Source organism: Glandiceps talaboti, chromosome 10, assembly GCF_964340395.1.
Source record: "Glandiceps talaboti chromosome 10, keGlaTala1.1, whole genome shotgun sequence".
In the NCBI taxonomy this organism is placed as follows: Eukaryota; Metazoa; Hemichordata; class Enteropneusta; family Spengelidae; genus Glandiceps; species Glandiceps talaboti.
In genome coordinates, this window is record NC_135558.1 from 20,570,965 (window position 1) to 20,715,143 (window position 144,179).

Below are 144,179 nucleotides of genomic sequence, written 5' to 3' on the forward strand. Positions count from 1 at the left end.
TCAAGAGACAAGACAAGACAAGACCTAAAGAGTACATATAGCCACAGGGGTGTGTAATATTTCTTAGATTGTTGTTTTCCTGGTCTACAGGCTGAATATAACAACCCTTTGACTATATATTCCTACATGTAAGGAAAATTTTCTACTAGTATAGAGATTGATACATTTGTAGCAGCAGGATTCGTGCGATATTTTCTTAAGAAAACGGCAATCTAAGCAATAATACGTGCCCCGTGAACGTAGCTAGGTCGTGGAACGGAGGGTTGCGGTAGACTTACCCCAATAAATCATAAATTGTTTGGAGTGAAGGGACATTCAGGTGCTGCTTACGAAGCTGCTCTTGCAGAAATTGTTCTGTTTATAGGCGATATGTATGACAAATGGGGTATTCATTTTATTTATCCAACATGTATTGTCCAATAACAGGAGAAAGAGGCAGTGTTAATGCTGGAGGAAACCAGAGTACCCGGGGAAAAATCTGCATTGTTCGGTAGAGTAAAGCTGAACGATATTCTTCTTAATTCTTACTTACAGCACGTGGTAAATTTAATTAACCCTTGAATGGGTTCGAACCCCGATACGACGGTAGTGGCACGGTAAGAAGCAAGTGGTTTAAAAATTCGGCCACCGACAACCCAGATTTAGATTATTAATATATAAAACTATTAGACTACTGTCACTGTGTTTTTATACTTGAAAACCGGTGTGAAGCAGCATATGCTAAAACCTTGTTTGTAGCTCAAAAAATTGTAAAACATTAAAACAATATTTACAATATTTGTTTAATTGTACATACAATAATAAACTGTTTACACACTTTTTAGGTTTTTGTTATTTATTTATTGAGAGTTAGAAACAAGGAGTTGGTCGATGCTCATATTTTGTTTTCAAGCAGGAAAAATTCCAAAAATACTTGAAATACTTATTTTCCATGCATATGGCCCCTTCAACGAGTGGGCTATGTTTTAGATTGCTACAATTGGAGGGTGAACACGAGGTTGGCAAATTAAATTGTATTTCATCTCAGTGGAGAAGTCGAGGGAAGTACATTGGATACAGGTCAGCTGGGGGGGGGGGGGTATGGGGTGCGGGTAGTCTTACATGTAAAGTTTAATTTGGACATGCCAAATGTTTGCGGGATCGTTTTGTTTGAAAAAATATTATCAATATTGAAACCCTATAGAGATATTTATAGTGGGGAACGGACGAATGTGATTTGGTGTCCGCTGGATGGCAATGGGTTGGTTTCCCGTATCACTGGTAGGAAAGCATAATATGGACATCTCATACCACCTCCTTCCCGAATTAATTCACGCCCTTGATCCTCCTCAAAATTAGACGGGAGTGATTTTCTGCAAAATAGGTTTTATGTATTCTTTAAACTGACATTGGTGCACCAAAAACAAAAACAAAATCTGACCATCGCGCTCTGCTCCTGAACGTACAGAGAGACAGTGAAGGTAAAAATGTGACACATAATTTCTCTGAGAGAGTAGTTCAGATGAGAAGGAATTCGAGCATACAGGTGGTTGGAAAGTAGTAACGTACAAACAATGATAGTTGGTTGTTGGAAGATACAAACTCTCATAATTTAGGGCTATTGATGGTGCAACCTGACCCCGTTAAAAACAATTCGTTACTTTTATTAGTACGATGCCGGTATACATGTAGTCATTCATTCATTCAAGTGATCACGCCATAACGTTTTTAGATGAGATGCACTGAAGGATAAAAATAGGTTACAACATGTCTGGGAGTGGGAGTCTACGGTACACCAATGATTGATGCGTACTAAAACTTTACCGTCCGATATTCCTGAAATTTGAATACAATGAATGATTTGTAAAATTTCCGATGACAGTATTGAAAGTACCGGTATTTAGGCGCCAGGCTATTTTAGGATGGGGGTTGGTCTGTCCTGGAAACCATGGTGACGTATTTATCACCGATACTCACAGCATCCATTCAATTTCAGAGCATATAAGTTAGGGGTTGTATACTTGAGTCACTTTTCATTGACATTTTATTGGAGTTTAATAAGTTAAAGGAGAAGTTATATAAATGTTTACATTTTAACAGTTTCTGTTAATTTTAACAAAGCTGAAATGACCCGTAATGCTCTCTCCTGTACATAGACCTATTTGTGTGACCGTGAACGCCAAGTCTCTATCTGTGCCTTGTTATATAGTTCGTTTTTAGCGGATTTATAACATATTTCTACAATCCAACACTGCAATTCCAATTACCTAAAGACAATATTACTAAAGATCTCATTCATTTATCTTAAGTCTATTTGGCTCATGTCGGTAAATCGCATCCTGAGTAATCAACGGAGTAGGTACACCGAAGTCTGGATCGTTTGTATTCAAAATGATGGTACATCCCAGAAAAATATAATTATGCTGAACGTCAATTTTACACCCATGTCGAAGAGAAAGTGTTGTATTATCATGTTATTGCTGAAAATACTGAGCTTTCCATCTTTCCTGTTTATTCTTAAATTTAGATGAACAACGTTCGCGTTCTTAATAGACGATATAAAAAGTTACTTAAATTTGTAATAGATGTGAATGTGTTCGCTCTCTCTATGGTGTGTCAAATACTGTACATGTGTTTAGCGTATCCCCTAGCTTCGCTTGGTTGATTTCGGATAAAAAAAACCCACACACTTAGTATTGGGAGTAACCATTGAGTCAGTCCTGAGTGGCCAAGACAGAAAAAAAGTGTCAATCATTTAATGTTACTAGGAAAATATTTTCTTTACTGTGCCAGATTCAACAATAATTATAGTTTTTTATGTTTACAGTTCTTCAAAGAAAAGGTCAAAGATATCCGCTCAGTAAAACTTATTATTGCAAAGAGGAAAAACAATGTTAGGGAGCCTTCAATATTTACAAGGGGGGGGGCAGAGGAAATCACACATGGTCTATTAAGAAAAACATGACCCTACCCCCATTAATACTGAACATTAATCAATATTCCTATTATATTTATACATACAAATTAAATGATTTTGACTCTTGTATTAGAAAGCAATATTTGTACATATACTACCATTGCAGGGGTTATATAGAAACGCCTGTGATCAGAACGAAAAAAAGTCTACTTCTTATCACTATCAAACTGACAAACATTGATACAAAAACAACACCGGGCCCCTCTGATGTAAGTTCATATGAACGCACATATATGTACTTGTCTGTGGTTCACACGACTCTTTTGTCAGTTTGTTTGTGTCTGTGAAAGTTTGTCATGTTTTAACATAACATTCGAGTGTAAGCTTATATAATGCAACGTAATAGTCTGTCTGGTCCTAAAATAAACTTTCAGTGTATAGTCTATAGATAATTATATCTTGAGTTTTGGACGAAAAATCGCCAACACACATAACAATACAACAAAACATATACACGACATTCAAGTCTGCAATGAATACTTACAACAAATGTGATCGTGGAGTTTGTATTTTAGCAACCCGCTTGTGTACGGTCCTTTTCGAAATCTCTTGAACCGATTTTGAAATCTAAACGACAGAAGTCATCTGAGTATTTCAGAAGAACCGGATCAATGCCACTCTAATAGAAAGGCAACCGTACGCGTCGTCTGTCGACTGTTGGTTCTGAACTCAACACCTTGACGGAGAAGGAAGGGCCGACTTACTCCGTATGCAAGCAGGACTAACAGCCTAAACAGGATAATTGTTCATCACCGAAATTGGTGCTAAAACTTTTCGTTTGACCATATCATTTATGTAAGGAGGTCTATCCACAGGGAACCCAGGAACCGTGTGACAAACAAAACAAAACAAACCAAATAAAGAAATAGACTATCAAATAAATGACAAATGAACAAGCAAACGAATGATAAGTATAGGGACAAATAAAATAATTAAATAAACCAGCAAATAAACATACTCATGGGGGTATACTAGATATGGTTTTTTTTTCTATACCCATCACTATCAAAACATAGTGATGGGTATGGAAAAAACAACCCCTAAGAACCGGTTTGTAAAATGTAATACATGTATACACAAACGTGTTCAGTACTATACACAAGCAGTTGGACTTGCTCAAGTGCCCAGGCTTTATTGGAATTAAATAATTTTTCAAAAACACAACAGAGTTAATATTTTGTGTGAAATGACGAAATTGTAGGATGAACGACTGTAGCCCTGATTGTGACTAGGGGGAAATATCAAGGACATTTTCCTTTACAAAAGTAAAATGAATAACAAACTCAGAAATTTGAAGATTATAATGACACTAAAAATATCTTCCACGGGACTGTTTAACAAGTAGAATAGAATACCTTTGTACCACAACTATTCAAAGTCTTTATATTAACGTTTTATCAGGAGTCATTTGTGGTCTGTAAAAGCTACATCAGAATGTACAGAGTCAGAGATGTACAGCTAGGTCATCAGTATATAATATGTGGTAAACTAGGGGTGAGATCAGAGTCAGAGATGTACAGCTAGGTCAGTATAAGTGGTAAATTAATTAGTGGATGAAATCAGTGGTATGATGGAAACTCAAGTTCTTTATTTTTTTGGTCCTTCTTTTCTATATCAAAGAATATTACAGAATCTATCTTTACTTAGTACTGCTGGGGTTGGGGGGGGGGGGTACATGGGGTTGTCTGGGAGGAGGGTGTGTGTGACTTGTAGAAAATTATACAACATCGTCATGATACTGTGTCACCATTCAGAAAAGTGATGGAATAGAAAAGAATACATAACAAAGAGGTACCTCGCATTATCTGTTTGTGAGGAGATGGGGGCATGAAGAGTTCGAGGTGCCGAGGGCATGAAAAGGGACTTATTACATACAATGAACTCTCTTGGGAGTACAATGTTAATAGTTTGTGGTAATGTAAAATTGGAGCCTGAGAATGCCCAATGAGGCCTTCTTGTAATATAATGTTTAACAATTTCATTTTTCACTCCCTCCACCCCATCAATATCATGTATTTTTGTGCATCAATTTTTCAAATAATTTGTATTGTAATTTTTCCAGGACTAAAGCCCTAAGGTCACATTCTCCCCATCACAATGTCAACAGCTATCTTATTTTGAAAGTGAGGTCCTTGACACAAAGTCAACATTTTGAGGGTCACAAAGTCAACCAGACATTTTGTGGGCAACACTGACAAAAAATTCATTGTGATTATTACAAAAGAAACTTTTCTTCCACAATGTCCGATTTTGAGACCCAATGAACAGAATAGGATCACTGACATACCCTCACTAAATTGGCATTTCCTGTCTCTGCAGGTTGTACAATTATTTGAAAATGATACAAACAGGATTAACAATTTCATTATAGGCTGTAAATTACTGTTTGACTGTAAATTACTGACTAAATTACTGTTTGAAGTGGATATTAAGTAAATAGTTGAGAAACCAGATGTTTAGTAATGCATAGGATTAATAGCATCATTTTCATCTAAAATTGCAACTTCCTGTTAGACTATGGGAATGGGTTATTGAGTAATGGTTTGAGAAACCAGTAATGCATAGGGTTAATAGCCTCACTTTCATCACAAAATGACATTTCATTTGTGCAAATGGGGTATTATTGGGTAATGCTTTAAAAATGAGCCAAACACTTTGTAATGCATAGATTTAACAGCCTCACTTTCATTACCAGATGTAAATTTCTGTAATAGACTGTAAGTGGGTAATGACTTGGAAATAAACCACACAAAAATGCATTGTGTTAACTTTCATCACGCCATGTAACTACCTATTAGACTGTAAAATTTAAAGTGGAGTTTGAGTAATACATATAGTCTTGGTTACCCAGACTCTCACTGTTGGGGCTCTGCTTGAAGACCATCCAGATGAGAGTCTTGCAACATGTAATTCAAAGTTGTCTGCACCAGATCTCTTTCCCAGAGCAGTGCATGCTGGGAATACTTCATGTCCAACATTGCATGATCCAGGTACCTAATACATCTCAATTACAATGAAGAGGCTTTGTAAGCCCAGCTTCCACAACTAGGAATAAAATGACTTCCAGTGCAGGTGACTTTGCTCTCATATATCTGGGTGGTCTTGTAGTAGAGCCCCAAAATGGTGAGAGTCTGGGTAACAGAGACTATAATACACAGGGTGGACTCACTTTCATCACAAAATGTTATTTCCTGTTTGCCTGTGCAAGAGGTATATTGGGTGACAAAGTACAAATGTGGCAGACATTTAGTAATACTGTATCACGCTTTCTCAACGCAACTTTATTATTCCAATGGTCTGTAAACAAAAGTATGGATATCTTGAAACGAACTCATGGCTAGAATGGGGGGAAAAAATTATGACAATTCACACGGTATCTGTGAGACCAACTCAACAGAAAATGTGATAGCCAATGTACACAATATTGCCAGCAACACTTTAGGAAAATAAACCAATGTACAATCATTTGAATTTTATGTGTATGTGTGTATGTATGTATGTATGTATGTATGTATGTATGTATGTATGTATGTATGTATGTATTTGTGTGTGTGTGTGTGTGTGTGTGTGTGTGTGTGTGTGTGTGTGTGTGTGTGTGTGTATCTATGTATGGCCCCAACTAACCATGTCTTTATCAAAAATACTTAAACAAAAAGAGTACATACTTTCTTATCGGCAGTAAAGCTTTTTACGTTTAAATGATATCATTTATAAAATGCTGCAGTAGATTTCAACTGATTACCCACTCTGGTTCTTCAAAATACCTGATAAGCCTTCGACTAAAGAAACAAAATTACAACATTTTTTGACCCCAAAAACCAGCACCTAGTTGAGAGGTACTTGCTATGCTAAAGTTTGCATGTATACATTTGTGACAAGTACAAGGGTGTTCAATACTTTACAAGTTAATCACTGAATGTGTTGTTTAACTAGCACAGGGTTGTTATTTTTTATTTGTGGGGGGGGGGGGGGTCAAAATGATCCAAAAACCTCTTCAGCTATAATTTGCCAAGATTTAATTTTCACCCCTCCCCTTTTCTTGCCACTCCTTGAAACAGCACTTGAAATACAATGTTTGCCACACTACAATGACCTCAAGGACCAGCTTATGTCACAGTAGGGGTGTGCAGCTTATGTCATCGTAGGGGCGTGCTGCTAATGTCACCCACCATTTGGGTGTGTGGCCAACGCCACAGTATGGGTGCATGAAACCCTTTTTTAAGAACTACAGAAACTCGACAAATTAACTTTTTCTTACAAATATACATTTCATAACTTCTACAATACTGAATCTCTTGAGAGAGAGATGAAAAGAATAACAATTATGCTATAGGCAAGAAGATAATACAAGATAATGACTAGATACTAGATGAAAATGAAAGAACTTGTACACAAAATGTCTTTAAAACTATACATATCAAAAAAGGTCTACTCTATTTTACCATATATGTCACTTGACAAAAAGGGCCAATTTCTGTAAATGTATTTTTAGATTGGCAGTTCCTACATCTTCACTTGAACTTGAACTCATTCAGGTAGTGGAGATTCAATTGTACCACTTTTCTACTGAACTTGACTAGATTATTGCTATTACATATTTTCTGTTCACTTAGTCCTGCTTGCATGGCTTGGTGGGTCGCTCACTAAATTCAGGCTGTTGTCACTCGACCCCCCCCCCCCCCCCATGTGGGCGTGACAATCATCAAGATAGAGTCACATACACAACAGCCATACATGTAGGGCTACTGTTCACCTTGCCCTATTGGCAGTAACAAATACACCTCACTCTTCCAACCCTAATGATGGCCTAATGGACTGACCCAACCCACTCTTTATGAACGGATCATACCATCTGATTTGAAATTACAGGGTTAGAGTTAATGAAAACCATAAATAAATAAGTCAACAATCATAAATGAAACACAATGCAATTAATGTCAAGTAACTCAACTAAAATATTTTTTTTTTTGTTCTTGTCTTTCCTTGTGTCACTGGACATAAACCTCCCGACAAACTTTTTTAAGAAAACTAGAAAAGTAAAAATCCATGTACTTGAAAAATTGATCACAAAAAAAATCAAGTGAAAGTAAATCAGTTGACTTTATATGAGTTGTATGTAGTCCATTTGCTACTGTTAGGAAGTGACATGAGAAGAAAATGATTATAATTTCACCTGCACACCTATGGGAACTTGCAAAATGTTATGGTGTATGGTAGTACTGGTTCATTTCTCATTTGTATCTTGTGAAGTGCTTTTATTATTTTTTAATTCTAATTACCAAAGATTTCCAACTGAGACTGGCACATCCAGACATCATAATTGTGGTGGTTTGCTCTCCATACTGCTACCCCCCCCCCCCCCCCCCACCAACCCCCAAAAAAGAAGAAAAGAAATACCTTCCCACTGAAGTACACAAGACTCTAGTACAGAAAATGCTTTTAATTTTAAAGGAATCACCCACTTTCTGTGACTGGGGTTTTAAAACAACATCAGTCATTCATATGTTATTGTCTACTTTTTTTATGTTAGCTCTTGTGACCCTTTCATCCCTATTTTCTACACAACTTGGTATAACCCTATTACTTTATTTGATGGATTAATCTATTTTGTAAAGAACAGGGGTGGACAACTATAGAATGTATATTGTGTAGAGAAAAGTATTACTACTGTACAAATAAATATAGTATTGATATAATTGTAGTTGTGGTATAAAACACATTTTTTTCCTATCCTGCTCAACACTACAAACAAAGTGAGATTAAAAGTTTCATTTCAGAGTGAATGTTGTCAAATTGTGAACAATTTCATCTACATCAGAAATGCTAAACACAAAGTATCAACCTCCATACATGAGTGGGCCAATCAAAACAGCTGAGACAATTATAACAATAATTACATACAACCTGGTTTATGGTTGGTTAATTTACAGAAATTTTATGAGTTTATGAGGTGTGTGTGTGTGTGTGTGTGTGTGTGTGTGTGTGTGTGTGTGTGTGTGTGTGTGTGTGTGCTCTGATATTACTAATGTATCAACTAAATTGACTTACATCAAGGTAGGATCTAGGAACAGGACTCTCTTGAATACAACAACAATATGACAAGGAAACCCTCATATAAACACAATACAAAATCACAAAACAACAAAAAAAAGAACCCCCCCCCCCCCAAAAAAAAAAAATACAAGAAGAACTTTTCAACAACTAATTCTAAGTAGGAAGCCTTATTTCATCTTATAATTGATTTCTGGCAAAAAACAAAAATCAGTTGTTTTATCATGAAAATGTTGAATCATATTATGCATAGCAATTTTGAACCAATTTTTAAAGCATAAATGACTTCAGTAGAATCAAACTAGTTTTTATCTCTTGTCAAAAAAAAACGTGAAAAAAATTATCAAATATATGAAAGTGGCATGAAGTAAAGAGTATCCAGTAATATAACTGGACTCAGCACCGCCATTTTAGGTCATTTACACAGCTGTAAGTCAATTTCATATTTTTTCAAAGTTCAGAAAAAGTTCAGAAAATATGAACAAGCAACTAAAATTTCCCACAGCGGACTAGCTGACATTTCATTTAAGCATATCCCCCCTCAAAAATCCTTATCTTTTCTCCCATTTGACAAGAAGCTAAAATAATCTCTGATTTATATTCCTAGCATTATTCTTCGGTGAAGCAATAACAATGTGTACCATCTTCCTAAATATAAACACATATTTGATACATATTTTGCCAATTAATTCTCTCTTTTTTTTTTTAAATAAATGCCAGTGACATTACTAAAACTGCCCTACAGGAACATGTTTGATAGATCTTGAGATGTGGGAATACCACTCGAAAGACATCCTTGAATTGATCAAAGTAAGTATATGGCATCATTCAACAGCCAACTTGCAAACCACACTGAGCATGCTCAGATGCAAAGGACTATGGGATTATTTGTAGCTGTGGAAATACGTAATCTTGAGTGAGCCCTGCTACCATGGTCTTGATAACCAAAATCAGATTATTGGCGACTACAAACTATTTGACTGTTTACAAACTGTACTCTGCATCAGTGGAATAATACAGTTCCCATAATGCACCATTCAAGATGGTCGGTTTGCAAGTTCCCTATTGGATGACCAAAACTGGAAATTTCTTGTAATAAATCAGTATCAGCACTGTCAAACAAATAGAACAATGTATCTACAAACTGGGGTCAAAGGTTATGGCTATCTGTTTAAAATAGTCCAGCCATGCCCAGATTATGTCAAATACTTTCATATATAATTTGGAGTCCATGACTTGGTAACAAATATTGTAATCACAGAATCTGATGTTATCTTTGAAAAGTGTGAAGCAGCCAAAACGGCAAATAACAGGACACATATGCTCCATTGGAGCAAACCATTTGTCTACAGGTAGTATGTGGAGCAATCCATTAGTCTACAGGTAGTACTTGAGAGCAATCCATTCCTCTATTACTAGTTTGTATATTGAGATACAGTGTAAAGGTCTCTATGGATTCACAAAAGTGTACGTCCCCTGCCATCAAAGCTGTTTTCATGACGTATAAACTGTGGACGACGTCACGTCATGCACGTTGACAAGATTTTCTCTTTAAAATGTCCAAATGACAACAGCATAATGCTGACACTTTCTGGTCAAGAGAACACAATCTATAAACTTCCACATTCTGGTACGAGATATTTGAAACATCAAGAATCATAAGAAAGTCATATTGAAACTTGTGCTTCACATACACAAGATCTGAAACTTCGGCTCCTCACTAAGGAATTTCAAATTCACAGGAACACAGTTTCTAATCTTGCCATTCACAGAAACACTGTTGAAACTTTTGTTTCATTGGCATTGGACTTGTGGACTGACAGCATCACATAGTCCGACTTATGTCATTATTTCTCATTGTGTTTATCTTTACATCCTGAGTTGAATTCACCTAAACAGTACAAACACCAGATGTTGTAAAAGAACATCTCTCCAACTCATCACAAGATCCAAACACAAAAATCTTCCTGCAGCACAACAATTTCTTTTTTTTTCGAAAGGCAAAATTCTTAACAACAAGTCATTCTTTCCTCTAGGAATCATTTAAATACAGAATACAAATATACAATCCACTTTTATGCAAATGGCTTTCCAGAGTAAATTCCTGAAGTTCAAACCAATCACCTCAACAAGTAAACCCATCTGCGGCAGTGGTAACAACAACATAACTATAGTAATATTAACTCCGCTCTTCTAGCTGGCAGCAGCATTAACTTATTCTCATCAATCTCTGTCTGTCTGTCAGTCAGTGACAAATCATTAGAACTGTTTTTCTTGGGTGCGTGACAATTTCCAGTCTGTATCATGTTGATGTTTTTCTTGAGTATGTGTGGTTGTCAGCGGAGTTCACCTGCAGATTACATTCTGGTTTCAAGCAGTCCATGCAAAGACATAGACGGTAATGTAATATTGCACAAAGCTTTGTAATTGTTGTATGGATAGTATATACCATCACAAGGTTTCTTCAAAAGTTGCCATTATGTCACTTTGTCTGTTCATATCAATAGCACCAGCCATCTGTAGAGATAACATGAACAGACAACATTAGGACAACAGTTGGAAACAACTACTACTAGTACTCTTACACTGTGTGTGTGTGTGTGTGTGTGTGTGTGTGTGTGTGTTTGTGTGTGCACACGCACGCATGCATGCATGTATGTACGTACGTACGTACGTACGTACGTACGTACAAACGTATGCACATATGTACATACGAGTGTGTGTGTATGTGTCTACCTGTCAATATTGTATGTATTGTTGTATATTCATGCCTATATCATATGCATGTTTAATATTTGAATATCAGAAAGGGAGCAGAGCTGACCTACAAACACTCTTTGTTCTTGGTATAAAATCCACCTCATTACCATTCATAGTTACCTGTCTTTCTCTTTGACTATATCAATATGGTTCCTGATCAGGTTGGTATATCACATAATTCTGGACTACTAGATTGTTACTTGAATTTTATATAGTGGCCAAGCTAAGTCACTGACATACTATCATCTTAACTCATCAAACTGAGACTGAAATAAACTTACAGCTCTTCGTTTACGTCGTTCCTGTTCTTTTCTCCTTTCTCTTTCAATTCTTGATTGCTGTTCTTGTTTCTGTAAAGATTCTTGCTGAGTTTGTCTGGCCTTTTCAAGTGCATCATCTTCTTCTTTTTCTCTGTGATACAAAATCAAAAAGTTACCATGAGTTAGTATTATCTTTATTTATTAAATTCTCTTCACTCAAAGTGTGTCTTTTCTGTACATAAACTCAACTGTTGTGTGTGTGTGTGTGTGTGTGTGTGTGTGTGTGTGTGTGTGTGTGTGTGTGTGTGTGTGTGTGAGTGTGTGTCTGTGTGTGTGTGTGTGTGTGTGTGTGTGTGTGTGTCTGTGTGTGTGTGTGTAAGACTGACTGGTTTTTCAATATTAGTATAAACAAGATTTGATATCATATTGTTTCAGTATACGTCTTTGACCATGACATTTCCTATCTGCACATAAAACACCTTCAAATGTTGACCTCAAGTTGAAGTCTCAGCAATTCAATGTCCATATACTAACAATTCTATGTCCATATACTAACAATTCAATGTCCATATACTATGAGAAATACTACCTCAACCTTAATTACATCATGCATGGGAGGAGTCTTAAAATCAAAATCTTCCTGAACTTCATAAAAACTAGTAAAAATATATTTTGTAAAATGTACTCAGTCCAATGAAGTTACTAGTTGACATTTTGGGAGTAACCCTCCTATGAGGTAAAGCCTAATACTACTGTACTGGGAGTAACCCTTCAATGAGGTAAAGCCCACTACTGGGAGTAACCCCCCTATGAGGTAAAGTCTAACACTACTGGGAGTAACCCTTCTATGAGGTAAAGTCTAACACTACTGGAAGTAACCCTTCTATGAGGTAAAGCCTAACACTACTGGGAGTAACCCTTCTATGAGGTAAAGTCTAACACTACTGGGAGTAACCCTTCTATGAGGTAAAGTCTAACACTACTGGGAGTAACCCTTCTATGAGGTAAAGTCTAACACTACTGGGAGTAACCCTTCTATGAGGTAAAGCCTAACACTACTGGGAGTAACCCCCCTATGAGGTAAAGTCTAACACTACTGGAAGTAACCCTTCTATGAGGTAAAGCCTAACACTACTGGAAGTAACCCTTCTATGAGGTAAAGTCTAACACTACTGGGAGTAACCATTCTATGAGGTAAAGTCTAACACTACTGGGAGTAACCCTTCTATGAGGTAAAGTCTAACACTACTGGGAGTAACCCTTCTATGAGGTAAAGCCCACTACTGGGAGTAACCCCCCTATGAGGTAAAGTCTAACACTACTGGGAGTAACCCTTCTATGAGGTAAAGCCTAACACTAGTGGAAGTAACCCTTCTATGAGGTAAAGTCTAACACTACTGGGAGTAACCCTTCTATGAGGTAAAGCCTAACACTACTGGGAGTAACCCTTCTATGAGGTAAAGTATAACACTACTGAGAGTAACCCTTCTATGGGGTAAAGTCTAACACTACTGGGAGTAACCCTTTTATGGGGTAAAGCCTAACACTACTGGAAGTAACCTTCTATGAGGTAAAGACTAACACTACTGGAAGTAACCCTTCTATGAGGTAAAGACTAACACTACTGGGAGTAACCCTTCTATGAGGTAAAGCCTAACACTACTGGAAGTAACCCTTCTATGAGGTAAAGTCTAACACTACTGGGAGTAACCCTTCTATGAGGTAAAGTCTAACACTACTGGGAGTAATCCTTCTATGAGGTAAAGCCAAACACTACTGGGGGTAACCCCCCTATGAGGTAAAGCCTAACACTACTGGGAGTAACCCTTCTATGAGGTAAACACTAACACTACTGGGAGTAACCCTTCTATGAGGTAAAGTCTAACACTACTGGGAGTAACCCTTCTATGAGGTAAAGACTAACACTACTGGGAGTAACCCTTCTATGAGGTAAAGTCTAACACTACTGGAAGTAACCCTTCTATGAGGTACAGCCTAACACTACTGGAAGTAACCCTTCTATGAGGTAAAGACTAACACTACTGGGAGTAACCCTTCTATGAGGTAAAGTCTAACACTACTGGAAGTAACCCTTCTATGAGGTAAAGCCTAACACTAGTGGAAGTAACCCTTCTATGAGGTAAAGACTAACACTACTGGGAGTAACCCTTCTATGAGGTAAAGTCTAACACTACTGGAAGTAACCCTTCTAAGAGGTAAAGCCTAACACTACTGGGAGTAACCCTTCAATGAGGTAAAGTCTAACACTACTGGGAGTAACCCTTCTATGAGGTAAAGACTAACACTACTGGGAGTAACCCTTCTATGAGGTAAAGCCTAACACTACTGGAAGTAACCCTTCTATGAGGTAAAGTCTAACACTACTGGAAGTAACCTTGGAGTAATTATACTGTCAGTATAATTATTTCAAGGAGTAACCCTTCTATATTGGGGGAAAACATCTAAATGTCCTACCCTTATGTATTTCATATAAAAGCAAACTTGATGTTAAGGGAAGGGGTCAGGGGTCAGGGGTATCTGAAGTAAGGGTGTCTACATGTCATCAGGTCTACATCCAACTGTTTTAACAACCTTTCAGATTACACTTAGTGTGTGACCTGAATACAGAAGACTTATACACAATGACACACTTCCACTGAGTGGCAGAATCTGAGCTAAGTGCATTTCAAGTACTTTGTCAACCCATAATATCCTTTCACTATTTCCAAATCTGTCAACATCAAAGTAAACATACCTCTGGTACAATGTCAACATTTTGTGATTGAAAGACACTCTACAATATACAGCACCTTGTTTGTTTGTAAAGTCTTACTAACACTGCTGAGCATAGCATGCAGCCTACACAGTTTGATTTTCTTTCAAGCTTAATACAATTAGATGGTTGCACAGTTTCTTGTTTTAATCATTTTTTGTGAAAAGAAATTATCTGATTCAAATGCCACTTTTATAGGTAATATTATGAGGTCACCTCACTAGCATTAATTTGTCAGTGGTGTTGTAGTCATCTCTGAAATGCATGTAAATAGTCCTTAGTCACCTACTGGTACACAGATTTTATGACAACACTTCACACTGAGTCTTTTGTTGTTGTATGTTGTCACCAACATTCTTCATTATATGACATGTTGTATTTCTATTTTAGGACAAGTTTTTTTTCACATCACATCACGTCACGTCACCATGTCACACCACACCACACCCCACCACATCACAGTACTTCTATTTTGGGAAACATGACTTAAAGTCAGTGAAAGTCTCCAGCCACTCCAATTTTTCATCTTCCATCTTAACTGTCTCATTAGCCCATTAGAGTAATGAGATATCATAAGAAATTAAGATAGTTGTCTTACAATTCTACTACTTCAGCATTACTTCACAATGTTCAAGTGGTAAACTAATTTCAATACTGAGTAGAGTCAGTCTACTTACTACACACAGCATATTACATATCACACTTTGTCATTTTAAGTCAAGACCTCCCTAGTAAACAAACATTAAAATCAAGGTACAAGTTCCAACTTGACCTATATTTTTTTTTGTGTGTATGGTCAATACAAGTATTCTTCTTTTTACTTTATTGTATTGTACTGATATCTGGAATTATAGATAAGGTTACAATAAAGTTTATTATTATACATGACTAATGTTTTTTCTTCTTCCTATTCTGCTCATTTAAACATGGTTTATTAACAGCACACTTACATAGTACATGTGTATTCTGTTCAAGAATTTTAACTCAGCATGTCTACCTGGTTTCCCTCATAAATTACCAGGGTTCCATACCAAAATTATGGAACAAGGTATGGGAAGCTATGTAACTTTTACCAACTTTCACCCTTCTGTTACCATGGTTTCCAAACCTTAGCCCAAAACACTGTATATGTACATAGTTTTCACCTTATGTATATATAACACACATAAGATGACACAATGGTCTACTTCATATTGTCATTGTTGGTAAATCAGGTTATCTGACAGTGAATAATATCAGAAATATGCAAATTGTAATACTGATTGTTCAGAGTGCATGACTTTCACAATTTCTGTATCTAAATTTGTTTGTTGATATGCATTGTCTGGAGTGCACCAATTGAATTGGCCGATACATGACATGATACTGAATTGAGTTGAACTGAAATAAATGGCCTTACCTTTGTCGTTCTCTCTCTTGTTTAATTCTTTCCCTCTCAGCATATTCCCTTTGTTGTCTACGGATTTCTTCCTGAGCTTGTAGGGCACGTTGCTGGAAAACAACAACATTGAGATTACATTATTTTGATGTACAATTAATACAGTAGACATTGGGAGACAATTATCTGTCATAGAGTACTTATCACAAGATTTATAAAGATGCCACCAAGCCATGGTAGCAATTTGTTCGATTTTTTCCCCCATAATTTTCATTCTAACTTTCAACTTCTGTTGGACCACTTGTTGAAGTACTAGTATGTATTATTGACCAGTGATCAAACCCTGTAAACATCTCACATACATTGTCAACATGTTGACAAACAGGTAATTGAGTTTATACCCTTGGTTTACATGTGGACATCAAGCCAGTGTACACAATGCCATTTACTACTTGTAGAGGGGTAATGCAGCTAAGTAGGAGAATTGAACTGTTTCATGTAAGGGTTTGGTGTATTTTTTTCTAATGGAAACAAGTTACATTAAATACTTCTTGACTGTTTACACATGGTCATCAAGTCAGTTTACACAGTACAAATTAGCAACTCGTAAAGAGGCTTTTCAACTATTAGAATGGATTGAACCATTTCATGTAGAGGTTTGGTGTGTTTTTCAACAAGTACCCGGGTTACAACTTCTGGGGGTTTACTAGAAAAGGTTAGTAACACGGGGTCCATATGAGATTGCCTTTATCCCTATCTACACAGTTTTGAATCAAGATCTCAGCCTTGTCTATTACAGTATAATCTTATACAGTGAATGTATATAATTTTAGAGTCTGAACAAATGCATTCCTCAGTCAGACATTATGCAATAAACACTTCTATCTATTTGTTGTATTCATTTATGTATTCATCTGAGGTCATATCTCTTTGCAAGTTGCATTTACACAGAATTCACAAAGTTTGAAAACCCCTGCTATGCAAATTTGCTCAACACACTCTGACTATTTCATTTACAGTCTCATGATATGTTATGCAAACTGAAACTTCTTATAAAAGACAACATCAGTATTATGTACACCATGACTGTCTTTTATAATACCCCTTACAAACACACAGACACACACACACACATACACATAGACACACACACAGACACACAGACACACACACACACACACACACACATATATATATATACAGACACACAGTCACAGACATAGATATACACAGACACATTCTAACATGAGCAATCTAAAAGCAATGATACAAGATCAAACACTGTCAGACTGAACAATTTTCCGTTTATCCTGGTAAAGACTGTGTACATTTATTACTATGTACATGCCAGCCTAGACTACGACTGGCCATAAAACAGCAATATATTGAGGAAGTTAATACAGGTTTAATGATAAAAATAGGTCACACTGTTTGACGCTATGCCTAGGACAGAAAATATTTAAGGGGTTGGGTGGGGGGGTAATTAAGCTGTGGGCTGACTTTACCCTATACTGGTTGCTATGCTGGTCTGACTTGTGTTGGAAAGATGGCAAACTTTCAATGAATGTTATTGTGTATGTATACTGGTACAGGTACACTGAATCATAAAATTTGTCAGAACACAATGAAATTATACCATAAAAATATACACCACGTCATCAGGTTGTGACATTTCTACTACACCATTTTTGTATACAAAGTATAGCATCATAACTGTAAACATACGCAAAACTAACACTGAAATATCTAATCACATGATCAAATGAGTGCACACAGACAAAACGGTTATCTGGGAACTCTATAAAGGGATGTTTAATACAAATACAGTACAAAGCTTGTGATTACTGACATTAATATAGATATTAAATGGTTACATTTTCAAGGAAATGTCTTTCTATTGAATGATCAACAGAGTGTATCAACACACAAGAATGATTTCTCAGTCTAGCTTTGCTTTTAAAGATAGCATATCAGTTTATATTTTCACCATTCAGTTTTCCTGTTTTGGAATTACAACAACTCACTGTCGCTGTTGTACTTCCTCTAAGTGAACAGGGAAATCGATATTAATGTCTATTCCATTAATACGCCTCATTATCCCTGACCTTGTTATTAAGTGAAATCCTTACATCCTTTAGAAGGAAATAACATTATAATGAGGAATACTAGTATTGACCCATAGTTACATCCTGTACTGTGTCTGGTTTACATCACCAGTCTAGCAACTTAACTCTTTCAGCAAGATTTTTTTAGCATCAATTTAGCATCAAGTTTTGGAAACAAAATGCTCCAAAAATTTCAAACTTAGGAGCAAAGTAAAATAATATATATCAAACTTTAATTCTTATCAACATTCATTGTGACAAATGCCATGTTTAGCTGTTAAATAAAAATAGCCATCAGTTTTGGTGAATGACAATGTTTTCATATTAATGCAAATAAAAAAAGGTTCCTTGTCATAAAAATACTCAATATGCAAGTGGGCTTCAAAATTTGTCTGTCAAATTCAGCTAAAGTTGACACTTCATCTTTCAAATGTCAGTAAATTAAAAAAGTCACATGCTGAATGCAGGTATTTACAAAGATTAGCTGCATTGGAGCATTTATCACTTGCATTGGACCACTTATCACTGTGCAAAATTTATCTTGTGTGATAAAACTTGATAAACAGTTCAAAAGTCTGACAGCGAAACAGCCCTTCCCTTCAAACCCCAACCCACTCTCAGATTGATACTTTTTGTGGTATATGATAATACAATCATTGTAGACATAGTTGAAAGGGTGACAACATTTCTATGACACTCTCCAACCTTAAAGTTAATATAAACGGCCAAGAAAAAAACAAGAATTGTTTCTGGTCAGGATAGTTTGTCTAAAATGGTGTGATGATGCATTTTTTGTTGTTGTTTTAAATTCTCAACAAACCTGTCACTCTATCTACTATTTTGTTTTATTTAGTACTTTACAACAGGTAACACTGAAGTAAAGCACTTTCTCTATGTGCTACACTCGTTTATAGCATTCATATCAAGTGTAAAAGTATACTATTTCTTTACAAGCCCAGCATGTGACCTTTCTAATGTGGTCATTTAGCAAATGAAATAGTATACAATGTACTTTTAGACTTGATATGGCTGCTACATGTATAAACAATTGTGGTACATTCAGAAAATGCTTTTCTTCGGTGTTATGGGTTGTAAAGCATGTGTGTATGTGGGGTAGATGTCATTTGCTTGAAGTAGGGAGGGTTATTTTTGTGTTTCCCTACAGATCTGCAGAGTGCATGGGCTGGATAAACATGAAAAAAAAGCAGAGGTATTTAAGTGATGTGTGTGCTGACCAGAAACAATTCTCTTTCTTTCTTTTTTTTGGCCTTACCTGAGGGAAATGTTCATAAAATTGTAAATATGTTAAAAAATCTTTTTTTTCGGTGGTATATTTGCAATATATTTTTCATATGTGAGTGTCTAGTTCAGGTAGTTATGTTTTCCATTGTTTTCCATAAATGGTCTCTGTGTTACTGGTTTCTTCCTATCAGATGTACAACCATTACAGATTGGAAGAACAATTTTATATTGTCTTTTTCAGTTGATGTCAGTTTCTGCATCCACTATTTCTTGCGAGACTTCACAATTTTCGCGATTTTCTTATTTTTTTTCTTGAATACGTACAAAAAAGTTTAGGGTCAGCGTGAAAGACTTGGTGAGGTCAGGTAACCGGAACCAAATAACTTTTTTTATTTGGCCTTACTGCATTACTACTAGTATTAATGTACAAAAATGACTTCAAAATGAAATCTTGATATAGTAAGGTTCATGACATCTTAGTACAGTTCTTATTATATCCTTGACATAATCAAACTTATGTCAAACTGTATTTCATGGTTTGATGGTAAGACTGATATAATACTGATAGCGTGTAAAGTACTCTACATGAAAATATACAATACACTGACTATCAATACAACACATTGCTTTGAGCTTGATTCTCATTTTCATTTAAAGACCCATCATTCAATCCCAGGTTAACATTGCATTTAGTGTTACTTTATTAGGGGAACCAAAAATATTACATAGGATTATTCTTTTGTTCTGGACCAAAGCTCTGCCAGACAACTTAACTGGTTTTATAGTAAACCTAACAAGGTATTTTGTTCTGGACCAACTTTTTCTATACATTTACCAGATATGTTTATTCACACCTAAATTTGACATGTAATTTCCATATCTGAACTAGGTCTCTACTTGTGCAGAATTTCAATCATTAGTTTTTTATAATGAGCTAATTGCCAAGAAGTCATCTTATGTTTGGGATCACTAAACAAAATAAAGAATAAATCAACTTCTAATGGTAAGGTAATGTTGTGCATAGTTCAAAACTAAGTCATGCGTACCTAAGACTGGACTATGCATGATTAGCTGTGAAGGATAGAAGTAAATGGAAAGGTCCTCACAGGGAGTTTAATAATGAGGACATTGATCAATTTGGGTGTTGAATAACAAATTTGAAGTATGCAAAAATATAATTGGTGTCGGTACAATTTGAAGCAATCGATGGGAACAACCCTGAAAAGTAATTTCAACCTTGAAATGAAACTTTTGAAAATAGCGACAGAAATATTTATTGGAAATAAGGTGAAGTGGATCGGGTGGGGTGATGAAGGGTAAGTTTTGAAAATCAAAGAGAACTTCTTGACTTTGGATGGTTTTTACTAGTATTCCTAGATTCAAATCATCTTCACCAACAGTTACTTTGTCATTTGATGAAGATTTATATTTTGTTTACATAGATATACCAAAGCTCATGGAGTAAGTTTGTTGATAGACACTGTCTATGTCTATGGTTTGTTGATAGACACTGTCTATGTCTGTGGTTTGTTGATAGACACTGTCTATGTCTGTGGTTTGTCCTATATGCTTGGCTGTATGAAGAGCTTCGTCTGTTGACAGGCATGGTGTGTCATGTGATCACTATGAAAAGCTTCATCTGTTGGCATGGTGTCATCATCTTGTGATCACTATGCAAGCTCTTACATCCATTCAAAGTTCCAACTTCCACAACAAATTTGGCTATGGAGTCAGAGTTCATAGCAAGAAAACGTCTTTTGTAAATCATGTAAGTTTCTGCTCAGAAACAAAGCTTAGTTTGCACATCCCTAGATACTAACCATAGTGTGGGACCTGAAGAGTGTGTGTGTAATTCACAGTACCTGCAATAGCTTTTTAACTCATGGTAAAGGTTTGAAATAGAACAAGAAGGTTGACGTATTCTCACACGTGCCTATAGTAATGCATGCGAAGAGGATGGTGTCACATCACAACACCAAGAAATCGAATGTTTCTTATTTTTATGATTTGCCTACTCATTGAAATCTATTTTAGGTACCAAAAATTTGGATTACATCTGTGAAAATTGTTAAAACACTTACCCTCTCATCCTTCTCTTTCTTCTGTCGCTTGAAAAGTTCAAATGTATTTTTTTTGGAGGAATGTAGTGTTGCTTGATTTCCCATTGATCCACCTGATGCTGTCTTTGCAATATTTGACCAGGAACCAACATTACGAATGGTAAACTCCTGCAAATAAAAATATACGTTTCTTTAGCTCACATATCAGTATATAAAATTTGCAAATTGTGATATGGTTGTTAATGTTCATGTGTTAAAGTAGGAAGACACTAGAGTACTAGAGAAATCAGCATTGTTGTTTACATCACCCTTTTTACTTATACAGATTTGGTTAATTTTCAATCAAACCCTGCCAATGCTTGTCAGGGTCTAAAACCAGACTACGGTGTGGTAAGAGGCACATGGAAGAGGTAACTAGTGATGACACTCTTATCATATCACGAATAACTGGGTTAATATACATGAGTTGGCTAAGCTTTGAGACTGTGTGTTCGCTAAGCTTTGAGAATCTGTAAAAATATCGATGTTTGCTAAGTTTTGAGACTGTGTATTTGCTAAGCTTTGAGAATCTGTGAAAATATCGATATTTGCTAAGCTTTGAGAATCTATGAAAATATCGATGTTTGCTTAAGTCTTAAGAATCTGAAAAGATCTCTGACTGTGTTTACTACACTTGGCGAATCCTGATACCTGTGACAGGAGACTTAACAGCAGAGAAAGTCGTCATTTTAGTAAAAGTGGCTTACTTTGAATACCAAGTACTCACAAGTGATGTTGTTGTTATTAAGCAAGACAAAATTGAGTATCCCAAGTGTTTTACTGAGATCCCCACCTTGTCTCTTGACAACAGGTTCACAAACTTTACAAATAACCATGGATAGCTAACTAAAACAGTCACCTTCCCTCATCCAAGGAGAATACCACATACCACTACATACCATCCCTGTTGTTAGCTTGTCTACATTTTATTTACTGTAAATGTCCTTGCAATGCTGAATTTACAGATCTCTATACACGCCTTCAAAATCATGACAACCAGGACCCCCTCCCACATACCTAGCACTTGGTAAAGATTGAATCAGTTTACAGAATAACCTTTACATGGCACTACCACAGGAATATCAACTCACAAATATATTGTAGTCTTAAAAGGTCCAGTAGTTATTTCTGCTTATGTAACCACTGGCAACCAATATATTATGTAACCACTGGCAACCCACATATTATATCAATGGAAAGAACAATAGACCTGTTACTGGTTCCAAGATGCACTATACATCTCTCCATACAATATTGTGTACGTGCTGAGGGGTTTGCATGTGCTACTCAGGGGGTGGTTGTCACCTGACCGTACCCTGTGTTCACTGGTAAAATCCCTCTCTATCATTGATGGCTTTCAGTCTCTGTTCTATAAAATCACTCATAATCAAAGAGGTCAATCTGCCTTTCCATCATTTCCTGGTGAAAATGGTATTTCAAACATTATAAAGACAAAACAAGACTAAAGATAACAACGTGCTCTCATGCAATGCATCTTGGAACCGGAAAACTGACTATAGGACCTTTTGGACAAACAATTCCATATATGACTCATGAGGGCATGTGCAGTCTAAATACAAAGTAAACAAGACGAGTACCACAGAAAAGATCAGATTAAGAAGGACACATTACTTCAAGTACTTCAGTTCTTTTGGTTTGTTTTGTTTTTGGTACCTAAGTAACTTTCACAATCATGACAAAATGACACATAATTCATCGGACAACTTATGAAATAAACATGATTAAGTTCCCCTTTCTCTTCTACAATCCCTATGATAATGACAAGAATAGTTGGACTAAATGGCTGAGATAACTATTTCTGACAGTCTGTCATACTTACACTTTCTCACCAGTCATCAGGAGTATCGCTAAAAGGGCTGTTTTGTATATACCAATATCTACCACATAACTGTATTACAATATCCTTGCACTGTGAGGTCTCCTCATCGACTACATAGGGCTAATCAATCGTTAGCATTTTACTGCTATCATGGCATCTACCTCCCCTCCCCCCTCAGAGCTTTGTGCTAACACGTCAATGAATTATTACCCCTATGTAGTTGATGATGGTGCACAGTATAAGGATATTCTAGTACAATTATGTGGTAGATATCGGTACATACATTGTACAAAACAACCCTTTTAGTGATGCTTTCGGGGACTGGTGAGAGAGTCTATGTCATACTATGCTATGAGTTACTTCTGTGAAATAGTATCATGAATTCATTGTGAAAGCAATACCATCTGTACTATATTATTTACAATTACCTATATTTCCATAATTTATTGATAATACTAAACAGTAAACTGCTTGTATCACCACAGTTCATCAGTTATCCTAGATCTTTGAACTGTGTTTTATGCTGAGTAGGATGATGAATTATGGTAACAATAAAAGTAATAAAATCTATGTATTTTTCACCACAAGTTCCTTCTATGTTGATTGTTGGCACAGGATGGATTCCAGGCTGAGGTGGTGATAGAGTTTCAATGGTACAATCATTGGTTTCAAATATTGAAGTGATAACGCTGTTGCTATGGAAACAAGGCCAACGTACTGTAAAGCAATATTTCACTGAAAACCTGTGTTGACATATGTACTTTGAAAGGAGTCAATGTACTAGTATATGCACTTACATTAAATCATCGTATTAAAAGAGAACAGAACCTTCAGATTTACAACTTTGTACTATAATTAAAATTTATTTACTTCGTTTCTACAGGTGTTTGACTTTATTGCTGGTTTTACAGGCATGTAGGGTCTCTATTTCCTGCTGCCCAGTGAGACCTGTTTGAAAGTGTGTTTACATTTGCTAAACTAATGTTAGTGTTGACATGGCGATTGATATATTTGCATCAGGTCACATGTCTAATTTGGTAGCACTCTGTACCAGGTCTGGCTGAGACTATGACAAATACCTAACATTAGCCTGGAGTTCATGTGGATGGGGGTTTGAATTTGTTATTTCCCCAACATGGGGATGGGGGTTTGAATTTGTTATTTCACCCACATTGGGATGGGGGGTTTGAATTCATTATTTCCCCAACATGGGGATGGGAAATCAAAATTCAAAAGTCCCCAATCACCAGAATTCTAGGCTAACCCCCAACATGGCCTTGTACTGGCATTATGTACTGAGTACAACTTTTACTATGTGGACTGAAATCTGGTATTTAAGCCAACATGGCCTTGTACTAGCATTATGTACTGAGTACAACTTTTACTGTGTGGACTGAAATCTGGTATTTAAATTTGTGAAACTTTATATTGATATAGTTCTCTTTGATGTACCGGTATACATATTTTGAAGACATATTTATGATGTGATAACTTAAGGCAAAAACACTTCACAAAAATTTCGTCATTGTGCAACTTCTGACAGTAACTTGACACTGACGAAGGTTTCACTTTCAAAACACACTGAAAATGTGTTTTTTTAAAAATAATGCTTGCCAAAATTGCCTTTTTTGGGATAAACTCAGTAAAAGTACTTTTTTTGACCCATCAAGAATACAGTTTTTGTAAAAGTAACCTGGATAACATCTCTCACCTTCTTTGGAGCAGGATGTTTCAGCTCTCCTAACTTCTTCAAATTCTCAGCACTTCCACCTGATGGTGTAGAACCAACTGAAAATGATACCCCTGAAAGAATTAAAGATACTGATATGTTTATTTCCATATACATCTAGATATACTTCAACTGCTCTACAAGTCAGGGCTCAAAATTGGCAGTAGTCAAGGGCATATAGACTATCAAACATTGTATCTTGACTACCAAATTGGCAGTAGTCAAGGGCATATAGACTATCAAACATTGTATCTTGACTACCAAATTGGCAGTAGTCAAGGGCATATAGACTACCAAACATTGTATCTTGACTACCAAATTGGCAGTAGTCAAGGGCATACAGACTATCAAACATTGTATCTTGACTACCAAATTGGCAGTAGTCAAGGGCATACAGACTATCAAACATTGTATCTTGACTACCAAATTGGCAGTAGTCAAGGGCATATAGACTATCAAACATTGTATCTTGACTACCAAATTGGCAGTAGTCAAGGGCATATAGACTACCAAACATTGTATCTTGACTACCAAATTGGCAGTAGTCAAGGGCATACAGACTATCAAACATTGTATCTTGACTACCAAATTGGCAGTAGTCAAGGGCATACAGACTATCAAACATTGTATCTTGACTACCAAATTGGCAGTAGTCAAGGGCATACAGACTATCAAACATTGTATCTTGACTACCAAATTGGCAGTAGTCAAGGGCATACAGACTATCAAACATTGTATCTTGACTACCAAATTGGCAGTAGTCAAGGGCATACAGACTATCAAACATTGTATCTTGACTACCAAATTGGCAGTAGTCAAGGGCATACAGACTATCAAACATTGTATCTTGACTACCAAATTGGCAGTAGTCAAGGGCATACAGACTATCAAACATTGTATCTTGACTACCAAATTGGCAGTAGTCAAGGGCATACAGACTATCAAACATTGTATCTTGACTACCAAATTGGCAGTAGTCAAGGGCATACAGACTATCAAACATTGTATCTTGACTACCAAATTGGCAGTAGTCAAGGGCATACAGACTATCAAACATTGTATCTTGACTACCAACTTTGTTATTTGGTAGTCTATTAGACCAATGGAAATCAATAGAAAATTTTAGCTAAAACAGTTCACTTGGATAAATTTGGCTACCAAGCCCAAAAGTTAAATTCAAGCCCTGAATTAAAGACTTGTCAAGTCTATATTGCAGTAATACGGCAAACATTAGGACTCCTGACTTTGTGAGTACGTGGGGTATCAGATGTAAATGAATACAAATAATGGCTTGAAATTGAATTGTTGTCTAGTTTTGTACCTCAGTGGCCTTTTTCAATGGTGATTCAAAATGCTCACTTTCACTCTTGCTATTTTGCTAGACATGTTCGTGAAACAAATTCTAGTTTTAAAATTTTGAAAAGCGTCTGCAAACATCTTAAAATGACCTTTTTTTCAGTCAGTTGCTGTCAGATTTACTTCAGAGTACTTGTGGTATTTACACTTGTGCTTGCAGTGTTTTCTGATGGACTTTCACTCACTGCTCTTGAGACATTACGGCCACAATGGACAGACAAAGCATTCATGCAAATTTATGACACCCTGATACACCTCACTTGCACTCACACATTATAATGATGATAATAATAATAATAGTAATTATGCAAATTTATAATGTGCCTTTCCTCCTGAGAGCTCAAGGTGCTCACAATTATTACCCTGATACGGATCAATGGCAGCACAATGGCCCTTTATACTTCCTGAACTCCCTGGGGAGCATACAATATGTTATGGGGGTTCTGTCACATTATCCAATACAAGAGTGAATTACATATCACATTAAACTTTTAGTCTATAACTGTATAGTGGGCTAGGTCACTACATTGCCACTTACATCATACACATCATTTTATTAGATGTTTTTAAATCAACCCTGACAAATGAAACTAGACAGACAAGCAATGTTTTAAAGTAAATGGTATGATATGTGTATAGCTAATGTAAGCAAGTTTGTCAACATGTGAAATGAAAACCCTGGTTGGTTGCTAAGTTTGATTCTTACAAATAAAACAGTTCAGAGACATATGACATTCTTATAATTAATAAATTTGAGTTTGTTTAAATATGCATTGCCGGGGCTCGGGTTGCTAAGTGAGGACCTGGCTGTATACAAACTTCTGCATACGTAATAACACTGAGCAGTGAGTCTGGTACATGGTATTCATCCAAACTTTCTGACTTCTTTGATCAACTGAAGTGTAAAGATTGAAACCATGAAAATACTGAAGTATGGTTTTGAGTATTTTAGTATACAGGTGTGGTTCACACTACTTTAAAAATGTAAAATATGTACAACATCTCCTTGACATTACCTACAAGTGTACAGGTCTTTTACCCAACCACACTAAACTCATTAATCAAACGTACTTCAAATACTTAGTTTTCTAATAAATCAATTAAAAAGAATGCCAAGTAGTGCAAGTGAAGGGGATTAAATATTCATTCTAGTCTTAATTTTCACTCTTCAAAGCATACAATATTTTTTCTAGGAGCTCTAAATGTGAAATTTACTGGTATATCATTTATGGTTTCATAAAATGGTTTACCTAGAAAATAATGTGAATGAACAAACAGTCTCTATAAACTCCTGTCATGTAAATTTATGGCACAATAACCTGTGATATTTCACCGACTGCCTCTGCACTTTGGGGTGTCTTGAAACTATGCGTACCACTACGACTCTGCACATGATGGGACGTGACAGAACACAGAAGATTTTTAGGAGTACGATACCATCATTACAAGATGATTAAGAAAGCAATCAAAATAGGATAGGCCAGCCTAACACAGAATAGGAGGCATACAATAGACATGTTACCTCCTCCACATGAAAACGACATTTTATTTAAACCTTGGTGATTTTACAACCTGTAATATTAAACCATTGTGATTTCACTGTGTGTCAATTTCAGTTCATCGTACTCACACGAAGAGTGAAATATTACGGCTTTTAATTAATCTGTTACCAGTGTAAAGTAAGTATTTTACAAGTCATAAAAGATGTATTCAGTTGTCATTTTGTCAACAAACAACACTGTTTATAGTAGGCTTAAAATTGAGGCAATTCATAGTGTTAAAAACTTTATTTATGTATGCTATAAATATAAGTGGCACACACACAGTGGCATTGCTTTATTTGACTGTATGCTACAGGTTGTCATGCTTTTTAGGGATTATTTGTATTATCTACATTTTAGGCATTTCTTGAAGGCCTACTTCAGATTAGGATTCAAAAAAATTTAGGTATAAAATTTAAAAAAACATTTGTTTGGCAGAGTTATAGAATGAGTTGGTTCAGAACAAAAGAATAATATCCTATGTAATCCTTATGGCTTCACTCATCATAAGATAATGGTAATGCAAGAACCTGGGATTGAATTATGGGCCTTTAACTACTACTCACTCTTCTCTATCAGTCTATCGGGACTGAGTTGACCTAGGAATTCAAATAGTATTAGTGACACCTTAGAATATTTGTGGTGATTTCTCACCTTGTTTTTGTTGATCTGCTTTCTGTGGTTCTGGTGTCTGTATTTCTGACTCTGCTTTCAGACTGGCAATGATATCTGGCACTAACGGTGGTGGTGTTGGTGTATTTGGCTTGCTCTGGTTACTGTCTTCATCTCCTATCAAAAACTTGACTGGCTCCAGAATATCTTGTAGTTGTGGTGGGGAAGGGATTGGAGGTGATTTGGGCTTCATCTCAACTGCCACATGTTGGGGTAGATTCTGTACAGGCTGTGGTGGTAGATTCTGTACAAGCTGTGGTGGTAGATTCTGTACAGGCTGTGGTGGTAGATTCTGTACAGGCTGTGGTGGTAGATTCTGTACAGGCTGTGGTGGTAGATTCTGTACAGGCTGTGGTGGTAGATTCTGTACAGGCTGTGGTGGTAGATTCTGTACAGGCTGTGGTGGTAGATTCTGTACAGGCTGAGGTGGCATATTCTGAACTGGTGGCGTTGTTGGTTTGGATGACTGTTTTGGTGCAGCGTGTGTTGATGCTTTTGAGGACTGTTTGGATGCTGGTGGAGTTGCTGGCTTTGATGAATGCTTTGGTACTGACGTTGATTTTTGTGTATGTCTCGCCGAGGGTGGCGTTGAAGGTTTGTTTGCTTGTTTTGCTGCAGGTGGTGTGACTGCTTTGGTTGTCTGCTTTGATTGCGATGCTGACTTGTGACTTTGTTTGGCTGCAGGTGGTGTTGAAGCTTTGGATGGTTGCTTCATTACTGGTTGTGGTTCAGGTACTGATGGTGGTGTTGTCGCTTTGGAAGCTGGTGGCGTCAATGCTTTTGCTGGGTGTTTTGATGCTGGAGGAGTTGTGGACTTTGGAGGGACTTTAGTAGCTGATGGCTCTGTTGGTTTTGGTGCTGCAGGGGGTGTCTTAATTTTGGGAGGAGGGGGAGTAGGAAGAGGAGTGGCATCTAAAAAGTCTTCTGGAAACAGATCTGAAAAAAATAAGAATAGTCACAAATAATTTCTGCAATATGAACTTGATGAAATTAATATGTCACAGATCAAGATTAAGTAAAAATTATGATTAACAAAAAATCATTACTGATCTCTCCATCCACTAGGGTGGTAGGTGTTTGCTAGTTACAACCAACCACTAGGTGGCGGTATAATCAACCACATATAGATGTTTGCTACTTACAAGTGACCAAGTGTATGATCAACAAAGTATAGCGCTTTGCTAGTTACGCCTGACCACTAGGTGGCAGTATAATCAACTAAATGCAAATGTTAACTAGTTACGCCTGACCACTAGGTGGCAGTATAATCAACTAAATGCAAATGTTAACTAGTTACGCCTGACCACTAGGTGGCAGTACATGTATAATCAACCAAGTGCAGACATTTGTTAATAATTTGACCACTAGGTGGCAGTATAATCAACCAAGTGTTGAAGTTTGCGTGATACATTTGACCACTAGGTGGCAGTATAATCAAACGACTGTTGGGTAGAGGCCAGGGCAATAGTTTTCCCTTTTGATGTTACCCCATAAAACAGCATCTAGCAGAAATGTACCATAGAATAGATACAAGCCAGTAGCCAGCAAAGATAGCCATCCAAGTTCCCCATATGCTAACATTTCACAGGGTATGTTTAGTAATTCTTTATTATAACATGGACTACATTTCCACTGACTTTTTGAGATCTTCTGTAAGCCCAAAATTTGACCTGATTTGTTCCTTGAAATAACATTTACTTGTTTTGCCAGTTATTCTAATGAATCTGTTGCCACTCCCAAGATGCACTGCATGCCTACCCATACAATGCTATGTATCCAATACATGCAGCAGGTTTGTACATGCTGTATGGGGATGGTTGTCACCTGACCATAAAAACCATTCTTCTTTGTCATCAATAACATTTGGTCTTTGTTTGTTAAAATAGCTTCCAATTAAAGAGGTCAACATGTCTTTCCATCAGTTCACGATGAAAATATTATTTCAAATGTACTAATCACAACATAAGTTTATAGTGCACATGCAAAGGGTGATACTTTTTTGTCATTATGTTTATTTTACCATAAAAATAAAGGACATTGGGTTTTGTGATAGTATAGAATAGCTTTGACATGGGAAATTGCGTGAAAAATGAGCCACTCTAGGCCTAGCCACACAGAGCACCTCAGGAAGTACTTTCATTTGCATATGGATAGGACATCGTGACGTCACTTCGGGAACACAATCGTCCTCTTCAGTTTATCTTTACATGCAAAGCCATTAGGGCCAAGCCAGGTCAACTTCACAACCGGTTTTCGCCAGAAGACGACATTGAATATTTGTCAGACGCCTCAAGCGTAGAGCAATACACTCCAGCATTAACATCTGATGGTGTGATTTAGCCAAATTCATTAGAACCGGATGCTAGTAGTAATGATAGTTTCTCTATCAGTAAATGAGTGAGGAAGATGATGGTCAACCACAAAGGCTGCTTTATAAGGTTTTTTTAATGTAAATTTCAGACAAATGTAGTCATGGCTAGTACACATTATATGTAATAGTATACCTGTGTTTAAATGTCCACCATGCAAGTTAAGTGCTTGTTTTCTGACTATGCCTTGCTGTCTTGTACCACAACATGGACCATCCAGAGTATTGTTTACGTCCTAGTGAAGCCGTATTGTTTACATAAAGTGAAGGCTGCTATCATATCAGCATCCTTTGTTGACATAACTATTTAATGGGTGGAAAACAGCTCCCACAGACAATCTCACTGTTACCTCAACATGAAAACTAAATAACAGGACTTTTTTATTTTTTTATTGCATGTGTGAGTTGTCAGTGTAAATTGTAGGGGACAATGACGTTAGATATAACAACTAACATATTACGTTTTGTTACTTTTGTCTGCGGATTTTGTGAATCCCATGTGATACACTATACTCTTCACTGAATGAAAGTGCAAAATTGCACTTTTTGGGATCTGGTATTGAACTTTAACTAGATGATCAAAGATCATTTACATGTAAACACATACCATTGCATGTTGTCAACCAACACTACTAAGGTGACACTCGATAAAATGTCACTGAAATAAGAAATTGTATATTCTAATTCCCAATTATTGAATTCTAATCGAAACGAAAATTATCTAATATTTTCATACCCATCGAACATACAGAGATCAGATGAGAATGGCTTCACAAGAAGACAACATAACGTAATGAGTTCCCAATAATATTCTCTCAAGTTGTTGTAATATGTATCGTCATAGTACATTCTATGACCATTCAAAATCTTCCCGAAAGTATAACCACAGATTAAATTCATCACAGCAGAAACTTTTGTTGGATAACTATCCCTTTTGAAAACTATGTACCCACTTTATTTCATTTTTTACTGCGTTCATTACCATCCACACAGTGACATGAAGTGGTTTCATTTTTGAAGCACGGCCCGTGCTCACTGAAGCCGGCCGTATCGTGGTGTAATTGCGTATTGTCTCTGACCATTTTTTGTTTTGTTTGAGTTTTTGGTGGATAGACATGTCTTACGTACATTGTGGATTTATTTGACCTGAGAAGATCATGAAGTGTTGACTGTGTCCATCCACTATGGATATGTGTTTGGCATGATACAGTAATTTTTCAGGTAGACAAAACAATGGAAACAAAAATAGCAACATTATAATTAGCGTTGCGTTTTTTTACTTTGATATGATTGCGACAGTATGTACATGTGATGTATCACAATGAAAACGATCGACTCTCAGCAACATGGAAATCAAAACATACAATCGGACTACGCATTGGTTTCCTAAAAATTGCTATCGTACTGAAAATATTTTATGACGCTAACTTGCTTTCTTTATCAGTGAAAACATTATTCAAATTATTTTGTTTTCCATTTTTTTGCTTTGATCATGGCTACACTCGTGGCGTGGAGAACCCCGGTAACATTTACTGGCTTTCACTGTATGGCGTCACTGTCCAGTTTTTATGTGATTTCAACTGTCTTCACCCATTACCTACACAGTTATATCTTTCGGAAATGTGTGTAGAGTGATCGTTTCACCACAGGTGCTGCTACACCCACCAACAAAACACAGAGGAACCATTGTTGCTGGAAGACTAAACTGGTACACAACAATATGTAGTTACAGATAAAACTAGTGTATGGCGACGTAATTAGTAACTCATTAGTAAACATTACATAAAGGCTTAGAAGTTGTTCGTAACATGTGGGACCTCGACACCTTTCTTGAACAGGCTGAGGTGCCGAAGTTAGTCGAAGCACAGGGGATTAAGAGGCAAGTATTTTTGCGACTTTCTTGCCAATGCATTTAACATTTAGAGGTATGAATGCAATTTCATTTATTTTCATGGCAAAATGAACACAATAATGAAGAAAAACAAGTCATTGAGAATGACATAGTCCTCGCTATGATTGGGTTTTAAGGAATTATCACTACTCTGATCACGCAACAACACTTGTGAACCTAAATCAAACAGACTTAGATATGTTGTGTCTGCTTGTTGGACATGGAACATGCCTACAACAATAAAGGATTGGTCGGGTATGGGGGATCATATCACGATGAAAATGGATATGCACATGAATGTCATAGAACACTGTCCTAATACTAACTTTGAATGTGATCTGTTCAAGCATGTCTGAGTTATGGCTTTGGACATAGAAAAATCGCAAACAAAATGGCTGCCAGGCGGCCATATTGGATCGTATTACAACAACAATGAATATGCACATGTATGTCATAGAACACTGTCCTAATACCAACTTTGGATGAGATCTGTTCAAGCATGTCTGAGTTATGGCTTTAGACATGGAAAATTCACAAACAAAATGGCTGCCAGGCAGCCATATTGGATCGTATCACGACGAAAATGGATATGCACATGTGTGTCATAGAACACTGTCCTAATACCAACTTTGAATGAGATCTGTTCAAGCATGTCTGAGTTATGGCTTTAGACATGGAAAATTCACAAACAAAACGGCTGCTAGGCGGCCATATTGGATCGTATCATGAAACAAATTGACATGCACATGTATGCCATTGTATGTTGCCCCTGTACCAAGTTTGAAAAAAATCGGTCCAGGCATCTCCAAGAAACAGCTGCGGACGCACGGACGCACGCATGGACGGACGCACGGACAGACGGAACCCAATCCATAAGTCCCCGTCCCGGACTTCGTCCGGCGGGGACTAATTATCAACCTCTCCATGTACACTTTAAACGTAATAACACAAGCGACGTCATCTCACACAAAGCATCTTGGGACCAGAAAAATGACAATGGCTGGTCCTATAATAGAGCATACTTACTTGTAGGTGGTAATTCAAATAATGGTTGTATTGGTGGTAGTCGTTGTAGTTCTACTACTGGTGTTAAAGCTGATAATGGTAGAGTTGGTGAAACTATCTGTGAGGGTGCTGTTGTTCTTTGTCTTAGTGGCATTGGTGAAGCTTTACTACTTGGTCTGCTGGGCTGTGCTGGGAGACTCAGATGACTGGCTGGTTTAGGAGCTAAAATTTATAAAACACAACACAAAGATGAAGTCAATCTACAAGTGAGTGACAACAATTCATCCATCCATCAAATCAATTTATAGAGAGCCAGTAAGAAGTATTTAAAGTTTTAGAGGAACTTACACACACTAAACATACCTAACTCTTCAACAATCTTTCAAAACTCTGATGAGTATGAAATTGATAATGGAGATCAAAATATACATCACTGCTTGAATGTCTAGTATAATTGCAAACTTTGACAGATGGATGGTGAAAATGAGGAGTTCTGCTGTGGCAGTTGGGGGGGGGGGGGTTATAGGTATGGAAAGGACATTCCACTCACCTGGTGGGGGTGTTAATGGTGTAGATTTTGCCATCATTTGATCAATAGTTCCTGTCAAATGAGCTACCAGAATTGAGGATGGTGGTGACTGCATAGCTGGCTGTGGAGTTTGCTGTCAAACAAAAAATATTCTCAACTGTTACAAGGTCATTTTATCATGTAATAACTCAGTATTACCAATGACTGTACATGTATTTTTGTATTGACTCACCTTGGATAAAAATGTCTGACATTAGTATATATTTGATAGTGGCATAAAGTCTGGAGGACATTGCCTTATAGTGTTAACAAGGATAGTGTGGAGTTTGCTCTGTACATACAGCTAGAATGTACAATGTCGCTATTGGTTATGAAGACTGCCCTCTATGGTAGCTTGCCTACACAATTATAAACACTTGATAGTAAATGATGGTTAGAGGGTCAAATCTACCATGTAGAGTCTGATCTGATTGATTAGTATTTTCCCAATCTACTCATGAACCTGTGAAATCTACAATAATTATCCAAAGTATTGGTTCCCCCAGTGATCAAATACATTTAAAGATAGGGAACAACATATCATATGTATGACTGAGCAACATCATCTCATTAGTGTTGTTTTAATAACAAGTCACATCTATCTCTAGAGGGCATACTTCCGCTTGACATCAGGCGGAGGGTATTCTCAGTGGGTATTTTGCATACACATTACAACTAATATAACATTTTCCGTTTTACCATCAGTTGCTATTCTCCACTGCTGGCTTTTACTGAGTTCTACTATACTACTCTGTAAAGTTTATTTTCTCATTTCTTCATTTTTAGCATCCAAGTTATACAAGATTTTTATCCCCACTTTCACACTTAGACTTTTACTTCTTCACCTTCTTGTCTCCCATTTTTTGCACTACTTTTTACCGCAGTTTTATCACTCTGTATTTGTATTTTTCACTTTATTTTTTATTGTAGTAGACCTCTGTTATCGAATTTTTGTTTATTTTACTCACTTTTGTTTCATTTATTATGTTACTGTTTTAAGACACTGGAAAACATTGGAAAGAAAGTTTTTATGTAGACAAAAGAGTTGTAATTTCTTCAATCATTGAAACCAAATTTACATTTTCTCAAGTCCATGTCTCAGAGTTGGCTCACTAACATTGCAGTTGGACTGAGTGTAGCTTTTGCTCAAGAAGACCTCCTGTGTGAGATCAAAACGTTGGAACTAAAAATTTATGTCTAGACAAATGGACTTGTTATTTTTTCCCTCAAACCCAATTTTACATTTTCTCAAGTCCATGTCTCCGAGTTAGCTCACCACTGCAGTTGGACTGATTGTAGCTTTAACAACAAACTCATCAATAGCACAAAGTACAGTCCATGCTACATCATTAGCATTAAACCCGTCATACAGTTAGTTCCTTTGACTATACTAATCCGATTCGTGGCATTGAAAATGTCTGTAACATGTATCAATGATAGACACATTTGGTACAGTCAGACTATTACAATGTAATGCTAACAGACATGGTTTATTTGGTGAAGACATTGTTTTTTTAATAATGCTTCCCGACACTGTGTTAGTTGTCTGAGATAAAGCCAACTGTTTCTGATATTGAGAAAGTGTTATGTCTTGATTGACTATCATTATTACATTGCAATAGTAAAGTAAATGTTGTAATTAGAGTCACACAATTAGTACAGATTCATTAATTGGCACCCAGACTCACTTCAGCCATTTAAATAATTGATGGTTGACTCCTATCATAATAATGCTGAACAGAATATACTTGCACAAAAGTGTGATCTCATTTGTAGGATGGAGAATTACAGACCAAGTACATGAGGTTCCATCTCAGATAGGCTTAAAAATCAGGGTGGGGGTTAAAATATAATTTTGTGTTTACTATATACTATATTGCCACAAGAACAAGGTTGTAAAATTAAGTCATAATGAAACAATGATAGATGTCAGCTAGCAGGGATCTAATCTGTATGGTAAGCAGTGACAGGGCGCCCTCACACATCGGTTAACCCTCTCATCACGACCTCTGCATGACCTTCTAGTCAGTAGTTCAGGATGGGGCCTAAATCTTTTTAAGTTGCTCTCATATTACTTTAGATTGATACAGTCGGGTGAGATGAGGGAGGTGAGGGCAGAGCAACACAACATATCTTACAGTTTAGCATGGATCTTGAGTTCATGTTTTCCAGATATGTACACTCCCAGTGATGTCATGTATTCAGTCTGCAATACTCTGTCCTACTATAGATGTATGTAAAACACCAAATCAAGGATCATGCATTCTGCTCCTGAACTCAACCTTGCTTGCCAGCTATAATTTATGCAAATAGAAAGCAGACTTCCTTTATTTAATACTTTTCCTTTTGTTTAAAAATCTACTTGTACCCGTTGATCTTCAGAATAACAACTAACAATTATAAAATGTTTCACAGTCTGCAAAACTTACAACCCATAACACCAGAGTAAAGTGTTTTCTGTATGTACCACAATCGTTTATTGCATCCACATCAAGTACAACCCATAACACCAAAGTGTTTTCTGTATATACCACAGTTGTTTATAACATCCATATCAATTGTAAAAGTATATTGTTTCATTTGCTAATTGACCACATCAGAAAGGCCACATGCTAGACTGGTAAATAAACCAATTGAAACAGTATACTTTTACACTTGATATGAATGCTATAAATGAGAGTAGCACATAGAGAAAATGCTTTACTTCAGTGTTACTGATTGTAACTATATGTATAATGAAATTTCAATTCAAAATAGGAAGTATCCACGATTAATTGTAGTTATAGTATTTAATATTTAGTATTTACAGTATATATAGTCTGGGGGATTTCTGGTAAATTACACCTTAATTGCCAAAAAATTGGACATTCCCTAAATCTGATATTAATTACGGAGCTTTCAAAACATAAATAAACACTCTGAGGTACCCCAATCCCGTCAAAATCGGTAAAAGTAGCAACGAATGCAGCATTTTGAAATGGGTAGTATGCTGACATCTCGCTCATGTTTTCAGCATGATCTCGTCTATTTGAGTTTGCCCGGCTGGAATTGTAGCGAACGTTTTGCATTTAAACTTCAGTGAATACTTCACTCAGAATAAACCTTCAGGAATGCTCACATCATCTATCCCAATCCTCCACAATAGGCAATGTCCTTCAGTCAAGTGTAAGTGACATGGCCTTAATTAAGTATTATACCATGTAGATTACTACTAAAATGATATCACAGTCCTCATAATGTACCAGTCAAATAAACTATTTGACACAATGATACCTGAATCAATTAGATTATATTGGATCTCCATCTAAGGAGACAGACAGTCACACTTACCTGTGGAGGTTGCTGGACAGGTTGTTGAGGAGGAGCTATTGTCATTGGTTGTTGTTTTGGAGGATCAGGTAATTTATGAGAAATCTTTGGAGGTACATGGTTATTTTTCTTCCTCTTCTTAACAGGAGAGACATCTTCTGTTGGAAGAATAGCACCAACATCACCCATGGAAGCCATCACACGATATAGTGTGAATGTGCAGTGTTTGTCTAATATTAACATCACCCATGGAAGCCATCACATGATAGTGTGAATGTGCAGTGTATGTCTAATATTAATAATATCACCAACAACACCCGTGCAAGCCATCACACGATATGGTGTGACTCTAATATTAATAACATCAAAGGTTGTGGTGAAATGGATTTCTTTTCAGTCAGTCTATTCATGTATCCAATGTTATTTTTGTGCAACATGTTTTCATTTTTATGAGCACCATATTTGAAGAACACATGGAATTTGTAAAATTTAGTGCTCAATCAATTTGAGTATCAGTTACATTTTGTCAATCTTTTATCAAATACTGGCAAGGAATCCTTGATAGTATTGTTGTGGGTTATCACTTAAAATCACATTTTGAATTCATCAAATGAGAAAGATTAACTGACCTTGAAATTTGATTTTGTAATTTGGTGCAGTGTAATAGCAATACTGGCCAGAAAACATTTTTTTTTCATCACATTTTCAACATATGTTTCAACTAAAAGTACAGCTCAGATTGCCTGTGATTACCAACTGTTATTATCCTTAGTGAATATAGAAAATTTTGCTAACAGACAAAGTTTGTTTTTATTTTTGCTTTTTTTTGTTTCTGGCAGTCAGTTATTTCAAGTTGAACATTGAACGAGATGTGCAAACTTCATTACTAAAAGTTAGAGAGAGAGAGAGACAGAAATTTAGTTCCCCTGTCACATTTACTTCTGAACACTACTACTGGCTTTATGAAGTTGTATTTTCAAATTAGTATTAGTTCATTTCAATGAATAATTTGGTCAATGAAATCAAAATACATTTCAATTAATTATTTGGTCAATGAATTCAGAAGTTTGATGTTGTATTTTGATGTAAATTCATTCAATGAATAATTTGGTTAATGATGTTAGGATAAATTCAAATGAGTTCTGAGGATTCTTGACACCTAATTAATTGGAAAGTAGATGAACTGCATACCGTTAAATCTGAAATTCTGTGTTGTGTTAATGCCTCATTACCCTACACTTGGATATGTAAATCTACTGCAGAGCACACAGAAAGATCCCATCACTTGTCAAAGGTAGTCTGTAACCAGGGTCCCACTTTCACATGAAAATTAGCGTACAAAATGCAAATATATACTAACTGATAAATTGAGAGGCAATCCAGATAACAGTGTAATAGGGATGATTAGAATTACATAGTAGATATAGACAAAGAAGCTAGGGGAAAAAATTCCAATATCTGTGGGTTTTTTTAAAATTGATTGGTTCTAAAAGTATTTATCATTTTGACATGTTCTGTATCATGTACAAATTCCTAGTGAGAGCTCTACTACATGTAAAGCATGATTCAACACGTTTTAGTAGTTGGCATAATACAAAGCGCAGTTCAATATGAAACAAAACAACCACCAAAGACTGTATACTACTGACAGTGCTCTTACAATTAAAATATAAAGACCGTAGATTACTGACAATGCTTACAACTAAATAAAGGCCCACTTAGGATTAGAATTACAATCTACGTGAAAACCAGTTGTTTTGGCAGTGCTATAGAAAAACTTGGTTCAGAACAAAATGATCCAATGCAATCCTTAAGATAACATTAATGTGATGACCACAGAATGAAACGTAGGCCTTTAAACAAGTTATCTATCAATGAAACAGTAGAGGAAAAGAATATTGGTCAGACAGAAAGTACCATATTTAAAAAACCTAACAGTGGCAGGTGTGAGCAGGGATCAGAGCAAGGGAACTGTTCATGGTTCCTTGGGTAAAGGATGTACCATTCCAACTTACAGCACGCATACATACACATATACACTAATTCTCATAACTGATAAGCTTAATATGTTGAGCACTTTAAGAACAGTGGACTCAGTAGTGCCTGCAGTAATGAGACATTAAAATAACAACGCTAACACTAATCGTTACTTTATCTTTCATTCTGCTTGATACTAGTATTTCAAGCATAAAAGGACATTCGATAGTGCTTACAATACATAGATTTAGATTCAAGATAACATACTGGGTCCTCTGTTCTTACAGGCTTGCAGACATGCAGATCTGTACCACTGTATGTTCATCACGAAAGCACCTCAATTCAGACACAAGTTCTCATCTTTCACTTTTGATTCAGAAACACGTATCAAATCTGTCAGATCCAGTTAGACAATGAAGGATAAGTGATTTGTTCAAAACATGTCGGTTTCTCAAATCAAACAGTAAAGAAGGGAACTCCTGTATAAATGCAGATCTGTTCTCTATTTTATATCCATAACTCAAATGTAGGCTTTGCCAGTTTTCAAAGCTTACACTTTCATTTGTTCACCACATTTAAAACTGTTCTATAGACGGAACACTATTCATTGCTGTAGCATATTGTTAGATCCAAACATGGTATGAAATGAAAGTAGTTGGTTGGCTCCAGTTGCATAAATTCTTGCATATGACTTCACCATTTCCATTCCACAGACTCTCTATCATCAGTGGTGAGAAGTACACACACCTTTAACTCATCAGCATGATAAATTGATTGTCCACATTCATTTTTACAATAAATCTCATTTTGATGATCTTTGAGGTGCAACTTTCAAAAGTGTGTACCTGGACATAAAGCATTTCATCTTGTACCTGAACAACACTTTCCATCTTCAGTGCTTCCATTGGATTGGAGCCTTTCAGGATTTACTATCATCTTTCTACATTAAGACTAGGGGACTAGTCTGTATTTATTTTCTTTTATATTTTTCAGAGGGAAGGAAGGGGAACTAACATGTTGCATCCTACCACAGTGTATAGCTGCAAAGTTAAGACCAATCTTGGGGTCAAGGTCAACAAACAAACACATATAAATAAACAAGACTTAGCTTTCTTGTGCATGCCAACAAGTGACAAAATTGAAAAGACACAGTAAACACTTTATTTAATGTTTTGAGCTGAAGTGTCAACTCCAGAATATATTTTATTGGAAGAAACAGGTGTTGTTCCACTAGTTTAATATGCAGATATATATTATATACATACTGGATTGCTACAATCGTCCTTTTCTCTCTAAATGAATACGGTAAAGTATCAATCCCAAACAAACTACTGACAACGTTGGTCGTAACCTGGCAAAAAAATATTGCATTGTCACTTAGACAATCTCTCTGCCCACAAGCTACAAATCATACATCACTAAAAAGAGAGAGAAATTGTCACGAAAAGCTGGACACAAAACTTCCTGAAGGAGTACAGACAAATACAGCATACATAAATTGTTACAAAAAGGTATTTTGAAATAAACGTTGACAAGTAAAAATAATTTGTCTCCAGTTGGAACAAATGTATCAAAGCTCTAAAAACCACAGTGGTGCTAGATGGGTGTTGTACTATTTACACGACTGAAAGCTATCAGTTCTTTCAGAAATCAACTCTGTAACATGAAGATTTGTCAGATCTTACAATGAACATGATTTTAGAATAAACGTTTGCCTGTCTTTCTTCTTTTTTTTGGTTCTTTTCTATTTCACTTTAAATTTGAAGAATGCTGTTTCTATTTTTTTACTTTTTAAAAAGGTTTTCTTTAGTTTGAAGTACATTGCAATACACAGTTGAAGCCATTTGAGTGCATGTGATTTAGAGAAGAGGCTAGTCAGCGTGGGAGATCCAAATACCTTTTTTTGGGAGGGCTAGAGAGCTTTTACAAAGCTGGCACTGGCAATTTTATGGAATACACTTGTTGGCACACACAAGTATACATTTGTTTTTTTTAATGTCTTAGACAATAAGTTATTTCGATTTTTCAGCAGCTATTCAAAGGGTAAGACTGCACAAGAAGCACACAACACACATCGATAGCATGTGGGGTATAACAGCGCTGTGGTTTAGAGACAAACTTGTCACATCCCCACAAGTTGCCGCCTCACATACTCAAGAGATGTCTCGCATACTGCATTGCAGAAACACATGGTATCATAAGAGAACCACCTGTCCTGACAACTTCTTGAAGATTGTGGTGGTAGACAAGCAACCATGCAAAGGGGTACCACAGCACGTTTACTCCAAGTTCCTCAATGTACAGCCCAGCTGGCCTGCCTCCCTGATCACACATGCCACTCTTATGGCTTTCAGTTCATCTGTACAGCTTTAAAAAGTTGGCTGGAATTGTGATGTCGTGAAAGCTGGAGAATGAAATGTCCACAGCAATCACAACAATAAATGTGTACACAAAGAGTTTATCTCAATTCAATGCAGATACTTCTAAACTTGAAATGTAGTTTGCTCTACAAGTTCCCTAGTCCCAAAATACACAAAAAGGTTTTTTGTAACTTTTTCGTTTTAACCATTTGCAGAATTCTACAGTGTGTAAGTGCCAAGCACCAAAACATCAAGCTAAAAGCAATGAGAGTTATGTAACCAATGTCTGATCTATGTCTTAACAAGCCAAGATACAGGTTAAACCATGATTCAAGATAAATTTTAGAGTCGGTCTCTTTCTGTGTACACATGAATATAACAGTAACTTACAGATGTGAAAAGTATCTGGTGCATATTTTTTAACTACCTGACTCTGAGTCACTACTGTCTGAAGAGCTAGATGAACCACTACTACTGCTACTACTGTCGCTGTCTGATGAGCTGCTGCTGCTGGCACTAAGTCTTGATGGCCCACCAACAACATCTATCATACTCTCTACTGCTTCTCTTTCAGCTGGAAAAAAAAAAACATAAAAAAGAAGACATTATTAAGACATTATCAAATATTTCAAATCTGTGAATCTCATCAAGAACTCTCCCCTTATGGTTTGGTACCAATTACAAACACAAATCACAACCACAACTATCTATCGGCTATATTGTTGAAGTAGATGACACACATGATCACAACCTGAAACATAACTTGTGACATTGAATGCAAGTTAATGGTCATGAATAGTAATGACCAACCAGCACACAGGTGTTGGGGAGAACCCTGGCTTCTGTAAAGTGTAATCCGTGTCTATGGACCCAAGTAAATGTAACATCAACGTATCTCAAATTCAATCTTTGCTGAACTGTAAATACATGTACAATGACAACGAACACTTCCTGGTTTTTTTTCTCTTCAAACAAACATGGGTATGACATTCAAATCTACCATAATGCATTCAATTTCAATAAGAAGTTGCACAAGAGGTTATATGTAGTTTGATACTAGCGTAGGGGTGACATCTATGTACCATGTTAGAATACATTTCCGACAAGAATCCATCAGTGGCAACAATGGCTACACAAAGCTTTCCTTCTCATATAAAGTGACATACCTTTCTTTGAAGATTTCTTTGCATAAGCACCACCTAACTGTCCACTGACATCCTGTAACCTCCTTTCCAATTCTTGTTTTTTCTCCCTTTGTTGTTCCTCTTTCGTTTTTCCTGAATTCTTTTTAGCTGTAGTGTGAAAGTTTAAATTACTTTCATTAACTGTGGAATTAAGTGGTAGAAGGTCCCCATGTCATCATAGTCAACATACAATGTCACTCATACCAAGACGATTTCATAACACAAACGTGTTCACATCTTTTGCAATGCTAAGAATTACATCTGTATATAATGTACACAAGTTTTGGTCCCTTCAGATGGACCTTTTGAGAATGCCTGTTCCAAAAGTCTGTAACTTTTAAGAAGTAAGAAGGACGTCAAGTTTTCTTAAAACCATACACAAACCAAGTTGAACCAAAAATATGGAATATATACTCTGGTCGTTCTACATCACGACAACGTGTGTCTATGTTATCACAACATGTGTCTACATCACTGGCTTTGCTGTGTTCGGAATAAGAGTAAAAATGTTCAAAATTGCCCTTACTTTCCCAGATTTTTCTTTGATATTACTGGCGGTATATTTATGTTACTCTCCAATATTTCTCTACATTCAGCCGGAAAATACTCATGACCTACGGATTGTCACTACTCGGTCTAGCGACTCCATAGTGACAAAGGCCCCTTAGGTCACTCGTATTTCCGTGGCTGAACGAAGAAAAATATTGGGGAATAATTATACCAATATTTCTTACTCAACACATTAATATGACACTAAACCTCCACAAAATGAAAATCATATTTAAAACCAAGAATTGTGTGCATGCAAAACATTATATGAGACCAGCCACAAGACTAGTTCCTCCCTTACTAATATAATTTAAATGGCAACTACAAGGGATAAACTGGTCTCTGAGAGTCCTTGTGCGAATTTAAGTGTATGATCACTTCTACTAACACTGGAATGTCAATGTCTTTCACAGCCTAAAATATGCAAAGAACCATGTAATACATATTTCTAAAGGTTGAAGGGTACATTGTGTCTGTGACTATATACACTGCTTAGTTTGGATACCTATTTTCATAAACATCAAAACATGTATGTATATGTCACTATTAATTCCAGGTCTGTAGAACACTTATCTTGATGGGATTACAAAGACCTTATCTATATGTACACTTACCGTATGGTTTCCGAGGTTTTTTCCGTAGACACTGCATAACATATCTTTCAAGCTCTCTTAATGTGGAAGGTTTAAGTGTTTCAAAGTCTATTTCAATTTCATCTGGATTTGAATCTCGAAGTGAGGGTTCTCTTGCTTGAATTATATGCACTACTCGTCCCAGTTTATCACCTGCAAAAGATACAATAATTAAGGTTGCAATCGATATAACTGTCAACGCAACGTCAATTGTTCAGTTTGTAATATAATAAAGTCCCCTCTCTACTGCATATGAATTGACACCGTGATTGTACTTTTGCTAGTATTTCATTAACTTTAAACTAGACAACCCAACTTAGTTTCAAAAAGCTAGGACTCCTGACAAAAACAAAACTATTATTATTGCATGCAGTAGGTTAAATAATGGGTAATGTGGATATATGTTCATCCTGTAATCAAGACAGTCTAAACACTGCAAGTCACTCAAAATGTAAACTGGATTTCTACACAAATACAACACGTCTTTCCATAGAGTGAACCAGTGCACTGAGGGCTGAGGTCTGGTTCTGATATTTTGACTCTTGTGAGTTGAGGACTGGTTGAGACTCTACGAAGTTGTTACTATTACACATGTAGTAGCTATATTTGTTTTCTACACCATATGAAATTATTGTACACATACCTGGTAATTTGTTAATATCTAAACTAAGTTGTCTCTTCTCATCATATGACATAGGTTTCGCCATGTCCTCATCTTCACTTTCAAATGTTTGAGGTGGTTGCTGCTTATTCTTTTTATTTTGCCTGTGTGCGTCAAGGAGAAGAGTTGATATTAGATTAGAAGGGGTAACCATTTGTTGATACATCCACCAGCCAAATATGTGACTATATAGGGATACTTGTACACCAACCATCTTGAATAGTGAGCATCATAGGAAATGTGGAGTCATTCAAGTTGATAAACACGGGGTGTTTGTAACCATAAATAATCTAGTCTTGGTTACCCAGACTGCCAACATGAAGGCTAATCAACCAACATTTGGTATTACCATAGCTAGAATTTAGAAATGATGAGCTTTGGATTGAAATTTGCCTATTGCATATTTATATTTTTTTTTATCAACCACAATATTGATATGCAGATTACATTTTTAAAATCCCAAGTCCAAAAATTTACTGTTTTCAATTCTGCAAGATTCTCAGTTTTATCTTATCTTCATACTAATCTTACATATCTAGTAAAGGTTCTTCACATTTGATGAAAAACTGTAAAAACAGCCATTCCAGTATTACTGATCATGAACACACATTACAGTCAACCTACCTACTACTATTCGACCTCTTTGGTTGCTTTTTTGTGGCGGGTGGTTTCGTTGATGTCGGCCTCTGTTTTGGTTTTGGTTTTTCTTTCTTTTCTTCTTTGACAATTTCTGGTTTCTTTTCCTCTACCTTGACTTCTTTCTCCTCTTTTTCTTTAACCTTTTCTTTTTTCTTTTTCTTCTTCTTTGTATCTTTTTCTTTCTCTTTTTCTTCCTCTTTGTCTTTTTCTTTATTTTTCTTTTTCTTTGGTTTATTGAATGTTGCTTCTGATAGAGCACTGAGTTGTTCATGTACTGCCCTTAGCTGAACAACAAGAAAGACCAGTATTTTAGGATGCTTTGCTGTCAACTATTTCTAATGATACAAAGTATAATGTGTTGTTTGTACTGCAATCAGATTAATTTTTTCGGATCTTTTGCTGCCAACAATTGTGATACCCGTCTATCAAACACCAGTAGTACACTAATGATTAACTAACAGGATCACTCTGTCAAACAGCTCAGTTGACACGCATGTTTTCATCATTTTACAGTTATAACTCTCAACAAGTCATTTGCCTAGATGGCAACTTGCAACTTTTTGGGACGCTCTTTCCAAGCTGAGTCTTGTGAACTGCTTTATAGCAATATGGGTGTAAGAACTTCGAGTTGACATGCCCCTCCATCCCTGGTTGTCTCAAGTTCAACATTCCCCAAACTCTTAACTCTTGGTAGTAAAATGTTGATAAAACTCACCTGTGCTTGAAGTTGTGATAATTTGTTTGCTCTTTCTTCTTCACTATCCGTACTATCAGACTCTGACGATGAATCACTACTACTACTACTACCTCCACTACTACTACTTCCTGCTGCTACATTTGATGTTGGTGTAGGGTCATCAGATGGTGGAGGGGTTGGTTCATCTGGCATCTTTGCAAACTTCATTTCAAACACATCCTACAACACAAGAATCAACAAATTTTCTTAGTTTCAATTAGTACAGCAATGACAAGCGAAATGTGACGTTTGCTCTGTATATGTGGGCAACCTTTATGTCTTTATAAACAAAGAAAACTGTCGAGTCAACTCAATCATCATTATTGTTGGTGGTACAAGTACCCTACTGCACTTCTACTTAGTATAACAAAACTATACTTTGTGCCACCTCAAGTCAAAAACCAATTGCAATACACACTGAGCATGCTCAGATGCAAAGAATTGTGGGTTATTTGTAGCTGTAGTAACATTGCACTCTGGGTCTACAGGATGAAAAGCCTTCCTGCAGTCTCAGTAACAAAGAATAATCTATTGATGGAAATCTAATAACTTGTAAACAACAGAATCAGTCATGTTTCTCAGTAGAATAATACATTTCCCCACAGTGTCATTGAAGATGGCTACTATAACTGTCTGCAAAAACAGTATTGTAATGGTTGACAACTACAATGAGATCAGTAATGGTTGACAACTACAATGACATGTTACCCCTCATCAATCGTTTAAAATACCATGATCACACTAAACACTAGGAGAATCTGTTGAATTCAAAAATTTGTTCCCATGGCATGAAACAACCACTCTCATATCCAATAGGCAAAGTGATTGTGATTAACATGGGATTGGATTTAGTATCACCTCAATTGATTTATAAACCACATCATTGCTATAAGCTAGGGCCTATGCCCATTGAGGTAGTAAAGGCAGACATTTCATCTCATAATGAATGCATCAATTTCAATGCAACTAGCTGCAAAACAAAGTATCCATCATCAAAATCAGAACTACTTAATAATTACATCTGATTATCTGTATCACTCAGGATCATTTATATTTATAATTTTGGGGACTAGTAAAAGGTATGACACAACAGCCAATTAGCATGCTCGGTTGCAAAGAATTATGGGTCATATCCTAATACGGGCTGATCAAGCTCTGAAAGGGTATCCCTACTCCAAGGGTCAGGGTAACCAAGACTAGATATTTTGTGGTAACAATGTGATGGATTGTCTACAATAGTGATTGACTATGGCTTATTGATGGAATGATACCGTTTTGTCCCTAGTGTGTGCTATTTGATGTCAGGTTTGCATGTTCCCTTTTCTAGCAATTCAACTTGAGACGGCACCATGTTTTTCAAACTCTACTTGGAAACTGCAATATTTCAAAAAGACGTCATTTCCACTTACTTGTAGTTTCCTTGCCATAGCAACTACATCATGGTCCGGGGGATTGTACTTATAACAATTTGTGAAAATTGTCCTAACATCGGCAGCAAATTCATTGGCATTTCTGTACTCTCTTGTGTCCATCTTCACCTGTAATCAACAACACATACAACCATGTCAAATCACATCACAAGATACAACCATGTCAAATCACATCACAAGATACAACCATGTCAAATTACATCACAAGATACAACCATGTCAAATCACATCACAAGATACAACCTCATCTAAAATACCATGATCACACTAAACACTAGGAGAATCTGTTGAATTCAAAAATTTGTTCCCATGGCATGAAACAATCACTCTCATATCCAAATGGCAAAGTGATTGTGATTAACATGGGATTGGATTTAGTATCACCTCAATTGATTTATAAACCACATCATTGCTATAAGCTAGGGCCTATGCCCATTGAGGTAGTAAAGGCAGAGATTTGATCTCACAATGACCTTGTCAAATCACATCACAAGATGCAACCTTGTCAAATCACATCATAAGATGCAACCATAAAACATACAACTTTGTCAAATCACACCACAAGCTATGCAGCACAAATATCATTTAGTTGATGTTTTATGTTTTATCATGGCCTTGAAATGGAAGATATGCTGTGTTCTTCCAGTGTTTTTGCAAGGTTTGGGAACCCCTAATGATAGGTGGGGTAGGGGAGAATCTGGTAACATAGATATAAATTTCCATATCTTGTTTCATGATTTTGGGGAGCAACCTCAGTAAAATACCTGAGGAATTCTGATAAGATTTACTACTGTACCTAAAACAGTGATCCAATGTCAATTATGTCACACTATGCAAGATAACTCCTTGAATATTCTCAATTGGCAATGAATCACCACTATTATGGTGACAGTAATTACAAAATGAATTCTCCTTGCACAAGTAAATCACAATGATATTGACCAGTTATTTGTAAGACTTAGTTTTATATTCACTGAAACACTGGCCTACCTTAACTGTTCCTAAATCCATTGGATACTTTATTATGTCATGGTAATCATGAAGTCCCAGTAACTGTGCATCCACTGGTTTGTAAAAAGGCCAGGCATAACCCTACAGAAAGAGAGAGATGGAACATAGCAGTCAGAAATATCTCTGCTAAAAAATTAATTCTGGCAACAGCCAGGCAAGGTTAAAGTGATTTTGCATCAGACCGACCTGACAGGGAATTACTTTTCACATATATATATCAAATTGTCCACGATCACATTTCACAAAGAAAACATATACAAATACAGACACTATGCACAAAATCTGCTATACAGCAAGGTCAAAGGTCACTCAACATGCCACAACTGCACCACAAAACTACTACTCACACAGAGGAAAACACAACTTGCATACACTATAACTTGAACACAAACATGTTAACTTTGGGAACAATGTGCACATGTTTTTAGAATCAAGAATTGTCTGTATCCTCCTCCAATACATTATATTGTTGAGGTTTCAAGTGATCTACTCACTCCCTAGTTTTAGCATATTGGAACACTTGCAGAGAGAAAATTTAGGTTCTATAACTCCAATATAACTCTGACAGCACTGTTCATGAATCACATGAAAAATTGTTCCCATGGCATGAAACAATCACTCTCATATCCAATAGGCAAAGTGATTGTGATTAACATGGGATTGGATTTAGTATCACCTCAATTGATTTATAAACCACATCATTGCTATAAGCTAGGGCCTATGCCCATTGAGGTAGTGGGGTCGAGTATTAAATATTACAAGATTTTATACCATCTCAACTTTATTGTATTGAGTGATGCTTGCTGACATTACATTTTTATGAGTTTTAGAAGTTTTGAGACTACAGCTGAAGTAATCTCTCTTAATTTGCTAGTAATAATATAATTGATTTTTGAAGTGTTGATGATCTACTACAAACACAATAACCCTGGTTGTACCTCACTATGCTCAATAACACAATGTACTAAATCTTGCTATCAGGATATGACAAATTTAGCACTTCTATACAACTCATTTTACAGAATTCCTGCCTAAAGGATTGACAACCTTTTCATTTCAATTTCATATCATTACCTTTTATCATATAACCAATCTTGCCTTAATCTTCACAACAGACAAAAAGAGCTTTTCCCTAGTTTTTATCATTAATAGTAGTTTGATAAATCTAACTCTGTAATTCCATGCCGACGGACGAGATAAATCAGAATATCTTTCAAACACTTTCAGTAGTGAGGATTCAACTCTTGGAAGGGTTATTAACATTATGTCAGCTATTTTTCACTTTTACGGCTGACAACATGTTTATTAATTTTTATAAGTTAACAGGGCCATATTGATGAATGCATGATACATGAACAATGTACCAGTAAACATCCATGGTTACTGTACTATGCATGTAATTTGCAACTGAGCTTGAAGTGGGGACTATAACCTCAAATTTGTCGACCATAAACTTTGCTAAACTACTCTGTAAAGTGTATAGGTTTCTTACAAGGTCTCCAAGCCTGTACTTATGAAGTATCCCAACTGAATACGTTCAAGATCCAGATTTATTTAAAAGGTACTAATTGAGTGTTTAGAGGGGGCACGATTCACATGATTCCTGGACATACATCGTTTAAACAAAGCTGATGCAGCTTCTCAAAAACATATTTACATCCCTTTCCTTTAGACTATGTATTTCTTTTGTTGCCAAATTCTTGCTACATCAAATTTCATCTGGTCAAGGTCGTATTGTTTTCACCATCACAGAGTTTCTAAGAATGAAGACAAATCCTACAACTGACACCATCATAACTTTTATTGATATTTTTTGTGGCTACTGTTCAAAGTATATGAAGAGAGCAATTTGGATGCATCATCTTGTATCATACATTACAAAGTAAAACAATTTATACGTAAATCAAACTTTTACGTATACAAGAAATACGTTATAGTTTACTAGTATATTTTGCCACACAATAATGGCAGATGTGAAGTACTGTTGCATGAGAAAATTTTTCTGTAAATTTTAATGAAATCAGTGAACCTGCATTGCTACAGGCTGTAAGATGTTTATGTGACCTCAAAATTTAACCATGAACTTCAATTTTCATAATTTAATCAATTTAACCTAAACATTCCATGGATTCTCCATGTCTTTTGTCCCCCCCCCCCCCATTCTCTACTATACATTTGATGTGAATTCTCTTCCTGCTTTCAACAAAAAGCAATGGCCTTAATTTTCAGCAATGAATGGGAGCAACCCAGTGATATCTAGCTACAAGTGTATATGATTGACTAAGAAATTTTGACTGATCTCTTCCTCAAAATTGCATCAATTCATTTATTAAAGAATCACTATTTCAATGCCGTATGTTAGAACAAAGAAATGAAATACATGTACACAAACAAACACACACACGCGCATGCATGCACACACACACATACATACATACATACATACATACACACATACATACACACATACATACATATCAAGACAAGCACATATTGCACATTGACAATGGGGCCTTTTTTGTGCCTTCAACAAGGCTTGGCTCATACAAGAGGACAGCATGCTGTAGGTTTCCAGGATATGGCAATTGCCATCATGGTTTCACACACAAAATTACCACCAAATATCTTCACAGCAAATTAGCTGCATTCTTGCAGTAACACAAAATTCCTAGCACAACACATGGAAGTTTGTCAAGTTGAAACTCACTGAATGTTTCTTTGAAAAAAGTTCCTTTAGAATTCCATTACAGTACTTGAGCTGTTCAGAAAGTTTTCCTTTTTTGCCTTTGCTATGTTGTGCCACTTCTGGCAAGTCTTTTTTGGGTGGTTTTATTTTGCGCCCACTCTCCCTCCTTGCTGGAATCTTGGCAGGTTTCCCAGTATGTTCAGGTGACATTGCAACTGGTTCTTCTTCTTCTTCTTCTTCTTCCTCCTCCTCCTCCTCTCTGACAGGTGGTGCTGGTGGTATAATCAATGCAGTTGGTGTTGTTGTGTCTGCTTTCCTCTTCACACCTTTTTTAGCCTATTAGATGTGAATACAAGACACACATGAGCACTTCCAAACAAGATCTATACAATATATCTTACAATATGCATCTACCAGCTAGATTTGAAAATTTCACGTCAATGATCATAATGTAATGTTTCTTTCATAAGTCATTTTATAATTTAAAGACTTCAAATGTATTCAAGGAATAAGCCACCAGTCACTACACACCTTGAAATTCACGTCATAAAAATTAAACATACGTGTATATCTCTTTACAATGGCTCTGAATTTTTTCATCTTTCTGTGTGTAAGCTTTCTATCATGAAAAGTTTTTAAAAACTTGCTCGATGATAAAACACCAGCAATATATCCTGCCCTTCAGTTTCAAATATTGTTTAGACAAGAGTTACAAAATTGTTCCCATGGCATGAAACAACCACTCTCATATCCAATAGGCAAAGTGATTGTGATTAACATGGGATTGGATTTAGTATCACCTCAATTGATTTATAAACCACATCATTGCTATAAGCTAGGGCCTATGCCCATTGAGGTAAGGGCTGGGTCAATGTTCAGTAAAGTTAAACCAAGTTTTTTCTTTTTTAGACAGACATGGGTCTGAAGTTTACACTCCATCTGGTCAGTCCAGCTTGAAGTACACATTATAAATTTGATTACTTGGTAAAAGCTCACCTTTGAAACTGGTTGTGGTGGAGGTTGAACAACTGAATTTGCTTGTTGTTGTTGTTGTTGTGGTGGTGGTGGTGGTGGTGGTGGTGGTGGTTGCGGAATTTGAACTTGTGGCCTATACTCTGGAATACTTAGTTGTGGTGGAATATCTGGTATCATTGTCTGTGGGGGCATTTGTACTGGTTGTGATGAAGTCGGCAATGCTGTACAAGAAACACCAATACTTATGTTATTATCATCATCATCATCTCATTATCATTATTATAAACACAGTATGGAGTAACAGATTACACCATGATAGATACTGGCACTCCTGGCTTCTACAGTACTACAGTATCAATTATACTTCCACCCACTCAGCATTCCCCCCCCCCCCCCCCCCCTAAAAAAAATTTCATATGACACGGTAGCTAACAACTGTACCTATACAAATATGCAAACACGTTTCAATTAGTATCAGAAAACTGGCAGATGTAATGCTGGAATTTCGACAAGGAAAAATCAGTTTGTTATCTATGGTGGTATGCATACATGTATATGTATCCAAAATCATTCTATGACAAGTTGTATCAAACATGTACCTGGGTTTGTTATCTATGGTGGTATGCATACATGTATATGTACCCAAAATCATTCTATGACAAGTTGTATCAAACATGTACCTGGGTTTGTTATCTATGGTGGTATGCATACATGTATATGTATCCAAAATCATTCTATGACAAGTTGTATCAAACATGTACCTGGGTATATATACTAGAGGTTACTTGTCACACATTAATAAACATTTGATTTATAGGAAAGTATGAAATATGGCAATTGGAATTTACTTATGATTGTTATTTACTTATGTTAGTGAAATTAACATGTCCTTGTTATTGACGCAAGATATCAAATATCTCTACTTGTCACAAAATGATAAAATAGTTGAATTCATACAAAGTATGAAATATGACCATTGGTGTTTATTTAGCATTGAGAAGTAAACACGTCTAACTTTGTTATTGGCAAGATAAAACTTCAATCAGACTCAGAGAGCATAAAATATGACTATTGGTGTTTACTTAAGATTGTTTATGGTAAAAAACTATCTGTAATTGCATAATGTATTTACCTGTGGTTGCTGGTGGAGGTGTCAATGGCATGGATGTCATTGTTGGAACTGTGTTTGGAGTCAGTTGAGCAACTGCTGCAGCGACTGAATTTCCACGAGTTTTTGCTTTTTTGCCCTTTCTGATTGGTGCTTCTGATTCTTTTGATGGAGGAGGTATTTCTATTTCTTCTTGTGGCATCTGTGCAACTTTTGTAAGAAACTGTTTTTCTAGTGCTTGTGCCATGAGAACAACATCCTGAGGAATAGAAGTAGGTCTTATAGTGGCTGTCTTATTTCAATATTTGATCAAATCTATGCACCAAATCTAAGTATATACATCAACGCAGAAGCATTTAATCATCAGAAATAATGTACACTTTTTAACAGTATTAATATTCATATAACCCTATATAATGCTTGTGGCATTTCTCAGCAATCAAAATGTTAGCATCACTCTGACTCAGAGTAGGTAAGGTTTGTTTCATCACAGAAAACCACATTACCAATACATGAAATGTAATATCAACTTTTAAGATCTAATTATTAACTTACCTCGCCTGGCTTGTTGTATAAATAACAATTTGTAAACATGCGGTTGAAATCTGACATACATTCTTTTGCACTGTGGTAATAATTACTCTCAAGTCTTTTCTTTATAGTACCAAGGTCCATGGGATTTTTTATAATATCAAAATAATCCTTTAGGAAAAATATACAAAATACACAATATTTCAATGAACATAATTATTCACTCCTAGGCTTTGAAAGAATACAGAAAATACTATACTTCACAGAATTGAAATTGAGGTTTTGCAAGTGGCACTAAGTAATATATCACAAGTCAAAGCTATTCATTAACTGCCACTGTGGGTCTTTTACTGGCAACATTTTAGTGTATAATAAAATCTATGCTCAAATGTAAGCACAAGACATATTTTAGAAACTGCTTTCTTCAGATTAAGACTCTAATCAGTAATCAGACTAGGTGCAGATCTTACATATCATCACAAGAAAGCATTTTAAATAATGAGAACACAAGTAACTATTTTGAATGACCATTTGAATGAAGTGTATGATTTACTGAGACAAGCACAGAAAGGGAAATATTTAGATACAATTGCAGAGAAGTGCACTTCATCATTCAATTTTCAAGACATGACAACTCTACATGTATAACACTAATGCAGTGATCTACGCACTCGTCGATACATACACAAGCCATTAACATGTTGTTCCCTAGCATCAAATATGAATGAGTGCTGGTATTTAGTACAGCGATACATCTTCATACAATAGGTAAACTTAGAACTGATTTAGAGTTGCAATTAATTTGATCACCTTGTTGTACATATGTATTTATACTGTGATAGTACTTACTGGTAAACCTAGTTTTTCGGGGTCTACTGGCGTATGAAATGGCCATGCAAACTGGTGTTTCCACACCGCTTTCATTACAACATTTTTCAAATATATCAACTGATTTGTCTGTCTTCCTGGGTGTCGTTTCTGATCCATTTTCTGTCAAAAAAGAAATAAAAAGTTTATCAACTGAAATCCAACCAACACTCATTGTAAACAAGAATTTTCATCAAAGTTCATCTCTGGAGAAAAATTAAGGATCTTATCAAAATCATGTATAGTACGATAAATTGTACTTTCCACAAATTTGTCATGAAATCAAAAGTTCTGCAAACTCAATAATTTGATGTCACACAAACAAAACATAAATTTCTGAATTCTGGGTAATTTTTCAAAATGCAAATTCCTTCAAATCTTTTATTACTATTTATGATGTTACCAAGCAGTCCCTGGGTGACAATACTGAACAGCAACTAGTAAGTATAGTATAGCACTTCGAACATACCGTGTCTAGTGATTGTGGCGACAACTCTTGATATTCTTGCTGAGGTTGTTGGTTCGGTGTGGGAGGTTGTGGTTTTGTGATTTCGTATCCCTCAAACATGAGAGATGGTCGACGTACTCTCTTTCCTAGGTTAACAGATGGATTCAACCCATTCATAGACTGACCATTAGCACCAGTGGGGTCATTTTGCATGGCATCATAAGTATTTCTGCTGAAGACACAAAATTGGAAATGGTAAATCAATTTGCCACACCACACAAACTTTCATTTCCAAGCAAATTGGACGCGTATTGTCAAGTCTGTTTTTTGGTCAGGTTCAGAAACAAGAGGAATGTGAGGTAACACAAATTCAAATCTCACCAAGGGTAGGAGTGTCACTAGTAGTAGTTCAATTGGGTGTTTCAGAAAAAATATTTACAAGGCAGTGGGATGACAAATGGCCAAGCTTGAAAATGGCGTCAAATTGATCTCACTGCTAGCAAAATACCTACGCATGAAACCAGGTTCCACAGAAACCAAAACTTGGCAAAGTTTGTGATTGGTAATGTAAAATGTCTCCTTGTCAACACAAAAATGTTGATGTCCCCTACACACTTGCTTAAGTCTTTTCTACACAGGCAGATTAGAAGGGTATAAAGCACACCACCGTTTCTTGAACAACTGCTACACTATTCCAGCACACCAATAGTCCACCATTTCAACAATTTTGGCCACATTTATGGACCTTTCTGTTTTCCATCAAAACAGAAATACAGTTGACTTACAAATTCTAAGCGAAGACCAACAACCAAAAACAGACAGCACCAAAATCACTTTATGAAACAATTGAGGAATACAGATGGATTTTAATATCAACTGAGAATTTGTTGAAGGCATCAACCCTGAAGGTACTTTAAAGAACGTGGTTATTAGCAGACATTGAGTTCTTTGACCTCGAATGTTATGCAAGACTCACTACAATCCCCTTCTGAGACAATAATCATGACCTCACTCAGTGTTTATGTTCTAAGACATCAGACTTGTTTACAAGCACATATCATTGATATAGCTATCCCTGACAATTTAGTAATTTTGATATCTAACACAGATGAATCATTTCAAAATACAATACAATATCTATAATGTTGCAAATCAGATATGACACACTTAACAGTAATTTTAAATATGGCTAACACTCAGTTAACATTTGGTTTTGTAACAAAAAACACATTAAAACTATGCAACACCAATCAGGAAAAGATCTTGACAAGGTAAGTGACATAATCTCATTTTGAAGACATGCACACACAGGAAGATGTTGCATGATTGCCAACATATTACGAAGAACAGAACACTAATGTGTAATAAGCCAGATTACAAGTATTTGGAACGTTGCCAGAAGAGCTACCAATCGAATTTAAAATCATTTCCTATCTTCAAAAATTCAATTCACTAAAGGTGTTTCCTACATTATCAAGCGAGGTAACTATATAAAAGCTAAATCCTTGTCCTCAATACCTGACACTCCCTCTAATAAATTGAAATCCTATAAGAATTGCTGTTCAATTCAAACTTAGACACCACTCAAGGAAACAGTTGCTGAAGCTTTTAGGCCCTTGAAAATCAAGTGTTACTGACTGCATAAAAAAGTCATAAGAAAATTCATGAACAGATTATGACGAGCGATGGACTAGTTAACTACACACTACTCTATTGGAAGGGTTGGCCTAGCTAAATTCTTGATTCTAAACTACAAGTAGTTGACTAGTGATTTTTTTTTCAGCCAGCAAAAGAAATACCAAGCAGCTTAGAACACAGATTTAATATTTTTAATTATTTAATAGTCTCTAGAAAGTGGTTACTTTACAAATCACTATCACCAACATAAATTGTCCTCCTAAATGCAAATATTGCAGATAAGCTAGCCAACAAAGGCGTCTCTGCATATGTACAAGTATATCTATATTCTTGCTACAGTATCTTTTTTAATTCTACGCACACAAGAGCTTTACCTGAGTGAGTGACATACTAACAGCAGCCTGCTTTCTCAACAAGCTTATTGAAAATTTACTATATGACAGACCAAGAGAAAAAGATAAATTCCACAATAATGACCAAGTCTTCCTGTCACATCTGATCAAAGATAGCATGCAACAACAAAGCAATCAGATCTCCCACTTAACAATATGAAGGTCTTTGCCCTTGAGGCACTGGAAAGAAAATTAGAATGAGTATATAGGAAAATGCCATAACAAGAATACACATCAAAACTTGTGAAGTTGTGTGCTAGGATTCTAGTAAAAATCCCTGCCAGGTAAAGTTAGCATTAAAATGAGTGAAAAAGATAAATATACAAGACGAGCAGTGTGAAGACAAGAACAGGGTATCATCTTCCCTGACCTTCATACAATGGATCATGTCCTGCACACAATGAATCAAAACATTGAAATCCAACTATACCAAGGTCATGTATGTACATCATACTTCCCATACACTTCAGAGGCGCTAACTGCAAGTCGTAGTGACAAATAATTCGAAATTTACGATAGTAGAGTATGTAGATCCGCGACAGCCACTTCTTGCCAACATCGACATGTCTTTCAGATCAACGAAAACTGCGATTTCAAACAAAGGAGACATTCCCGGGCACAAGAGGCCATTGTATTCCCAAGCTCTTGCGAGCCAACCATAGGACCGACCCACATGGGTTGGTTTAACGCCACTTCCTGAATATTCAGCACAGATTTGGTTGTTTCGATAATACTTTTAAAACCTAACGCCGCGATTGACACTAACATCACGAGAAATAAGACAAATTAATTGAGAAGCACAACCTGTTGTCAAATATGATTTCCTCCATTGACGCTTTATTCTGAATTTTCTAGATTTTTCCACATTTGCAAAATGATTTTTGGCGGTAATGTTCGAGGCAAAACCTATCAAATTTGCCACAAATTTAGTCTTGAATATTCCATTAATAAAGTCACACAGTAACTGGTATGGGTCCGTGCGAATAAAAGCATAATTTTCGTAAATATCAAAGGCACTACAAGCACGAATCTGAGCCAAACTGATACGAAATGCGACTTCAACGAAACTACAACCGTTCCGTTCCGACCCACTTTCTACTTCAAAACTAGGTCATATAGGCAAAATATTAGTATAGTACCCTTGTTGGATGTTGTGTGCTGGCTGCTGATAGCCGTGCAGTGTCGGATGGCTCTTGGTATCCATTCTGGAACCAGGATTCAGATCTATACAGTAGAGCGTCCGTACAGCAGCAATGGCGGCACAGCAGCAACAACAACTCCAATTTATACATACTGCCTAATTGTGATTGGTCAATTGCAGTCACATGGTACAAACCAGTGGAAAATTTTGCTCGTTTTCGGCAAAATTCCTTCAAAATATGCCGGTTTTTGTCCTCCCCAAACGTGGTAAATGAGTTATGGACTATCTATGGAAGATAAAACGCTAAAATATCTCAGTTTTTACGGTGAACTCACCAAGTTTCAGTACGAAATTTGTACGCGTCACGATTGCGAAAAACAAAATGACAACGTCAGCACAGACTGTCTGTGCTCTGATTGGTCAGATTTAGTCAGCTGATAAATTAGTGGCAAATTTGGCAGGATTTCTCCCTCTGTTTCACCTAATAACAAATAAAGATGGTAAAAACGTGTAAGGCACCCACTATTCTAATCCATCTGCTCAGCTAGAAGGAGATGAACGATGAAAATCTAAAGAATTTACAGGGAACAGAAGTGATCACGGGAAATTTTGACGCGCATGTCAAGTAAGACTATGACGATTGCGCATGCGTTGTTACCTGTGACCTTTGATACACGCCATTTTTCTCCCATGTTTCCCGCTGATGGCCGAATAAATATCCAATATTAGAAATTTGACTTTTTCGCACTTGCGCTATATAGAGATCGAAACTGTTCGCGTAAATCGGAGTGTCTGTAAATCCTACACCTGTCTGTACCGTAATATCGGTAAGTGGTCCTAAAATTTACTCACGTTTCATATCTTAACGGCGTGGTCTGAACTCGTGAAACCACGCTGTCGATGACACACTCACACATGAAAACAAAAGCTGATCGAAATCAGAGAGTTCACGAAGTCGCACACTTCTTCCAACTCCCAAGGCTGTCGGGTGTATTCGATAGAATATATCGGTACTTGTGGCATACAGGAAGAGATACAGGATACCGAAAATTTCGTGCTGAACGACATGGGTATAGAATATACAACCAACTTTAAACCATCGATGTATAATGTCAACATCATGTGTACATGTGGAATCTAAATCACCATGGTCTACTATTAAATGTGTGCATATCAGTCAGTTTCTCACTGAGTTAGAGTGAGATGAAAAATCAAAGTAAATATCAGTGTTGTGAAATGTCCCTTCTATCATCTCATTTTAATTTTATATTGTGAATGAAGTGTCAAATCAAAGATATTGTCCAGTTTGGTCAGTAATTACACGTATTACTAATTTAGATGGTATGAAATACAAACAATTATAAAATTATTGTCTGCAATAAATGAGTACAAAAACACTGAAAACGTCTTACCAGCTTTCACATTGTAGATCTATTATTATTTAATTTGTATAATACTAATGACAATGTATTGTGGGCTCTATACATGGGAGGTCTCATAGAGAATGTACAGTACCTGTTAAAAAATAACCAATGAAAACAGTTTGCTAAATGTATGTTTGTTATAGGTTGGATGAGAAGGATGTGTGTGTGTGTGTGTGTGTGTGTGTGTGTATGTGTGTGTGTGAGAGAGAGAGAGAGAGACAGACAGACAGACATGGGGCTCGCATATGACAGAGTTATGGATGAATGTAAATTGCATTTTATCATGTCATATAAGAGATAATGGAAAAAAAGCCTCCTGACTAATGTTATTAGTTTATTACTAACTGTATGATCATCTCAGTCAGTCATCTGCATATATTCTTGTTGTTTAACCCTAGGTTTGATATGGCAAGTACTGAAGACACGTCCAAGACCCAGGAATCTGGTAACGTCAAACCACCACCCTCATCAACACAACAAACAACAACCACAGCAGCAACTACGACTAGTAGTACAACTACAACACCATCAACAGCAAATTCCAATATTGGTGGAAAGGTGAGGTCTTTAATAATTAGAATGATTCACATTTATCACGAAATAAACAATTCTACTCACATAGTGAAAGGGTTTATAGAAATGATCACAAATTTTTGCTGATGTTTTGTCACAATCGTTGAGGGTGTCCTTCAATGGACTGTTGTCACATGTCTCGCTCAAGACATAAAACAATGTGCTGAGATACTGCTTGGATCAATATGAGAGATATTTCATGTAGCCTTTCTTAGTACATCTCCGACAATGCTGATCTCCGTGACATGAGGTTTTTCAGCATAGCTCAGCACCTTGCTATCAATAGTTTGCACCGTAGAGAATACATGTACGTTGTTCATCCTTCTAAGAATCAATAGGACAGTATAGTTACTTTGGAATGATAAATTGGAAACAAATGTGACAGTTCGATCTGTCTACTATCGACCTTGATCACTCAATGATTTAGCATTGATGTCTCTCTGGACTGGCGGAATAATATGTCCATAAATTGATAGTAGTTGTGTGATCAATGTCTGTGGTACACAGATTGAAGCAGTGCATTCATTTCCAATTTATTGTTCCAAAGTACATGTAATTATGTTGTACTGTCCCAGTTTGCACCTTGCTTTGATTTTATATTCTGCTATCATTGTCATCGTGTACAATGTTTTATTTGTCTTTGTCCTCATTGAGTTCTCTTAATTCACCTTACTATATTAAACAGCTGTATTGTAATTTACCTCAGTGGTTATTCTGTTTACCCTCACAATATATGGTGTGATGTGAAGTAGTTTGTCTGCATCTTATTTCACTGTTATTTCCCATGGCTTTGTCCAAGAAGGTTACCTGATGCACCTGCTTTGCAATCTCATTTTCATACCCTCCTGTAATTCTGATCTCTGGAGAACTCGTGGACCAAAATATGAAAATTTAAAAATGATTTGATACCGTTACCATTGCTTTTCAAAATGTTGCTCAAAATGTTGCTTAAACTGTATACTTGTCGTTATGTTTTGTTCACAGAAACCAAACTACACATTGAAATTCACACTTGCAGGACACACAAAAGCAGTGTCGGCAATAAAATTTAGTCCTAATGGAGAGTGGCTCGCAAGTTCTTGTAAGTAACATGTTAGTTTTAACTTAGAGATGTTATTCCCCCATATTTTTCTTCGTTCAATTGATGAAAATACTAGTGACATAGGGGTCCTGTCAATACAAGGTGACATAAGGGGTCCTGTCAATGCAAGGTGAAGATGAGTAGTGACATAAGGGGTCCTGTCAATACAAGGTGAAGATGAGTAGTGACATAAGGGGTCCTGTCAATACAAGGTGAAGATGAGTAGTGACAAAACTCTTGTGTCACAAGTGTTTTGCAGCTAAATGTCAAACAATATGGGAGAATAATTTTGTTACACCTGCAAAAAGCTAATTCAAGATATGTAGGGAAAATAATGGAAGATTGTGAATATCAGAACAATGATGTAAATGTATAACTTATTATGATATATAACATCTAGAGTACAACTAGTGTGCACTTAACTAATGAAAGACATCATGTGGTGTTGTGGTCAAAATGATCAAATTTTGAGTTTCTTGTGAGTCACTGCACAGTAAGCAATGGGGGTACACCAACGTTTGGTGAGTTACAAGAAATTGTTTTGTGACAGTGGTGAATCAGATTGACTTAGAGGCACATTTGGTGTAGAGCACCTTATACATGTGTAAACATATATTTTCATCTTAAAACTTTTATGGAAAATCAGGCTACGAGATTGATCAAATGAATAAATTTCTTTCACAGCTGCTGACAAGTTAATCAAAATATGGGGTGCATATGATGGAAAATTTGAAAAGACAATAACAGGGCATAAATTGGTAAGTACCTAATATTATTACATATGTACTAGAGATTACTTACACTGGTGTATGTGCATATTACAGTGGTATTTTCACTGCAGTGCAATACCGAAAACGTTCTTGTATACCTACATGCTAATGAGGATGCAATCATTCGATACACACAAAAACAAAGTGTGACTTTTATGGAAATCTGGCATTTCACATAAACATAAGTAATAATAACAGAACCCCATGCCATATGAGTTCCAGGGTATTTGCACGAGTGCTTACAGTGTTTTGTGGTTGGTGCACTTTCATTTGCTATGCTCGTGTCATGGGGGTTCTGTCATATGATCATATATTTGCTGTATAAAATATCAGCCCACAGTAATTAAAATATCAGATTTGTTTATTGGCTTGTTGAATGTGATCTCCAATAGAGCAAAAGTGATAAGCCATTAACAGGAACTAAATGTATTTCTCAATTTTATGGGGCCAGGGATTTCAAAAGAATTTAAAGTTTTATCAGAGAATCGAAAACGTTTAATGTTGATCATGTTACTGAAATCAAGAGGAGTTTACTCACTTTGTGTCACTGAATAAAGAATTGTAGAAAGTTTTGATAGAGTTCTAATTATTGGAACCAATTTGTGTTACCATGTTACGATATGATTTCCCCACTAAAGGTGTAATCAATCAAGTCTTTAGTTGAGAACTTCTCACCAAAATTGAATCCTATACAAGTGTATATGAGAGACAGACATTTACAAATGTAGTGTAAATGTCTGTTTGTCGGAATATTTTGTACACTTTGTAGTGGTAACAAAGCTCTCAGTAGAGACCTGTTGTCTGCTGTCAAGAAGCCTATATCCAACACTAATCCAGATTGTCAAGAATCCTATATCCAACACTAATCCAGATTGTCAAGAACCCTATATCCCACACTAATCAAGATTATTAAGAACTCCACCCCACACTAATCCAGATTGTCAAGAACCCTATACCCCACACTAATCCAGATTGTCAAAAACCCTATATCCCACACTAATCCAGATTATTAAGAACTCCACCCCACACTAATCCAGATTGTCAAGAATCCTATATCCAACACTAATCCAGATTGTCAAGAACCCTATATCCCACACTAATCCAGATTGTCAATAACCCTATATCCCACACTAATCCAGATTGTCAAAAACCCTATATCCAACACTAATCCAGATTGTCAAGAACCCTATATCCCACACTAATCCAGATTGTCAAGAAGCCTATATCTAACACTAATCCAGATTGTCAAGAACCCTATATCCCACACTAATCCAGATTGTCAAGAACCTTATATCCCACACTAATCCCGATTGTCAAGAACCCTTTACCCCACACTAATAAAGATTGTCAAGAACCTTACAATGTATATCCAACACTAATCCAGATTTTCAAGAACGCTATACCCCACACTAATCCAGATTGTCAAGAATCCTATACCCCACACTAATCCAGATTGTCAATAACCCTATATCCAACACTAATCCAGATTGTCAAGAACCCTATACCCCACACTAATCCAGATTGTCAAGAATCCTATATCCAACACTAATCCAGATTGTCAAGAACCCTATATCCCACACTAATCCAGATTATTAAGAACTGCACCCCACACTAATCCAGATTGTCAAGAATCCTATATCCAACACTAATCCAGATTGTCAAGAACCCTATATCCCACACTAATCCAGATTGTCAAAAACCCTATATCCCACACTTGTCAAGAACTCCACCCCACACTAATCTAGATTGTCAAGAACCCTATATCCTACACTAATCCAGATTGTCAAGAACCCTTATATCACACACTAATCCAGATTGTCAAGAACCCTATACCCCACACTAATCCAGATTGTCAAGAAACCCATACCCCACACTAATCCAGATTGTCAAAAACCCTATATCCCACACTAATCCAGATTGTCAAAAACCCTATACCCCACACTAATCCAGATTCACAATACTGGATATGAATAGCTGGATACAATACATGAATATACTACTACTCCAATATGAGTGTTTGTGTCTTAGGTTTGGAGGGTACATGTTTAGGTTTGGAGGGTACATGTTTAGGTTTGGAGGGTACATGTTTAGGTTTGGAGGGTACATGTTTAGGTTTGGAGGGTAGATGTTTAGGTTTGGAGGGTACATGTTTCTGACATGAGGAGAGAGGATACTGCCATGATTCAATTTACAAACATATTTGGGCTGTAATATATTTATTAAATGCCAAGTGAAGGTCTAAAGAATGTGGAATGAATATCAATTTGTTCATAATTTTGGTTTTCACCTGGTTAGATTCTGATTGATAATAGTATCTTGAATATAACAATTTTAATGTGGAACCACTCTTTCTAGTATATGCTTCACTTGTCCTGAAACTATCTGAGATGTTCGTAACTTGTCCTGTAACTACACCATGTTGCTAACCTATCCTGTAACTATCCCAAACATTCCTAATTGAAACCATGACAATATGTGTATTGAGACATGTAATAAATAGTTGATGTTAACCCTCCTTGCACTAATTCTTTTTATTTTCTTTAACCAGGGTATTTCAGATGTGGCATGGTCCAGTGATTCCAAGTTACTTGTATCAGCCTCAGATGACAAGACACTCAAAATATGGGAATTAAATTCTGTAAGTTTAGGCACAAGATGCAGTCTATAAACTTTGCTTTCCCATCAAAAAAATGATATACTCTGTATGTGTGTTGTACTCATGTTTGGAGATTTTTAGTCCCCGCCGGACGAAGTCCGGATGGGGACTTATGGATTGGGTTCCGTGCGTCCATGTGTCCGTCCGTCCGTCCGTCTGCAGCAGTTTCTTGGAGATGCCTGGACCAATTTCTTTCAAACTTGGTACAGGGGCAACATACTATGGCATACATATGCACGTCAATTTGTTTTATGATACGATCCAATATGGCCACCAAGCAGCCATTTTGTTTGCGAATTTTCCCTGTCCAAAGCCATAACTCAGACATGCTTGAACAGATCTCATTCAAAGTTGGTATTGGACAGTGTTCTATGACATACATGTGCATATCCATTGTTGTCGTGATATGATCCAATATGGCTGCCTGGCAGCCATTTTGTTGGCGAATTTTCCATGTCCAAAGCCATAACTCAGACATGCTTGAACAGATCACATTCAAAGTTGGTATCAGCACAGTGTTCTATGACATACACGTGCATATCCATTTTTGTCATGATACAATCCGATATGGCTGCCTGGCAGCCATTTTGTTAGCACAGTTTTCATGTCCAAATCCATAACTCAGACATGCTTGAACAGAGTAGTGATATCAAAAACAACCATATGAAGCCAAACAACATTAACCAGATTTGAAAATGACAACATAAACTGCCAGTTCCTTAAAACGCAATCATAGCGGGGACTATGTCATTTTCAACGACTTGTTTTAAATCGAAATGTTTCATATTTGCATGCAGTGGTTTGCTCTTCCCTCAGTTTATGAATAAACAGTGTTCTCCACAGCACCTTTTAAAGGGGGTGATCAGCCCCATTAAATTTTGCCCTCGCCCTATTAAAACTGTTGCAGCCCCTTTAAATTTACATACCAGCCACTCAGAACTTTGATTTGTTCAGCCAGCGTTTATTCAGAGACAGGTGACTACCCATTGTTTACATAGGTGGTGTCATTTGTACTGATAGCCTGTGTCGTCATTGCAAAATACTGTACTGAAACACTAATTGTTGTACCCTAGAAAAACTTCACCTGTCCAAATTTGTAGGGATCTGTTTATATGATAATATAGTGAACATTATGTTATCAATCTACATTTCTAAACATCAAGTGAAAACTTGGTAATACATCTCAGTTGACTTGCAGCTAAAATGATGTTGGCTTGATGTGTTTCACTCATTTATTATGACATTTATTACACACCTTCAGACAACTTACAGCTAAAATGATGTTGGCTTGATGTGTTTCACTCATTTAACATGACATTTATTACACACCTTCAGACAACTTCTGAAAGAAACAATTACAAAGGTGCTGCATACAGTGTGGATGTAGAAGTAGTCAAGTTTAAATGTTTATGATCAGTTTAAAATTAAACAATTGCAGCCATTAAAATCATCAAGTCCATGTGTAATGTTTTCATTAGAAGCCTGTTTTTACTGCACTGTGAAAGAATAGTAATGCTTATCAGTGTTCAATGTGATTGGGCAATGGATCCTGCTGTGTTTATTGCGTCTCTGTTATTGTTAGTCTAGAGTTGAAATATGTCTATCTCTGTGTCAAAAATGTAATGTCCCATGAGTGAAACACCAAGCGCGCCTACATCATTTTAGCTGTATTTTGTGAGATGTACAAAAAAAATAAATGTATTAATTTTCATTGTTTGATAAGAACTGATTAATGACCTCTTTGAGTTTACAAAGTGCCAAGGGAACTTGAAATTGTTTATGCATGGGAGCTGTTGTGTAAAGAGGCCATGATAAAATTACTTCTATCAAATGATTGAAATGTAATAGATGTGTCTGTATGTGTCTGTAAATCCAACATGTGACATGCCAAGTCATTGAAGTGTTATTGATCCAATTCATTTCTTTACTTTCCCAGTCAGCAGTGAGCCCTCTAAGCCAAATTTGACACACCACTGATGCACACAATTTCTAGTCACACACCAAAATTTGATGTTCCCCTGTCTCTTACTATGAGGTGACTCACAAGAAATGTCAGTTTTTCTCTTTTTAACTCACAACAACCAAATTTGGCTATCATTAGAAGGTATACTGCCTGTCAGTAACAAGTTCTGAAGGTTACTGCAAGCATGGCAGTTGTTGTATTAATCCTAGCATAAATGTATAACAATATAATGGTTGGCCATCACTTCTTCAGCTCCCCATGGAAAAATACAATATTATCCATAGACTTAATCATTCACATTTTATACAGCTTTGTAGATGTGTTTCACAAAGATTCTCAACTAAGATAAAACTTATGCCTATCAAATTATTACTATGTTAATCAAGGTAAAGCCAAATAAAAAAGTTGTTTGTTCCGGTTACCCGACCCCACCTAGTTTTTCCTGCCGACCCTAAACTTCTTTTTACATATTCAAGAAAAATAATAATAAAATCGCAAATATCGTGAAGTCTCGCAAGAAATAGTGGGTGGGGAAACTAACATCAACTTAAAAAGACAATATAAAACTATTCTTCCAATCTGTAATGTCTGTACATCTGATATATAATAGGAAGAAATAAACAACACAGAGACCATTTGGAAAACAATGGAAAACATGAACTAGACACTCAACATCAAAAAAAAATAATAATAAAATAAAATAAAAAATCTACCTACCCCACCTGTTCTAAAATTGAATGTAATCGGAACCACACAATTTTTGTACGTCTAAAGACTTTGTGCAGTGAACTGTGCCTGACACAATTTTTTCTACTAAAATATTGTAAATGCTGTTTTCACACATCTTGTGTCCAATAATATATGAGTCTGTTAATAATATATGATTATGAGTCAGTTACTCTTATTTGCAGTTTTCTTGTATATTGAAAAGAGAGATGACAATGTGACTTTGTTTATTTTTCAGGGTAAATGTCTAAAGACACTGAAAGGCCACAGTAATTATGTCTTTTGTTGTAATTTTAATCCACAGTCAAATCTCATAGTATCAGGATCAGTAAGTATATTATGTTTATTTCTAAATTCTACTCCAAGGAAATATCGTTATTCCAAGAATTACTACATTTGTAGACAAATTAATTATATCATGTACTCATATAATCTGTTGGAATGATTTATTCATTTGCATAATGTAAACCATTTTACAACGCCCTGAAGTAAACAACAACTAAAGTTATTTACATTTCCATATATTTTATTTATTTATCACTGCCCAACAAAACCTGATAACAGTGATATATCAAATTGGTTGAGAGTACACACTCCACCTGTGTGGTGAGGATGGCATTATTCAGTTGATGCAAGTTCTTACTGAGTGAACTATCACTTTTGTTTTCAGTTTGATGAGAGTGTAAGGATATGGGACGTGAAAACAGGGAAATGTTTGAAGACACTCCCTGCACATTCCGATCCTGTGTCTGCGGTATGTAATTCTAATTTGTCAAAGTATAAAGTACCAAGTCTCATGTTGTTTGAACTGCTCTGCATATACATAGGAACAGGTTACACATGTGTTATATTATTCATGTCACCAACTAATATGCCCTCAGCAATTTTTTTAGCAAGATTTTCAGACAACAAAACAATGATTGAGTTCTTTCAAATCTTGATGCATCGCATATATTCATTTGTGAGTACTTGTATTCACAGTTCTCCATGTATTCCATCCTGTGTATTCACAGTTCTCCATGTATGCCATCCTGTGTATTCACAGTTCTCCATGTATGCCATCCTGTGTATTCACAGTTCTCCATGTATGCCATCCTGTGTATTCACAGTTCTCCATGTATGCCATCCTGTGTATTCACAGTTCTCCATGTACATGTATGCCATCCTGTATTTTCACAGTTCTCCATGTATGCCATACTGTGTATTCACAGTTCTCCATGTATGCCATCTTGTGTATTCACAGTTCTCCATGTATGCCATCCTGTGTATTCACAGTTCTCCATGTATGCCATCCTGTGTATTCACAGTTCTCCATGTATGCCATCCTCTGTTTTTAGCCCCCGTCGGACGAAGTCCGAGGCGGGGGCTTTATAAATTGGGTTCTGTCCGTGCGTGTGTGCATCCGTGCGTGCGTCCGTCCGTGCATGCATGCATGCGTGTGTCCGTCCTCAGCCATATCTCGGACAATCATGGACCGATTCCTTCCAAAATTGGTACATTCATAATTAGATATGAGTTACATATGCACGCTGATTTTCTTTTGGATGCGATGTGGTTTAGCTGATTTACAAACATTTAAAATATTTCACATGTCTGTAACAATAATTTGTAGAGTAAATTGTACATGTGTATGAACATGGGTTCAGAATTGCAATCATCGAATTCAAATTTAGATTATCGAATTCAAATTCAGATTAGATTCGGATGTTTGTAAGAGTGACTTTTGTTTTTTATATCTGCATCGATAAAAGGTAAGGAGAATTATTATTCTTTATTGTCAATGTGCTTTGGATAATTATTAATCTTTATTGTCAATGCGCTTTGTACCTGTATGAAAACTAGTGCACACTTCATTACATACAATGCATTTCATGCTGTGCCAATCATAATTGTACATTTGTGGTAAATGGTATGTGTGTAAATAAAGCTTTTGAATGAAAGTTGTAAGCGCAAGTATGCATATTTGTTTATCAAAATAATCAAATATGGCCGGAAAACGGTTTATTGTACTTTTTGAGAATTATTTGGTCCCTATCCAATTCGTCTAATATATGAATATGTCTAATAGTGTGAATCCAAATCTGAGAATATTGTGCAAGATCGCCAACGTTATCATCCAAAAAGAGGCTGATGACGTATGTGCTTTAGATTTCATTCATGAATTGTAGTGCTCGCACAAAATTTCTTCCATTCTCCACGATACAGTAGATTCCGTTGTAAGTTTAACCCTACATTATCAGTGTTCTCCACGAGGGGTTTTTGAGGGGCGCACCGCCCCTCTGTTTTCATGGACCGCCCCTCTGTTTGCGTTCAGCGCCCCTTTGTTTTGATGTGAACGTCTTCAAGAGATTCTATTCAATGCCGTTAATGAAGGAAGTGAACAGCGACACTGCGTCTATCATCATTTATGAACTTATTTATCGCCTTGATTATAACAATGGTAGCCGAAACAAAAACAGTAAATGTAGTACCGTCGTAAAGTAGAAGACGGTATGTTGGTAGTTTCTATGGCCGGGTATATCAAGCCGGTAATTTCCAAGCCTTCCCGTATACGTAATACAGTACGCATACGATGTACGATGTCACGGCAATTTTCGCATTGTATCGATAAATACGAACAAAATCCTAAAATGTATACATGTTCTTTAGAAATAACTACTCCGGTACGGTTCCATGGTAAAATTTATGTCCTAAATGATCACGTTTGGATGTGAATCGCGATCGTAGTACCACGAGGTAGCTCCAATGTGGCAGCCATGTTTGTTACTGCACATTTGCACTGAACGTATTCGGTTATTCTCAGCCCAAATTCGTCACATTAAAAATGTACGTATTTCTGGCAAATTTGGATGAAAAATCATTTTCCATTCATGAAAATTAAAAGGATATCAAATTTTAGAGAAATAAAGGGAAATGAATTGTTTTCAATTAATTTTTATGAATGACATGCACCAGATTCAGTAATCAAAAATTGGGGTGAACCTTGATGTATACTACCAATAATTGCAAATTTACCAGGGCAAGTCTGTTTTGGTGTTGGAGGACCTGGGTTTGTTTCTATATCACCTCCAAGCAGGAGCAACATCCTGGTGTAATAATTATAATACAAGTAAAGGTGAAGAATACAAGCGCAGCAGAAGGACAATATCTTTGTTAATTTTACATTGATCATGTAGTGCACAGAATAAAAACTTCCTACAGACTGCCTGTATTGTTGGACACACATTCCCATGATTGTTTTATTGCTAATACCTAGTCAGTAATTTGAAATATAAACTAAGACAATTGAACTTTCTATTTCTAATTCTTTCAAGTGTTTGTATCCTTGGTACAACTTATATTGTAGTGAGTTCTAGGACAAGTTTCTAATAATGTATGTACTGTCCTATCACCTGTCTTTTATTTTATGTATGTACTGTCCTATCACCTGTCTTTTATTTTATGTATGTACTGTCCTATCACATGTGTTTTATTAGATTTTGGTTGTTGTCTTTGCTTTTGTTCTCTTTGTGTTCTCTAGTTCTCTAGTGGTCTATGTTCAGACCAGCAGTTAATTTGGGACGGTGCCCAAATCCTACTTTAACCTCCTCAACTGAAGAGTGTTCTCGGGTTCTGAGAACTATGTTATTGTATTTATGTCTGTTGTGCAAGGTGTGTGCCTTTGTTGTGTCTGTATGCTTGTAAACCAGTACAGGATCCAACAATTTACTCCTACCACTGATATTGAATTTCATAAAATGGAGAGTGTATTTGAGAGTGCTCTAGAAATTTCATCCCAGTGTATTCTTATAGTGAAAGACTATGGTATGGCATTATTTACTCAAGATGACCAGTTCCACTTGTTCGATCCTCATAGCAGAAATGATCAAGGTTATTCAATGCCTGATGGACATGCATTTCTTATCATTTTCAAGACAATACATGATCTCTGTACCCATTTAAGACAACTAACATCAATATTGACTGAGGATTCTCTTGCAAGTGTGGCTTTTGAAATTACTCCTACACTAGTCTATACAACAAATAGTCCAAGTGATTCCTTTAACCTTACAGCACATTATGGGATATGTTCATCTGCCATCATAACATGTACAACTGAAGAAAAGTATATACATAAGACGAAACAAACACTTAAGGTTGATAATAAAAAAAAATTCTCAAAAACAGAAAGATCATGTGCGCGTAAAATTAATGTCGCGAACCCTGATTTAAAGGAAGTACAAATGTATTCAAGAGAACAAGACACATTAACACAATATACTAGTGAAACAGCTTCATGTAGCGTCAAAAGCATGCCACAGGTGTGTAAAACAGACCAATTACAAAGAACTGTTTCACAACCTTTGTCATGTGTACTTAAAATTAATGTCACAAAACCTCATTTAAAAAAGGTACAGATATATTCAACAAAACAACAAACATTAACTCACAAAAACACTTGTGAGATAGCTACATATAGAGTCCATAGCATGACACAGGTGTGTAAATCAGACAAATTACAAAGAACTGTTTCACAAACAAGTTATCAGCACAGTGATAATGATTGTAAAATCATTAGTGATTCTGTACCAGTTACACATTATTATCATCCAATTGACAAATCATGGCAATTTGCAAAAGCAATACTGTTTTCTTTGTCCCCACCAAAACACACTTTATTTTTTTGGGGGGCTAGGACTTTAAGTCTCAAACATCCACTGCGGGGGCTGTGTCATCTTCGATGGCTTGTCATGAGAAGGTTAAGGGTAGATTGACATTACATCATATTTCTATATATGAAAATCTGATTTTGGAGAAAATCTGGCTTTTAAATGTGTGTTTTCTTTTTCATTTCAGGTTGACTTCAACAGAGATGGTTCACTCATAGTGTCAAGTAGTTACGATGGACTCTGGTAAGTCATAATATTAACATTGTGAAAATAGCCTGTTTAACTGAGCAAGCAGGTAATGAAATTGTGAGGTGAATGTGAGCCTGTAGACCCACTCATCATCTATATCACAAAATGCAACATTGTAGTTTGAAAGTTTGTCTGTTGTTATACTCTATAGTAAATCATCCATCTATGAATGAAGATAGAACATAGTCAGAAAGTGTAACAGCTGAAATAAAATTGTGACAAAGATTTGCTTACTGGTACTACACACAGTTCTAGGAGACTAGAGACCCAACCCACCACCACTTTCAACATACACATACACACACACACACACACACACACACACACACACACACACACACACACACACCTTTATATCACCCAAGTGAAGGACTGTTAATTTCTTGTCACTCTAAATACTAAAAGTTGATGGATGTTTATTTTTCAGTCGTATTTGGGATACAGCGTCAGGCCAGTGTTTAAAAACTCTCATAGGTAAGTAAACCTACTGTCAACACTGTGACAACATTACAAGATGTAAAAATGATAAAATAGATATTAAAAATAAGAAACATACATTTATAAGATCAGGGAGGCTGTCAACATCAGATGCTACAATCCCAAGATTAATGGAGTCAGGGCATCAAACTACTTAACGTCCATAATCAGTTGATCATATCGCCACCTAGTGGTCAGTTGTAACTATGGAATTGTCAGTTTGATGGGGATTGTCGACCAAGACAGATCAAAACCTCAATGCTAAAAACTTTGAACTGCTTGTGAGTTATAATCTTTGTAAATGGAGACACAAATTCACACACACACTCACGCAGAGACAGACAGACACACACACACACATACACTCAGAGACGGACAGACACACAAGGCACGCACACACACACAGTGTATTATTTCACCCAATAATAACATGATATACATGCATCCTGATACACCTTGTTTTCATTTAATTTTTCCTTCATAGATGACGATAATCCTCCAGTGTCATATGTCAAGTTTTCACCCAATGGGAAGTACATCTTAGCTGCCACATTAGACAAGTAAGTATGTTTTAGTGTAATGAAGGCCAATAAAACCTGTGTCATGTGACAAGTTTTCACCCAGTGAGAAGTACATCTTAGCTACCACATTAAACAAGTAAATGTGGATGATGCAAGACTTCCAAATATTGTATATGCTTACCATAATTCCATTACATAGAGATTTTGTAATTTGGGCCTTTAAAACCAGATCTATGGTGATGTGGAGATAGAATTTGCCATAATTACAAATCTAGAATAGTATCTAGGCAAAGTTCTTCTTGACTTTTAACAGGACTTTGATGACTGTACTGTAAATCAGAGACCTGATTTGTATTCATTTGTGTGTCCTTGTAAGGAGAAAATTACTAGGCCATAGCCATGGTATTCTGAGGGCTAATTACGTATGCTGATATGATAAATTGTTACATGAGAGGACCAGATGTCATTATTACTAATTAAGCAACTATACTGGTATACATGGTCATCTGGATATATGTTATAGCTTTTCTATGCACCCCATCATCCTGTGTCTTTGTCAGGGTTTCCTGTGCTTTGGTATACAACAAATCACATCACATACAAGTATTGTTTATCTTTCAGCACACTAAAACTATGGGACTACAGTAAAGGAAAGTGTTTAAAAACGTACACAGGGCACAAGAATGAAAAATACTGCATATTTGCAAACTTTTCAGTAACAGGAGGAAAGGTACGTAATTGTGTCAAAGTACTTTGGTAGTCCCCGCCGGACGTAGTCTTATGGATTGGGTTCCGTCTGTCTGTGCGTCCGTCCGTGCGTCCACCCAGAGCCGTTTCTTGGAGATGCCTAGACTGATTTTTTTCAAACTTGGTACAGGGGCAACATACAATGGCATACAGATGTACGTCAATTTGTTTCATGATACGATCCAATATGGCCACCTAGCAGCCATTTTGTTTGCAAATTTTCCCTGTCTGAAGCCATAACTCGGACATGTTTGAACAGATCTCATTCAAAGTTAGTATTAGGACAGTGTTCTGAGACATACATGTGCATATCGATTTTGATCTTGATACGATCCAATATGGCTGCCTGGCAGCCATTTTGTTTGCGAATTTTCCATGTCCAAAGCCATAACTCGGACATGTTTGAACAGATCTCATTCAAAGTAGGTATTAGAACAGTGTTCTATGACATACATGTGCATGTGCATATTCATTTTCATTGTGATATATACGATCCAATATGGCTGCCTGGCAGCAATTTTGTTTGCGAATTTTCCATGTCCAAAGCCATAACTCAGATATGCTTGAACAGATCTCATTCAAAGTTGGTTTTAGGACAGTGTTCTATGACATACATGTGCATATCCATTTTCATCGTGATACAATCCGATATGGCTGCCTGGCAGCGATTTTGTTGGCACAATTTTCATGTCCAAAGCCATAACTCAGACATGCTTGAACAGGTCCCCCTGTACCCAACCCATCCTTTATTGTTGAATGGTTTATTCCATCACATCATCTTGAAGAGTAGGCATGTCCCATGTCTAACGAGGAGACACAACATGAGTAGGCATGTTCCATGTCCAACGAGTAGACACAACATATCTAAGTCTGTTTGATTTAGGTTCACAATACAAGTGTTGTTGCGTGATCAGAGTAGTGATATCAAGAAAATGACAACATAAACTGCCAGTTCCTTAAAACCCAATCATAGCGGGGACTATGTCATTCTCAATGACTTGTTTTCTGTGTGACAAGCCACTTTGAGTTTAAATTTTTTGATCGTATACATCTCATTTTTGAAAATGGAAAATTTGAACTTTGTTATTTGTTTTACCGTGAGTTGTGAAAGATTGTATTGATGTAAGTGTGGGAGTATACATGTGTGCTTATTTTGTTCTATGTATGATTACAAGTATGCTCCCAAAGCCAATTTGATGTGTCACTGATACACAACAAGTTCACATGCACCAAAATTTGATGTCCCTTACTATGTGGTGACTGCAAAATAATAAGCTTTTAGTCTTTATAAAGGGGACACATTGATGTCTAGCGGTGAAAGACTTTTGTATCTCGTTTTTAGTTCCGTCAGTGGTTAGTGCCAGAGAGACTTGTGTGTGTTTGTGTAAGAGAATCTGTATGTGTATCACTGTGCCACTGTGTGTTTATATTGTTTCATGTCTACGTATGTGTAATACTGTTTTCAAATCTTATTTGATTTGATTTGCTTTGTTTCAGTGGATAGTGTCAGGGTCAGAAGATAACATGGTCTATATTTGGAACCTTCAAACCAAAGAAATTGTACAGAAGCTGCAGGGACACTCAGGTAACTAACAATTTTATATTTTCATGACATGATTATCTTGTAAATGTATCAAAAAAATAAATTTGTCAGTTTTTAATCTCAGTAGGCAATGCATTGGGGGGGGGGGGGGGGGGTGTCCATCAGTGCATATCCAGTCATCTCTGAGATACACATTCAGATTTCGATTAAACCTGGTACAAAAATGAAATGTTGATACATAAGCTTAGAGCCACAGTAGAAATAACTGAAATAATATTTTTAAGACTTTTTAGTTGTCAATGGCCATTGCCTGGAGGTGATTTATACGTTGGGTCGAATAGGCAACTTTGTGTTATCTTCATAGCTTTTTGAATAAAACATTTCAAGTGATGATATTTTAATCATGTCTTGGTTTTTACTATGTGAGGCATATGCATGTCACTTAATTTACGAGATTTTGACCTGATTAGCAAAATGGTGGCCATGTTTTGTGATAATCAAGCACATTTTGTCTGGTATCGCCAAAAATTTGATACATATGGACACCATTCAAGTGTCTACACTCAGGTGTCTAATGAGGCATTGACCTTGACAAACATTTTCAAGGGGAAATAACCAAACATTTTCTTTCTAAATTAACTCAAGAAGTTGAATAAACAAAGACTCCATTTAAATGTGTATACCCAAAAGGTCATCTTTTCTTTTTTATATCTTGACCTTTGCCTTTGACCTCCATAATCAAGGTCAAATAACAAATTGGTCAATAAATTATGAAGTTTTATATCTTGAGACACCATTCAGATTTGCACAATAACTTTGCCATAGGACACACAAGCTGGGGACAATGTGTTCCATTGGAGGCTTGTTATTCTTATTTTCAACTCCTGTATGAGAAACCCACACATTTACAATTTGTTTGCAAACAAGTAATTGCATCTGTTCCTGATTCACAGTTGTTCACATATTGACATCAAGTAAATGTTCACATTATCATAGATGACTAGTAAAACGTTAATTCAGATAATTGAAATGATTTGAACCATTTGTAATAAAGGTTCGGTATATATTTTCAATTGTCAAAAATTTGCACTTTCAATGACCAGGATTTAACTGTACATGTAAACAAAGGATTGGTGCATTTTTAATGTGCTATAAAATTTCCTCTTTCTTTACAGATGTTGTTTTATGTTGCACATGCCATCCATCAGAAAACATCATTGCGTCAGGTACACTTGAAAACGATAAAACCATCAAGATTTGGAAGTCTGATTATTGAAATACGAATTAAAAAAAAAATCATCATACATACTTTTTATGTACATAAGCATTACTTTTCATATACTGTTGGGAAAAAGAAGAACAAAATGTGCACTTCACAGGAAGATATTTATATGATTCCCATTTTTTATTGACTGTAATACTTGCCAAGCAAATGTTGTAAGCTTTATACTTTGTTGTCGTTGATCAGACACTGGCTTGTTTTCAACTTGTAAAAAAGGACAAGTCTTGCTTACTTGTACACTGCATTCCAATATAACCATGCACTGATCATGTGTTCGTCATCTCCTTATTAGGAGTAGGGCATGTGCCAATCATGTGTCTGCCACAGCCGTATCATGTACTTATTGCATGCTCTTCATAATTGTAATACTGTTGTCAATTAGTTTATATACTATTTGTGAAAAACGTTGACATTAGTGCTGAATCTTCAATGTACTATGTTTTAGAAGAGAGCTAATAATTGTCATGATTCCTTTGGTGTATTTTTTGAAGAAATAAAGAATTTGTCAGTATTTTTGGATGCGTTTTTTTTTTGTCGTGTCAGCTTTTCTACATATTACAGGTGAATTGAAAACACATTCTTTTGACAATAAAAACTGATGAACTTTTTTGAGATTGGTTGTGACTTATTTTCTGTGATTATGATAATCATAAAGTCAAAAGTGAATTTATACAATTTGTAAAATAAACATTTTCAGAAAGTGTGCGTAGATATGAACATTTCTACTCACAATCAAACATTTTTGGAAGGATATCCCAAAACTCAGTAGAAATTTTCTGTTGTAACTATGAACCCAGAGTCCATGAACATTCATACTTGTAATATGCAAATGTCAAAGGAATCACAATTGTTTACTTCTTTGACCGTCTTAAAATTAGTACTTTCAAGTGTTACAGTAATTTACTGTATGAAATTAGTATTTTAATGTGGAAATCATACATATACATTTATGGGTGAAACAGTCCCAATCCATAAATTCAATCCTGACGTTTCAAATCAATATTCCTTATCCTAGGATATTAAGGCAAGATATACAGTAGGTCATCACCTGACTGTATAAATGTTATGGAATTTAATTTCATGTTAATATACATTTATGGATGTTTGTCTGAAAATATCAATTGGCAATGAATGTGTGCAAGACACTGGTAACATATGCAAATTGCTTAATTAACATGCAAACACAGTTTTAGTTCAAATATACTGAGATTTGGTATTAAAGTGGCAGAAGCTGAGTTTATAAATCTTTTACTCAGGTGAAAATACTTAAAAAACCGCAGTTAAATTATAGATGCATGATTGTCTTCTATGACATTACAAATGCCGTCTGGTTTTGTTACAACACTTGATTACTTTTGTTTTCAACGGATTATTTATATGTTATATCTTAATACCAAGTTTTAATTTCAGTTATTTACAAGTGATAGTTATGTATGCTTCAGTAAGTAGAATATTATACTATGAGTGACTTTTAAATACTCGGCATAAATCTCTTCCCAACTCATATAAACTCAGCTTGTGCCCCTTTAATGTTTCCGAGGATTTTATTTGATTATTAAAATAAACCACATACCCTATAATTTGTGTATATGTGACAAAAAAGTGCTTTACCATCCTTAGGAGTACATGCACCCTCATGGAAAAGGACTAAAATTGGTTGTTTTCCATCCATAGTTAATTGAAATGGTTCTTGTGAAATTTCATATAAGCATCACAGAGAATAGAGGTCTGAACTGTGTAAGACTGGTGGTAGCTCTCCGTATGTGAAGCTGCTCCTTGTTGACAAACTTTGACCTTAACATGACGTCGTGTAATGGTGAATGGATGGGATGCCTTCAAGGATCTTCCAAGTTCTTGCAGTAAGCAACGTCAGAAGAGTTAAAAAACATGTAACGTGTGGTTGTCTTGTTTATCATTTCACACAGTGTAAGTGGCCTGTATTTACCACATTGTGTGTGTGTGTGTGTGTGTACTAGTAGTAGTATGTACACTAGCAAATTTAGAGGGTTTACGCTTAAATAGTATATAAACAGTTACTACATGAGGGAGTCTCAGACTCAGACTAATGAAATTACAACAAAAATACAGGAGTAATGTAAAAAAAACAATAACGCGACAAGATTAAGAGTACCATTTTAAAAAATTATACTGGGATACGAAGTGTGCTGCTGAACACTAAGTTTATGTCAACTTAAAAGATGTCAAAAGTTTAAAAATATTGAATCACCTAAGATCATGGAAGGATAATATATGAGAAGACATTGAAATACTCTTCAACATTATTACATGTACATCTAATTTAGTAGACTGGTTAAAAGATGGGTAACAATATTCTAACTCTAAACTCTAGTTTGTGCAGAAAATAATGAAAATTGGGACAGAGTGTGTATTATTTGTCCAAAGCTTTCAATCAAGGAGAGCATTTATAGAGCGCCTGTATCCAATACGAATAAAAAGTTCAGAGGCGCTGTATAGTTAGATATTGACAACTTCCACAGTGAAGCACGTGAGTAAGCGTGGCCAACAATGAAATTAAGTCTGTAATTAGGTTCAAACAGTAAATATTTGTCCGATGACCGAAATGTGTGGAGATTAGGCTTCTTATGGATAGTGTCTGATAAGTAAGGTGGTGAAAGACCATGCAATATTTTATAGGTGGTCAGGAGAACTTTGTAATCAATTCTGTATTGTACTGGCAACCAGTGCAGTCCCTTTACTATTGGTGTAATGTGTTGACATTTTGACTAGCCAGTTCTGTGGGCAGATGAGCATGTACACACAGTCTCTCACTCGCACTCACTCTCACATACTCACACACTCTCTCTCTCTCTCACACACACACACACACACACACACACTCTCTCTCTCTCTCACTCTGCTCTCTCTCCCTCCCTCCCTCCTTCCCTAACTTTGAAACCGTATTAAATAATTACATGTATTGTGTTGAAAAGGTAAGTAACTATGAGTCTGTCATCATAAAATTAAATTACTCCAAAGTAAAAACTTACACAATTGAAAACGAGACAAGTTTATCATTAATATCCAAAACAATCTTTTATTTTTCAAAACTATTCAAAGTGATTGGAATCCAAATATCTTCTTCCACTTGTTGCCCACATCACCCTCTGCATACTTCTTCAATCTTTTCACATCCATAGTTTGCCTTTATTAGCATAGATTAAATCACTGGACCATTTTCCTTTCTCTTGCTCTCAAACACATTCATTAGCCTCTATGTAAACCTCTCGTCTGTCTGTAATTCTATTTCTGTTTGTTCTAGAAATTGAATTTTGGATATAATTTCAATATTAATATCTTCATAACTGCCCCATGGAAACCTATATCTTTCTTCTCTGTGTCTTTCTATTTCTGTTATAAAAATTCCACAACTACCACTAGCAAATCTATCTTCCTCAATCTTTCCTTCTCTTCTCTATGTCTCTCTCTATCTCCCTCTCTCTCTCTTCCCTCTAACTTTAATCTCTCCTTTTCAAATCTGTCTTTCTCCTTCAATCTTTCTTCATCTTATCTCTACTTCACACTGCATGGTATCTTTGAACTTCTTTTTCTCTTCACTCAACTTCTTTCTTTAACCTTCGTTTGCCACATTTCGTAAACTTCTCTCTCAATTTTCTAGTTAAAAAGAGAGTAATAATTCAAATTGATATTGTCATGTGCTTTGTTAGTATTGTCGGGTCCTTTTATTTTGTTTTTACTGTGATAGCTTTTATTTCAAGAATAACCGTTTACAATAGATAAAATGGTACAGGAGAAAAACAAAGTAAAACGATATATATCATTGCCTTGATATTGGATTATATGTGCCTGAGGGTAAGGATAATATCACCACTACACATCAAGGCTATAATTATATGTCTCCACAAATATTACTGTCATACCACAAAGTATCTGATAATGCAGGAAATTGCTGAATTTTGATAACTGAACTTGAAGATCAGAGTCAAGGCCAAAGGTCAATGTCTCAAAAGAAATTTTAAACCTAGCAATATGGAGGTAGACACTTGAATGTAGTCTCTATGATTGTATTTTTTTTATCTTGTATTGCCATGCATTTACTATACAGCAAAAATTCTCCCATTTCTGAATTTGAGAATTACTTAAATTTAGGATTACAAAATGGATCCAATAAAAGTAAAATAGCTCCCCCTCCCCCTAAAAGAATTTATTTTTTTATCCTACATAGAACTATTGATCTCACCCCTCAATGTATTGTGTTGTTGTTCCCCTTATCCATGGCACCTAGACACAATAATGAAACAAAAAGCACAATTTTAAATGTTGCGTCTTTTACATTACGACTACAAGACCCACGTGCGTGTATCAAAATTCAAACAATCAACTCTCAATACCATGAAAAAACCCCCATAATATCGAACTGTGCAGTTTTGCAAAAACTTTCCTAGAATACTGAAGATATTTTTTAAAGCTAATATGCCCTTTTTTATTTGTCAAACATCATTTTCAAACATTGAGAGAGAGAGAGAGAGAGAGAGAGAGAGAGAGAGAGAGAGAGAGAGAGAGAGAGAGAGAGAGAGAGAGAGAGAGAGAGAGAGAGAGAGAGAGAGAGAGAGAGAGAGAGAGAGAGAGAGAGAGAGAGAGAGAGAGAGAGAGAGAGAGAGAGAGGGAAGGTCATACTTTAGAAATCCGTCCGGGGGGGGGGGGTTCACATTTACGTTGATTCATTTTATGACCTACCCGGACTGTACTTACCATACAGTGAGAACATAAAATTCCTTGTAAAATGCGCACACTCTGCACTATTTCAAACAAGGTCTACCAATTCTGAGAGAAACAACACACATATCAAACTAAGGCTCATATTTAGCTAAACTGCAGGTAGTTACAATTTACTGTTTTCCACATGCCGGGAATATGTCATGTGACAGAGGACAAGCTGCACATTGCTCATTGTTTTAAAATGCATATACATCATTGCCATACAAGTTCAAAATGTGCATATGAGCCATATACGATTACTATGCAAAGATTGACCTGTATCACATACATACTGAAACCAGTCACTGGCTTCAATATCTTGTCTCATTGGAATGTCCATCGAGCAGAAAATAGTGTAGAATATTTTATTTTCACTGGAATTACCATTGAAAACGGTAATAAACATATTTTAGAATTCCACAGGTAATTTATGTTGTACTCTGTCTTACTTAGTTGCATAAAAAGTGAGGGGAAAAATAGTTTTCACTTGAAATGAAGTTTCAGATAAAAAGTGTTTTACAAACAGAGATAATTTGATGTAAATATTCTACACTACAATCAATTCCAGCAAGAAAAGTCAAATACAATAAAGTTTCATATTTTACTAGATAGTTTATTTACTACAGAACATATGATTAAACAGCAGCAGTAGAGGAACAACAATAAAGTACTGGTTATGTTATACTTTAAAACACAGGGTAACATGTTTTTTTTTTTTTTTTAAATACTTTCAAATATAAATTTCAACAATAAACATCATAAAGGGGCATAGACTAAGTTTAGACGGTTTTTACTCTGTGCTATAACATCACAATTAGAAGAACTAAATAATACTGCAAATACCGTGTCATCCCTCGATATGACAAACTTATCATTTTTTATTTATATTTACGAGCTATCACTACGATTTACCGGAATCAATTCACCCCCTTTGAAAAAAAAATATCTACAGGGAGCCTCCCGGTCCCGATCCCTTGCCGGGAAGTCAAGAATTGTACACTTCATATTGACGTTGGCGGCGCAAAACTATGTACATGTAGTCCGCGGAAATACTTACTTCGTCTCGCTCATACACCAGACACTCTGTTTATGGTACAACAAACCGAAAGCAAACTACTATCGACATGTACGATAATAATTAATCCTTGTCAAATGAGTACAAAAATTCGGTAAGAAAGTTTTACCCGTTCTTATATTTCATATGTTTTATTACGCCTTCTGCAAGTTCTGGCACGTATTATAGTGTCACTGTTGTTCAACGAAGTAGGCGTACCCTTCTACGAAAACCATATGATATGTCGTCATTTTCTAGGAATTCTACCACCGCATATGCACAGGGGCGTGTAATATTGCATAGATTGTTGTTTTCCAGGTCTACAGACTAAATATAACAACCTTTTGAATATATATTCCTACCTGTATAGGGAAAGAGAGCTCATATTTATAGTATACGTTGTACTATAGATGGATACATTTGTAGCAGCAAGATTCGTATGATATTTTCCTAAGAAAACGGAAATCTAAGCAATAATACACGCCCCTGTGCACCTTACAAGAAGGGTTACATATATACATATCAATGCATGCACATTACACGGCGGAGCTGAGATGTTTAGTCAAAATAAATGACATTTGATCACAGTCACTTGTGAACTAATATTCTAGTCTAGGATGGTCATAATACAAAATAATTGGTTATATTAGGTATTGACAAATATCTAAAAAATACTGTCACTGGTGTTTGCATTGGAAAACACTGGTGACGGTGTTTTCTTTAATATTCATAAATATGTAAGCCCCCCCCCCCCCCCCCCCAAAAAAAAAAAAAAAAAAAAAAAAAAAATTGTTTCTGGTAGTGCGCACATCACTGAAAAAACACCTGCATCAGTCAGTCTTTTGTTTTGCATTTGTCCATCCCATGCAGTCTTCAGATCTGTGGGTAAACACAAAAATAACCCTCCCTACTTCCGTGAAGACAACTGCAGAGCCAATCATGAACTGTAAGCAAATGACATCTGTCCCACATACATATACTTGCTGTAAAGTACTAAATAAAAAGAACAGTAACCGCCATTAATAGATTCAGTAACAGGTTTGTTGAGAATTTTTTGAAAAAAATGCTTCATCATTTAGACAACTTAAATTGTCCTCTTTTTTTTGGCATGATGTCATTATTTTGTATTATGACCATCCTTGAATAGAATATTAGTTCACAAGTGACTGTGTACATTTGATATGCTGTAATCACATATGTATAATAATAGTTGACCCGATAGATACAAAAGTCGATCATTAACAGAAGCCAATTGCCACGAACTTCAGTTCAGTAATCAATATGTCGACAACTACACAGGTGGGTTATTAAGCCTTGATCTTTCTAATATAGTCCCTTGTTGGTTTTAGGAATAGTTCATGTTGACACATTCAACGTGGTCTGTGATATGGTCGTTTTCTTATAAACTAAGAGCCAAAATATAAATTAATGCTTTAAAATAGTTATTATTTTTTCAGTATTTTAGTGTCAATGGATAGTATAGGGAGCATGATTTTCTAAAATGGCATTACATTCTCTAGGTTCTGACCATTGTCTGTACTACGGTATGGGTAATATTAGCACAGTATGGGGTACTGTTTTATTGATCAGAAAACCAACAATACATGTATATTCACTGAAAATTATTCAAGTAGCGTATAAGTAGACAGTTATTAACTTAATTAGATCAGACATTAACCAACAATATATTCACTGAAAATAGCGTATGATTAAACACAGTCATTGTACATGTTAATTAGAGGTCTATTTTATCTCTAAATAGTATAGTAATAAGTTGACATCCAGATTCATAGGGAGTTTGTCAATTTTTTAGGTATGGACCCTAAAATCAATTTGATTGGATGTAATATTCAGCCCCATACTAAGTGTACTGCTACACAAATACATTTACCTACAAGTGATTCAGTAATGTACAGGGTGTACAATATTATGAGTAAGTCAGTATATCTAACAAATCAGTGTCAGAAAATATTCCGGTTGTAACGAGTGTAGCTAATATTTTCACTATTGCTGTTAGTTATACAAAAATGTGTGATCCCCTTGAATAGCCTGAATTGTTTGTAAGATTGTTATCAAAATAAAGGACATGTGATATTACCATATGACCTGTATATGATGAATAGCCTGATACACAAAGTCTATTAAGAATGAGTAACCATGCATAATCTTCTCCAAGTTCTGGGTAATGTTAGAAAGTATATGTTTCTCAGAAATTCTTTTCTAATTCTTTCACTTCATAATATTTATAGTATGACAATATGTTAATGTTGCAGGTATGAAACATAGTGAATGATAAGTCAGGTGCAACTCAGATGCTACAGAATTTGGTGTTTACGGAAACAGAAATTCATGTAAGAAATTCCTGAGTTGTTGATAAAATGGCGTCATACCTTGGACCTGATGACTGTCCTTTTTCATCAGCAGCAGATTTTGAAGATTTGGATTTTGGACTTGAACAAAGCATACAAAGTTTGGTACTACATGAAAATAAAAAAGGACAGAATCAAGTACGTAGACAATTTCCAGATGGAAGAGTTGTAAACAGTGACTATTCAGGTGTAAGACTTTGTTACTTTTATCAAACTGACGGCGGTTGTACACATAGCTCTAATTGTCAACGATTACACCTTTGTAGAAATATCTTTGACGGACGTTGCAGAGACAAACAGTGTGTGAAAGAACACTGCATTAGTAGTGCAGAAAACAGAATTGCCCTAGAGTACCTTAGATTTGGTAATCTAGATGAAGAAAGCTTATTCAGAATTGTAAAAATGGCTCTGCCTGAGATATGCTACCAGTACAACAGACAACAATGTAGAATAGCATCATGTCCATATTTACACCTTTGTCAGAAGTATGTTATGATGGGTCCATGTGATGCCTCTTGTGATCTTGCCCATCAAATTAACAGTCCACGAGATAAGAAGATTTGTTCCATATATGGTCTGTCTACTAAAGGTAAATCACACTACCTGTTAGCCACAATCTTGCCAGGATGCCAAAGCCAGGAACAGTATACCTATGATGACAATGAGTGGAGACGATTGGTCCAAATATCTGAAGATGCAAGAAGCAAGTGTTCCATCTCACAGCAACCAGGAGAACTAAGAAATGAACCACAAACGGCTTCAGAAGATAATTTATCTAAACATGATCTTCCAAGTGGTCAAAGAGGAAGGGGTGCCAGAAGAAAAGAGCAATCTCACCCATCTAGAAAAAGGTCTTCTGCATCAAGTGTCAACATACCTCCTCTAATGTCTGAGCCTTCAGAGTCCGATGTCTTTCAGCTGCTTCTGAAGAACTACAATGGTACAGCAACTATTAGTAAACTCAAACAGCACAAAGATGTATTTCCAGTTGGTGTAGATGTTGAGCGTTGGTTTGCAAGGCATGGGAAGAACTTTCCCTCCACTGTGAACAGAGATGGGAAGACAGTTGTTTCTATTTGTGAAACCAGAGCCAGAATATGTGTCGGCTACAACTCACTCAATCATGGCTGCACCAAAGTTACCTGTCTGTACATGCACATCTGTAAGCAGTTTGTCGCTGGATTTTGTAGATTTGGAGACAGCTGTAAATTTTCACACTCCATTGATGAGTCAGTGACGCAGGAAAATCTAGAAAGATTAAAGTTGGAAGATCTGAGTATTAATGAAGTATTAACAGTGATGAGACTATCTGTACCATTTGTGTGTAATGACTACCAAAGAGATAACTGCGCTAGTGGACAAAACTGTATGGACTTACATCTCTGTAAAGGATATGTTATGAATAACAAAACACATTGTAAGACAACAGATAGTGGTGGGGACTGTAAGCTGTGTCATGATCTTGACTCACAACACACCAAACATATTCTGGAGAAGTACAACTTGATACGTGCAGCGAAGACTACAATACTGAAAAGTATCTTGATAAAGGTACCAGAGGCAGGAAATTTGGCTGATGGTGCACCTCACAGAGAAAAAGCTGGTAACAACAAAAGTGGAAAATCGTCAAGTACAGGCCAAGGAGGAACAAAGCCTAAAGATGTCTCTGCTAGGCAAACTGGAAAACAGAAAACAAATGTTAATATACGATATGATCTGACAGTACCAATATGTATATATAAACAACATACTAGAGAAATGTAGACATGGTGTACAATGTAGACATCATCACTGTAGCCTACCATACCAGTGGATTTTAAGACTTCAGGAACAATTCATCTTTAGAGTGGAAGTCAATGAAGTCATAGAAAAGGCATTCTGTGATGAGAGCAGAGAGACCAATTCAAGTATATGTGTCCAAGCTAAGTAAGTAACTAATGATAGTATATGAAATATTGACATGTTCATGAAAAATTCAGTTTCTCAGATCTGTTGTCAGTCAATGTATGTCTGTCTGTCTGTCTCAAATGTGTTTGTTTGTTTGCTCATCAATCCATCCAGCCATCCATCCATCTATCCATCTATCCATCCATCTAACTACCTGTCTGTCTGTCTTCAGTAAGGGATTTACTGTCTCGTTATAGATCTGCAAATATGCCTTGCAACAATGGTTGTCAAATATATAGTTGCCAAACATATGATCATGGTCAAGATTTCTCTGTGGCCATGTGCGATGATGTTGAGAACATGTTGCTAGGTGTTTGACACTTGCAGCTTGACTACCCTCACATGTTTGCTACAGATAAATTGGCTCACACGGGATCTTGTGAGATCTGACACGAGTCAAGAATACAGCTTATAGAGAACGTGATGTCTTCAATGAATAGAGATTTTATTCCATTGAAAAAGCTATGGATTTACTTTGTCTAAAAAGGGGTCCTAGGAATGGGGCTCACCCTAAAACTATCACAATATTTAGCACAACTGAACTAGGTTCAGTAGTGCTATAGGTGTTGAGTAGCATCTCTTTGTGTGTGTGTGTGTGTGTGTGTGTGTGTGTGTGTGTGTGTGTGTGTGTGTGTGTGTGTGTGTGTGTGTGTGTGTGTGAACGACTTAAAGTAAAAAAACGCCAGACTGAGTGGCTTGACATTTGGTGGGGACATCACTTAGGGTGTGTAGATGGAATAGTGTTCAAATGAAAATGATGTGTGTTTTGGGTGAAAAAATGTGATTTTGGTCAAAAGACTTAAACTCCAAAACTACTGGGCAGATTGGCCTGAAATTTGGTGGGAACGTTCTTTAGGTGTGTAAATTAACATTTGTTCATGACATGATGATTCCCTCAGTAATATGCAAATTAGGGCTAAAAATGTGTCTTTTTGATCAAAAGTCATTCATTCCAAAACTAATTTAATGGGGATGCATCTGGGGGTGTATAGATGAAGAAATATTAAGCATATAATGATCTCATTAGTAACATGCAAATTGGGTGTAACAATTGGAATTTTGGTCAAAAAATTATATCTCAAAAAGTACTTGGTCAGTGAGACTGAATCTTGGTGAGATGTTTCTAGAAGTGTTATTCTGCAGATTTTGTTCAAAATATTTTGACACAATTGGCACTAGCAACCATGACCACGCCCTTAGCAACAACCAAATAGCAGTATATTTTGGTCAAATAACAACACCATCTGGTAGGCAAGTGAGTAAACATTCAACAATGTATGCAAATATCCTTAGCAACCATGACCACGCCCATAGCAACAGCCAAACGGTGGTGTATTTCACAAAGATAACCATTGGGATTAATAGATAATTGAATACACATTCAAAAAAATGTATGTAAATTTGCCTAACAACAAGACCACGCCCATGGCAACAGCCCAATAATCACATATTTTGCAAAGATAACAACAGGAATTAATAGACAATTTAATAATCATTCAAAAAATGTCTGTAAATGTGCAAATGACCACCTATAGCTAGAATGGCTGACCATGTATTACACATTTTTAAAACAGTGCAGTACAGTTGTGCTACAATGCCATTGGCACTATTTTTAATAATATACCATTTTTACATTGGATGTCCATTTTTCATGTGGTGTCTGAAAATGGGTTGGTAATTTGCTAATTGAACATTTCTGAGAGGAGGGTAGGTTTTCATTTTGGCTCCCTTCCCCTCCCCGTGATCTGTAGTCTGGAGTTTGAATTCAATCCTTGTTTATCCATTATTTTACACTGTAGGTTTTACAGTGAACCTGCTATTGCAGCATCTGTAGTCATGAACTTTGATGCAATGTCTGCTGAATTGGTGTACAAGTCTGGAATATCATGTAGAGGTACCATCCACAGATTGTCAACACCATCCAGTGTCACACAAAACAGTAATTTGGCAACACAGTGGGTTTGGTATTGGAAGGACAATGACATCTGGAAACCATATGGTAATAGTAAGGTAAGTTTGGAAATCTGTATGGTAAAAAATCTAGTAAGTTTGATTTGTTGTCACAGTACAGTAAAAATCAGGTAAGTTTAGGAAGCACTCAGGCAATACATGTAGTATGGTAAATTTGGTATTACCTGTATTGTAATAGTATGGTAAATTAGATAATCTGTATGGTAATAGTGTGGTAAGTTAGGTAACCTGTATGGTAATAGTGTGGCAAGCTAGGTAAGCTGCATGGTAATAGTATAATAGTTTAGGTAAGCTGTATGGTAATAGTGTGGTAAGTTTGGTAAGCTGTATGGTAATAGTGTGGCAAGTTTGGTAACCTGTATGGTAATAGTGTGGTAAGTTAGGTAAGCTGTATGGTAATAGTGTGGTAAGTTACATAACCTGTATGGTAATAGTATGGTAAGTTAGGTAAACTGTATGGTAATGGTGTGGTAAGTTACATAACCTGTATGGTAATAGTATGGTAAGTTAGGTAAGCTGTATGGTAATTGTGTGGTAAGTTAGGTAAGCTGTATGGTAATAGTGTGGCAAGTTTGGTAACCTGTATGGTAATAGTGTGGCAAGTTAGGTAACCTGTATGGTAATAGTGTGGCAAGCTAGGTAAGCTGCATGGTAATAGTATAATAGTTTAGGTAAGCTGTATGGTAATAGTGTGGTAAGTTTGGTAAGCTGTATGGTAATAGTGTGGCAAGTTTGGTAACCTGTATGGTAATAGTGTGGTAAGTTAGGTAAGCTGTATGGTAATAGTGTGGTAAGTTACATAACCTGTATGGTAATAGTGTGGTAAGTTAGGTAAACTGTATGGTAATGGTGTGGTAAGTTACATAACCTGTATGGTAATAGTATGGTAAGTTAGGTAAGCTGTATGGTAATTGTGTGGTAAGTTAGGTAAGCTGTATGGTAATAGTGTGGCAAGTTTGGTAACCTGTATGGTAATAGTGTGGCAAGTTAGGTAAGCTGTATGGTAATAGTGTGGTAAGTTACATAACCTGTATGGTAATAGTGTGGCAAGTTAGGTAAGCTGTATGGTAATTGTGTGGTAAGTTAGGTAAGCTGTATGGTAATAGTGTGGCAAGTTAGGTAAGCTGTATATGGTAATAGTGTGGCAAGTTAGGTAAGCTGTATGGTAATAGTGTGGTAAGTTACATAACATGTATGGTAATAGTGTGGTAAGTTACATAACCTGTATTGTAATAGTATGGTAAGTTAGGAACCTGTATGGTAATTGTGTGGCAAGTTAGGTAATAGTGTGGCAAGTTAGGTAAGCTGTATGGTAATTGTGTGGTAAGTTAGGTAAGCTGTATGGTAATAGTGTGGCAAGTTAGGTAAGCTGTATGGTAATAGTGTGGCAAGTTAGGTAAGCTGTATGGTAATAGTGTGGTAAGTTACATAACCTGTATGGTAATAGTGTGGTAAGTTACATAACCTGTATTGTAATAGTATGGTAAGTTAGGAACCTGTATGGTAATTGTGTGGCGAGTTAGGTAAGTTGTATGGTAATAGTGTGGCAAGTTAGGTAAGCTGTATGGTAATAGTGTGGCAAGTTAGGTAAGCTGTATGGTAATAGTGTGGCAAGTTAGGTAAGCTGTATGGTAATAGTATGGTAAATTAGATAATCTGTATGGTAATAGTATGGTAAGTTTGGTAAGCTGTATGGTAATAGTGTGGTAAATTAGATAATCTGTATGGTAATAGTATGGTAAATTAGATAATCTGTATGGTAATAGTATGGTAAGTTTGGTATGCTGTATGGTAATTGTGTGGTAAGTTAGGTAAGCTGTATGGTAATAGTATGGTAAATTAGATAATCTGTATGGTAATAGTATGGTAAGTTTGGTATCCTGTATGGTAATTGTGTGGTAAGTTGGGTAAGCTGTATGGTAATAGTGTGGTAAGTTAGGTAAGCTGTATTGTAATAGTATGGTAAGTTAGGTAAGCTGTATGGTAATTGTGTGGTACGTAAATTAGATAATCTGTATGGTAATGGTGTGGCAAGTTAGGTAAGCTGTATGGTAATAGTGTGGTAAGTTAGGTAAGCTGTATGGTAATAGTATGGTAAGTTAGGTAAGCTGTATGGTAATAGCATGGTAAGTTAGGTAAGCTGTATGGTAATAGTATGGTAAGTTAGGTAAGCTGTATGGTAATAGTATGGTAAGTTAGGTAAGCTGTATGGTAATAGTATGGTAAGTTAGGTAAGCTGTATTGTAATAGTATGGTAAATTAGATAATCTGTATGGTAATGGTGTGGCAAGTTAGGTAAGCTGTATGGTAATAGTGTGGTAAGTTAGGTAAGCTGTATGGTAATAGTATGGTAAGTTAGGTAAGCTGTATGGTAATAGTATATGGTAAGTTAGGTAAGCTGTATGGTAATTGTGTGGTACGTAAATTAGATAATCTGTATGGTAATGGTGTGGCAAGTTAGGTAAGCTGTATGGTAATAGTGTGGTAAGTTAGGTAAGCTGTATGGTAATAGTATGGTAAGTTAGGTAAGCTGTATGGTAATAGTGTGGTAAGTTAGGTAAGCTGTATGGTAATAGTGTGGTAAGTTACATAACCTGTATTGTAATAGTATAGTATGGTTGGTAAGGCCTAATAAAAAAAAATTGTGTGGTTCCGGTTACGCTCAATTTTAGAATAGATTTAGTACATAGATTTTTTTTTTATTTTACTATTTTTTTTTCCATGTGTGAGTGTCTAGTTCAGGTTTTCCATTGTTTTCCAAATGGTCTCTGTGTCATGTATTTCTTTCTATCAGATGTACAGCCATTACAGATTGGAAGAACAGTTTTATATTGTCTTTTTAAGTTTTTATCAGTTTCCGCCTCCACTAATTCTCACAAGACTTCACAATTTTTATAATTTTATTACTTTTTTCTCGAATATGTAAAAAAAAGTTTAGGGTTGGCAGTGAAAAACTAGGTAGGGTCGGGTAACCAGAACCAAATAATTATTTTTTTACGCCTAAGCTGTATGGTAAAAGTCAGGTAAGTTAAGTAAGTGCTATGACAATAGTATGGTAAGTTTGGTATACTGTTTGGCAATAGTTTACTCCTGTCTATGACTAAAAAGTGACAAGGCCCCTTAGCTCACTTGTATTTTCCTTGGCTAAATGAAGGAAAATATTTAGGAATAATGTCATTATCAATTTGTTTATGAGAAATTTAAACAATCTACATAATATATTGTTTTATTTACAGACACCTGGTGAAGCCAACAATGATGGTATAGAGTCGGCATATTTGGTTGATAAGAATTCATGTCATTCCTTCAGTGCAGACAGATTCAACTATCAGTTATATTTCCCTAACATGAGACAAACCAACTTACAAACACAAACACAAAGAGAAGTTAGACGTCTACCAGTGTTTGTCTCTAGAGGTGAAGTGAAAATCAACATTGCAAGGTAGTGTAAAACTGTATCTCAGACAAAGTTTTTTTTTTTTTTCTCTCTCTCTCTCTCTCTCTCTCTCTCTCTCTCTCTCTCTCTCTCTCTCTCTCTCTCTCTCTCTCTCTCTCTCTCTCTCTCTCTCTCTCTCTCTGTCTCTCTCTCATGTCTATTCACATGTTGACACTATTTTTTTAAAGACTTAGATAACAACTTCATTGCATTAAGTAATTTTAGTACTATTAGTTGTCCTACAGTGGCTAGTTTTGTATCTGATTTCATTTATTGAATTTAAACATCATTTTTGTACAGCTCAACCAGGAATGTACCACCACAAACTCCATCAACCAGGAATGTACCACCACAAACTCCATCAACCAGGAATGTACCACCACAAGCTCCATCAACCAGGAATGTACCACCACAAGCTCCATCATCAGGGAGAACGAACCAACTGCCACAATGGTGGACTACTATGCCTCCAAATAAAGACTTCGTCAGACATGCATTGAATCCATCATCTAAAGATTACACATTTGTAGAAGGATTGTTCAGGAAAACAATGCCAACTGATGAAGCCATCATTATCCATATTGAACGTGTGCAGCACCCACATTTATGGAGAAAATATGAATGGTAATAGTCTAAGAATAATTGGACTCTTCAAATTTGTGTCATTCTCACATTAGCTCCGGCACATTTTTCTGCTGATCGATGCAACACAAAATCAATATTGTAAAGAGGCTCAGGATTTATGGAGATGTTTCGTGTACAAGTGACAGAGAAGTGTATGATCACATTTAGTGTATTGTAAATGAATTAATCGTTTGCAAAGGTTATGAAATAACAGTGTATTGAACAGGCCCGTGTCAACCTTTGCAGATGAGAGGCAGCCACTTTCAATGCCATGGACTTGCTTATACTGCACTATCAAACTTGAGGAACACAGTCACAATACACGATGTCTGGTCATAACAAACTAGTAAATTGTATCTCATACACTGTCAATGTTTTCACTAAGACTGCCCCCAAGTGTTGATTTTTCATTAGTAGACAACATTTCTCATATTCCTGTTTCCAGCCATTTTGAACAAAAGTTTTAAGATGTCTGATATGCTGTGACTGTCGGCAGAAATATAATGCCTAGTCAGAGTTCAATGCTCATTGTTTTCAAAGAGCACAAACTCAAATATAGAATATCACGTTAACAAGTTTTTAAAGTATATTTATATCTACATGACTACAATCTCATATCTTTTCAGTGCAAAGGCTCATATGGAGACAAAAAGACCCCCAGAATTGGAAAAATCTTTATTCCATGGCACAGAGAAAGACTCCGTACAGAAGATCTGCAAACAGAACTTTGACTTCCGTGTTTCTGGAAAGAACAATACCTTGTTTGGTAAAGGCTCATATTTTGCAGTCAAGGCCAGCTACAGTGATCAGTTCAGCCCACAGGATGATACAGGCCAGAAATACATGTTTCTTGCTAAGGTTCTTGTTGGCCATTATACCAAGGGAGACAGTTCATATACAAGACCACCAGAGATCAACCCTACCAATCCAAACAGTGACCTGTATGATTCCTGTGTAGATAATGAGAAAAGGCCTTCTAAGTTTGTGATATTTGATCGTGATCAAAGTTATCCCGAGTATCTAACATATATGGCTATCCATGATATGTTTCGTCCCAGCCAATCAGCAGCAAGTCAACCTATGACATCACCATATCACAGCAGTCAAGGAGTTGCTGCAGCAGCATCTTCATCATCAGGAGTGGACTCATCCTGGGACTTTCTAAATCCGCCATCATCACCCCCATATGGATTTGACCATAGGCAGGGATCATCCAGCCAGACATCACCAGGCCAGGTTTCAGGTTCATCATCATACAGATATCCCCACCCGTCAGATGCATGGCCCTCACGGTATCCATATCCTGATGCAAGACCAGGTTCACATACTCCTCCCAGGCCAGCAAAAACACAGGATAAATGTATTGTTATGTAGACAGTTCTATGAATTACTCTAGACTACACACATTCTAATGAATGGTTACACATAAGTAAAATCATTGCGCAGCAAGACTTTTGGATTATATAGATATGAAATATCTTACATAAATTTAATTTGTGTTAGGGGTATGAAAATGGATACATGTGAAATTTAGTAGTGTTTTATTTTGATAGGGATGGAGGAGGTCGTACAATACTAGTGGTATCATCATCAACTGTATGAATGTTTTCAAGCTATGGGAAAACCAACCCTTGTATTATGATTATAAGGAAAAAATATTGAAACTTCACTATATAGAGACTGTAGTACACAGGAACCTCATGACTAAGTTAGCATAGAGCTGACAGTAGAGGCCAGATAGGACACTTCACTATATAGAGACTGTTGTACATTGGGACCTCATGACTAAGTTAGCATAGAGCTGACAGTAGAGGCCAGATAGGACACTTCACTATATAGACTGTAGTACAGAGGGCCATACCTCATGACTAAGTTAGCATAGAGCTGACAGTAGAGGCCAGATAGGACACTTTACTATATAGAGACTGTAGTACACATGAACCTCATGACTAAGTTAGCACAGTGCTGACAGTAGAGGCCAGATAGGACACTTCACTATATAGAGACTGTAGTACACAGGAACCTCATGACTAAGTTAGCACAGTGCTGACAGTAGAGGCCAGATAGGACACTTCACTATATAGAGACTGTAGTACACAGGAACCTCATGACTAAGTTAGCACAGTGCTGACAGTAGAGGCCAGATAGGACACTTCACTATATAGAGACTGTAGTACATGCATAGGCTTCATGACTAAGTTAGCACAGTGCTGACAGTAGAGGCCAGACAGGCCTAAAGTCAGAATGAATCTATGAATCTATGAATTACTGTCCAATATGTACTGGTTGTTTGTGCCAGCAAGTCATTAATTAACACTTGATGTCCATGTTGACATGTAAGGCCCCCCCCCCAAAAAAAAAAAAAATAAATAAATAAAATAGAATTGTTTCTGGTCAGGACAGTTTGTCTAAAAAAAATGGAAAATCATGTCAAATACTAGGAATACATTATTATTACACAGGAAAACAACAACATATACCATGATCTATAGATACCACATGTAAGCAAATCGTAAAATGCATAGACTTAGTAACCCAAGGACGCATATGTTAATTGTTTGTATGGGTGGATACATAGAATATAACGTTACTAAATTGAATTATGGTACTGCTTTTACTTCATCTTGCTTGTATAGATGGATGCAAAAAATACCATTTATTTACCAATTATGTTGCCAGTATTACTTGTATAGATGGATACAAAAAAATACCATTACTAATTATGTTGCCAGTATTACTTGTATAGAGCGAGCGTAGTGTATGGAGAATACACTTATTCGTAGCAACATTATTCGACAGTTCATATCCGTTGCTGGTATACATCCAGAATCCACGTCCAGGCAAAATTACATGTCCTTGTGTGTCATACATCATAAACCAAATAAGATGTGGTTTTATGTGATACAACTGTAATCACTTGCAATGAGTACTAGGAGACATCCCCACTGACATTATCTTAATGTACTTAATGTCTAGCAAAATGTTTTTTATGACTGAACTTTTTCAGACTCTGTATTTGTCAAGAAAAAAGAGGTTGTGGTAAATGTGAGGTCATCAACACAGGTTTTCCAATAATCTCTGCAAAGAGAGAGAGAGGGGGATGGAGGGTGTGCAGGAGGGGGGGGGGGTTGAGGGAGGGAGAGAGAGGGGAGGGACGGACTGACAGACAGACAGGGCAGGCAGGGGAGGGGGAGTGGGAAAGGGAGAGAGAGGGGAGGGAGGGACAGAGTAAGTCAGACAGACAGACAGACAGACAGACAGACAGACAAAGGATTAGTTGGTAATGGATGGAAGTCTTTGTAATTCACTAGAAATGTTTGTATTTTGACACTTAGATCAGAATGATAATTTTTCTCTCTGTGACAACTGTTCATTTGTCAAAATTTCTGACAGCATTCATGTTGACTGATATGTTCTTTGCAACCATGAGATGTTTGAGCAATGTCAATAAATATGTAGATTTCATGAATCGTACAACCCATGACAAGAAATTGTATGTTTGCTTGCTTTGGTAAGCAGGAATGAGAGAATAGAAGTCTTATGAAAAGGCATACAATGTAATTACAGTGTTTGTAACTTATCAAAGTATAAACACCACTCCATGGCCGGATCCCAGATCCCATAACTCTGTTTACTGTTTAGAGTGCAGGAGCCAGGCTGAGGTAATTAAACTCTGTTTACTGTTTAGAGTGCAGGAGCCAGGCTGAGATAATTAAACTCTATTTACTGTTTAGAGTGCAGGAGCCAGACTGAGATAATTAAACTCTATTTACTGTTTAGAGTGCAGGAGCCAGGCTGAGGTAATTTAACTCTGTTTACTGTTTAGAGTGCAGGAGCCAGGCTGAGATAATTAAACTCTATTTACTGTTTAGAGTGCAGGAGCCAGACTGAGATAATTAAACTCTATTTACTGTTTAGAGTGCAGGAGCCAGGCTGAGGTAATTTAACTCTGTTTACTGTTTAGAGTGCAGGAGCCAGGCTGAGGTAATTTAAATCTGTTTACTGTTTAGAGTGCAGGAGCCAGGCTGAGGTAATTTAACTCTGTTTACTGTTTAGAGTGCAGGAGTCAGGCTGAGGTAATTTAACTCTGTTTACTGTTTAGAGTGCAGGAGCCAGGCTGAGGTAATTAAACTCTGTTTACTGTTTAGAGTGCAGGAGCCAGACTGGGGTAATTTAAATCTGTTTACTGTTTAGAGTGCAGAAGCCAGGCTGAGGTAATTTAACTCTGTTTACTGTTTAGAGTGCAGGAGCCAGGCTATTCTAAAATTGAGTATAACCGGAACCACACATTTTTTTCATTAGACCTTATAAAAACCTAGGGTGCTTAGTCAACATTCCGACACTGAAACTTTTGTGTGGTTTCAATATCCAGTGTAATTCATTGTACTTTCTTCAGTTTTTCCACCTTTAGTATATCAACTAGTTTGTGTTGCTGTATCATTAGTTTTAGTGTTACTACAAAACCAGAGTGAGTATAGAGTTTCAATTAGTAGCATGGTGTTTATGTGTTTCGCATAACGTTTTTTGTTACATTTACATAAAACAAAATATAGACACTCATACAATGATATATTTTGTCTCACTGTGAACACAAATCTAAGTCATTGTGATATAGAACAAGAAAGAGATTCAACACAAATCTGTTTATTATTGTTCATTGAGATAAAATGTACCATTTCATGTGTGTGTTATCAATGTTGTTTGTGTACTTTCTAATAAACAACATTTTATGAGATGTAAAAATCACCATGCCACCTCATTGAAATTCCATAGTTGGTCTGGTTTGTAGTAAGGCCTACAAAAAGTTTGGTTCCTGTTAACCGACCCCCCCCCCCCACATAGTTTTTAATGCCGACCCTAAACTTTTTTTTACGTATTTTAGAAAAAATAAATAAAATCGCAAATATTGTGAAGTTTCGCAAGAAATAATTGATGCGGAAACTGACAACTTAAAAAGACAATATAAAACTGTTCTTCTAATCTGTAATGGCTGTACATCTAGTGAGAAGAAACCAATAACACAGAGACCATATGGAAAACATAACTACCTGAACTAGACACTCACACATGAAAAAAGAAATCTGCTTACCCCATTTGTTCTAAAATTGAGCCTAATCGAAACCACATAATAGTTTTTGTTAGGCCTAAATAGCAACAAATGTTTACTTGAACTAAATGATGTTTGGCTTCTCCAGATCGGTTACTCTCCCCGCTGCTCTTTTATCGACCAAGATGCAATATATGGGTATATTTATTCAGATATTTCTCTCCTTATAAATTCAATTATATATGTGTTAATACCACGTTGCCCTGACAACCGATCAGTGTGTCCTGGTTTGATTGTGAATGTGGGTGTATGTGTGAAAATAAGAGATTGTGATACAGTTGTATAATCCCATCAAACTAAGGCTCATATTTAGCTAAACTGCATGTTAGTTACAATTTACTGTTTTCCACATGCCAAACAAGTCCTAATGACATCTTGTGTAGCTTTGGCTGTTTGGGAATATGTCATGTGACAGAGGACAAGCTGCACATTGCTCATTGTTTTAAAATGCATATACATTTCCATACAAATGCAAAATGTGCATATGAGCCATATATGCGATTTCCATGCAAAGATTGACCTGTATCACATACATGCTGAATACAAGCTTTTGAAGAAAGACAAAGTAAAACTTGGAGTGGCTCACATTGGGAAAAATCTTGACCAGCAGACATTAGAGCGATATGAAATGGCCAAGGAAAGAAATGAAAGCCAAGAGGAAGAAGAAACAGACAGCTGTGTGATGGTGATGATGATAATGAATATGATGATGTTGTTGTTGTTATTGTTATTATGTGTGGTTCTGGTTACACCCAATTTTAGAATAGGTGGGGTAGGTAGATTTTAAGTACAACTGCATGAACTTAAGGTTCAGTAGTGCTATAGGCATGGCAAACTTGAGTGTGTGTGTGCACGCATGAGTGCATGCGTGCGTGCGTGTGTGTGTGTGTGTTTGTGTGTAGTCCCACTACCACTATACCAACCACTTCTACAATGGCAACCACTATTGGTATATGCCAACCATTACTATGATGCTAATAACCACTACTATGCAAACCACTACTACGATGCCAATAACTACTTCTATACCAACCACTATCGGTATGCCAACCACTACCACTATACCAACCACTACCACTATATCAACCACTTCTATTATGCCAACCACTAATACGATACCAACAACCACTACTAAAAAACACTCCTACTATACCAACCGATACTACTATGCCAAACAGTACCACTATACCCATAACTACCACTATACCCATAACTACCACTGTGCCAACCACTATCACTATACAAACAACTACTACTCTGCCCACCACCACCACTACTACTACCAGTATACCAACCACTAACACTATGCCAACCACTACCACTAGACCAACCACTACAACTCTGCCAACCACTACAACTATACTAACCTCTACTACTATGCACACCACTACTAAGATGCCAACCTCTACTACTAGACCAATCAATACCACTGTGCGAACCACTAATATTAAACCAACTACTATTTTATGCCAACCACTATCACTATACCAACAATAATCACTGTCAAGTACATGTACTAACAATACAACCACTACCACTATACCAACCACTACTATGACGCCAACTACTACCACTATACCAACCACTACCACTATGCCAACCACTACAACTATACCAACCACTACTACGATGCCAACCACTACCGCTATACCAACCACTACCACTATACCAACCACTACTACTATGTCAACCACAACTACGATTCCAACAACTACTACTATGCCAGCCACTAACACTATACCAACCACTACTACGATGCCAACAACCACCACTATACCAGCCACTACTACTGTACCAACCACTACCACTATGCCAACCACTACAACTATACCAACCACTACCACTATACCAACTACTACCACTATACCAACCACTAACATTATGCCAACCACTACAACTATACCAACCACTACTACGATGCCAACCACTACCACTATACCAACCACAACCACTATACCAACCACTACTACTATGTCAACCACAACTACGATTCCAACAACTACTACTATACCAACCACTATCAGTTTGCCAACCACTATCACTATATCAACCACTTCTATTATGCCAACCACTAATACGATACCAACAACCACTACTAAAAACCACAGCAGGTGATACGATCACTACTACTATATCAAATATCATTACTACTACAATGCCAACCTTAAATAACTTACCAACGACTACAGTTACACCGACCACTACCACTCTCCCAACCAATACTACTATACCAACCTTTAATAACACACCAACGACTACAGCTAACACTATGCCAGTCACTACCCACATATTGCCCACTATCATCACACCAACCACTACTACTATGCCAACCACTACTAAACCTACGACTACAAACATGCCAGCCACTACTGCTATACTAACTCATACCACCAAACCAACCACTACCACTATACCAACCTTTCATAACATATCAACGACTACAGCTAACACTATGTCAGTCACTACCCACATACCACTATCGTCACATCAACCACTACTACTATGCCAACCACTACTAAACCTACGACTACAAACATGCCAACCACTACTGCTATACTAACTCATACCACCAAACCAACCACTACTATCATGCCAACGACTACAATTATATTACTCACTACGACTATTCCAACCAATACCACAAACAAATTAAAGCACCACTACTACACCAGCCATTACTATTATGTCAACTACCATGAGTGATCCAACAACTGAAAAAGTGGGAATAGTTACTACAAACCCAATCACTACTGCAACTATTACTAACCAAGTCATCACTACTAATCCCTGTCACCATCACTAAACCACCAACTACCACTAACCTACTACTCCTACCCTAGTTATTACATCTAACCCAGTTACTACCACTAACCCAGCCACTATCACTAAACCAGTTGCTGCCACTAACCGAATCACCATCACTAATCCTACCACTATCACTATCCCTACCACTTTCACTAACACAGTCACCATCACTAATCTACATGTAGTTGCTGGCACTAACCCAGCCACTATCACTAACCCTACCACTTATACTAAACCTACCACCACCACCACTAACCCAGGTCTCTATTATCACTAACCCAGTTACTTCAACTAACCAAGTCACTATCGCTATCACTAACACTAAACCAGTCACTATCACTAACCCTACCACTATCACTAGCCCAGTTACTACTACTAACCCAACCACTATCAGTATCCCTACCACTATCACTAACCCATTTACTATCACTAACCCATTTACTATCACTAACCCAGTTACTGCCATGAACCAAATCACCATCACTAAATTGAATTAAGTATAAAATGGGTTTACTTCCCGTTATGTTCAGTCTAAGGGGGGGGGGGGATCACGATATTAATAGCATATATGTACGAACACTAAAATAGATATAATTAATTTTGGTAAGAAAGGAAAATAAAGTTGATCCGTATCTAATTCGATCCAACCCAGATAAATATTTATTGGATTCTTTAGAACGACATAAAAAGACATTTTAGTGGTCGATGCTGATTTAGCGGTTTTGAAAAAAGTATAATTGTCGTAATAAAGTACCACCCAAGATTCAATCATCAATTCGATCATCAATACAGAAACTAGTAACTTAACTACAGCATCTGTTGTGGGTAAGCATAAGAAAAGTCCTGTTGATATCCTGATCGAAAACAACCCAACACGTTATCAAATAAAAAGCCAAGTACTACCGATGAACCATGTGTTACCTTACAACCACCAAACGACGACGTCGCTACTGCAGTGAACACCACGGCCACAACTCTACCGTTGGAAAAAAAATTCGGCAACACCAATATATCAGCAGCCCGGTGTTTTTCAGCCCCTTATGTATCCGTACTCTCCATACCAGTACCCGTGGTATACAAATATTGCCCAGGGGTACCAGACACCTGCTACTCATTCACAAACCCTGGCTGTAAGTGGCAATACAGACCATTCCTGTTACCTGCAAGTCCACCCCGGAAACAGCCTCCACCACCGCCGTTACCTGTTTCTCCAGAACGGTACAATGATCCGAAGGACACAAACATTGATTGCTAATCAGACAATAAACACTTTCAATTTCCGTTGTTAGCATGTTCCTTTCCATTTGTCAATACTTGAAGAGACTGTGCCGAGGTTCAGGCGCCATTTTTTTCGTGTTTGCTGTGTTTTGCAAACATATTTGACGTTCGACTACCATATCTAAACTTTTAGATGTTGTTGTTAATAAAATGTTAATACTATTGCAACAAATCTGAGTGTGTGATTCCTATAATAAGGGGAGTCTAAATTATGCTTGGGCTAAGGATTTCCATTCGCAACCATGTCCACACAACAATCAACCACATTGAAAATTGTTTACAGTAAATAAAAGTCTAGTTTAATGAATTTTGATTTTTACCGCCGACCCAAACGTGAACGCGGTTCAACCAACAAGAAAAGACGTTGTTGCTATCTTGGGTGATTGTCTTACTAAATCGAAATCCGTTGTAATTATTGACTACACCGGATAATATATACCAAAAGGAGTTTAAAAGCAACTTGACAGTAATAGGTAGGGGAAGAGCTATAGGCTTGGATATGTCCATTTCTTGTGTGTGTGTGGGGGGGGGGGGGGTCTAGGGGATCTCCCCTATAAGCTCTGAAGGCTTTTTACTCTGAAAAGTCAATTTTGAGACTTTCAGACAATAATTTCAAAGCTTTACAAGACAGCACCACATGTCAAAAGCAACTACATAGGGTTTGAATATTTTTGAAATAAAGTTTACTAGCACCTTGACAGTAATAGGTAGGGGGGAGACCTTGACACTGGGATATGTCCATTTCGTGGGGGCGGGGCAAGGGGGTCTCTCCTGAAAAGTCAATTTTGAGACTATTGAGACACTTTCAGACAATTATTTTACAAGACAGCACCAACATGTAAAAAGCATCTACATAGGGTTGAAATATTTTTGAAATAAAGTTTAATAGCATTTAAAGGTAGGGGGAAGAGTTTGAGGCCGTCCATCTCTGGGTCCTAGCCTGTCGAACACTAAGGAAACATTGAAGGTCGAGTTAGGCTTGAGTGTATGTCTACATCTGCAACGATCGTACAAATCATTTTTACATAGAAATTCATGTTTATCGTTCATATTGCCGCCGTAAGAGGTGTCACAGTATACGTAACCATGGAAGAAGTGATTAACATGGAAGTAGTGATGTAGTGATACTTCCATGAATACTAAGTTACTAACATAAATAATTATATAATATTAAAATAAGCACTGGTGATTTTTTTTCTAACTGGGACGTGCAAGGCAGAAAAACCTACTTTATGGAAATAATGACGAGACACCCACCCCAATTTTTTTTCATGTCTTCATTAACAAAACAATTTTAAGTTTGTTACAAATGTACAAAGCTAGAAATAAAAGATGTACATCGACAATACTAAAATGGTTTATCGTATATTTTACATACCGTTTGGAAATAATATAAAACATAGAATATAATTTATACTTTGATTTTAAACGGGAGGAAAGTCATTCAAGTTATCGCTGAAATGATGCTAACAACACCTTCTTGTACATTCTGGATCGTAAAAACTGTGATATTAACATATAAAGATGGAAAATCACAAACTTTCTATAGATACACGTTCGTTATACCACATTGTAGGTGAAGTCGTCCAATTTCATTTTATTTGTTGGGCTCTGACATTCCATTTTATAACTAAGGTATGTAATTCAAACGGGGGCGACTCATCCCGACTTTTGCGGTCAGAGCGCTTTCACATATCTTGCACCGTTTTCCGACTATTTGCACTTCGCGAGAAACAATTGATTTGAATATATGGTGTGTACCCAAGGGTATGTTATGTAAGCTTGTTGTTAAAATACCCACAGAGCGAACACCTGAGTAAATTTCTGACTGAAGACGCTGATTGGCTGTCACTCAATATAACGTGTACTACTTGCTCGTTACAAGTAATGCTGACATCATATATATAGACAATAGTTTCCCGCCAAAACTTAAAATCACAGGTGATGGATTGGGAATTCGTTGTTGCTCTTTATTTTGATTGGTTCTCAATGCCTATTCAAATACTTGTAAATCAGTCTCGTGGTCGAACTACGACTACAACTCAAGTTCAAAATGGCTACCTATCTGGTAGGTGAATTGCGGAGGCTCGATGGAAGATATAGATGCGACTTGCGAAGACGGATGGTGCCCAAAGTTGTGCCTAACTGTTTGGTTTTGATAACTGACATCATGCTAGGATAGGTTATAATTACTTCGTTGTTGACACCATGCCATTTGTTTTCAGTTTTTAAATCACTAGTCAATCTCAATGTGGAATAAGGGAAAAATCGAAAGTGTGATGCATGACGAACTGTACGTGTATAGCCACATCTGGCGTTTTGTACAGTAATGGACAAGACAAGACAAGACAAGACTCTTGTACGGGTTGGGGTTTCGGGGCAATGGATAAGAGTTTGGCCATTTCCATTGCCCAGGAGTAGTAAAAAGTATAGGAACGAATAGTTGAAAAATGTGGGATAAAAATTACATGACTTCATAGTTACGTGAACAATTAATGAAAGCGTTCTATTTTGCTACTACCAGTTCAAAAAGAAGCTCAAATAAATTTAATGGCCGGCACTTTCTATCTTGCACTTCGCACATTTCGGCACCAATAACTTTAATTAATTCACTAATATTTAAATTTCTCCTCGTTAATGCATGTCAAATTGTCTTTTTGAAATGGTATTAGTGTCATAGATCTCTATAATTATACATGTTCACAATGACAAAAAGGTAATTTAGCAAAGAAAAATTAAAAACCAACCAGGTGGGCACAATAATGGAGCTGGATATGAAGACCAGATATGGATGGATGTGATTACCAATCGCAAGTCAGACGTGAGTTCATAATTGTCCTATAAAGTGATTTTACCTGATGTTAATCAGTATTACACACTGGAACATTAGAAACTTTTCTTAAGCTATCATGTCTCCAGTATGTAGCAAAATTAGAAGATATTTCAATATCAATGAATGCAATATCGTTGCATCATTACAGTAAGGTCGTATCTGCTATGCAATTGTATAGGCAGATACGACCTTACTGCACTGACGCGACAATATATTGAAAAAGCAAATTTTTAAACTATTGTTTGATTAATTCACTTTCAGATTGTACACCCAAGATGGATACCAGGACCCAAGATGGATGCGATTTCCAAACTCAAGGCAGAAGTGAGTCAATATTTGTCTATATGTGTGTATATATATTGGTGCTACATATTACTTTCACTATACCACATTATACCATATAGGAAGAAAATTACATTTTGTTCTTTAAAGTAAACCAAAGTTGGTTATTAGGTAATTGGAGTCAGAAAAATAGCATAATGCAAATGTAGAATCAATATTTAGGTACAAAAGAAGTACAACTAATGGATATAGTATACATGTTTTAGACAATAGAGAAATGAACATCTAGGTGATTGTGATCTGATTCCAGGTGGTAGATTGTTCCTAACATTAAAGCTTTGCCTGTGAAATTTATTGCAAGTTTGCCTATGGACATATTACCTTAGGTAGAATCAGATTTGCCCAAACCTTGAGCCTAGTACTATAATCATGAACCGGTGGAGTACAATAGTCTGTAAGGCAGTGAGGTAACTTGTTATTTAATAAGTTATACATGAAAGTGCAAAGTTGAGGTTTGCGTAATTTAAATATATCAAGAATTTGAAGTTCACTAAATGTATTGTTGGAATGTGCAGAGATACAATTAAAAGTTAGCCCTGTCATTTTTGAGACTTGTGAATACAAGTCAGATGTGACGAATGTGAACATCCCCACATTTCAACACCATAGGTAATGCGTGATTAAATAAAGGATTTGTATATCAAATTAAGAGTATGTTTAGGTACAAAATGTCATAGTTTGAAGAACATACCAACCCTTCTTCTGACAGAGGAGTTTACCCTCTGAATATGCTTAAAAGTTGTTATCCCACTTTGACATCAATAACTCTATTACAAATGTGGAGAGAGAACCTTCAAGGAAGATTTTTCTCTTAGTGCTTCCAAATACATTGTAGTTTGTTTTCAAATGATTAATGGTAAGCTTATTTGCATTGCACCAGTTGAGTTTGAAAAAAGAAAGGTAGATGAGGTAGCAATATCGCTGATAAATAACAAAAATAGAATGTGACCCAAAACAGAACCATGTGTTACTACACATTTAATGACTTGGGTTGGTAATATGTTGCTACTAGCATGGATATATTAATGTCTATCATATAAGTAATCAGTGAGTACTACACATTTAATGACTTGGGTTGGTAATATGTTGCTACTAGCATGGATATATTGAACACATATTGCCTGGTCATGAGGGCTATAGCACCCGTTTATTACACCCGATCGAGGGACTGTGAGTTACCAGAATCACATGCTATTTTCCGAGGCCAAAGGTCGAGGGAAATAGCATGTGATTCTGGTAACTCACAGTCACAAGGGGGTAATGAACGGGTGCTATAGCCCGAATATAGGACAGGCAATGTGTTTTATAATATACCTCATGCTGTGAACTCGTGGTGGCATACGACATCGTCAGAAGCTGCCATTTTGACCTGCTGTGAACGCGCGGTGGTCACGTGACCATGTAAAAGTTGATGGAACTATTTCCCTAGGGAAAGTCATTCTATTTTCCTAACACGTGACCGATTCTAGCGAATCATGACACAGCATTATCACTAGGTATATTATAATAATGTCTATCATATAAGTAATCAGTGAGTACTACACATTTAATGACTTGGGTTGGTAATATGTTGCTACTAGCATGGATATATTAATGTCTATCATATGAGTAATCAGTGAGCAATTGCAAAGGTAATCCCCTAATGCCATAATGGGACATTTTAGAAAGGATAATCTAATGATTAATAGTATCAAAAGCCATGGAAAAGTACAGGAAATGCCAAGAGTAACTCCACCTCCGATTGACAGAATTAATAAGTGACAACTTAGTGTTATATTTTTTGTTAAAGTCATATTGATGCTCGAATGTTATTTTTTCTATATAATGCATTAGACGATTATTTACAATTGAGGTAAAACTGATATTGTAGTTTTGTACTGTTTCAGATAAGAGAAACTGAAATAGTGACCCATAACGGTATTTTTGACTCTCGTAAATACATATATAAACGTATGCGTCATAATTTTGTATTGTGATCATCCTTGACTAGAGGCACAGTCGTGGTTAAAATTTTAATTATTAGTAACCCGTTATTTCGTTTTGTAAAATGACATTTTTCTTTGGAAAAAATCCACTTTAGATGACTTTTAAATATATTCAGATCAAACCTTATAATATTGAGAGACATATTTCATATTTTTAATTTGTTTTACCGGATATGTCTGAATTAGACTGATGAATCCTGCGACTCAAATATTACACGATCAATGCTACATAGTACAGCTGGACGAAACTATTACTTTGCTCAGGCCACTCTTAGAAGAACAGAAGTCTCTCTGTTCATCTCATCCTGTACATGACTGAGGAAAACTAACGCAATAAACCATGACAAAAGTTACACTTGATCAATGTATTGATTGTGATGAATTGGTTGATTTACTGTTGGTAGTAGGACAAGCTTATTGGGACCTGCCTACAATGTAAATTTATATTTTAGCACCTAAGTATAGGCACTAGTTGCGTGAACACGACACTAAAGGTATTGATGGTGGTGAAGTCTAGTTTCACAGTATTGACTCATAGTACTAAAATAATAAGACAACGAAGCAGAGATTAAGAGAAATATATCAACAAACAAATTGATATTTTCAATGTTTAAAGTTTGTTGATAATGACTTCCATTTGGCTGATTGAAAATGATATTGCTATGGTGTTTTTTGAAACCAAAATGTTTTGTGACATATTGTGAGCGCCGTTGTTAGTTACTTCCCGTCTATGTCAGAGAATTAGGTGCCATTCAATAAAATGAATTTTGATAGTCAACACCCCTGGAAAATGACCCAAATCAATAAAAATACCACTGGAAAACTGACGTAAAAACCTGGAAAGCCCTGGAATCTTTTTTACTCTAAGTGTATGAACCCTGGTGACCTTTTAAATGTTCAAAATGGCCACCGCTACAACAAAGTTTTTGATTGTTTGAATTATTTTGTGTTGCATTGGAGAACCAAAACAATTCTTGATTTTTACATTGCCATTTGTGGTTCAGTATCAAGTGGATGTGGAATGATATGCAGATGTAGACATGAAATCTTGATTTTTATTCACCAAGGATATGGTAAACATATGCTAATTTGATACTTTTGCATGGAAGTCAACGAAAAATATTGTTACGCTATTCCTTTTGTTCAAACTAGCAAAGTATAACCTGGTGTAACCATATATTTTTTTAGTTCCAAGTTAGACATAGGACCTGAGAATGCATATATTGATTATGTAACCCAATTAAATATTCAAAATGGTCTCCAATAACATAAATCATTTTGACATATTTTGTGAAGTAAAACTTAAAACTTTAAATTTTGTTATTTCATACTCATGATATGAGTTAAGCCATGCTAATATTGTGAGGTCTTGAGAGTCTAGGACAGTTGTCATTATTCATATTTCATTTTATGTCAGATGTACAATACAAATAAATCATGTCATAATTTCTTGCAAGTCAAGTAAGCTATAAATACTATCAATCCACACGTTAGCAATGATTACTGGTACTCATTCCTGTGTAATTGTCAGGAATACAATAAAAAAGACCAGAGAATAAGCAGACATGTTCATCAGAGCTCACACAGAATTGTTTTTATACTTTATCTCAGGAATAGTACAGGTACACTAAACAAAGACATGTAGTACTGCACCTGTCCTTTGCTAACGTGTCAATGAGCTTTGAGGTACACAAATTTAAAGAGATTCACATATGCTCTGATCAATAATTATAAAAAAAACTGTCAAAGCTTTCAACAATTGCCAACAATTGCAGTGTGCAACTTACTTAGAAAATACTGTTGTCAGTCAGAACTTTATTTGCTAGAAAAAAAGAATACAGATTTACAGATGGAATAGTTGCTAGTAACACTTCTTGACTCCAGTGTTGATACATGTTGGAACGTCTTAGATTGATTTGAATACCCAACTCCAACTAATACTCTGAAATATAAACTAGCCATCTTGAAAATGGGATAGGTTAGACACCTGTATTTGACGTTGCCGGATACACATTAATCGGGGATGGGGTGGGGTGGGGGGATTGGCGGTGTGCGCCTTGATTCCTCTCTCTCGCTCTCTCTTGATTGGTCAGGGTGAATCCGGACCCGGTGTTGTTCATTATTCAAATGAGCATTTATAAGGCGAGACACACCCCAATGCGAGACACTTTCAGGACGGGCACCTTGCCGTAGGTAGGGTCACTCAATTGTCACTAGATTCAGCCAACGTGCGGGGTAAGAGTTTATGTAGTTGTAATTCATTATACTTGTGTTACTTTTAATAATTAGTCCTGCTTAATGAATTTTTGTCATGTTCGCCTTATCATCTACTAGTATCTACTTTTAGCTGTGTATAATTTTGTATGCTTTTGCTTTTTGTATACTCATTGTAGGTTTGTGTTCCTATCTACACGTTGCATGAATAATTATCTTGTATAGACTATAACACACCCCTACGCCGCAGTCATTTAGTGACCGGGTCAACCCTTACCGTAAATTTTCAAATATAAATGTGAATTAAATTTAATACTTGATAATTTTCTGAAAATAAACCACCGAAAAATACCGTTTGCCGGCCTGCTAGCTTCACATGAACATAACTTCACAACCGCACGTTTTTGTTATTGTTTGGGCAGTTTGACATGATATGGTTGTACAGCTTCACAACAAATTTGGAACATATTCTGAGAAAATATCGACAAATACAGGGTTCGTTGAAAAATAGAAGATATACACCAGTAGTGTAGCGGGGTCACGCTCTATCGTACTCGGGTCAAATCGTATAATTTGATAGGTACCCCCCCCCCCCCCCACCACCACCTTAGTCTACGCGGCGATGTTTTGAACCACAGTACATGTAGCTGGCGCTCAGTTTCCAAGTTTACCACTAGAGGGCGGCCAGAAGGGTTGCCCAGTAAGGAAACGAGGAAAGGAACGACCCAGGATTTGTGTTATTTAATGTGAAAACTCGGAAATATACAAACAAATAACGCATATCCTTCAATTCTTCAATCATTGTGGGCTGTTCAAAATTGTCACAGATGGCAATTTAGGGACCGGTCAGTTTCTCCAGCCGGGGGGGGGGGTGGATTCTTAAATCGGGCCGGCAAAAAGTCACTGACCCCCCCTATCTGTAAAACCAAAAACAGGCTGACCCCCCCTATCACTTAATTCTAAAACATGATGACCCCCCCCCCCCTCATATATAATATTCGCATGACAGGTATTTTTTTATCGTGACTCAGTGTGGACTGCTTGACTGTCTTGCATTTACTTTATAAGATCCCAGGTTAGCACTATCATATTTATAATTATTGACTACTCAGGGTAAATATATTTGAAAAGGAGTTTAATAGCATCTTGGCTGTGAAAGGTAGGAAAGCTTGAGAAGGGAATATGTACATCTCTTATGGGGGTCCTAGGGGGACTATTCAGACCCTTTCAGACAATAATTTCCAAGCCTTACAAGACAACACCAACATGTTAAAAGCAACTACATAGGGTTGAAATACTTTTGAAATATACTGAGATAGCATCTCGACAGTAAGAGGGGAAGAGCTTGAGACTGGGATATGTCCACCTCATGTGGGGGGTCTGAGGGGGTCTCCCTCTAGAAACCCTGGAGGATTTTTACTCTTAAAGCCAATATTTAGGCTATTCAGACCCTTTCAAGCAATAACTTAATCCATGCTTTACAAGACAGCAAGTATTAGACACTATTCTTTATAACTTACACTAAGGGTTGAAATATGTTCTTAAAAAGTTTAAATGGCATCATTATATACATGTAGTAAAGGTCAGCACATCTATAATGGTAGTATCATTGGTAGGGGAGATTTGGAGTTTAAGGCAATTTTAGACTATCTTCGCAAACGTTTCAGATCTTGAAAAGACAATATCATATCAAATTAGAATAGGGTGAAAATATTTAAGAAAAGTTTAATACCATTATGACAGTAAAAAGGTTGTTGGTGCATCTGATTGTTGGTTGAATGTATGAGTGACCTCTGGGGGTGCCAATTTCAAAAACAGAGTGAACCCCCCTACCAATCCACCGCCCCCCCCCCCCAGGCCGAAGAAACTGACCGGTCCCTTAGCGATAAGTTAACCCTTGCTCAGGTCATAGAAGTATAACATGTCCAACTGAACACAGCAACGGTTGACCGGGCCAGTGTACGTAGAAATTTCAATCCAACACCAAAACAGCCAACCAGGAAACAGTTCGAATTCGTGAAAATGTGACCATTCGAAAGGTGAGATTACCATGGGACATTTACAAACAAGTGTACACCCATTCAAACCAAAATCCAGTTGTATATTGAATTGGACTCCACATGCAGCATAGCAGAGTTAGGGCTGGGGTCAGAATTCACGGTGGGGAGGAATTGGGGCTCATGATTTGAACCAAATTAAAGCCCGGGAGAGGTCTGAACATTCAGACCTCAGGAGCAGTCGTTTACGTCTTGTAGTTTGCAAAAATGTGCACTTCATTTACCTACCATACATTTAATTATGAGGCAGTCAATAGCCAAGCAAATGTGTGTCTGCCAAAATATCTCCAAATACGAAAGTTAAAGTGAAGATAATATAGCTATACAGTTGTATAATAATGTTTTATCATCTTTATTATCTTTATATTTATTGCCATAAGTATAAAGTATACCATGTTCGCTGTGGTTATACGTAGCCCGGTTAAAATACGAACAGTGTGGATATGAATAACATTAAAGGTGGTAAATATGTACAAATACGCTAAAACACCAAAACAAATTACGAATCATTTCAAATACGAACTGACAGGATAAACATTATTTTTGAAGCGATTTGTTTTGGTTTTGATTGATTGATTGATCTATATCGAGCACCAGAGGGCAGTAGTGCGAACAATGTGTGGGCTGGATAATGTATGTCATTAATTACAGATTTTGCTTTCCTGTACCAATAATACTTGATGTCGTTCTCACAATTCTATTTTTATTGCGGGGTCACGCAAAAACCGGGGATTGAAAGTGAAACTCAAATGTTCCGGATTTTCAAAGCAAGTCCTCCGACCCCCAGGTTGTAAATAATGACGGTTCCCTTAAATGGCCCACTGCATGTCTGTATTTAAAAAAAAAATGCTTATTACTGTGGGCGGGATGCCACAACGTAAGACCTTTTTTCGCAAAGCCCCACATATAACTGTAATTAGAGGTAAAGGAATCTTTTGTTGCTATATACAGATACTGAAGTTGATATCAACTGTTAGTTTAATGTAGTGTACCATACTGTACATCCCTGAAGTGGGGCGGGGGAGGGGGATTGAAATACACACGTTAAAATATGGCAACGAACACTCTTGGGTTCATTTCTGGGACCATAACACTTTTTGAGAGCACAAAGGGGCTGCGGACTTTTTTTTGACCAAAACAATGTTCTTCGTTCTTCTTTTGGTACCGCTGTTTACATTCTCTGAGCGCCAGTCTATGTGAATCGGGTCAGCCATCACTGTGCTGTTGGATATATAACGGTTGGGTATGGTGGTGATATGGGGCAAGTGTCATGAAATCCGAAAAAAGTAGTACTGATATACATGTAATAAAAGCCAAAGTCAGATTAATTTGTATGAGTTTCATTTACATACTTGCTCCTTTATTTGTAATATATTTCATAATGCTTACATGTGTTTGATATTGTGGGTATAAAACAAGAAATGCAATGTAAAAAAATAACCAGCGTTGTGATACACATGTACAGGTACACTTTCTGGTCTTAAAACAGTGAAGACAAGTGTCCTAACCCCCCCCCCCCCTTTAGCAAATGATCAAATTGAGTAAATGTTGAGCACGCGCGCGCTCACAAAGAATTGTCCTCATTACGCATGTACATGTTCTAATGTTCCACAATGTTCCAATACTAAGTTAGCAAAGATTCGGAAGTCGGCGCGATCGCACACAGGAAGGTTGTGAAAAACGGCAGCAGTCAATCGTATGGCCGTATATGGCGCTACTCAATCTGCTTTCATTATTTCTTTAAAGCCCAGTTATTAAAGAGTACATGTACATATCTATCAGGATGCCGCTGGTTTATATTTTTCACGTAGTATTTCTGGCTTTATACAATTAACCAGAATCCCATATATGTGAAAGCGTGCAATAAGCTGATAAAATATTTTGTAAAAAAATAAACTTGTTCTTTATTATATCATTTTCATATTTCACTAGAATTGTTGCCTCATGCCCCCATCTCTGCTTGTGCTCAAACGCATTCCTAGTCAATATTAGCCCCATCTACACGGCACTAAAAAATCCTACCTTGGGCGGTTCTAAGGATAGTTTGAAGCCTGTGTAGACGTAAACGCATCCCAAACCTGTCCTGAAACCGTCCTGACTTAGGACACCTTTGAGAGGTTTCCTGAAACCCTCCGACTCATTCGAGCAGCAACAATTCTGGTGAAACTCGAAACTGATAATGATGTCATACAGGTAATAAAGGCCCAAGTTAGCTATGAGTCACATTTACATACTTACTTCTTTATTTATAGTATATTTATTTTAATAAACTCATTATACACGTCTACACATATTTGTTATTTTGGGTATAAGGCCAGAAATGGAATGATTAAAAATATTATATGTATGTACTTGTACACTTTCTGGTCTTTAAAAAAATGAAACATTTTTTTATAATAATCGCTGAAAAAAAGTTTATATAAATATGGAAGACTCCAAAAAAGAATAAAGAAAAAAGAAAGTATACAGATAGACATGCAATCTGATTAAAATCTGATGTTAGATAGGCTGGTTTTGCTGTATTTACCTTTATTCCATCGTTATTGCGTCTTTTACGTTAGTTTTTTTTTCCGGCGTTCGCCCAGGAAAAAAAAACTAACGTAAAAGACGCAATAACGATGGAATAAAGGTAAATACAGCAAAACCAGCCTATCTAACATCAGATTTTAATCAGATTGATAGACATGGTGCAAAATCGACGCTTAGTGCGCTCGCGACAGCTGACGCGCTCCGCTGCTTGGCGTGCTCGAGCACAAACGTATTCTTAAACTCGGAATCAACTGTGTGTTCGAGCCTACCGTAACTCTACGGCATCAAATATTGATTAAACCAAGATATTATCAATTGTATTTTTGTTTATATCCCTCGCAAAAGACGCACCGTTTCGGAGCTTCAATTCATATAATATGCTGTTTCGGCAATCTGTTTTACTGTCCCGCAAACTCCATAATGCAACATGCGAAATATATATCTCACCACAAGAGGGCAGCAGGTGGTATCAAGCTTCGAGAGAAAATTCATGGGTCACATGTTCGATTTGAAGCGTCCTGATTGGTTTATTCGATGTCGTGTCCTACCCCTCTGTATTAGTGGGTGCGTTTGGGCGCACTGTTCTCGACGCGAGAACAAGCTTCGGGAGCTGTGACGTCATTTACTGGTGTTCGGCTATTCTGCCGAAGCTTGTTCTTGACCCGCGAACACGACCCTCGTCTGCACCGGGAGCAGACGAGAACAAGATGGCGGACAATGAAGGCGCCGAATTAAAAAAGTAAGATATTTTTTGTTAAAAGTGATGAAAAATCCCGACACTGGTATTAATTTTATTTACAAATGAGTTCAACTCTGACCTATCGTACTTTGACCTATGTTTTGATGTTGTTTTTTACAGGACAATGCCCTTTACTGCAACAAGTACGAGCTCTTTGGCTACAACTTAGTACAAGTAAGAAAGTTGAAACAAAGTATACATATGGCGGTAGCGTCTATACTGTATACATTCATTTCAGATGAGGTCACAGCTAAACGAATTGTCACAGGTACACCGTCCACACGTTTTTATTTGTCGTGGTCTAAAATAACAGTAGTAGCTGTAGCGGTTTCGCTCCGTCGATGTCGTTGTGATTTATGTAAATCCCATACGAAAATAAAGAAGTAAAACGAGAAATGTTTAGTGACAGTAACTAACACAAAATAAAATATATAAAAATAGTATTGTAAATTATAAATGAAAACAAGGTGCAATATTGTAGTCCTGCTTGCAGACGGTGCACGCGAAGGGACGACTTACTCCGTATGCGAGCAGGGCTACAGCTCGATCTATAACTGATATACCTTCAGCTGAAATTGATTATCATAATCAAGTTTCCAAGTTTCATGGCATTAAAAATTTAAATACCTCGATTAGTATAGTACCGGGGTAAGGAAACTTTGACGGCTACGCGTCTTTGAAGTTTTAATATATAGACAGAGCAGCTGTTATCTTAATTTATAGTTACGTTACATGTAACAACCATGGCGTATCGTAATATTGATATCACATCAGGGTCAAGTGTATTTTTTATTATTGTTGTTGTTGTTGTTGTTGTTGTTGTGGTTGTGGTTGTGGTTGTGCAAAGATATGAACTGTTCGATTGATGAGAGCCATCTTGTCGTATAGTTTAGGAAAGAATATATGGTTTTACCTAGTACCTCCATGGATATATATATACCGGTATATATATATATATATATATATATATATATATATATATATATTTCGTAGGTAATATATATATATATATATATATATATATATATATATAAATTTTTTTCATTTTTTTTAAAATTGAAAGTGGCCACATACACTGATCCATATAGATACATGCAAAACGGTACCACTGGCACTTTTTCCCAAAAAAAAATGATTTCAACATAACCAGAAATGCTATTATATATAAATGTTGTAATTTTCTCCTGATATATATATATATATATATATATATATATATATATATATATATATATATATATATATATATATATATATATATATATATATGGTAGTACTGGAACTCTTTCTTGAACCAAGAAAGAGTTCCAGTACTACCAAAACTATTGCAAAATTAATACTAGACAACATGAAATTAATTTCAGGAATGCATAAAATTAATTCTAGACTACATAAAATTAAGACCAGTATATAAAATTAATCGGAAACACATTTAATTAATTCAAGGAATACATAATATTAATTGCAGTTAATATAAAAATTGATTCTATTCGACATGAAATTAATCAAAACACATTTAATTAATTCAAGGAGTGTATAATATTAATTGCTGTCATTATAAAAATTAATTCTAGACTACATTATATTAATTCTAGCACATTTTACATAATTGTGACCAGAACGGGCCCCCATATGCATCAACACTGCCATCTTTGTGTACGCACCAGAGCGAGGCTAAAGTCGTTTGGGCGACGAGTGTTGCAAAGGGCTTTCGCGTGTACTCGGAAGCCTGCCCCCGACGACGGTTCTCGTGTCGCGAACAGTGCGCCCAAACGCACCCAGTAATACAGAGGGGTAGGACACGACATCGAATAAACCAATCAGGACGCTTCAAATCGAACATGTGACCCATGAATTTTCTCTCGAAGCTTGATACCACCTGCTGCCCTCTTGTGGTGAGATATATATTTCGCATGTTGCATTATGGAGTTTGCGGGACAGTAAAACAGATTGCCGAAACAGCATATTATATGAATTGAAGCTCCGAAACGGTGCGTCTTTTGCGAGGGATATAAACAAAAATACAATTGATAATATCTTGGTTTAATCAATATTTGATGCCGTAGAGTTACGGTAGGCTCGAACACACAGTTGATTCCGGTCTATATTATTTTCATAAAAATAATCATTAAACATTACTCGTCATATCTGTGTCTCTTCAAAATATACCTTTGAATGAAAGAGAAAACGTAACAACATCATTTGACTAAGTAAACAAAAACACGTAAGTTTGCCCGAAACAGAAAGCGTCCGTGAACGAGGGCGATGTGGTTTCACGCTTACGACGAAAAAGAACACCAGAGTGTCCTACCCAGGGGCATGAGGCAACAATTCTGGTGAAACCCAAAAATGATAATGATATCCAGATAATAAAGGCCCAAGTTAGCTATGAGTCACATTTACATACTTACTTCTTTATTTGTAGTTTATTTTAATAAACTCATTATACACGTCTACACATATTTGTTATTTTGGGTATGTACTTGTACACTTTCCGGTCTTTTAAAAAATGAAACATTTTTAACAATCGCAGAAAAAGTTTATATAAATATGGAAGACTCCAAAAAAGAATAAAGGAAAAGAAACTATATGGATAGATTTTGTCTGTAATGATTTAATGGAACATGATCATGGTGCATGCAAAATCGACGCTTAGTTCGCTCGCGACAGCTGACGCTTCGATGCGTGACGTGCTGCTTGCCGTGCCGTGCTCGAGCTCGAGCAAATGCATTCCTTGCTTAAACTTGTATATACAGAGGGGTAGGACACGACATCGAATAAACCAATCAGGACGCTTCAATTCGAACATGTGACCCATGAATTTTCGCTCGAAGCTCGATACCACCTGCTGCCCTCTTGTTGTGAGGTATATATTTCGCATGTTTCAGTACATTGTGGCGTTTGCGGGACAGTAAAACAGATTGCCGAAACAGCATATTATATGAACTGAAGCTCCGAAACGGTGCGTCTTTTGCGAGGGATATAAACAAAAACACAATTGATAATATCTTGGTTTAATCAATATTTGATGCCGTAGAGTTACGGTAGGCTCGAACACACAGTCGATTCCGGTCTATATTATATTCATAAAATTACGTAAAAATAATCATTAAACATTACTCGTCATATCTGTGTCTCTTCAAAATATACCTTTGAATGAAAGAGAAAACGTAACAACATCATTTGACTGAGTACACAAAAACGCGTAAGTTTGCCCGAAACAGAAAGCGTCCGTGAACGAGGGCGATGTGGTTTCAATCTTACGACGAAAAAGAACACCACAGTGTCCTACCCCTTCCTTTTTTAGCAATTGAGCAAATTGAGCAAATGTCGAGCTCGTGCATATGGAATTTTCAACATCCAGTACTTTTATGGACGGTTGCAACTTGAAAGATTCGAATCATTCGAGCTCGCGATCGCGAGCTCGCGACAAGACAGATAATTTATATGACCGTTGGGGGCGCTACACAATCGGTACACTCCACACACGTTAGATGAGACATGCATTACGCATGTTACGTCGGCGTCCCAGTCCGCCGTTTTCTATTTATATTTCAGCGCGTTTCAAGTTACTGTATGTATTTTTCTGTGTATTTTAATTAGATATTAATTATTGATTCAAGATAATGAAGTAATTATAAACTTGACGGAACTTTTTTATATTGTCCTTATTCATGTTATTCAATTGTTGATAGACACCAGAATTGTTGCCTCATGCCCTTGCTTAAACTTGTAATACAGAGCCTTCCTTTTTTAGTAAATGAGCAAATATAGCAAATGCTGAGCTCGTGGAGGTTGAATTTTCAAATTCCAAGATTCGAATAATTCGATCTCGCGACAGGACAGAGAAGTAAATTCTACGACCGTTGGGGCGCTATATTCAAATCAGTACACTCCACAGCAGCGTCCCATATATTCTATTTGTATTCCAGCGCGATTCAATCGAGTTAAATATGTGTTTCTCTGTGTATTATAATTAGATATTAATTAGTGATTCATAATTCAATATTGTTATAGACACCAGAATTGTTGCCTCATGCCCTTGATTCGAGCTTATGATCGAGCGACAAGACAGAGAAGTAAATTCTACGACCGTTGGGGACGCTATTCAATCGGTACACTCAGCGTCCCATAACAACGTCCCAGTCCGACGTATTTATATTCCAGCGCGATGCGATCGAGGGACTATATGTATTGCTCTGTACTGTATATTGTAATTAGATATCTATTACAAATACAAGCTATTGAAATAATATAAGAACTTGACGGAACTTGTTGATAATTTTCTTAATTCGTGTTATTCAATTGTTAATAGAACCAGAATTGTTGCTTCATGCACTTGATCTGAGCAAGTGTTAACTTATCGCTAAATATTGCCAGTTGTGACAATTTCAGATCACAATAGTACATTGAAGAAATATACTATCGCTAGACGTTGTTTGACCTTTTACGTTTATTTTTTGTGCCATTTCGGAGCTCCCAAATCAAATCTTATAAATTCTATGCAAAGGTTCTGTGTCACTACTTTAGCTCATGCTTCGCATTCACGAGGTAACCTTTTGGGTCGCCCTCTAATGGTTAAACTGAACAATAGCGCCAGCAACTGTCTTTTCGATCAAAACATTTTTAATTCCAAAATTACAGAGCAGATTGGGCTGAAATTTAATGGGGATACATCTGGGGTGTACAGATGAAGAAATAGATGTAAAAATAAGAATTTTGATCGAAAAATGTTATCTCAAAGAACTTGGTCAATGAGACTGAAATATGGTGAAATGTTTTTAGAAGTCATATTCTGCAGATTTTTACCTTCGGTATAAGGAAGGAAGATTTTGTGTTTAGGGGTACATACATTTACAATACCAAAATACCTTCCCTGAAAATATTATTGACGAAGTGTTTAGTTTTAATAAGTTATTGGCATATTTTCAGTAGGCCACAAAATAGGAAAAAAAATGTTTCCGGTCAGGAAATGTTGTCTAAAGTTGCGTGATGATACGATATTTTTTACATTCTCAACAAATGTTACTCAATCATTGCAGTTACTGTTCTTTTTATTCAGTACGTAATTGTTTTTCAGTAATTAGGCTATATCTCAAGAATGCAGTCTTCAAATTCAATATAATTTGGTACATACATTTGCAGTACCAAAGCACACGTGTCCTGAAAATATTATCTAAAGCAGTACGACGATGCAATTCTTTTTTAACATTCTCAACAAATGTTACTCATTTTACTATTCATTGCAGTTACTGTTTCTTTTTATTTAGAACTTTAAAGCAAGTGTATATTTCGGACAGATATCATAGGCTTGTTTATGATTTGTTCTGCAGTTGTCTTGATGTAGGGAGAGTTTCTTTTGTATTTTTCCTTTCATCTGCAGACCGAATTGGCTGAACCACGTCAATAGCAACAGCTAAATAATCACATACATTGCAAAGGTAACAGAGAATAATATACAACTGAATAGATATTCCTAAAATGTACGTAAATGTATCTAGCAAGAAGGCCACACCCATAGCAAGAGTAAAACGATCACATATATTGTAAAGATAACAACAGCGAGTGACAGAAAACTGGGTAAACATTCTGAAATGTATGTAAACATGCCTAGGAACCATGAACACGCTCATAGCAACAGCCAAACAGTTGTGTTTATCACAAAGGTAACAACAGGGATTCTTAGAAAAGTGAACAAACATTCCAAAAGTGTACACAAAAGTTATCCACAGGAACCTTGTCAATACTGATCACAAGCAGAGTAGTGACAACTTTACGTACTTTCTAGCTGAATGAAGAAATATTTTGGGGAATAACATAACATAACATAACATTGCAAGTTTTAGCATAAATAACACAATTTCAATGAATTTTTTCATAGAGATTAGCGTGATAATATTATCGGCAGTAATATTTTTTCAAAAAGGTCAATGTGAGTATTGGCAAGAAAAAAATATTAGAATCTGAATGACTGTTATTTCATTCCATCAATAAGTTTATACTTTATTGTTTGTTTGATTCATTCCTTTAAGGATGGATCCCAAGGCCAAGGAAGCTGGTACGAAGATGGAAAGAAGATGAACATCAGACAGCCAATCAAGAAGAGAAAGAAGTAAGCGAACATTTGAAATTGTAAAATTACTGAAAATGGCCATTAGGTTTTATTGACCAATAATTACGTTCATTCAGCAATGGCAAGTACAAGTTATCTAAAGGGTCTTTTGTCAGTTCCAAGCATATGACAAGCTGTGACAATCTTATGTTACAAGTAGATTGTAGCTGAATGAAGAATTATTTTGGAGATTAGCATACTTATATTATCAGCAGTAATATTTTTCAAAAAAGTCAATGTTAGTAGCATCAATATATAGTAAATATTAGAATCTGAATGACTTATTTTATTCCATCAATAAGTTTATACTGTATTGTTTGTTTAATTCATTCCTTTAAGGATGGATCTCAAGGCCAAGGAAGATGGTACGAAGATGGAAAGAAGATGAACATCAGACAGCCAATCAAGAAGAGAAAGAAGTAAGCGAACATTTGAAATTGTAAAATTACTGAAAATGGCTTTTAGGTTTTATTGACCAATAATTACGTTCATTCGGCAATGGCAAGTACAAGTTATCTAAAGAGTCTTTTGTCAGTTCCAAGCATATGACAAGCTGTGACAATCTTATGTTACAAGTAGATTGTAGCTGAATGAAGAATTATTTTGGAGATTAGCATACTTATTTCATCAGCAGTAATATTTTTCAAACAAGGTCAATGTGAGTAGCATCAATATAAATGTTAGAATCTGAATGACTGTTATTTCATTCCATCAATAAGTTTATACTGTATTGTTTGTTTGATTCATTCCTTTAAGGATGGATCTCAAGGCCAAGAAAGCTGGTAAGAAGATGGAAAGAAGATGAACATCAGACAGCCAATTAAGAAGAGAAAGAAGTAAGCGAACATTTGAAATTGTAAAAATTACTGAAAATGGCCATTAGGTTTTATTGACCAATAATTACGTTCATTCGGCAATGGAAAGTACAAGTTATCTAAAGGGTCTTTTGTCCGTTCCAACTTCCAAGCATATGACAAGCTGTGATAATCTTATGTTACAAGTAGATTGTAGCTGAATGAAGAATTATTTTGGAGATTAGAGTACTTATATTATCAGCAGTAATATTTTTCAAAAACGTCAATGTGAGTAGCATCAAAAGTAAATGTTAGAATCTGAATGACTGTTATTTCATTCCATCAATAAGTTTATATTGTACTGTTTGATTAATTCCTTTAAGGATGGATCTCAAGGCCAAGGAAGATGGTACGAAGATGGAAAGAAGATGAACATGAGACAGCCAATCAAGAAGAGAAAGAAGTAAGCGAACATTTGAAATTGTAAAATTACTGAAAATGGCCATTAGGTTTATTGACCAATAATTACGTTCATTCGGCAATGGAAAGTACAAGTTATCTAAAGGGTATTTTGTCAGTTCCAAGCATGTGACAAGCTGTGACAATCTTATGTTACAAGTAGATTATAGTTGAGTGAAGAATTTTTTTGGAGATTACCATACTTCTATTATCAGCAGTAATATTTTTCAAAAAAGTCAATGTGAGTAGCTTCAATAGAAAATGTTAGAATCTGAATGACTGTTATTTCATTCCATCAATAAGTTTATACTGTATTGTTTGTTTGATTCATTCCTTTAAGGATGGATCTCAAGGCCAAGGAAGCTGGTACGAAGATGGAAAGAAGATGAACATCAGACAGCCAATCAAGAAGAGAAAGAAGTAAGCGAACATTTGAAATTGTAAAATTATTGAAAATGGCCATTAGGTTTTATTGACCAATAATTACGTTCATTCAGCAATGGAAAGTACAAGTTATCTAAAGGGTCTTTTGTCAGTTCCAACTTCCAAGCATATGACAAGCTGTGACAATCTTATGTTACAAGTAGATTGTAGCTGAATGAAGAATTATTTTGGAGATTAGCATACTTATATTATCAGCAGTAATATTTTTCAAAAACGTCAATGTGAGTAGCATCAATAGTAAATGTTAGAATCTGAATGACTGTTATTTCATTCCATCAATAAGTTTATACTGTATTGTTTGTTTGATTCATTCCTTTAAGGATGGATCTCAAGGCCAAGGAAGCTGGTACGAAGATGGAAAGAAGATGAACATCAGACAGCCAATCAAGAAGAGAAAGAAGTAAGCGAACATTTGAAATTGTAAAATTATTGAAAATGGCCATTAGGTTTTATTGACCAATAATTACGTTCATTCAGCAATGGAAAGTACAAGTTATCTAAAGAGTCTTTTGTCAGTTCCAACTTCCAAGCATATGACAAGCTGTGACAATCTTATGTTACAAGTAGATTGTAGCTGAATGAAGAATTATTTTGGAGATTAGAGTACTTATATTATCAGCAGTAATATTTTTCAAAAAAGTCAATGTGAGTAGCATCAATAGTAAATGTTAGAATCTGAATGACTGTTATTTCATTCCATCAATAAGTTTATACTGTATTGTTTGTTTGATTCATTCCTTTAAGGATGGATCTCAAGGCCAAGGAAGCTGGTACGAAGATGGAAAGAAGATGACCATCAGACAGCCAATCAAGAAGAGAAAGAAGTAAGCGAACATTTGAAATTGTAAAATTACTGAAAATGGCCATTAGGTTTTATTGACCAATAATTACGTTCATTCAGCAATGGAAAGTACAAGTTATCTGAAGAGTCTTTTGTCAGTTCCAACTTCCAAGCATATGACAAGCTGTGACAATCTTATGTTACAAGTAGATTGTAGCTGAATGAAGAATTATTTTGGAGATTAGCATACTTATATTATCAGCAGTAATATTTTTCAAAAAGGTCAATGTGAGTAGCATCAATAGTAAATGTTAGAATCTGAATGACTGTTATTTCATTCCATCAATAAGTTTATACTGTATTGTTTGTTTGATTCATTCATTTAAGGATGGATCCCAAGGCCAAGGAAGCTGGTACGAAGATGGAAAGAAGATGAACATCAGACAGCCAATTAAGAAGAGAAAGAAGTAAGCGAACATTTGAAATTGAAAATTACTGAAAATGGCCATTAGGTTTTATTGACCAATAATTACGTTCATTCAGCAATGGAAAGTACAAGTTATCTAAAGGGTCTTTTGTCAGTTCCAAGCATATGACAAGCTGTGACAATCTTATGTTACAAGTAGATTGTAGCTGAATGAAGAATTATTTTGGAGATTAGCATACTTATATTATCAGCAGTAATATTTTTCAAAAAAGTCAATGCGAGTAGCTTCAATAGTAAATGTTAGAATCTGAGTGACTGTTATTTCATTCCATCAATAAGTTTATACTGTATTGTTTGATTCATTCCTTTAAGGATGGATCTCAAGGCCAAGGAAGCTGGTACGAAGATGGAAAGAAGATGAACATCAGACAGCCAATCAAGAAGAGAAAGAAGTAAGCGTACATTTGAAATTGTAAAATTATTGAAAATGGCCATTAGGTTTTATTGACCAATAATTACGTTCATTCAGGAATGGAAAGTACAAGTTATCTAAAGGGTCTTTTGTCAGTTCCAAGCATATAAGAAGCTGTGACAATCTTATGTTACAAGTAGATTGTAGTTGAATGAAGAATTATTTTGGAGATTAGCATACTTATATTATCAGCAGTAATATTTTTCAAAAAAGTCAATGTTAGTAGCTTCAATAGAAAATGTTAGAATCTGAATGACTGTTATTTCATTCCATCAATAAGTTTATACTGTATTGTTTGTTTGATTCATTCCTTTAAGGATGGATCTCAAGGCCAAGGAAGCTGGTACGAAGATGGAAAGAAGATGAACATCAGACAGCCAATCAAGAAGAGAAAGAAGTAAGCGAACATTTGAAATTGTAAAATTACTGAAAATGGCCATTAGGTTTATTGACCAATAATTACGTTCATTCGGCAATGGAAAGTACAAGTTATCTAAAGAGTCTTTTGTCAGTTCCAACTTCCAAGCATATGACAAGCTGTGACAATCTTATGTTACAAATAGATTGTAACTAAATGAAGATTTATTTTGGAGATTAGAGTACTTATATTATCAGCAGTAATATTTTTCAAAAAGGTCAATGTGAGTAGCATCAATAGTAAATGTTCGAATCCGAACGACTGTTATTTCATTCCATCAATAAGTTTATACTGTATTGTTTGTTTGATTCATTCCTTTAAGGATGGATCTCAAGGCCAAGGAAGCTGGTACGAAGATGGAAAGAAGATGAACATCAGACAGCCAAGTAAGAAGAGAAAGAAGTAAGCGAACATTTGAAATTGAAAATTACTGAAAATGGCCATTAGGTTTTATTGACCAATAATTACGTTCATTCAGCAATGGAAAGTACAAGTTATCTAAAGGGTCTTTTGTCAGTTCCAAGCATATGACAAGCTGTGAAAATCTTATGTTACAAGTAGATTGTAGCTGAATGAAGAATTATTTTGGAGGGTAGGATACTTATATTATCAGCAGTAATATTTTTCAAAAAGGTGAATGTGAGTAGCATCAATAGTAAATGTTAGAATCTGAATGACTGTTATTTCATTCCTTCAATAAGTTTATATTGTACTGTTTGATTAATTCCTTTAAGGATGGATCCCAAGGCCAAGGAAGCTGGTACGAAGATGGAAAGAAGATGAACATCAGACAGCCAATTATGAAGAGAAAGAAGTAAGCGAACATTTGAAATTGTAAAATTACTGAAAATGGCCATTAGGTTTATTGACCAATAATTACGTTCATTCGGCAATGGAAAGTACAAGTTATCTAAAGAGTCTTTTGTCAGTTCCAAGCATGTGACAAGCTGTGACAATCTTATGTTACAAGTAGATTGTAGCTGAATGAAGAATTATTTTGGAGATTAGAGTACTTATATTATCAGCAGTAATATTTTTCAAAAACGTCAATGTGAGTAGCATCACAAGTAAATGTTAGAATCTGAATGACTGTTATTTCATTCGTTCAATAAGTTTATACTGTATTGTTTGTTTGATTCATTCCTTTAAGGATGGATCTCAAGGCCAAGGAAGCTGGTACGAAGATGGAAAGAAGATGAACATTCGACAGCCAATCAAGAAGAGAAAGAAGTAAGCGAACATTTGAAATTGTAAAATTACTGAAAATGGCCATTAGGTTTTATTGACCAATAATTACGTTCATTCAGCAATGGAAAGTACAAGTTATCTAAAGAGTCTTTTGTCAGTTCCAACTTCCAAGCATATGACAAGCTGTGACAATCTTATGTTACAAATAGATTGTAACTAAATGAAGATTTATTTTGGAGATTAGAGTACTTATATTATCAGCAGTAATATTTTTCAAAAAGGTCAATGTGAGTAGCATCAATAGTAAATGTTCGAATCTGAACGACTGTTATTTCATTCCATCAATAAGTTTATACTGTATTGTTTGTTTGATTCATTCCTTTAAGGATGGATCTCAAGGCCAAGGAAGCTGGTACGAAGATGGAAAGAAGATGAACATCAGACAGCCAATTAAGAAGAGAAAGAAGTAAGCGAACATTTGAAATTGAAAATTACTGAAAATGGCCATTAGGTTTTATTGACCAATAATTACGTTCATTTAGCAATGGAAAGTACAAGTTATCTAAAGGGTCTTTTGTCAGTTCCAAGCATATGAGAAGCTGTGACAATCTTATGTTACAAGTAGATTGTAGTTGAATGAAGAATTATTTTGGAGATTAGCATACTTATATTACCAGCAGTAATATTTTTCAAAAAAGTCAATGCGAGTAGCATCAATAGTAAATGTTCGAATCTGAATGACTGTTATTTCATTCCATCAATAAGTTTATACGGTATTGTTTGTTTGATTCATTCCTTTAAGGAAGGATCCCAAGGCCAAGGAAGCTGGTACGAAGATGGAAAGAAGATGAACATCAGACAGCCAATTAAGAAGAGAAAGAAGTAAGCGAGCATTTGAAATTTTAAAATTACTGAAAATGGCCATTAGGTTTTATTGACCAATAATTACGTTCATTCGGCAATGGCAAGTACAAGTTATCTAAAGGGTCTTTTGTCAGTTCCAAGCATATGACAAGCTGTGAAAATCTTATGTTACAAGTAGATTGTAGCTGAATGAAGAATTATTTTGGAGGGTAGGATACTTATATTATCAGCAGTAATATTTTTCAAAAAGGTCAATGTGAGTAGCATCAATAGTAAATGTTAGAATCTGAATGACTGTTATTTCATTCCATCAATAAGTTTATATTGTACTGTTTGATTAATTCCTTTAAGGATGGATCCCAAGGCCAAGGAAGCTGGTACGAAGATGGAAAGAAGATGAACATCAGACAGCCAATCAAGAAGAGAAAGAAGTAAGCGAACATTTGAAATTGTAAGATTACTGAAAATGGCCATTAGGTTTATTGACCAATAATTACGTTCATTCGGCAATGGAAAGTACAAGTTATCTAAAGAGTCTTTTGTCAGTTCCAAGCATGTGACAAGCTGTGACAATCTTATGTTACAAGTAGATTGTAGCTGAATGAAGAATTATTTTGGAGATTAGAGTACTTATATTATCAGCAGTAATATTTTTCAAAAACGTCAATGTGAGTAGCATCACAAGTAAATGTTAGAATCTGAATGACAGTTATTTCATTCGTTCAATAAGTTTATACTGTATTGTTTGTTTGATTCATTCCTTTAAGGATGGATCTCAAGGCCAAGGAAGCTGGTACGAAGATGGAAAGAAGATGAACATTAGACAGCCAATCAAGAAGAGAAAGAAGTAAGCGAACATTTGAAATTGTAAAATTACTGAAAATGGCCATTAGGTTTTATTGACCAATAATTACGTTCATTCAGCAATGGAAAGTACAAGTTATCTAAAGAGTCTTTTGTCAGTTCCAACTTCCAAGCATATGACAAGCTGTGACAATCTTATGTTACAAGTAGATTGTAGCTGAATGAAGAATTATTTTGGAGATTAGCATACTTATATTATCAGCAGTAATATTTTTCAAAAAGGTCAATGTGAGTAGCATCAATAGTAAATGTTAGAATCTGAATGACTGTTATTTCATTCCATCAATAAGTTTATACTGTATTGTTTGTTTCATTCATTCCTTTAAGGATGGATCCCAAGGCCAAGGAAGCTGGTACGAAGATGGAAAGAAGATGAACATCAGACAGCCAATTAAGAAGAGAAAGAAGTAAGCGAACATTTGAAATTGAAAATTACTGAAAATGGCCATTAGGTTTTATTGACCAATAATTACGTTCATTCAGCAATGGAAAGTACAAGTTATCTAAAGAGTCTTTTGTCAGTTCCAACTTCCAAGCATATGAGTAGCTGTGACAATCTTATGTTACAAGTAGATTGTAGTTGAATGAAGAATTATTTTGGAGATTAGCATACTTATATTATCAGCAGTAATATTTTTCAAAAAAGTCAATGCGAGTAGCATCAATAGTAAATGTTCGAATCTGAATGACTGTTATTTCATTCCATCAATAAGTTTATACTGTATTGTTTGTTTGATTCATTCCTTTAAGGAAGGATGCCAAGGCCAAGGAAGCTGGTACGAAGATGGAAAGAAGATGAACATCAGACAGCCAATTAAGAAGAGAAAGAAGTAAGCGAGCATTTGAAATTGTAAAATTACTGAAAATGGCCATTAGGTTTTATTGACCAATAATTACGTTCATTCGGCAATGGCAAGTACAAGTTATCTAAAGGGTCTTTTGTCAGTTCCAAGCATATGACAAGCTGTGAAAATCTTATGTTACAAGTAGATTGTAGCTGAATGAAGAATTATTTTGGAGGGTAGCATACTTATATTATCAGCAGTAATATTTTTCAAAAAGGTCAATGTGAGTAGCATCAATAGTAAATGTTAGAATCTGAATGACTGTTATTTCATTCCATCAATAAGTTTATATTGTACTGTTTGATTAATTCCTTTAAGGATAGATCCCAAGGCCAAGGAAGATGGTACGAAGATGGAAAGAAGATGAACATCAGACAGCCAATCAAGAAGAGAAAGAAGTAAGCGAACATTTGAAATTGTAAAATTACTGAAAATGGCCATTAGGTTTATTGACCAATAATTACGTTCATTCGGCAATGGAAAGTACAAGTTATCTAAAGAGTCTTTTGTCAGTTCCAAGCATGTGACAAGCTGTGACAATCTTATGTTACAAGTAGATTGTAGCTGAATGAAGAATTATTTTGGAGATTAGCATACTTATATTATCAGCAGTAATATTTTTCAAAAACGTCAATGTGAGTAGCATCACAAGTAAATGTTCGAATCTGAATGACTGTTATTTCATTCGTTCAATAAGTTTATACTGTATTGTTTGTTTGATTCATTCCTTTAAGGATGGATCTCAAGGCCAAGGATAGCTGGTACGAAGATGGAAAGAAGATGAACATTAGACAGCCAATCAAGAAGAGAAAGAAGTAAGCGAACATTTCAAATTGTAAAATTACTGAAAATGGCCGTTAGGTTTTATTGACCAATAATTACGTTCATTCAGCAATGGAAAATACAAGTTATCTAAAGAGTCTTTTGTCAGTTCCATATTCCAAGCATATGACAAGCTGTGACAATCTTATGTTACAAATAGATTGTAACTAAATGAAGATTTATTTTGGAGATTAGAGTACTTATATTATCAGCAGTAATATTTTTCAAAAAGGTCAATGTGAGTAGCATCAATAGTAAATGTTCGAATCTGAACGACTGTTATTTCATTCCATCAATAAGTTTATACTGTATTGTTTGTTTGATTCATTCCTTTAAGGATGGATCTCAAGGCCAAGGAAGCTGGTACGAAGATGGAAAGAAGATGAACATCAGACAGCCAATTAAGAAGAGAAAGAAGTAAGCGAACATTTGAAATTGAAAATTACTGAAAATGGCCATTACGTTTTATTGACCAATAATTACGTTCTTTCAGCAATGGAAAGTACAAGTTATCTAAAGGGTCTTTTGTCAGTTCCAAGCATATGAGAAGCTGTGACAATCTTATGTTACAAGTAGATTGTAGTTGAATGAAGAATTATTTTGGAGATTAGCATACTTATATTATCAGCAGTAATATTTTTCAAAAAAGTCAATGCGAGTAGCATCAATAGTAAATGTTCGAATCTGAATGACTGTTATTTCATTCCATCAATAAGTTTATACTGTATTGTTTGTTTGATTCATTCCTTTAAGGAAGGATCCCAAGGCCAAGGAAGCTGGTACGAAGATGGAAAGAAGATGAACATCAGACAGCCAATTGAGAAGAGAAAGAAGTAAGCGAGCATTTGAAATTTTAAAATTACTGAAAATGGCCATTAGGTTTTATTGACCAATAATTACGTTCATTCGGCAATGACAAGTACAAGTTATCTAAAGGGTCTTTTGTCAGTTCCAAGCATATGACAAGCTGTGAAAATCTTATGTTACAAGTAGATTGTAGCTGAATCAAGAATTATTTTGGAGGGTAGCATACTTATATTATCAGCAGTAATATTTTTCAAAAAGGTCAATGTGAGTAGCATCAATAGTAAATGTTAGAATCTGAATGACTGTTATTTCATTCCATCAATAAGTTTATATTGTACTGTTTCATTAATTCCTTTAAGGATGGATCCCAAGGCCAAGGAAGATGGTACGAAGATGGAAAGAAGATGAACATCAGACAGCCAATCAAGAAGAGTAAGAGGTAAGCGAACATTTGAAATTGTAAAATTACTGAAAATGGCCATTAGGTTTTATTGACCAATAATTACGTTCATTCAGCAATGGAAAGTACAAGTTATCTAAAGAGTCTTTTGTCAGTTCCAACTTCCAAGGATATGACAAGCTGTGACAATCTTATGTTACAAGTAGATTGTAGCTGAATGAAGAATTATTTTTGAGATTAGCATACTTATATTATCAGCAGTAATATTTTTCAAAAAGGTCAATGTGAGTAGCATCAATAGTAAATGTTCGAATCTGAATGACTGTTATTTCATTCCATCAATAAGTTTATACTGTATTGTTTGTTTGATTCATTCCTTTAAGGATGGATCCCAAGGCCAAGGAAGCTGGTACGAAGATGGAAAGAAGATGAACATCAGACAGCCAATCAAGAAGAGAAAGAAGTAAGCGAACATTTGAAATTGTAAAATTACTGAAAATGGCCATTAGGTTTTATTGACCAATAATTATGTTCATTCGGCAATGGCAAGTACAAGTTATCTAAAGAGTCTTTTGTCAGTTCCAAGCATGTGACAAGCTGTGACAATCTTATGTTACAAGTAGATTGTAGCTGAATGAAGAATTATTTTGGAGATTAGCATACTTATATTATCAGCAGTAATATTTTTCAAAAAGGTCAATGTGAGTAGCATCAATAGTAAATGTTAGAATCTGTATGACTGTTATTTCATTCCATCAATAAGTTTATATTGTACTGTTTGATTAATTCCTTTAAGGATGGATCCCAAGGCCAAGAAAGATGGTACGAAGATGGAAAGAAGATGAAAATCAGACAGCCAATCAAGAAGAGAAAGAAGTAAGCGAACATTTGAAATTGTAAAATTATTGAAAATGGCCATTAGGTTTTATTTACCAATAATTACGTTCATTCAGCAATGGAAAGTACAAGTTATCTAAAGAGTCTTTTGTCAGTTCCAACTTCCAAGCATATGACAAGCTGTGACAATCTTATGTTACAAGTAGATTGTAGCTGAATGAAGAATTATTTTGGAGATTAGCATACTTATATTATCAGCAGTAATATTTTTCAAAAAGGTCAATGTGAGTAGCATCAATAGTAAATGTTAGAATCTGAATGACTGTTATTTCATTCCATCAATAAGTTTATACTGTATTGTTTGTTTGATTCATTCCTTTAAGGATGGATCCCAAGGCCAAGGAAGCTGGTACGAAGATGGAAAGAAGATGAACATCAGACAGCCAATCAAGAAGAGAAAGAAGTAAGCGAACATTTGAAATTGTAAAATTATTGAAAATGGCCATTAGGTTTTATTGACCAATAATTACGTTCATTCAGCAATGGAAAGTACAAGTTATCTAAAGGGTCTTTTGTCAGTTCCAAGCATATGAGAAGCTGTGACAATCTTATGTTACAAGTAGATTGTAGCTGAATGAAGAATTATTTTGGAGATAAGCATACTTATATTATCAGCAGCAATATTTTTCAAAAAGGTCAATGTGAGTAGCATCAATAGTAAATGTTAGAATCTGAATGACTGTTATTTCATTACATCAATAAGTTTATACTGTATTGTTTGTTTGATTCATTCCTTTAAGGATGGATCCCAAGGCCAAGGAAGCTGGTACGAAGATGGAAAGAAGATGAACATCAGACAGTCAATTAAGAAGAGAAAGAAGTAAGCGAACATTTGAAATTGAAAATTACTGAAAATGGCCATTAGGTTTTATTAACCAATAATTACGTTCATTCAGCAATGGAAAGTACAAGTTATCTAAAGAGTCTTTTGTCAGTTCCAACTTCCAAGCATATGACAAGCTGTGACAATCTTATGTTACAAGTAGATTGTAGCTGAATGAAGAATTATTTTGGAGATTAGAGTACTTATATTGTCAGCAGTAATATTTTTCAAAAAAGTCAATGTGAGTAGCATCAATAGTAAATGTTCGAATCTGAATGACTGTTATTTCATTCCATCAATAAGTTTATACTGTATTGTTTGTTTGATTCATTCCTTTAAGGATGGATCTCAAGGCCAAGGAAGCTGGTACGAAGATGGAAAGAAGATGAACATTAGACAGCCAATCAAGAAGAGAAAGAAGTAAGCGAACATTTGAAATTGTAAAATTACTGAAAATGGCCATTAGGTTTTATTGACCAATAATTACGTTCATTCGGCAATGGCAAGTACAAGTTATCTAAAGGGTCTTTTGTCAGTTCCAAGCATATGACAAGCTGTGAAAATCTTATGTTACAAGTAGATTGTAGCTGAATGAAGAATTATTTTGGAGGTTAGCATACTTATATTATCAGCAGTAATATTTTTCAAAAAGGTCAATGTGAGTAGCATCAATAGTAAATGTTCGAATCTGAATGACTGTTATTTCATTCCATCAATAAGTTTATACTGTATTGTTTGTTTGATTCATTTCTTTAAGGATGGATCCCAAGGCCAAGGAAGCTGGTACGAAGATGGAAAGAAGATGAACATCAGACAGCCAATCAAGAAGAGAAAGAAGTAAGCGAACATTTGAAATTGTAAAATTATTGAAAATGGCCATTAGGTTTTATTGACCAATAATTACGTTCATTCAGCAATGGAAAGTACAAGTTATCTAAAGGGTCTTTTGTCAGTTCCAAGCATATGAGAAGCTGTGACAATCTTATGTTACAAGTAGATTGTAGCTGAATGAAGAATTATTTTGGAGATAAGCATACTTATATTATCAGCAGTAATATTTTTCAAAAAGGTCAATGTGAGTAGCATCAATAGTAAATGTTAGAATCTGAATGACTGTTATTTCATTCCATCAATAAGTTTATATTGTACTGTTTGATTAATTCCTTTAAAGATGGATCCCAAGGCCAAGGAAGATGGTACGAAGATGGAAAGAAGATGAACATCAGACAGCCAATCAAGAAGAGAAAGAAGTAAGCGAACATTTGAAATTGTAAAATTATTGAAAATGGCCATTAGGTTTTATTGACCAATAATTACGTTCATTCAGCAATGGAAAGTACAAGTTATCTAAAGATTCTTTTGTCAGTTCCAACTTCCAAGCATATGACAAGCTGTGACAATCTTATGTTACAAGTAGATTGTAGCTGAATGAAGAATTATTTTGAAGATTAGAGTACTTATATTATCAGCAGTAATATTTTTCAAAAAAGTCAATGTGAGTAGCATCAATAGTAAATGTTCGAATCTGAATGACTGTTATTTCATTCCATCAATAAGTTTATACTGTATTGTTTGTTTGATTCATTCCTTTAAGGATGGAACCCAAGGCCAAGGAAGCTGGTACGAAGATGGAAAGAAGATGAACATCAGACAGCCAATTAAGAAGAGAAAGAAGTAAGCGAGCATTTGAAATTGTAAAATTACTGAAAATGGCCATTAGGTTTTATTGACCAATAATTACGTTCATTCAGCAATGGAAAGTACAAGTTATCTAAAGAGTCTTTTGTCAGTTCCAACTTCCAAGCATATGACAAGCTGTGACAATCTTATGTTACAAGTAGATTGTAGCTGAATGAAGAATTATTTTGGAGATTAGAGTACTTATATTATCAGCAGTAATATTTTTCAAAAACGTCAATGTGAGTAGCATCACAAGTAAATGTTAGAATCTGAATGACTGTTATTTCATTCCATCAATAAGTTTATACTGTATTGTTTGTTTGATTCATTCCTTTAAGGATGGATCTCAAGGCCAAGGAAGCTGGTACGAAGATGGAAAGAAGATGAACATTAGACAGCCAATCAAGAAGAGAAAGAAGTAAGCGAACATTTGAAATTGTAAAATTATTGAAAATAGCCATTAGGTTTTATTGACCAATAATTACGTTCATTCAGCAATGGAAAGTACAAGTTATCTAAAGGGTCTTTTGTCAGTTCCAAGCATATGAGAATCTGTGACAATCTTATGTTACAAGTAGATTGTAGCTGAATGAAGAATTATTTTGGAGATAAGCATACTTATATTATCAGCAGCAATATTTTTCAAAAAGGTCAATGTGAGTAGCATCAATAGTAAATGTTAGAATCTGAATGACTGTTATTTCATTATATCAATAAGTTTATACTGTATTGTTTGTTTGATTCATTCCTTTAAGGATGGATCCCAAGGCCAAGGAAGCTGGTACGAAGATGGAAAGAAGATGAACATCAGACAGCCAATTAAGAAGAGAAAGAAGTAAGCGAAGATTTGAAATTGAAAATTACTGAAAATGGCCATTAGGTTTTATTGACCAATAATTACGTTCATTCAGCAATGGAAAGTACAAGTTATCTAAAGAGTCTTTTGTCAGTTCCAACTTCCAAGCATATGACAAGCTGTGACAATCTTATGTTACAAGTAGATTGTAGCTGAATGAAGAATTATTTTGGAGATTAGAGTACTTATATTGTCAGCAGTAATATTTTTCAAAAAAGTCAATGTGAGTAGCATCAATAGTAAATGTTCGAATCTGAATGACTGTTATTTCATTCCATCAATAAGTTTATACTGTATTGTTTGTTTGATTCATTCTTTTAAGGATGGATCTCAAGGCCAAGGAAGCTGGTACGAAGATGGAAAGAAGATGAACATTAGACAGCCAATCAAGAAGAGAAAGAAGTAAGCGAACATTTGAAATTGTAAAATTACTGAAAATGGCCATTAGGTTTTATTGACCAATAATTACGTTCATTCAGCAATGGAAAGTACAAGTTATCTAAAGATTCTTTTGTCAGTTCCAACTTCCAAGCATATGACAAGCTGTGACAATCTTATGTTACAAGTAGATTGTAGCTGAATGAAGAATTATTTTGGAGATAAGCATACTTATATTATCAGCAGCAATATTTTTCAAAAAGGTCAATGTGAGTAGCATCAATAGTAAATGTTAGAATCTGAATGACTGTTATTTCATTACATCAATAAGTTTATACTGTATTGTTTGTTTGATTCATTCCTTTAAGGATGGATCCCAAGGCCAAGGAAGCTGGTACGAAGATGGAAAGAAGATGAACATCAGACAGCCAATTAAGAAGAGAAAGAAGTAAGCGAACATTTGAAATTGAAAATTACTGAAAATGGCCATTAGGTTTTATTGACCAATAATTACGTTCATTCAGCAATGGAAAGTACAAGTTATCTAAAGAGTCTTTTGTCAGTTCCAACTTCCAAGCATATGACAAGCTGTGACAATCTTATGTTACAAGTAGATTGTAGCTGAATGAAGAATTATTTTGGAGATTAGAGTACTTATATTGTCAGCAGTAATATTTTTCAAAAAAGTCAATGTGAGTAGCATCAATAGTAAATGTTCGAATCTGAATGACTGTTATTTCATTCCATCAATAAGTTTATACTGTATTGTTTGTTTGATTCATTCCTTTAAGGATGGATCTCAAGGCCAAGGAAGCTGGTACGAAGATGGAAAGAAGATGAACATTAGACAGCCAATCAAGAAGAGAAAGAAGTAAGCGAACATTTGAAATTGTAAAATTACTGAAAATGGCCATTAGGTTTTATTGACCAATAATTACTTTCATTCAGCAATGGAAAGTACAAGTTATCTAAAGATTCTTTTGTCAGTTCCAACTTCCAAGGATATGACAAGCTGTGACAATCTTATGTTACAAGTAGATTGTAGCTGAATGAAGAATTATTTTGGAGATTAGAGAACTTATATTATCAGCAGTAATATTTTTCAAAAAGGTCAATGTGAGTAGCATCAATAGTAAATGTTAGAATCTGAATGACTGTTATTTCATTCCATCAATAAGTTTATACTGTATTGTTTGTTTGATTCATTCCTTTAAGGATGGAACCCAAGGCCAAGGAAGCTGGTACGAAGATGGAAAGAAGATGAACATCAGACAGCCAATTAAGAAGAGAAAGAAGTAAGCGAGCATTTGAAATTGTAAAATTACTGAAAATGGCCATTAGGTTTTATTGACGAATAATTACGTTCATTCAGCAATGGAAAGTACAAGTTATCTAAAGAGTCTTTTGTCAGTTCCAACTTCCAAGCATATGACAAGCTGTGACAATCTTATGTTACAAGTAGATTGTAGCTGAATGAAGAATTATTTTGGAGATTAGAGTACTTATATTGTCAGCAGTAATATTTTTCAAAAAAGTCAATGTGAGTAGCATCAATAGTAAATGTTCGAATCTGAATGACTGTTATTTCATTCCATCAATAAGTTTATACTGTATTGTTTGTTTGATTCATTCCTTTAAGGATGGATCTCAAGGCCAAGGAAGCTGGTACGAAGATGGAAAGAAGATGAACATTAGACAGCCAATCAAGAAGAGAAAGAAGTAAGCGAACATTTGAAATTGTAAAATTATTGAAAATGGCCATTAGGTTTTATTGACCAATAATTACGTTCATTCAGCAATGGAAAGTACAAGTTATCTAAAGATTCTTTTGTCAGTTCCAACTTCCAAGCATATGACAAGCTGTGACAATCTTATGTTACAAGTAGATTGTAGCTGAATGAAGAATTATTTTGGAGATTAGAGAACTTATATTATCAGCAGTAATATTTTTCAAAAAAGTCAATGTGAGTAGCATCACAAGTAAATGTTCGAATCTGAATGACTGTTATTTCATTCCATCAATAAGTTTATACTGTATTGTTTGTTTGATTCATTCCTTTAAGGATGGATCTCAAGGCCAAGGAAGCTGGTACGGAGATGGAAAGAAGATGAACATTAGACAGCCAATCAAGAAGAGAAAGAAGTAAGCGAACATTTGAAATTGTAAAATTACTGAAAATGGCCATTAGGTTTTATTGACCAATAATTACGTTCATTCAGCAATGGAAAGTACAAGTTATCTAAAGATTCTTTTGTCAGTTCCAACTTCCAAGCATATGACAAGGTGTGACAATCTTATGTTACAAGTAGATTGTAGCTGAATGAAGAATTATTTTGGAGATTAGAGAACTTATATTATCAGCAGTAATATTTTTCAAAAAAGTCAATGTGAGTAGCATCACAAGTAAATGTTCGAATCTGAATGACTGTTATTTCATTCCATCAATAAGTTTATACTGTATTGTTTGTTTGATTCATTCCTTTAAGGATGGATCTCAAGGCCAAGGAAGCTGGTACGAAGATGGAAAGAAGATGAACATTAGACAGCCAATCAAGAAGAGAAAGAAGTAAGCGAACATTTGAAATTGTAAAATTACTGAAAATGGCCATTAGGTTTTATTGACCAATAATTACGTTCATTCAGCAATGGAAAGTACAAGTTATCTAAAGATTCTTTTGTCAGTTCCAACTTCCAAGCATATGACAAGCTGTGACAATCTTATGTTACAAGTAGATTGTAGCTGAATGAAGAATTATTTTGGAGATTAGAGAACTTATATTATCAGCAGTAATATTTTTCAAAAACGTCAATGTGAGTAGCATCACAAGTAAATGTTCGAATCTGAATGACTGTTATTTCATTCCATCAATAAGTTTATACTGTATTGTTTGTTTGATTCATTCCTTTAAGGATGGATCTCAAGGCCAAGGAAGCTGGTACGAAGATGGAAAGAAGATGAACATCAGACAGCCAATTAAGAAGAGAAAGAAGTAAGCGAGCATTTGAAATTGTAAAATTATTGAAAATGGCCATTAGGTTTTATTGACCAATAATTACGTTCATTCAGCAATGGAAAGTACAAGTTATCTAAAGGGTCTTTTGTCAGTTCCAACTTCCAAGCATATGACAAGCTGTGACAATCTTATGTTACAAGTAGATTGTAGCTGAATGAAGAATTATTTTGGAGATTAGAGAACTTATATTATCAGCAGTAATATTTTTCAAAAACGTCAATGTGAGTAGCATCACAAGTAAATGTTCGAATCTGAATGACTGTTATTTCATTCCATCAATAAGTTTATACTGTATTGTTTGTTTGATTCATTCCTTTAAGGATGGATCTCAAGGCCAAGGAAGCTGGTACGAAGATGGAAAGAAGATGAACATCAGACAGCCAATTAAGAAGAGAAAGAAGTAAGCGAACATTTGAAATTGTAAAATTACTGAAAATGGCCATTAGGTTTATTGACCAATAATTACGTTCATTCGGTAATGGAAAGTACAAGTTATCTAAAGAGTCTTTTGTCAGTTCCAAGCATGTGACAAGCTGTGACAATCTTATGTTACAAGTAGATTGTAGCTGAATGAAGAATTATTTTGGAGATTAGAGTACTTATATTATCAGCAGTAATATTTTTCAAAAACGTCAATGTGAGTAGCATCACAAGTAAATGTTAGAATATGAATGACTGTTATTTCATTCCATCAATAAGTTTATACTGTATTGTTTGTTTGATTCATTCCTTTAAGGATGGATCTCAAGGCCAAGGAAGCTGGTACGAAGATGGAAAGAAGATGAACATTAGACAGCCAATCAAGAAGAGAAAGAAGTAAGCGAACATTTGAAATTGTAAAATTATTGAAAATGGCCATTAGGTTTTATTGACCAATAATTACGTTCATTCAGCAATGGAAAGTACAAGTTATCTAAAGATTCTTTTGTCAGTTCCAACTTCCAAGCATATGACAAGCTGTGACAATCTTATGTTACAAGTAGATTGTAGCTGAATGAAGAATTATTTTGGAGATTAGAGAACTTATATTATCAGCAGTAATATTTTTCAAAAAAGTCAATGTGAGTAGCATCACAAGTAAATGTTCGAATCTGAATGACTGTTATTTCATTCCATCAATAAGTTTATACTGTATTGTTTGTTTGATTCATTCCTTTAAGGATGGATCTCAAGGCCAAGGAAGCTGGTACGAAGATGGAAAGAAGATGAACATTAGACAGCCAATCAAGAAGAGAAAGAAGTAAGCGAACATTTGAAATTGTAAAATTACTGAAAATGGCCATTAGGTTTTATTGACCAATAATTACGTTCATTCAGCAATGGAAAGTACAAGTTATCTAAAGATTCTTTTGTCAGTTCCAACTTCCAAGCATATGACAAGCTGTGACAATCTTATGTTACAAGTAGATTGTAGCTGAATGAAGAATTATTTTGGAGATTAGAGAACTTATATTATCAGCAGTAATATTTTTCAAAAACGTCAATGTGAGTAGCATCACAAGTAAATGTTCGAATCTGAATGACTGTTATTTCATTCCATCAATAAGTTTATACTGTATTGTTTGTTTGATTCATTCCTTTAAGGATGGATCTCAAGGCCAAGGAAGCTGGTACGAAGATGGAAAGAAGATGAACATCAGACAGCCAATTAAGAAGAGAAAGAAGTAAGCGAGCATTTGAAATTGTAAAATTATTGAAAATGGCCATTAGGTTTTATTGACCAATAATTACGTTCATTCAGCAATGGAAAATACAAGTTATCTAAAGGGTCTTTTGTCAGTTCCAACTTCCAAGCATATGACAAGCTGTGACAATCTTATGTTACAAGTAGATTGTAGCTGAATGAAGAATTATTTTGGAGATTAGAGAACTTATATTATCAGCAGTAATATTTTTCAAAAACGTCAATGTGAGTAGCATCACAAGTAAATGTTCGAATCTGAATGACTGTTATTTCATTCCATCAATAAGTTTATACTGTATTGTTTGTTTGATTCATTCCTTTAAGGATGGATCTCAAGGCCAAGGAAGCTGGTACGAAGATGGAAAGAAGATGAACATCAGACAGCCAATTAAGAAGAGAAAGAAGTAAGCGAACATTTGAAATTGTAAAATTACTGAAAATGGCCATTAGGTTTATTGACCAATAATTACGTTCATTCGGTAATGGAAAGTACAAGTTATCTAAAGAGTCTTTTGTCAGTTCCAAGCATGTGACAAGCTGTGACAATCTTATGTTACAAGTAGATTGTAGCTGAATGAAGAATTATTTTGGAGATTAGAGTACTTATATTATCAGCAGTAATATTTTTCAAAAACGTCAATGTGAGTAGCATCACAAGTAAATGTTAGAATATGAATGACTGTTATTTCATTCCATCAATAAGTTTATACTGTATTGTTTGTTTGATTCATTCCTTTAAGGATGGATCTCAAGGCCAAGGAAGCTGGTACGAAGATGGAAAGAAGATGAACATCAGACAGCCAATCAAGAAGAGAAAGAAGTAAGCGAACATTTGAAATTGTAAAATTATTGAAAATGGCAATTAGGTTTTATTGACAAATAATTACGTTCATTCAGCAATGGAAAGTACAAGTTATCTAAAGATTCTTTTGTCAGTTCCAACTTCCAAGCATATGACAAGCTGTGACAATCTTATGTTACAAGTAGATTGTAGCTGAATGAAGAATTATTTTGGAGATTAGAGTACTTATATTGTCAGCAGTAATATTTTTCAAAAAAGTCAATGTGAGTAGCATCAATAGTAAATGTTCGAATCTGAATGACTGTTATTTCATTCCATCAATAAGTTTATACTGTATTGTTTGTTTGATTCATTCCTTTAAGGATGGATCCCAAGGCCAAGGAAGCTGGTACGAAGATGGAAAGAAGATGAACATCAGACAGCCAATTAAGAAGAGAAAGAAGTAAGCGAGCATTTGAAATTGTAAAATTACTGAAAATGGCCATTAGGTTTTATTGACCAATAATTACGTTCATTCGGCAATGGCAAGTACAAGTTATCTAAAGGGTCTTTTGTCAGTTCCAAGCATATGACAAGCTGTCAAAATCTTATGTTACAAGTAGATTGTAGCTGAATGAAGAGTTATTTTGGAGGTTAGCATACTTATATTATCAGCAGTAATATTTTTCAAAAAGGTCAATGTGAGTAGCATCAATAGTAAATGTTAGAATCTGAATGACTGTTATTTCATTCCATCAATAAGTTTATATTGTACTGTTTGATTAATTCCTTTAAGGATGGATCCCAAGGCCAAGGAAGATGGTACGAAGATGGAAAGAAGATGAAAATCAGACAGCCAATCAAGAAGAGAAAGAAGTAAGCGAACATTTGAAATTGTAAAATTACTGAAAATGGCCATTAGGTTTATTGACCAATAATTACGTTCATTCGGCAATGGAAAGTACAAGTTATCTAAAGAGTCTTTTGTCAGTTCCAAGCATGTGACAAGCTGTGACAATCTTATGTTACAAGTAGATTGTAGCTGAATGAAGAATTATTTTGGAGATTAGAGTACTTATATTATCAGCAGTAATATTTTTCAAAAACGTCAATGTGAGTAGCATCACAAGTAAATGTTAGAATCTGAATGACTGTTATTTCATTCCATCAATAAGTTTATACTGTATTGTTTGTTTGATTCATTCCTTTAAGGATGGATCTCAAGGCCAAGGAAGCTGGTACGAAGATGGAAAGAAGATGAACATCAGACAGCCAATTAAGAAGAGAAAGAAGTAAGCGAGCATTTGAAATTGTAAAATTACTGAAAATGGCCATTAGGTTTTATTGACCAATAATTACGTTCATTCAGCAATGGAAAGTACAAGTTATCTAAAGAGTCTTTTGTCAGTTCCAACTTCCAAGCATATGACAAGCTGTGACAATCTTATGTTACAAGTAGATTGTAGCTGAATGAAGAATTATTTTGGAGATTAGAGTACTTATATTGTCAGCAGTAATATTTTTCAAAAAAGTCAATGTGAGTAGCATCAATAGTAAATGTTCGAATCTGAATGACTGTTATTTCATTCCATCAATAAGTTTATACTGTATTGTTTGTTTGATTCATTCCTTTAAGGATGGATCTCAAGGCCAAGGAAGCTGGTACGAAGATGGAAAGAAGATGAACATTAGACAGCCAATCAAGAAGAGAAAGAAGTAAGCGAACATTTGAAATTGTAAAATTATTGAAAATGGCCATTAGGTTTTATTGACCAATAATTACGTTCATTCAGCAATGGAAAGTACAAGTTATCTAAAGATTCTTTTGTCAGTTCCAAGCATATGAGAATCTGTGACAATCTTATGTTACAAGTAGATTGTAGCTGAATGAAGAATTATTTTGGAGATAAGCATACTTATATTATCAGCAGCAATATTTTTCAAAAAGGTCAATGTGAGTAGCATCAATAGTAAATGTTAGAATCTGAATGACTGTTATTTCATTCCATCAATAAGTTTATACTGTATTGTTTGTTTGATTCATTCCTTTAAGGATGGATCTCAAGGCCAAGGAAGCTGGTACGGAGATGGAAAGAAGATGAACATTAGACAGCCAATCAAGAAGAGAAAGAAGTAAGCGAACATTTGAAATTGAAAATTACTGAAAATGGCCATTAGGTTTTATTGACCAATAATTACGTTCATTCAGCAATGGAAAGTACAAGTTATCTAAAGATTCTTTTGTCAGTTCCAACTTCCAAGCATATGACAAGGTGTGACAATCTTATGTTACAAGTAGATTGTAGCTGAATGAAGAATTATTTTGGAGATTAGAGAACTTATATTATCAGCAGTAATATTTTTCAAAAAAGTCAATGTGAGTAGCATCACAAGTAAATGTTCGAATCTGAATGACTGTTATTTCATTCCATCAATAAGTTTATACTGTATTGTTTGTTTGATTCATTCCTTTAAGGATGGATATCAAGGCCAAGGAAGCTGGTACGAAGATGGAAAGAAGATGAACATTAGACAGCCAATCAAGAAGAGAAAGAAGTAAGCGAACATTTGAAATTGTAAAATTACTGAAAATGGCCATTAGGTTTTATTGACCAATAATTACGTTCATTCAGCAATGGAAAGTACAAGTTATCTAAAGATTCTTTTGTCAGTTCCAACTTCCAAGCATATGACAAGCTGTGACAATCTTATGTTACAAGTAGATTGTAGCTGAATGAAGAATTATTTTGGAGATTAGAGAACTTATATTATCAGCAGTAATATTTTTCAAAAACGTCAATGTGAGTAGCAT

At 35.8% G+C, this 144,179-nt stretch overlaps 2 protein-coding genes and 1 pseudogene across 8 annotated transcripts; 2 read left to right on the plus strand and 1 right to left on the minus strand.

Annotated features, from left to right (window-relative positions):
- Nucleotides 1–9,155: 9,155 nt before the first annotated feature.
- On the minus strand, nucleotides 9,156–59,481 carry LOC144440781 (uncharacterized). 7 transcript variants are annotated; one of them, XM_078130164.1, is made up of 24 exons: nucleotides 59,392–59,481; nucleotides 55,719–55,929; nucleotides 55,232–55,372; nucleotides 54,407–54,553; nucleotides 53,876–54,110; nucleotides 52,765–52,964; nucleotides 51,790–52,104; nucleotides 49,062–49,163; nucleotides 48,051–48,179; nucleotides 46,621–46,821; nucleotides 45,891–46,189; nucleotides 45,249–45,370; nucleotides 44,588–44,758; nucleotides 43,407–43,565; nucleotides 42,668–42,814; nucleotides 37,925–38,061; nucleotides 34,577–34,688; nucleotides 34,048–34,248; nucleotides 28,745–29,698; nucleotides 25,176–25,267; nucleotides 21,607–21,753; nucleotides 16,200–16,291; nucleotides 12,049–12,178; nucleotides 9,156–11,524 (listed from the first exon to the last, which is right to left on the minus strand). In XM_078130164.1, exons 2-24 carry the CDS (start codon nucleotides 55,908–55,910, stop codon nucleotides 11,459–11,461), a joined length of 4,491 nt encoding a protein of 1,496 aa, XP_077986290.1. In that variant the 5' UTR covers nucleotides 55,911–55,929; nucleotides 59,392–59,481; the 3' UTR covers nucleotides 9,156–11,458. The 7 variants fall into 7 exon arrangements, with proteins under 7 accessions (XP_077986290.1, XP_077986292.1, XP_077986291.1 ...); XM_078130166.1 differs by having other exon boundaries at nucleotides 55,719–55,926; nucleotides 59,392–59,464; XM_078130165.1 differs by lacking the exon at nucleotides 59,392–59,481 and adding an exon at nucleotides 59,204–59,280 and having other exon boundaries at nucleotides 55,719–55,926.
- A 72-nt stretch (nucleotides 59,482–59,553) lies between these two features.
- Nucleotides 59,554–78,100, plus strand: LOC144440816 (WD repeat-containing protein 5). The gene is made up of 13 exons (XM_078130225.1): nucleotides 59,554–59,695; nucleotides 60,691–60,850; nucleotides 61,850–61,946; nucleotides 62,631–62,704; nucleotides 65,265–65,354; nucleotides 68,300–68,389; nucleotides 68,732–68,815; nucleotides 72,898–72,953; nucleotides 73,387–73,433; nucleotides 73,921–73,996; nucleotides 74,579–74,687; nucleotides 76,202–76,289; nucleotides 77,423–78,100. Exons 2-13 carry the CDS (start codon nucleotides 60,698–60,700, stop codon nucleotides 77,521–77,523), a joined length of 1,065 nt encoding a protein of 354 aa, XP_077986351.1. The 5' UTR covers nucleotides 59,554–59,695; nucleotides 60,691–60,697; the 3' UTR covers nucleotides 77,524–78,100.
- Nucleotides 78,101–85,698: 7,598 nt separating this feature from the next.
- LOC144440750 (uncharacterized) lies at nucleotides 85,699–95,041 on the plus strand (annotated as a pseudogene).
- The last annotated feature ends 49,138 nt before the right edge of the window (nucleotides 95,042–144,179 follow it).

Bases quoted from the DNA above. Each gene is read 5' to 3' on its own strand.
- LOC144440781 (XM_078130160.1), bottom strand. From the start codon at position 58,931: ATGGATACCAAGAGCCATCCGACACTGCACGGCTATCAGCAGCCAGCA. The intron at 55,930-58,866 runs GTACTATACTAA...TTGTGTCTTCAG, and splicing joins GCACACAACATCCAACAAGG to CAGAAATACTTATGATGCCA. The intron at 43,566-44,587 runs GTAAGTGTACAT...TTAATTCCACAG, and splicing joins AAAACCTCGGAAACCATACG to TTAATGAAAGTAATTTAAAC.
- LOC144440816 (XM_078130225.1), top strand. From the start codon at position 60,698: ATGGCAAGTACTGAAGACACGTCCAAGACCCAGGAATCTGGTAACGTC. The intron at 65,355-68,299 runs GTAAGTTTAGGC...TTTATTTTTCAG, and splicing joins AAATATGGGAATTAAATTCT to GGTAAATGTCTAAAGACACT. The intron at 72,954-73,386 runs GTAAGTCATAAT...TTTATTTTTCAG, and splicing joins AGTAGTTACGATGGACTCTG to TCGTATTTGGGATACAGCGT.